Source organism: Ceratotherium simum, chromosome 3, assembly GCF_057802395.1.
Source record: "Ceratotherium simum simum isolate JZ-2026a chromosome 3, ASM5780239v1, whole genome shotgun sequence".
NCBI classification, from domain to species: domain Eukaryota; kingdom Metazoa; phylum Chordata; class Mammalia; order Perissodactyla; family Rhinocerotidae; genus Ceratotherium; species Ceratotherium simum.
This window is the reverse complement of record NC_141902.1, coordinates 14544606-14688784: the sequence shown is the minus strand read 5'-3', so window position 1 is coordinate 14688784 and position 144179 is coordinate 14544606. Positions and strand designations below refer to the sequence as shown.

Genomic DNA, 144179 nt, shown 5'->3' with positions numbered 1-144179 from the left:
TTAACATCTGTGCCAGTCTTCCTCTATTGTTTGTGGGTCACTGCCACAGCATGGCTGACAAGTGGTGTAGGTCCGTGCCGGGACCTGAACCCGTGAACCAGGGCCGCCAAAGCAGCACATGCTGAACTCAACCACTACACCATGGGGCCAGTCCCCTGGCATAATTCTTAATAGCTTCCCCTTCACTCTCAAAAAGTCCCCTGGTTTGGGTGGTAAATTTTAGGGTCACCCTACTGAGTGGTGACTATGTGCCAGCAACTATCCCAGGTGCTGTCTTTTATCCTCACAATCCTATGAGATGGGATACAATTATTATCTCCTTTTTATAGATGAACTAAGGCTCTGAGAGGTTAAGTGACTTTCCTAAGATCAATCAATTAGTAAGCGTTAAAGGCCTACATGTGAACAACTCAGGCAGTCTGATACCAAAGTGCCAGTTCTTAACCACTATAATACACAGTACTAACTATCCCTCCTTAGAAAAATGGGTAGAGGAACAGAGGGAGGGAGATATCCAAGATTCTGGAAAAGGACTAAAAGGTATCGGCTTTCTGGAAAATGTGTCTATACAGTCCTTATGGTTTCCACAATCCCATAAATTTACAACACTGAAAACATCTAAGAAAACCTTTTAAGGGTAAAAATATCTCAGATTTTTATGAGCATGGGCTTTCTTATAAAACAAAAATTCCAAGACTGTTTTCCAAATATTCTTGAGATGCTACTTTAAAAACATACTAGTTATGCCCTGCTCAAAAAATCAGATTATTCCAACTTTTTAAAAAGAAAATTAGTAACTCACTGTTTGCTACAATACAAACGCAGAGTAAAAAGTATACTGGACTGGAATCAGCTTTGCTACTCAATAGCTGTGATGTCCCTTAACCTCTCCAAACTTCACTTCCTTCAGTGTGGCAGAGAAATATGGATAGCTGGTTAAGAGGACCTAAAGAAGTCAAGATAGATCTTAAAGGCCTTGAGAACTATAAAGGACTACATAAATTTCAGGTATTAATGAGTCATAGATTTTTGATAACCTTGATCATAAATTTATGTGAAGTATTCCAAAACAATAATATTTCTCTAACTTTATTTCCTCTTTTATTTTTTACTTCAAAATTATTTGGGGAAAAAACTAGTATCTGATTGGCCACATGTGAACAAGAAAACTACACTAAAAAGATTAAGAGCAGTCAAAAACATCAACTCAGAGGCTACCCTTCATACTTCATTTTGAAAAAGATGCTACATATCAGCTAATTTGTCCTTAAACTGTGAGAATAAGTAGAAGTTACAAAAACATAGTTCAAAGACTTACAATAAATCCTATTTTCAACATGGTTATCTACTTATTTAGAATAGTTTAAACAAATTATTACATTTACATAGCATTTCCTTGTTTTCCCAAAAGCATTTCCATATTTGATCCTCAGCACCAAGTATGATAGACAGATATTATCATTTTCATATTATGAATTAAAAAACTGAGGCTGAGAGAGATTAATTTGCCAAACTGCTTTATGACAGGAAACTGAAGGGGAGGGATGAATCCCAATTCTACAAGGAAAGAAAGCAATTATTTAGATGCTCTAGAGCAAAAGAACAGCCTTAGACTTATTGGCTGAGATGAGACATACGGTATCCTATAAATTCACGCTGTCTGAAAAGCAAAATTCATTGCAGCCTGCCTGCACATCTCTAGTAGCTTTAATATTCATAGAAAATGAATATTTCTGTTTGTTTTCGATCTCAAACTATTATTAAATTTGCAATCAAAAATAGGACCTATGATGAGCAGAACCGGATTATTTTTCCCAAGTGGCAAACCTAATGAAAGGTGTTCCCAACCCCTCTATGATTTACATTGCTGAGACTATTCCTTAACAATGAAACACTTTTAAAATAATTTTCTCCCAAAGCTCATTTGCTAGATTCCATAAATTAGCTGCTATAAAGGATCTATGTATCAGAGAAACTCAAACCTAGTAAGAGGCTTTTCTTCCAATCTACTAACAAGGCATGTTACATACACAACGCTGGCCATATTATTCTAGATAATGATGGAAAACAACAGCTGATAGCCAGTTTGGGACAAACGCCAACTGTTCCCATTTGTTTGAAAATGTTAAAATTAATTGCTACAACACTCAGTTTTCAAAGAATATTCATCTCTCTAAATGAGAAAGTATATCAACTAAAATCCTAAAAAAAGACTAAAGATAATGGTGCCTCTGATGTGCAATATCAGTTTTAAAAATTTTAATGTTCCGAAGTATGAGTAAACACATCTCAACAGCTTTATATATTTTCATATATTTTATTTTTTTAAACACTTATAATTTTGCAAGCTAGCAGTAAAATATCGTCCTCAATATTTTACTGATTAGCACCGTATACCTTTTAAAGCTAACCGGAACATTGTTTCATTGTAAATGATTGTAAAAATAAAATGATCATTTCAAGTGCCAAATTAGTCTCAAGTAACATGTGAACCATTAATTTTATCATTATTTTTGGCTTTGTGCACAAAGATGTATTTCAAAGATAAACTTATTATTCGTACCAGTTCTGTCAATCTAACAAATCAAAGTACCACAGTTCAAAGCAATATTGAATCTCTGAAATCATTATATGAAGAGGCATATAAGAAAGTTGAGAAATCAGCTATAAAAACAAAAGCTACTACATAACTTAGAGTCCCTTATTTTTTTAGAAGACTGAGGAACTAATGAAAAATTCCATGGTAGAAGTATCAGTTACACGTATGGTTTAGTATATGTCAGTATTCTCATGCTTTACTTATGAGTTTGGCCTTACCAAAAAGCCATCAAAATGTCCAGGATAACTCACAGGGACAGCTGGAAGCCTGAAATAAAACTGCTCAGTGCAAAAGACCCCAAGCCATTCATATAATTTTAAAATGGAAGCCTAGACATTTAACTCCTATTTCTGTTTTCAACTGAAAAATCTTTTGACATATGGAAAATATCTAATTATATTCAAATTATTTCTACACATTAAAAAAAGGGGGCTTTTTCATTTCCTGTTTTCTGATAAGAGCATTCTTCAGAGCTATGGGGTTAAGTTCTTCGTCACGATTGACTGCTTACAAGCGTGCCTGTTTTGCATACCAGTAGAATCAAGTCCAGTTTTGCCATTTGTGGATAACTATGACAAGATACAAAAGCATGTGTTTGCCATAAATAGCTCTGGCTAACAGCAAACTGCTCACACTAAGCAGATCAAATTCTCTATAAGGAGAGCAGTCTGGACCACAGCCAAATCCCACTACTAATGTTTAAGACTGCTATATCAATTCTTTTTTTCCAATTGGCAAAATATATTAAGAAATAATAGCTGAAACAAAAGTTCCTAAACATGAGAAGTATTACTAACCTTTTGAAGGACATTTTACAAATTATTTTCATTATGACCAAATACGCCATAAGAGCTTCCTGCTTCCACTACTCAACTACTTAGAAATGTAAATGTGAATTAAAAAATAACTAATTTATCCAGAGAACAAATCAGGTATTGAAGAGAATCTATGTCAAAGTGCAAAAAAATAATTTCTGATCTCCATATTAATACATAAGGAAATAAATAAACCAATGCTTATAAAAGTACCCCTCTATAACAATAATATTTTATATTAGTTGACTTCAGGATAGAATATTTTTTAAACCAAATAAACCCAACAAATTGGAAAATATCATGCATGAATGTTGTACAAAAAAATTCTTAAATGACCAGTGCAGAGATTAACAATAGCTGTTCACCCTAGAAGCTGCTTCACATAACATTTTGCAAAATGTCCAAGGAAAACAAGGCAACGTTCTGTAATATGCCACAATTTTTATTGCAACGTGGCCATTTTTGTGGGGTGGGGAGTTTGATCTCAAAAACAATGTTCCATTAAGGCTCTTTTATACAGAAATTGCCATCATGACTGATATTCAAAATATCTTTAGTGTTGCAAGACTTACATGGTAAACATAAAACTCCTACACTTATTCAGTAGTGTACACTCAATGGAAAACAAAAAGGCATTAATAACAGCTATTTCTTTCAAGAGGATATGCAGGTAACAGGAATGAACACTGAGGTACTATGATAAGTTGATGACACAGTTAATACAGCTTAATTGGCATTCCTTTTGGGGGTAGAGGGTTAAACTCATTACAAAAAAGTGCTTTCAATGCATAGTGTTACATCTGTGCTGCCACGTCACAAAAATAGGCTTGCCAAGGCAGGTGAGGTGTATGAATGCTCGAGCCTCACAGAACCGCGATCAAGTGCAACTATAAATAATACTGAATAAAGTTTACCATCTTACCAGTGGATAATACTTTCAAGGCATTCAATTAGCTTACCCTTTGCAGTATTCTAAGCTATTCACATTGACAATCATATTCACGGTAGTGCTTGCTGCAAGGGATGCATAAAACCAGTTGTTTTGGCTAAAATATGATGGGAAGGCATTCCTTGGGTTCTACATAAAAGTAACAGTTTTAAACAGTCTAATGGCAATCACTGATAGGCTGCTTACATGAATGATATTTCCTTCATTCATTGTGTTGAAAGGACCCAACGGGAAGAGGAAAAAAAAACCACCACCAACAACAAAAACTCTAATACTATTCCAATTGACTGAGCTGGAGAAATGGAAGCTCCCTAAGATCCAGATGGCACTTGACTGTCATTTTATAAGGGTTTTCCTTCAAGTGAAACTACTACGTTGCCTCCCAATTTCTCTCCAAGTGTCGAACGGTCCTTTATATCATCCAAGCCATTAACTTGCCACTCATGTTTAATACCTAGAAAGAAAAAACATTATCCCATTACCTTATTACAATTAAGAAAGAGTAATTCCTCTGCACCAAATATTCAATGTTTGTACCTGTAAATTTCTTTTTAATGGCATCTTTAGAGCTAGCATAAATCATCTTGCTTTTTAAAGGTGCACTTTCAGGAGCCCTACAGGAAAAAAAAACAACTGTTGAATCCCACTTAAAAGAAAAACAAAGGCAAAACTGACTATGTTAATAACAATCCTTGCATTTTAAAAGTACTTTTTCTATTGTTTTTACACACCAGAATATAAATACTAGGTCTTCTTTCTTAGACTCTTTTGTTTCGTATGTGGCATCGTACAAAGCATATCGGCAATCATTCAGAGGTAGCAACTTCACAAAAGATGTGTAGGGGTCCTCTACAGTATCACCAATGTCACCCACCAAGATCTGCTTTGCTTCCTCTACAATTATTTGTCTTTTGTCATCGCTTAAACAGAAGAGAACTGCTTTCTTTCTTTTTTTGATCTCCTCTTGTGTAGAAGATTTCCTTACTTTCATATCATTAAAAACTTTGATGACTTCATCATTCACTGTAACTCCAGAAGCCTGGAAATAAAAAAAGAACAGCAATTCAGAACAAGTATTTTGGTTTTAACCAAAATTACTGCTTGCCTAGAGAGGATCAGTTTAGTCTGGACATCAAAAACTGCACCGTACCATTCAAGTAGTCCAGCGAGATTTGCCACATTTTAGGCATCAGTACATGATGCGCCAAAAGATTCGAACTCATCCGGCCCCATTCATCCTTTTTAAAGGGGTCTGGAAGTTGAAGTAAATGGCAAGTAGAGAGGGAAAGGGACAAATACAGACTGTCCCATCCCTGAAATGTTTCCTATTTCACTGGGTGATGTCAGAGCTCCAGGAGCAGCAGCAAAAATACCTTCTGTATTGTGTCAACTCTGCGGGCCTTAAAAAAACACTTTTGGATTTCAGTTAATGCTTCTACTATTTTTTTCTTTAAAGTCATCCTCGCCAGTGCCGTTTCCTCATAAGGAAAGAGAATCAAGTGTGAACTCCACACCGCCCACAGCTACAACATAATTGCCTCTCCACTCAAATGCAGACACTTCAAAACTAACGGATTCAGTGTAAAAGCTTTTTACGGCGAGAAAGCGCTTTTAAAAGAGTTTTCCCACCTCCTCGACCTTCCCCCGAGGGGTTTATGACAGTCACCATACCCTCCTCGAAAGCCTCCAGCAAGGGCTTGAGGGCACGGACCAATTTCAGAGCCGCGTGTCCAGGAAAATCAGAGCACAGGGCAGACCCTCCCGCGTCCGGCGCCCCGGCCCCTGCTGCCGCCGCCCGCCGGGCTCAGGCCCCGACCCGCGACCCCCGCCCGCGCCCGGGCCCTCCCCGCCCCCAGGAATCCGAAGAGCGGCAGGGCCCGGCCTGACGGCGGGAGGGCAGGCCGGCCGGAGCGGGAGCAGCGGGGCCGCAGCGCAGGGCGCCCACCTCGGAGGCCCAAATCAGGTTAAAATGGCGGCCTCGCTCCCAGGGCCCTGCAGGCCGCGCGGGGGGCTCTGCTCGCCGCGCTCCAGCCCCGGGGCCCCGGCCGGCGCGCCCGCCTTACCATAGTGCCCGCGGCTGTGGTGCGGCGGCGGCTCGGGCTCCGGCTCTGTGGCGCTGGGAGGAGGCGGAGAAGGAGGAGGAGGGGCGGCGGGCCGCGGCGAGTGCGGGGCACGCCGGGAGCTGCGGCCCGGGAGGCGGCGGCGGCTCGGGGGGCTGCGGGCGGCGGGCGGGGCTGTCACGTGGGCGCGCCCGCCGGCCCTTCCGCAGTCCGGCCCCGCCCGCGTCCTCGACCTGACCCGGCGCGCGCGCCCGGCAGGCCTGCTGGCTGCGGGGCCGTGGCCCGAGCCCAGGCATCTGGCAGAGCCGCCTGGAGCCCCGGCCCCACCCGTCGGCCGCCCCAGGAAGGCGAACGGCTCCCCGAGGGGCGCTGTCTCCCCCGGGGCGCTGCTCCGGGCTGGGCGCGCCTGAGGGGACCGGCGCGCCAAGCTGTCCTTCCTATATCCACCTGGGGGTTCCACCGAAAGGGCTGGATTCCAACGTTTGACTGTTTTTGGAAAGCTCTAGTGAGAGATGGCGTGAATTGTGTAGATCTTCCTCCAATTAGATAAGTGTCACGGACTAGGTGCCTCAAGAAACTCAAAACGGGGTTTGGAAGCAATTAACTGTTTTTCCAGGTTGTTTCTTTTCCTTTTGTGTGTTAAGGAGATGTAACCACCAGCCATCCTGAAACTGACCAAGCCTCACCACAAGACCTATGCCCATGACCTTTGCCTTATGTTTAATGCAAAGATCTCTCCAGGAGGAGCATAGGCCTTATTATGTGGAAGCATGTTCTCCAGCTGAGCCTGTGCAAGTGAATACCTACCTCTCCCTTTTGAATATTCATTCCCCCACCAAATAAAAGTTCCTGCTTTCCCGTGTTCCAGGACACCATGACTTTGGAAATGAATCCTCATGGCCTCCTATCTGCTGCAAATACACTTTACTTTGTGAGACAACTTCCACTGGTGTGGGGTCTTATTTAACTCATCAGGAGGTGAGCCCACATGGTTTGGTATCATAAGCACTCTAGGGGATTACCCCAGTTTACTGAATTACTCAGCAAAAACAAAATGTCAAAAAGGTGGAAAATCACTTTCCAAAAGTCTGTGGCTGAAATAATAGTAATAGGGAAAAAATTAGGTAGTAACATCCCTTGGTAATATCTTTTTATATATTAGACTTCCTAGGAAATGGATTGTACTCATGGTGGTAGTCTTTTCTTCATGAAGCCCCAGCTGTGACAGCTGACATCAAATAAGTGGACCCAAGAGCAAAGTTGCCTCCCTCTTCTTGGCAGTCACAACCTCTTCTAGCAAAGCCGGTATCACTGAGCCAAGGCTCTTCTCTAACTAAACCTTTTTGATATTTATACAAGTATCCCATTTATCATGGAAAAATTGTCACTCTATACTTTGTGGAAAATTTTAAACATTTAACGCTTTATGAGTTTATAATTAAAATGTTATAAATGAAACACTTTATATGCTTATCTATAAGGAAAGGAAGATTTAATAGTGTTTAATTACTTTGGGCTGATTTATGCTACCTTTTCTCCTAAGCATTTACTATTTCCACCTGTCTTTATTTGTAAAATTGGTAAAATGAATTTAAAACTCTGATCAGTAGTTAAACTTATGTTGTGAAAAAGACTTGCACTAAAAAGGTAGAATTGTTATTGCCTAAAACTGTTGGGAACAAAGTAGTAAGTCCAGATGAACCTTGAAGCAAACTAAGGCAGTGGTGCGGTGTACGGGCAAGAACTCTGGGCCAGGAGTGGGAGACTTGGGTGTTAATCTTGACACTGTCCCTATCTCTGTAACCTGGAAGGGCTTTCAACCCCTATAGACCTTGGGTGCTTCATCTGGAAAACAAGCTCTGATTAAATTATCTTTAAAGTCCTTTCTGGCTTTAAATTTCAGTTTCCTAGTATACCAGTGTTTTTCAGGAAATGGTATATATATGTTCTCAGGATTAAGTAAGTTAGGGATGGAAAATCATAATAAGAAGGGTTATGCCCTAGTTTGTGTGGTAAATTCTGGTATCCAAAATTTAATATATTTTAAATGGAACACGTTAGTTATTGCCCATGAAACATGAACCTAGTTTTTATGTCCATAGCTTGTGCTTATTTTCTTAATGGGAAGATTGGCTTAGTTTAGAGACAAAAATTGAGAAGAAATTTCCCAGTGTCTCAGCATGAATCCCAAGCAAGTAGATAATAATGTTTTACATTTAGCTAGTACATAACTGTTTATGAAACCTTTCACTTTCTTTATCTTTCTTGAAGTTCCAAGGAAATCACGGAGAATGGATCTCTAGTGCTCCAATTCCAGAAATGTTAGTCACCCCCAGCTGTGGCATCAACCCTTCAAGCCTCTCTCCCCCTTCCCCTTGAGAAGGTTCATACTTCGAGAGTTGATACTTCCCATGTCCTAGGATTCTTTTCCTGAAGATATTTTTGTCTTTGCACATATCTGTTTGCATTGTAATATCTTATTTATGTGTTCTGCACCCCACTAGACTGTAAGCTCCTTGAGGATCTGAGTCCTACTCATCTTTGAATTTCTGGAACCTGGCACATAGTAGGTACTCAATAGATGATGAAGTAATAAATTTAAGAGGCTTTAGTGCTATAAAGAGAACAAAAAGCAAGCTCCTGAAGATTGTGAGGCCTTTCCACGTATCCTTGTGAGGCTGGCTCTTAGAACCTCAGGGCCGATAGCAGCTCCTTCCCTTCGCGCCTGTTATTTATAAAGAGAACCTACCAGCGCTTGGTAAAGCGGTGCTTGATGCAAGCATTGCTGCATGAAGTTTGGCCCCTGTGTAGTGGAGGGATCTGAGTGTCGTACATCATGTGTATTAGTTTCCTGTGTCTGTTAACAAATTACCACAAATTTAGTGGCTTAAAACAACACAAATTTATTGTCTTATGGTTCTGGAGGTCAGAAGTCAGAAATGAGTCTTATGGGGCTAAAATCAAGGTGTTTGGCAGCACTTCATTGCTTTTGGAGTCTGCAGGAGGAGAATACGTCTTCTTGCCTTTTCCAGCTTCTAGAGGCTGCCGGCATTTCTTGGTTTGTGGCCCCAGGTAGCAATTGTATCACTTGCACCTCTGCTTCAGTCATCACATCTCTGACTCTCTCTCCTGCCTCCCTCTTTCACTTCTAAGGACCATTGTGATTACTTTGGATCCACCGGATAATTTAGGATAATCTCCCATCTCGAAATCATTAACTTAATCACACCTGCAAAGTCCCTTTTGCTATGTGAGGTAACATATTCACAGATTCTGGGGCTTAGGACAGGGAGATCTTTTGGGAGCCATTATTCTGCCTACCACACCATATCTTCTCTCTTTAGCAATGTCAAGTCCAAGCAAACGATTAACAGGTGGGACAGAAGGACCTGGAACAATCTAGAACTAGAATGCACATCTAAACTATCGTTTTCCATTTGCTGGACCACACATGGATGACAGCAACAAACAACCATTAGGAACTAAGTGAGAGTAACCTCAAAGAGGATGGATCTGAATGGAATCTCAGCTTTGACACAATAGTGGTACAATCTCAGGCCATATACTTAACTGCTCTCAGGCTATTTCCTCCTGTGTAAAATGGGGATTATGGTGAGGATCAAGTGAGATAATGAATGTAAAGCTCCTTCCAGCAAGGGACTAGGAAGCCTGGGGCTACTGTTACCACCAGTGCAGAGTGAAGGTGAGAGCGTGATTTTACCCACTCGCGGGCAACAGTCATGGAGTAATTCCAAGCCTCCTGGGTATAGATTTGTAAGGCTCAGCTAAAGTTTGTTTACTCAAGATTCCTTCGAAAATTGGAAAAGTGAACACCTCCTAATGCGTATTCTCCCAAGAAACAATCTAGATGGAGTTTCTGTGGCATGTAAAGTCTAGAATCATTTTTCAAGTCCTATCTAAAACAATGAATCTGGAAGATTATGCAGAAAAATTCTCTTCGAGCCCTACTCCCTGTCAAGACACATCACACTTAGCTCCCACAGCCACTTCCTGACAAAGACAGATGTAAGCATAAAGACACTCACTACTTCACACGGTACCTTTCCACCCACGTGCCTTCTTTACTCTGACATACCCTTCCTAACCCACGCCTGAGCTAGAAGACTGGTAAGGAGGCAGGGCAGGTGTTTTTCTAAATCCAAGTTTGAACTTAGAACTAGAAAATAAACATAGTGGGAGATGTGTGTTGGAGTCTGATCTCTGTTTCTTTCTCTCTGACCCACAAAACTCACTTTGGGTCTTACACGTCTCACCTCAGTTCTTTCTAATTTAGGAACATGACCTCACAATAAAGGAACTTAGCAGTCTATGCCACATGAAGAGGTAATAAGACAGACGGTAGCAGCAGTGAAATGCAGAAAGTAGGGAAATGAAGTTCAAAACGGTCTCAAACTCTCTCTATATAAATGGTAGTTTCAACTTAAATCACAGACACCTTTATCAGATCTGCCTGTCAGTTATTTGTGATATTAATTGAATCATGACAATGAATAGCAACTGGTTACCTAAATTATAAAAACCATACAAAACAGCATCTGAAAAAAGAAAATTGCTAGTAATTTATTTTAAGGTAGAAATCCTTTTTTTAGCTTACTTTATTATAAAAACTATAGATTTTTAAATCACAGACAGAAAATCATACAGACATGAAAAATGTAACAAATGAAAACTATTATGTTAATAGACATGAATAAGAGTAGGCAAGAGATCAAAAACTAATTCAAGAATGAGAAGAGTTTATTCATTCCATTCATTCATTCCTTCTTTTACTTCATTTATTGAGCAACATCTCCACTATCTAATTTTAGAACATTTTTATCACCCCAAAAAGAAAACCCCATATCCATTAGCAGTCACTCCCCATTCCTTCCTCCCCTTTGCCCCTGGCAACCAACCACTAATCTACTGTCTCTGTAGATTTCCCTATTGTGGACCTTTCATATGAATGGAATCACATAATAGGTAGTCTTTTGTGACTGGCTGCTTTCACTCAGCATAAAGTTTTCAAATTTCATACATATTGTAGTATATGTCAGTACTTCATTCTTTTTTATGGTCAAATAATATTCTGTTGTATGGCTATACCACATTTCCTTTATCCATTTATCATTTGATGGGCATTTCAGTTGTTTGCACTTTTTGGCTATTGTGAATAATGCTACCATGAATATTGGTGTACAAATTTTTGTGTGAACATATAATTTCATTTCTTTGGGGTATATACCTAGAAGTGGAATTACTGGGTCATATAGTAACTTTATGTTAAACATTTTGGGGAGCTGCCAAACTTTTTCAAAGTGGCCACATCATTTTACAGTCTTACCCACAATGTACAAGGGTTTCAATTTCTCTACATCCATACCAACACTTGTTATTGTCTTTTTTATTTTAGCCATCCTAGTGAGTGTGAAGTGGTATCTCACTGTGGCCTTGATTTGCATTTGCCTAATGGCTAATCATGTTGAGCATCTTTTCATGTGTTTATTGGTCAATTGTATATCTTCTTTGGAGAAATGTCTATTAATATCCTTAGTCCATGTTTTCATTGATTGTCTTTTTATTGAATTGTAAGAGTTCTTTATATATTCTGGATACAAGTCACTTATTAGATACATGATTTGCAAAAAATTCTCCCATTCTGTGGATTATGAGTTGTCTTTTCACTTTCTTATTGGTGTCCTTTGAAGCAGAAAACTTTGAAATTTTAATAAAGTCATATCTAGATTTTCTTTTGTTGCTTGTGCATTTGGTATTATATCTAGAAAACCACTACCTAATCTGTGTTTATAAAGATTTGCACCCATGTTTTTTTCTATGAGTTTTATAATTCCAGCTTTACATATAGGTCTATGATCGACTTTGAGTTACTTTTATAGTATGGTGAGGTAGGTGTCTAACTTCTTCCTTTTGCATGTGGATATCCAGTTGTCCCAGCACCATTTGTTGAAAAGATTATTCTTTTCCTCAAATTTGTTTTTTAAATGCCATTATACGTATGCTAGCAATCACATTCTAAAATGCTATCAATTTTTACATTTATAATTGCTTACTGACAAATTAACTGATAACAAGACAGGAATTTCTCTCGTATTTCACGACTGGATTGTGTGTCTGAGAATTCATTTCTTAATAAATAAGTCAATAGAAATGTAGTTTGTTTTTTCCCAAAAGTATTGAGTTGCTACTGTGTGTCAGGAACTGTGCTAGACGTTGGGTGTAAGATGAACAAAACAGACATGGTCCCCGCCTTCATGGGGTTTGTAGTCTAGTGAGAAAATAACAGGGGGGCCCTGCTATACATTAGGGGAATTAAGGAAGGTGTTTCGGTTAAAGGGGGCTCCACACAAAGGCAACAGCATGAAAAAAAGACTGAACAAGCAAAGAACTTGGCCTTTCGGGGAAAATATAAGGCCATCGGAGCTACAGTGCAGCAGATAAGAAACAGGGCAGTACGTACAACACGAGACTGAAGCAGTGGTCTAGGGCCAGTTGACGCAGGACCTATAAACCACGTCCCAGCTCCCCCTGGTGCCCCAGCAAACCCACAGGGGCGCCGCGGATGCTTTCAAGCGTTAGGGGGAAAACAGCGACATCTGTCGGACACCACGGGAACTACTAACTCGAGCTGGTTTATGCTTAGACGCCAATATGATCCTTTGGACGGGTTTTCCGCTGTTGCTGTGATAGAAACAAAGTTCCCCGGGGAAATCGGTGGGGAGGACGAAATGCAGGTGGCTGTGTCCAATCTGATCCCAAAGTTTGAGAAGTTATGCAGTGCCCAACAGTCGCTAAGCTGTTAGGACATACATATTAAGTCGGACCTAGTTAATACTTAATAAACAGAACTCTTAGGTATTTCGTTTGGCCTAAGAGCTCCTTAAAAAATTACTGAGATATTAAGGGCATGAGAAAATGTGGGAGCCTCTACTAGTAAGGATTTTAAAGTTTTATTCCAAGTGTTACAAGAAGCTATTAAAAGGGTTTAAACAGAGAGAGTGACAAGGAGGCTTTAATATTTTCTAGTAAAATGATATTCACCTAGACATTTTACCTAAAGTGATTTTGCTTTCAATTACTTGTTCAATTATCACAGTGTCTTAGGTTTGAATTTCAACACTCTAATTAAAGACTCCAGTGTTTTCCTCCCTAACAGACAATTTTGCCCCAAGGCTAGAGACCAATCAAGAACCAAAGCAGAGGCAGGCTTCTTTTAGTGGCTTTTACATTGTTTCTCCCTCCACAAACTCTGTCTACAAAAAAGTGGGGAGGGGCAGGACCCTACTTCTCTGATGGCTCTTGGCTCCCTTAAAGTTGGAAAGGATGGAACAGAATTCCAACATAGACCAGGCTCCCAGAGGTGCCTCCTTTTCTAGTTGCTTGAAATTTGTCTCCTCTCAAATGGGTTTGACCATTGTGACAGATGTTGCTGCTGCTACCAGTGTCTGTTCTCTTCCACTTCAGTAAAAGAACATCAGTCTCTATTTTATTTGGAGTTATGCCACCAGCTAACAGACTGAATTTTCCAGCCTCCCCCTCCAGATGTGGCCACATGACCAATTCAACCAATGATATGTGGACTCCCCAGAGGACTGCTTAAAAGGAGCTGTGTTAGCTGGAAGGTGAGTTCTCTTTGCCCTTCTGCCCTTCCTTCTTTTGGCTTGTGTCACAGACTTGATGGTTACAGTGCCACCAGCCCTCTTGGACCATGAGAGACCTTGAGAATGAAAGCCAGATGCTAGGCTCATGGAGCAGAAAGATAGGAGGAGCCCGGATCTCTGATGACTGTGGAGCCACCATACTAGTCCTGGACAGCCTTCCTCTGGGCTTAGATATGACAGAAAAGTTTCTGCCTTATTCAAGCCACTATTACTTGGCTTGGACTGTTTTTTGTTTCACGCAACCAAATCTAGCCTAGTAGTCCTGATATATGATTACCTGAAATAAGGTCCCAGCCGTTGAACCCTTTGGCCAGGGTGGGGACTGCCATTTTGACAGATGGTTTTTATTTAGTATCAAAGGATATTTTTTCTCTGGGCACTATTTCAGCTCCAAATTTATTCTCACATTTTTAGCCAATGCCCTTCTTTTCTTTATTTAGGCAGTTTACAGAGTAAACTACTCTCTCTCTCTATATATACACACACGCACATATCCACACACACGTAGATATTTTGACAATATAAATAATTTCTCAAGTTATAGATTCTACAAAGGATCTGTACTCAACAACAGTAATTTGACAGCAATCCTGGACCAGAAATGGAATTATCATGAATTGTGTGGGTAGGAAAGGGAGGGCGAAGTGTCCGATGGGCTGAGCAATCTCTCCAACATTCCTCCCAACCACACACAAGGTGCCTGTTGTAGTCACCAATTTAGGTTCGTTTCCCAGCTCACAACAATTCTTTCTCTCCGAAGAAAGGCTCTAATGGCAAGTCTGTGATGTGTGGCACAAGGATGCACCCCTAATGGCCTAGTCTGTGAAACAGTGAGGTGCCACCCCCAACACCCACCATCACCCTCCCCTAAATAGTACCTAATTGGTCCAGGAATGGGCTTCTGACCAAAACTAGCACAATCAGATTTTTCCAACTGGAACTAAGAGCAGTCCCTCTGTGATTGTGGGCGTTGGGGCCTGAGGGTCTAAGGAGCCACTGTAGCCATATTCCGATCATGTGGAGGAAGTTGCTCTCCAACAACAGGGAACAAAGTTGATCCACAGAAAGAAGTGGATATGAAAGACAAAGATTTGAGTCTTTACTTCCAGTTGTTACTGAGGCCTGACCTCACCCTCTCCCACCTGTGTTTACTTTAAGACCCTCAGGAACTTTCCAATAAAGTCCCCTTTTTGCCTAAGCTGATGTGAGGTGGTTTCTGCTGTGTCTAATATGACGCCATACATGATTGTGATTGCTCTAAGATGTTATCATAGCATATATGATATATATATATGAAATCTTTATGATCCTTCTTTCAGTATCATGTGGACAAAAAAAAGGGAAAAATAGGTCATAAACAGCAAATGTAACCCCTAAGTGAGCACATTTAATCCTAACAAGATAAATATTCCCATTTTCACAGATGAAGAAACAGACTCAGATAGTTAAGTAACTTGTCCATAAGGTAAATGGCAGAGCTTAGATTAAATCTCAAGACTTCTTGGTTCCAAAACCGATTACCTTTTTAATGTATTAGTCATGTGTTAATAAAAATATATTGAGGGCCAGCCCGGTGGTGTAGTGGTCAGGTTCACGTGCTCCACTTCGGCGGCCCAGGGCTCATGGGTTTGGATCCTGGGTGCGGACCTACACGCTGCTCATCAAACCATGCTGTGGTGGCCTCCCACATATGAAATAGAGGAAGATTGGCACAGATGTTAGCTCAGGGACAATCTTCCTCAAGCAAAAAGAGGAAGATTGGCAACAGATGTTAGCTCAGGGACAATCTTCCTCACCAAAAAAAAAAAAAGTATATATATATGTATGTATATAGAAAAAATTTTGCCATTTATTTTGAACCCCCTGTAGAGTGCTGGGGGAATTATTCATGAGAATAAGATGTGATTCCCTCAGTTGATTGATTGGTCCACTCCCCAGATCTCATCCTGACTGGCCCTCCCTGGAGGCCCTCCCCCGGACTGGAGGGGAATCAAAGACAGGAGCTAGCATATTTTATGTTATACTGAGTGAAATCACTTCTGTTTTATCACAGTCCATTCAAGCTTAGAGTGTGTCGTGATAAGATCCTTACATAGGAGTGCTGATAATGAGACCTCTACAGGAATGACATTTTTAGATCATTTGTGAGCAAATAAAAAGGAGAACTCCATTCCCTCACCTAAAATGTGCCAAAATGGTATATCAAGTGTTAGTCTAATGTTTATGACTAAAAACAAACATTTGCTCTGAATCATAGAGTTCTTGACATTCTATTATGTTGCCTCAGCAAGCGTCTTTTCACGTAAGGCATTTTGTCCCTGAGAGAATAATTTCAGTCCTAGAGAGAGTTTTCAGCATGGCCCCCTGACAGACAGGTAGGCCACTGCTGAATTTCTGAGACCTTTATACTACAACCAGTTTACTGATTGCCCATATTCAGTATTATTATTATTATTTTAAATCTTATTTTATTGTGGTAAGAACAGTTAACATGACATCTACCTTCTTAAATTTTTAAGTGTACAATACGTTATTGTTGAAGTATTATTGTTATTTTAATGCCTATTTTCTTATGTTCTAGGCTGTGGCAGTTCATACTATTTAAAACTTTCCAAATAAACCCTTTGAAATTAGAAAATAAGTAATACTTTTATGAGATTAATATAATCCACAAAGTAAATCTAGACTAAATTGCTATTTTAGGCCTGAAACTTCTCTCTCATGGAAAAATATTTATTTAATAGAGCGAATGTATTTTTTCTTTTACACATTTTCTCAGGGGCGTTCATTTATTCTTTCATTCTATAAATATTTACTGAGGGTCAACTGTATGACAGGCACTGTTGTAGTTTCAGTAATGTAACTAGTCTAACGGTGTTTTTTTTTCAATTCTGTAGGGTATTTGGTAGACTAGCTCCAATAGGAACTAATTACTAATTGAACCACATTTTCAGAAATAATTCCTCAGTGCCTTTAGTGGACTAAAAAGATATTGCTGGTACCTGACTTGTCTTTTGACACCCCCTTCTGTCTCTTTGAATTGTTTTTTTGTACAATATTACCTTGTACAGATCGGAAGCACAGTTGGTTTGGCATAACCCAACGAATAAGATAACCAGATACAGCTCTTCATTGCAAGTATGACTGAGTTTGTTGATGATTATTTCTAGGCTGCAATTAAAACACATATCTCTATGACAGAAAATTTAAATTGGCAGATGAAGTCAAATTATGAAAGATCTATGTCTTAGTGAAGCAAAGTTTATTGCTCAATTCACTGTCAGGAGTAGGGTAGGGGGCTGTGGTCCATGTGACCCAGGTAAAAGGAAGTCTTCTCCTCTTGCCTTTACCCTTGGATTGATTAGGCTCCCCAAGAGAAGAACCTGGATTTTTTATTTTCTACGGTCTTCTCTCCAGGGAAATTTGGGATGAGTTGCCTCAGGATTTGGTCAGAGGATAAACGCCACACTTCATCCTACCGTTTTTCTGCTGAAGTTGTTTTGATCAGATCACCAGGGGAAAAAAAAAACTAGGGAAATAATCAGACCAAAATAAAACAGACAGCATAAAACTACACTTGAAAATATTGGATTTCGTAGAAAAATGAGAAAAGAAAAATGATAGTGGCAGATGCCATTATCAAAAATTTTGTTTGATAATGTACAGAAAAAATTTAAATATACAGAAAATATTTTAAATGTTTCATTTACAGGAAACTGGAAAATCAAATCTTTGTTGTAACCTTCACAAGGGAAAAAACTCATCCTACTGAAACTAATTTTGGCAAATCAAAAACGAAAATGGAAGAAATGATCTAACAGCAATGTATAGAAGGAAATATTTGAGAAATTGAACCATCCTAATAAAATTTCTCTGGTAAATATTTTCTTGGTGAAAATCCATCATATTTAAAATCATAAATATGGAACCAAAACTTTCTTGAATTAAAACTGGAAGGGTCAAGTCTCCCACACTGAACTTCTTTTTCAGGAGGGAACATAGTAGGGCTGCCAGATAAAATAAAGGATTCCCAGTTAAATTTGAATTCCAGATAAACAACCAATAATTTTTTAGTATAAGTATATTCTTTGCAGTATTTGGGATGTGCTTTTATGCTAGAAAATTATTGTTTATCTGAAATTCAAATTTAACTGGGTGTCCTGTATTTGTATTTGCTAAATCTGGCAACCCTGGATCACAAGCATCTCCACAGGGGATCTCCACACACTCTTGCCTTGAAGTGAGTCCCCACCAGAATCCCACAAGTATTTACCCAGAGTCTACTGTTTGATAATCATGTCAGCATTATCCACCACTGGGAACATTGAGTACAGTCTCAATAGGAATAGTTATATAAATTATGACATCAATTCCTTGGAACATAATGCAGCCACTAAAATAATTATGGAATAATTGAGGGAAAATATCTATAAAGCAATTTTATACCAACAGATACTCACTATGAAACTGTATCTTTAATACAGTTACAAAAGTAAAAATATGTGTGCGTATGGGATACCAAGTCAGGATTAGAAGCATTTTATTAGGCTAATAAGACTATTGGGATAATTTTTATTGTTTTTGATGTTTTTAAGCATTTTTACAATAAATAAAAATTAGAAGAAAAAGAAGTGTTCTGCAATGTTAAATGCTGCAGAGAGGTTTTGCATTTGTTTGCATCTCTGTTAAGAATTTCATAGTGTAAGCATGGATGAGGCTATGTTGATGTCATGGGATCAAACAGACACTTAGTAGCTTTGGTGCCTCTGCTCTTTTCTCATAGTTTATTAAATATAGCCTATTAGACTCATTCATTAAGAGATACTGGCTTCCTCTGTACATCACAATTATCGTTTCCTAAGGGCTCACAACAGGTTCTTATTTTTGGCAGCCTCCTTCATTATATGCCATCTCTTCAAAGTTACCCACTGCCCAAGTTCCATTTGGAATCTGCCGTTATAAACTGGTCTTAATGGTCTAAGGATAAACTCTATTCCAAGAACTTGAGCCAGAAGAATAAAGGAACCCACGGCTATTTGTTTCTCCAAATTCGTAAATTGTCCTGGATTTCAGTGAGCCCTTAAAAGGGATCATTAGTTCTTCAGCATAAAAGAAAATGAAATTAAAACTATTTATTTACTGGTTTTTAGTAACTGGGAGAGTGGGTTAAAGAGCCCAATGTTGAGCAAATACTGTCAACTCTTTTGCAAAGAGCGTTGGTGGCTATCGTGTGAGTTTGCCATCTATTGAATTTTATATCCAAATGCATTTTTCTGGCATTGAGAGCTTTTCTGCACTGAATCCAGAATTGAAGCATATGCTTCCTTATGAGTAATTTAATTAAGAGATTTGTTTTTAAACTGGGATGCTTCTCTCTTACAAATTCTCTTGCTAGAAACTTCAGTTAATAAAAACTACACACTATACCTCCATTATCTTATTCCAAATCCTTAACTCTGTTTGTTGAATTTCAGGAGGGTTATTTCCAGACACTCATTGTCTATTTTATCTAACTTATAGTAAAAGGGAAGAAAAGTTTCCCTGCACACACCTCCCTGAGTTTTTCTTTCTAGTTTCTGGGGTAATCACTCCCCCACAGTTGGAAACTTATATTTTTTAAATGAAATAGTCTACATACAGGAAAATAGAATAACATAACCTCCATATGCTCTCACCACTCAGTAGTAAGATTTGCCATATTTGCATGAGATTTCTTTTCTTTTTAACTACAGATACAGTTAAAATCCACTTTGTACCCCTCTCTAATCCCAGAGGCAAGCACTATCCTGAAATTTGCGTAGAATCTTCCTGTCTTTGATTTTACACTTTTGTTACAAATGCGTTTTGCCCCTAAACTATATGTAGAATTATTTGGTTTAGTTAAAAATTTCACACATGTAGTATCTGCAACTCCCTTTTTCTATTCAACATTAAATCCATAAGATTTATGTGTTCGCTTTTGTAAATTTAGTAAATTAATAATTGCCATGTAGTGTTTGTGTGTGAAATTACCACAATTTATTCATTCCTTGTTTATAGACATTTGGGATGTTTCAGTTTCTCATTATTATAAACAGTGCTGCAGTGAGTATCCTTGGACATGTCTCTTTGTATATATATTCAGTTTCTCTAGAAGCAGAATTTCTGGGTCATAGGGTATGTTTCTTTAGCTTCTCTAGAAAATGCCACATTATTCTCCAAAGTGTGTGTACCAATTTATTCTCACCTCAGTGGTGGATGAGTCCCCAGTGATCACATCTTTGCCAACACTAGTATGTGACTCTGTAATTTTTGCCACTTGGGCTGTGTGAACTGGTATTTCACCATGATTTTAATTTTCACTTACCTGATGACTAGTGAGATTGACCATCCTTAACTATGCCGGTTTAGATATTTTAAAAAATTTTCTGTAGGGTCAGTTTTCTTTTCTTTATTTGTAGCAGTTCTTTATATATTCAGTATGCCAACCCGTTGTCTGTTATATGCATTGCAAATATTTTTCCCATTCTCTGGACTATCTTTTCATTTTGTTTATGGTGTCTCCTAAGTAAAGGAGTTAAGAAAATTATATAGTAGAATGTTTCAAGTTATTCCTTTAGGTTTGTGCCTTTTCCTTTATGTTTATGGTTTGTCTTCCTCCCTCCCTTCCTTCCTTCCTTCCTTCTTTCCCTCCCTTTTCCTCCTCCCCTTATTCCTCTTCCTCCCCACCCTTCTTCCTTTCTTTCAAGAAATCCTTCCTGACTAGATATTTGATGAGCTCAGGGGATTAGTATTGATTTTTTTTTAGTGTAATAGTGGTATTGAGGTCATTTTTGTTTAGAGTCCCGTTTGTTTTAGAGATACGTACTGAAATATTTACAGATGAAATAGTGTGATGAGTGGAATTTTCTTCAAAATAATATGGGGAAGGAGTGGGGGAGCAGATAAAGCAAGATTGACCATGAGTTGGTAATTGTCAAATCTGAGTAATAGGTACATGGGGGTTCATTATACTATTCTATCAAATTTTGTATATGTTAACATTTTCCCATAATAAAAAGCATAAAAAATAGAATGAGAGAGAGAGAGGAAATCCTTTCCAAACTTGATATGAAAATATTTTCCTATGTATTCTTCAAATAATTTTAAAGTTTTGGTTTTTTTGCATTTAGGCCTCTAATTCCTGGGTGACTCGGAAGGAACACCGTAGAGGAGCCCCAGGAAAGAGGCTTCGATTGCGCTATCCAAAGATGGTCGCGAGGAATGCTTGTGTGGTTGGCCGGGTCCTATGACAACCTTTGTCCTAGGAAAGCCTTTTCCAAATCAATGAGGAGGACAGTTTGCCTTGGCTGTGTGGAAACATACTTTTTGACCCAAATTTGGAGAATGAAGCCCATTATTTTCTATGAAATAGGGATAATCAAAGGATTTGGCATTTATTAAAGATTTTTAAATTCTTGGTCTCTTTTTGACCATTTATCCTTTTTTGGCCATAGGTCAGAATATTTTTTAAAATGTGGTAATTGCATTATTATCTAAGTAAAATATATATATTGTTTTTTTGAGGAAGATCGGCCCTGAGCTAACATCTGCCAATCCTCCTCTTTTTTTTTTTTTTTTTTTGCTGAAGAAGACTGGCCCTGGGCTAACATCCATGCCCATCTTCCTTTACTATATATGGGACGCTGCCACAGCCTGGCTTGACAAGTGGTATGTCGGTGTGCGCCCGGGATCCGAACCCGCGAACCACGGGCTGCTGCAGCGGAGCGCTCTCACTTAACCGCTTGTGCCACGGGGTCGGCCCCTAAGTAAAATAATTTTGCTAAAGACTTCATCTCAAAAAGTTAGCTCTTTAAGATTCTGTGCTTGGAATTCCTACCTTCAAAGTAACATGCACATTTAGAAAGATGAACAGCTTCTTCCACATTTGGGTGGAGGGAGTGGCAGATGTTTTTAGATCTACTAGGAAAGAGTTGAAACTAAGAGTCTTTGATCTGCTGGGATTTCTAACACATGTGAACTCTCAGCACACTTTCTCTAATTCTACCAGATGGAGCCAAATTGCTCATAGTGAGTCCATCAACTTATAACTTGCTTTAGTTACAGATCTCTTGCTTTCTATTATACAGGATGATTTGCAGTTTGCTCATTTCCATCCAAGAAATTGTCAAGAGATGGTCTGGACTGGTGGACCCTTTATGTTTGTTCTAAGAGATGGCATTATTAGGCCACCCAGTAAGTTAAACAAATATAGTACCTTGCAGACTTGGACATAGTTTAGACGTTAGAGAGAAAAAAGCTGACTTGAAATGGAGGAAGAATATATATATTTTTTCTTGTTCTGAAATAAAGTGAGACTATCCAGCCTCACTGAGACCCAGGAGATCTCAGGATGAAGTTAAATATCCTGTTGTAACTCAACCCAGCACACATCTCTTGGCTTTCTTTCTTGCAAGTTTAACAGCCATATTATTTTATTGAGTATCCACCATGTGCCTGATACTCTATGGGCCCAACTCTTTCTACAGAAAGACTTAGCTAATCCAGTACTAACCCTAATGGTAAACTATGCAGAGAATTCAGTGATAGTTCTTCAAGCAGATATGCAAGTGTTCAAAGAAGTCCATTCTGGTTGTCTCTGCTTATCTGTCCTTTTGATTAAGAATAGGTGTTTGAGAGAGACTCAGAGAAGAGATATTCTCATCTCTACCCATCCTTAACTTTTTTTTTAATGAGGAAGATTGGCCCTGAGCTACCATCTGTGCCCATCTTCCTCTTTTATATGTGGGACACCTGCCACAGCATGACTTGATAAGCGGTGCATAAGTCCGCACCCGGGATCCGAACCTGCAAACCCCGGGCCGCTGAAACAGAGCGCAAGAACTTAGCCACTACGCCACTGGGCCAGCCCCCTCGACTTTTAATAACCATAAAAATAAGCACCATAAGATCAAGAACATCAAAAACTCGACTGTCTCTGCAGCTTGCATTTTGCCCTGACAGAGGCAAAGGTACATTGTTGATGAGTTTGTCACTTCTAGTACCCCTGGGCATATTTCTCATCATTTGATCCATATCCTAGTGTCAGCATCCAAGAACTTTCAAAGTGTTAGCTCTTCTGCTACCACAGTGTTGCAGACTGAATCATTCTAAGTCATGTTGCTTTCTTAACCCTTCAAATAGAAACTTGCAAGCTTGGGATAAACATAGAATAACAGAGATGGGAAAGTCCAATAAAGTTTAGGTGTAGGACAGAGTCTGAAACAATGAGAAAATGACTGTGGGGGGAGTTCCATTCATTTTATTTATTTACACTGTAAATTCTTCCAAAATAGAGTTTAAAGTTGAGATACTGCATTTTTCTATGAGGATTTTATATTTCAGTTTTTAAAAGGGCACAGGGATGATGCAACATTAAAGTTTAGCCTTAAGTTCCTTGGTGGTCAAGGCAAAAGGGAAAGTCCTTGAGTTAAATAGCTCCGATGAACTGATAAAAAGAAGCATAAAGTTTGTAAGAAGAAACAGTTCTTTCCTGGGACTAAATTCTAAGAGAAATTCATTGAAATAAAAAAATTAAAAATTAGGTACTATATGCAAGGAGTTTTTGCATGTTTTTTTTCATTTAGTCCTCGCAAAAGTATTGTGAAGCTTCTTATGTCATCTTCATCTTACAGATGAGAAAACTGAGAATCAGAGGAGTTATGTTGCCTGGACACAGCTGGGTTTTGAACTCTGCTATATCTGAATTAAAAGCCTATTCTATGCTGGTCACACCGCACTGCCTCTTAGTGGATGCTCATGTGTATTGTTTGGGTATTTTTGGACTGTGGGTTCATTTTCCATAGGGCTTTATCTGTGGCAATATTCTGAAGCTTGGAGGGAGGCATAGTCCATCCAGAACAGTGTTGTTTCTGTTAGGCACTTCAGGTATGATTAGCCCTCAAGGGCTTCTTTTTCTAGGATCTTGAGGTGGAAACTTAGATTATTGGTTTGAGGGTTTTCCTCTTTTCTAATAGATGCATTTAATGCTATAAATTTCCCTCTCAGTTCTGCTTTAGCTGTGTCGCACAAATCTTAATATGTTGTTTTTTCATTTTCATTCTCTTCAATGTGTTTTTTTATTTCTCTTGATACTTCCTGTTTGACCCATGGATTATGTAGAAGTATATTATTTAGTTTCCAAGTGTTTGGAGATTTTCTTGTTATGTTTCCATTGTTGATTTCTAGTCTGATTCCGTTGTGATCAAAGAACACACTCTATGTGATTTTAATTCTTGTAAATTTGTTGAGGCTTGTTTTGTGGCCCAGGATATGGTCTATCTTGGTATATGTTCTGTGGGTATGTGAAAAGAATGTGTATTCTGCTGTTGTTGGGTGGACCCTTCTGTGAATGTTGATTAGATCCTGTTGGTTGATGGTGGTGTTTAGTTCTACATCTTAGCGGTTTTCTGCCTAGCTGTTCTATTAATTGTTGAGAGAGGGGTGTTGAAGTCTCCACCTATAACTGTGGATTTGTTATTTCTCTTTTCAGTTCTCTCAATTTTGTTCCACATGTTTTGCAGCCCTAAATGCACACATATTTTGAATTACCATTCTTGGTGGATTGATCCTTTTGTTATCATAAAATGTCTCTTTCTGTCTTTCATAATCTTCATTGCTCTCAGGACTATTTTATCTGATATTAATTATAATATTAATTAATTAAGCCACTCCTGCTTTTATCAATGCTTTAATGCTGTATATCTTTTTCTATCCTTTTACTTTCAAGCTACCTATATAGTTAAAGTTGAAGTGGATTTCTTATAGACAGCATATAGTTAGGTCATGTTTCTTAATCCATTTTGCCAATCTCTCTTTTTTTAGTTAATAGACTTTTTTTGAGCACTTTTAGGTTTACAGAAAAATAGAGCAGAAAGTACAGAGTTCTCATGTACCTTCTAACCCCCACCCCCAGTTTCCCCTATTAGTAACATCATCCATTAGTGTGGCACATGTGTTACAATTGATAAGCCAATATTGATACTTTATTATTAACTAAAGCTCATAGTTTACATTAGGATTCACTCTTTGTGTTGTACATTCTGTGTGTTTTAACAAATCTGTAATATGTAGCCACCATTACAGTATCATACAGAACAGTTTCACTGCCCTAAAAATCCCCTATGCTCCATTTATTCAGCACTCTCTCCCTCTCTTTGAGTCCCTGGCCAATTTCCATTTTTTAGTTGGTGTGTTTAGACCATTTACATTGCGTGTAATTATTGACATGTTAGGGCTTATGTCTACCTTTTTTTTTCCTGTTTGTTCAGTTTTTTTGTTTTTCTGTTTCTTTTTCCTGCCTTCCTGTGTGTTACTTAAACATTTTTTGGAATTCCATCTTGATGTATCTATAGTATTTTTGAGTGTGTCTCTTTTTTTAACAGACTTTATTTTTTAGGGCAGTTTTAGGTTCACAGCAAAATTGAGCAGAAGATACAGAGATTCCCCTACACTTCCTGCCCTCTCACATGCACAGCTTCTCAATTATCAACATCTCCCACCAGAGTGGTGCTTTTGTTACAGCTGATGAACCTGCATTGACATATTATCATCCAAAGTCCATAGTTTATATTACAGTTCACTCTTGGTGCTATAGATGCTATGGGTTTGGACAAATGTATAAGGACATATATCCATCGTTATAGTATCATAAAGTATAGTATCAACAGTTTCACTGCTCTAAAAGTCCCCTGTGCTCCACCTATTTATCCCTCTCTCCTCCCTAACCCCTGACAACCACTGACCTTTTTACTACCTCAACAGATTTGCCTTTCCCAGAATGTCATATAGTTGGAATCATACTGTACATAGCCTTTTCAGGTTGGCTTCTTTCGCGTAATAATATGCATTTAAGGTTCTTCCATGTCTTTTCATAGCTTGATAACTCATTTCTTTTTAGTGCTGAATAATATTCCATTTTCTGCATGTACCACAGTTCATTTATCCATTCACCTACTGAAGGACATCTTGGTTGCCTCCAGGTTTTGGCAATTATGCATAAAGCTGCTATAAACATCTGTGTGCAGGTTTTTGTGTGGACACAAGTTTTCATTTCCTTTGGGTAAATAACAAGGAGTGTAATTGTTGGATCATATGTTAAGTTTTGTAAGAAACTGCCAAACTGTCTTCCAAGGTACCATTTTGACACTCCTACTAGCAATGAAATAGAGTTCCTGTTGCTCCACATCCTCACCAGCATTTGGTGTTGTCAGTATTCTGGAATTTCGGCCCTTCTAAGAGGTCTGTAGTGGTGTCTCATTGTTGTTTAATTTGTGTTTCCCTGATGACATATGATGTGGAGCACCTTTTCATGTGCTTATGTGCAATCTATGTATCTTCTTTCGTGAGATATTTGTTAAGGTCTTTGGCCCATTTTTTGATTGGGTTGTTTGTTTTCTTATTATTGAGTTTTAAGAGTTCTTGTATATTTTGGATAATAGTCCTCCAAAGATGTCCATATTCTAATCCCTGGAATCCCTGTGAATATGTTACCTTACATGGAAAAAGAGACTTTTAAAATGTGATTAATGTAAGGACGTTGACTGGGGAGATTATCCTGAATTGTGGTGGAATCTAATCACATGGGTCCTTAAAATCAAGAGAACCTTTCCTGGCAGTGGTCAGAGGGAGATGTGACTATTGAAGAAAAGCACAGAGAAATGTAACATTGGTAGCTTTGAAGATGGAGAAGAGGGCCACAAGCCAAGGAATGTGGGTGACCTCTAGAAGCTAGAAAGAGCATGGAAAATGGATTCTTCCCTAGATTCTCCCGAAAGGAAAGCAGCCCAGTGATTCTCTTGTCACTCCTTGTCACTCTTCTTATCTAATAACAGAAACAGCTGTTATATACATGAAAACAATTACTACATGAGTTAATTGTAGTAGTTAGCCAAAATATCCCAAGGAAATTATAATTTTTTATAAGCCAATTGTCATTAGATAACCAGTTAAATAAATGCAGGACTGGGATATCTGAGAGAAGGGTTCCAAATGAGGTGAGTCCTGGAAACAGTGGAATACTGGGCAGCACACAGACGCATATTGGTATCCATGATGTATCGCACTAAGTGAAAAAAGCTGCTTAAATTATGATTTGTGTACCACGATCTCATGTTTTGCTGAAGAAGATAATCTGAAAAATTACAAACCAAATTTATTTCTATTTTATATATTTATTATTTTCTATTTTTTGGACAATGACCATTTATTAATTTTGTAACTGAAAAAGTAAATTTTTCATTTTACTGGGAAAAAGATAATGTACCTCTAATAATGACCAGATCAAAGGCTTAAATCAGGGGCCGGCCTTGTGGCTTAGCGCTTAAGTGCGCGTGCTCTGCTGCTGGCGGCCCGGGTTCGGATCCCGGGCGTGCACTGACGCACCGCTTCTCCGGCCATGCTGAGGCCCCGTCCCACATACAGCAACTAGAAGGATGTGCAGCTGTGACATACAACTATCTACTGGGGCTTTGGGGGAAAAAAAAAAGGAGGAGGATTGGCAATAGATGTTAGCTCAGAGCCTGTCTTCCTCAGCAAAAAGAGGAGGATTAGCATGGATGTTAGCTTAGGGGTCATCTTCCTCACAAAAAAAAAAAAAAAGGGAAATGGATCGGACCTTGAAAAAAAATCTGGCTTAGTTCCATGGTCTCAGGAACATAAAAACTTACAACTCCCACTCTAGAAAAGAGATGACTGAGGCAGAGAAGCTCACTCTCTTACCTAAGGTCACTCAGTCAATAAACAGTGGTGGTGGTGGGGTGCAGTTCTCCCGCCATCGGATATACCATGGTGTTGCTAGCTATAGACTTCGGATGGAGAAGAAGGTTTCAGGTTTCAGGTTAGGGGTCAACACTTAGAAACGATCTATCACTCTGAGTTATAAAGCTTAAACCTGATGCTGGTTGGTGGGAATACAAAGTTGTATAAAATAGCTATGGGCCTGAACAGTGCAGTCCTGGCAGGTACTTAAATCAGAGTTCCCAAACATTACACAGTGAGCTACTGATAGATCTGAGGTTCCATGTTAGTGCCACTACCTTCCCCCTAACTCTAAAGCTTGGCCCTTCTCTCAGAGGGGAGGGAAGGAAGCATTACGCCAGTGTCCTCTACCCGACTCGTGGAATTCACTGATAGCACTCCCTCGCTCCTCTCCCATCTGATGACCTCAAGGCTTCAGGGATATGAAAAACACTCCTTATTCACCAGAAAGATGGAGAACCAAAAGGTACGTTGTCCATCATAATCACCACTATCACAGCGATGTGTGGTAGCTTCTAGAGCAAGAACACAGACTAAAGTCACCAAACATTCCGCAAGTCTAAAAATACACTTCCAAACGTTCATTCTACATTTTTCTATGCCTACCACATGTCAGACGCTGTGCTGGACATGGAGAGTTCTAAAATGAAGAATGATCCCCGCTGCCAAGGAGCTTAGGTAATTGCAGTCGTGTGACCTGTGCTACAACAGAGATGAGAGTAGGCTGCTGGGAGAGCTCACAGAAGGGGCCAACTGCCCAGACAGAAGAAGACTGGGGGGTTGTGGCGGGCTGGGGAATGTGGGGCAGGAAGTTAGGGAAGAATTCCTGGAGAGGATTCCCAAGCTGAGCCCTGAAGGTCAAGAAAAAATTAGCCATACTAAAGAAGCTGCGTGTACAAAGGCACAAAACTATGGTGATAATACAAGCTTGAACTGTTTGGTAGACCGTGAGTGTTTTCTATATCAAGATCATGCCAATACCTAATTGTGACAAACACAAACACCTTTGATGGCTTTCCTTTCACTTCTGAAGCTGCTTTTCCCTGTTAATAAAGCAGATGTATGCAAGTTGGCAAAGTCCATAGAGAGAGAGAATATAATAAAGTATCATTAAGCTTAGCCTCTGGTGTCAGAGAGCCTCGGTTTGAATCTCAATTCTGATATTTACTTAAAAGCTGTAAATTTATCAGGGGCAAATTTTTTGACTTCTCTAATCCTCAGTTTCTGTATCTGTAAAATAAAAATAACACCTTATAAGACAGTTGTAAGGACAGGATAATGTAAATAAGGTTCTCAGGACAGTCCCTGGCACATGGGAAATTCTTAATAAATGTTAGCTAAAACTAAGAAAAACAAAAGATGCTGGGGCCACTATGAAGAAATTAACTGGAAACACCATAAACGTTTAATATTTCTGAGCAACTGGATAGAAAGACTAGTTTGAACTACAGGAAAATATAAGAAATCTAAGAAATGTTACTTGTAGTTCCTGTGCAGAGTTACTGGTACAATTAATATGTTGATCATATTCTGTGTTCTATTGTAGACAGTTATCTTTTTTTCTTATTTCTCCTAAGAGATGATAAAATCCTTGAGAGTAGAGACTATGCTCCTTTTGCCTTTGTACTTTTGATACACTCAGCAAAAGGCCCTCAGAAAATATCAGATGAATAAAATGATTAAAACATTCCAATCAATGTAGTTGGGGTCAGTGGAAAGAGACTAAATAAATTTGGTATCTTTGTACCATAGCAATATCTCTCAAAAATATACTAAAATCATAAAGTGATTAAAATGGGATTTATTAAAGAAATTGAACAGTATTCTTCTTAAGAGATAACTTTATGACTAGGTAGGCAGGAATCTTGACATACGCCTTCAATTTGAGCACACAAAATTAAATGTTAGGTCTTGTGGTCTCATTGACCCATTTCTTTTTCAGCAGAAAAAACTTTTTTCTCATTTCTCTCACAAATTTTCTCCCAACATTACTTTCCAGTAACATGACCACGTGACACAAGTATCACCTTCAACCAAGTCTTAAAGTGGAAGAAAAAAAATTAAAAAGGAGAAAGGTAAGTAAGCAGAATATTACCTAAAAATACAAGCTGTTGCTCTGCAGGAAGTTTTTTGTGGTTGCCAGATTAAAAGAGATAACAGATAGCATTTGTGAAATACAAAGCTCAAGACAACTACATAAGGTGTACATATTCAGTGGTTCAGAATTTAATGAACCAATTCAACAAAAAACCTTAGGATGTTCTTGCTTGATTTTCAAGGCAGATTTTTTTTTTTTTTTGCCTCAGCACAATAACAAAATGATCAATTTTATCAAAAGAACACCCTTATACTAAAGTCTGGGTGTTATTAGTGGCAAGATCAAGCATGAATAAGATTTAAATCTACATTAATATACAGTCATGTGCTGCATAATGGTGTTGCAGTCAACGATGGACCGCATATATGACAGTGGTCCCATAAGACTGGTACCATATAGCCTAGGTGTGTAATAGGCTATATATACCATCTAGGTTTGCGTAAGTACACTCTATGATGTTCGCACAACGACAAAATCTCCTAATGACACATTTCTCAGAATGTATCACATTGTTAAGCAACGCACGACTGTATAATTTCTAGCATGGATGTTAGCTCAGGGCTGATCTTCCTCACACACAAAAAAAGGCTTAAATCAGAACTTTAAATTTTACACAGAGATTTGTTCATCAATACTCTGAATATATTTTCTCAAATTTCTTTCATAGAAAGGGTTGTTGGCTCCCAAGACAAAACTTTTACCGAGAAAAAGAATGAATAGAAAGATTAAAGTGTTTCTCAGTCATTTGCTTACCATTAAATTACTTACACCCTGAGGTTCCTGAGCATTTTTTCTCATCTAGAGGTTTGCTTTCGTGCCTTTGCTTAACACTGCAAGCTCTCTTGAACAGTGAGCATAAATGCTGACGTGGAATATGAAGCTTATGCACCATCTTCCTCCTGTTGTTAGTGAAATTAACCTAAGCACTCTGCCCACTTTTTTTTGAAATCAAACAGTGTACCCACATGTGTGCAACTCACCATACCTCCTTTTCTCTCAAGAAAAAGCCTAAAAAATTCTAGTATTTTTAACACTGAAAAAAAAAATAGCAAATGATGAGAGCGTGAACTATATTGGAAGAACTGCTACCTTCAAAGCTTGGCATAGGTATTACATTTCTGCTTCTCACACGTTTCTGCATATGCTTAAATATTAATAAGGACCCTGTAGCCAATATTAATTGGACCTGTAGCCAAATATACATGGGAACTAAATTCAAAGTTTGGAAGACAGCAGCTTTTCCAGTACTCATGCCCACTTCAGTATATATTCTGAGCATGGGGCTAAAGAATATGAGGACAGAGAGCCTCAGAAACTACAGATACAAAAGGAAAAGAATCATGTGTTTACAATGAGTATCACTCCAAAAAAATGTGATGTAGACTATCATCTGACATGAATATACAAACGTATACATTCTCTATTTTCCCTTTTGCCCATCCTTTTATATTGTTCACAGAGATAAATCTGCGTATTTCTCATCTTCCTGGAGGTACCCTAGTGTAATGGAAACTTTCACAGCCTGGTGTCATTTACTCTGTGATCTTGGGCAAGTACTTAAAAAAAAAAATTCATTTGGGGCTGGCCCGGTGGCTTAGCGGTTAAGTGCGCGCGCTCTGCTACTGGTGGCCCAGGTTCGGATCCCGGGCGCGCACCGACACACCACTTCTCTGGCCATGCTGAGGCTGCATCCCACATACAGCCACTAGAAGGATGTGCAGCTATGACATACAACTACCTACTCGAGCTTTGGGGAAGAAAAAAAGGAGGAGGATTGGCAATAGATGTTAGCTCAGAGCTGGTCTTCCTCAACAAAAAGAGGAGGATTGGCATGGACGTCAGCTCAGAGCTGGTCTTCCTCAGCAAAAAGAGGAGGATTAGCACGGATGTTAGCTCAGGGCTGACATCCCTCACAAAAAAAAAAAAAAAAAAAATTCATCTGAGCCTAAACCTCATTTGAGAAATGGAGAGAATAACAACAACAACAAAAACCTTACAGAATTGCCTTATTTAACATAAAAATTTCCCATAGTTATTAGGTACAAAGGATATCAAATTTTATATTAATGGGCTTGGCATGTAACAGGATGTGTTCATTTCTTACCCTTCTGGCACTCTCTTGCAATTACAAATCAAGTGCTTTTAGAAATAGGATTTATCTGGGTTTGGAGATGAACTCAGTAAGAGGTACCTGGCTGACTGGAATGTCTCCTTCACTATCTTGGACTTTAGTTTTCTCAATTATGTTTTTTCATTGTTGGTTTTCTTTTTGGTGAGGAAGAGTAGCCATGAGCCAACATCTGTTGCCAATCACCTTGTTTTTTTCTTGAGGAAGATTAGCATCTGTGCCATCTACTTTATATATGGGTCGCTGCCACAGTGTGGCTGATGAGTGGTGTACGTCCGTGCCTGGGATCGAAACCCTTGAACCTGGACCACCAAAGTGGAATGCACTGAACTCAACCACTATGCCACGGGGTCAGCCCCTTCTCAATTACGTTTTTGTACCATCCTTTCCATTACGCGGTCCTTTCTCCTTCAAGAAAAACATAAAAGCAAAATAGATGCTGAATAATGCTGACTGCTTGCTTGGTCATGTCAACATTACATTCATAGCCACTATCATGTACCCTTGTGTGTTAACCTTGTTGTTGTATAAAATTTCAATTACTGCAGATACATGTGGGAATAAATGATGAATTTTGTATATAAGGCAATCTGGCTGGGCAGATTAAAAGGCAATTTTTTTTTATTGAGGTAACATTGGTTTATAACATTATATAAATTTCAGATGTATATTATTATATTTCGATTTCTGCATAGACTACATAATGTTCACCACCCAAAGACTAATTACCATCCGTCACCATACACATGTGTCCAGTCACCCCTTTTGCCCTCGTCCCCTCTGGTATCCACCAATCTAATCTCTGTCTCTATGGGTTTGTTTGTTGTTGTTTTTATCTTCTATTTGTGAGTGAGATAATATGGTATTTGACTTTCTCCATCTGACTTATTTCACTTAGCATAATACCCTCAAGTTCCATCCATGTTGTTGCAAATGGCAAGATTTCATCTTTTTTTATAGCTGATTTGTATTCCATTGTGTATATATACCACATCTTCTTTATCCATTCATCCCTTGATGGGCACTTAGGTTGTTTCCAAGTCTTGGCTATTGTGAATAATGTTGCAATGAACAGAGGGGTGCATATATCTTTAAGCATTGGTGTTTTCATGTTCTTTGGATAAATACCCAGCAATGGAATAGCTGGATCATACAGTAGTTCTATTCTTAATTTTTTGAGAAGTCTCCATACTGTTTTCCATAGTGGCTGCACCAGTTTGCATTCCCACCAACAGTGTGTGAGAGTTCCCTTTTCTCCACATCCTCTCCAACACTCACTATTTCCTGTCTTGTTCATTATAGCCATTTTGTCAGGTGTGAGGTGATATCTCATTGTAGTTTTGATTTGCATTTCCCTAATAATTAGTGATGTTGAACATCTTTTAATGTGCCTGCTGGCCATCTGTATATCTTCTTTGGAAAAATGTCTGTTCAGATCTTTTGCCCGTTTTCTAATTGGGTTATTTGTTTTTTGTTGTTGTTGAATTGTATGAGTTCTTTATATATTTTGGATATTAACCTCTTATCAGATATGTGGTTTGCAAATGTCTTCTCCAAATTGTTAGGTTGTCTTTTTGTTTTGTTGATGGTTTCCTTTGCTTTGCAGAAGGTTTTTAGTTTGATGTAGTCCCATTTGTTTATTTTTTCTCTTGTTTCCCTTGCCTGGTCAGGCATGGTATTTGAAAATATGCTGCTAAGACCGACGTTGAAGAGCATACTGCCTATGTTTTCTTCTAGAAGTTTTATGGTTTCAGGTCTTAAATTCAAGTCTCTAATCCATTTTGAGTTATTTTTTGTGCATGGTGTAAGAAAATAGTCTACTTTTATTCTTTTGCATGTGGCTGTCCAGTTTTCCCAGCACCATTTATTGAAGAGACTTTCCTTTCTCCAATGTATATTCTTGGCTCCCTTGTTGAAAATTAGCTGTCCATAGATGTGTGGGTTTATTTCTGGGCTCTTGATTCTGTTCCATTGATCTGTGTGTCTGTTTTTGTGCCAGTACCATGCTATATTTTGATTACTATAGCTTTGTAGTATGTTTTGAAATCAAGGAGTGTGATACCTCCAGCTTTGTTCTTTTTTCTCAGGATTCCTTTGGCTATTCGGGGTCTTTTGTTGTTCTATATAAATTTTAGGATTCTTTGTTCTATTTCTGTGAAAAATGTCATTGGGATAGGGATTGCATTGAATCTGTAGATTGCTTTAGGAAGTATGGACATTTTAACTATGTTAATTCTTCCAGTCCAAGAGCATGGAATATCTTTCCATTTCTTTGTGTCGTCTTCAATTTCTTTCAACAATGTTTTATAGTTTTTAGTGTATAGATCTTTCATCTCTTTGGTTAAATTTATTCCTAGGTATTCTTTCTGTTGCAAAAGTAAATGGGATTGTATTCCTAATTTCTCTTTCTGCTACTTTGTTGTTAGTGTATAGAAACACAACTGAGTTTTGTATGTTGATTTTGTATCCTGCACCTTTACCGTATTCATTTATTATTTATAAAAGTTTTTTGGTGGATTCTTTAGGGTTTTCTATATATAAAATCATGTCATCTGCAAATAGTGACAGTTTCAATTCTTCCTTTCCAATTTGGATCCCTTTTATTTCGTTTTCTTGCCTGATTGCTCTGGCTGGGACTTCCAATACTATGTTAAGTAAGAGTGGTGAAAGTTGGGCATCTTTGTCTGGTTCCTGTTCTTAAAGGGATAGCTTTCAGTTTTTCTCTGTTGAGTGTGATACTAGCTGTGGGTTTGTTATATATGGCCTTTATTATGTTGAGGTACTTTCCTTCTATACCTATTTTATTGAGAGTTTTTATCATAAATGGATGCTGTATCTTGTCAAATGCTTTCTCTGCATCTGAGACGATCATGTGATTTTTAGTCTTCATTTTGTTAATGTGATGTATCACATTGATTGATTTGTGGATGTTGAACCATCCCTGCATCCCTGAAATAAATCCCACTTGATCATGGTGTATGATCTTTTAAATGTATTCTTGTATTCAATTTGCTAGTATTTTGTTGAGGATTTTTGCATCGATGTTCATCAGTGATATTGGCCTGTAATTTTCTTTTTTTGTGTTGTCCTTGTCTGGTTTTGGTATCAGGGTAATGTTGGCCTTATAGAATGAGTTTAGAAGCTTCCTCTCCTCTTCAAGTTTTTGGAATAGTTTAAGAAGGATAGGTATTAAGTCATCTTTGAATGTTTGGTAGAATTCACCAGGGAAGCCATCTGGTCTTGCAGTTTTATTTTTTGGGAGGTTTTTGATTACTGTTTCGATCTTCTAACTGGTGATTGGTCTATTCAGATTCTCTATTTCTTCTTGATTCAGTTTTGGAAGGTTGCATGATTCTAAGAATTTATCCATTTCTTCTAGATTATCCAATTTATTGGCATATAGCTTCTCGCAGTATTCTCTTATAATCTTTTGTGTTTCTGAGGTGTCCATTGTAATTTCTCCTCTTTCGTTTCTGATTTTATTTATTTGAGCCCTCTCTTTCTCTTGGTGAGTCTACCTAAAGGTTTGTCAATTTTGTTTATCTTTTCAAATAACCAGCTCTTAGTTTCATTGATTTTTTTCTATTGTTTTTTAAGTCTCTTTCATTTATTTCTGCTGATTTTTATTAGTTCCTTCTTAGTGTTTATTATCTAGAAGAAAAGCAAATATAAAGTTACTTGTTATTAAGATTAAAACCATTAATCAAGAATATTAAGTAATCAAGAGACTGCTGGGAAGATGGCGGCGTAAAAGGACTCTGAACTCACCTTCTCCCATGGACACAACAAATTTACAACTACCTTGGAAAAATTTCCTGAGAGAGAACTGGAAACTAGATAAAAAGAACCCCCACAACAAGGGACAGTGCTAACCGAGGTGGAAGAGGCAGAAATTCCTTTCTGGAGAGGAAAAAGCCACATTCTATCTACAGTGCTTCATGACTGGGAGCAATCTTAAGTTCCGATGCTTTCCCTGAAGGAGTGGGGGATCTGAGTGTGAGAGCTTTGCCATAATAAGTAGCTTTTGAATTCAGCACAACTGAGGTGATATCTGGCTTTGCTGGCTCTTAAATACAACAAGGGCTACCCCTAGAAATGCTATCAAACATAAGAGAAAGAAAAGCCTGCTCTTAAAGGGCTCCCACACAAATTCACCTGCTTTGGAAAGCAACCCAAAATCACCAGAAAGAAAGGTACACAGTTCTTCGGTGAAAAGAGACTCACTTGATAGGCTCTGGGTGCAGCTTGGTGAGGCAGGAGGCGGCTGGGACCTCCTCTCCAGAGACTGAGACATTGGCAGCAGCCATTATTGTGACCTAGTACAGGCGTGCTTTCACAGATGCTGGCAGATGCCACGGGTGTTCTTCTCCTGGCCTGTTAGTGCAGGGGTCTGCCCCACCCACTAGACCAACAATTTAATCCAGCTCAGCCAGGGCAGGCAGCCCACCCTAGAGACTGTCCTGACCCAACAGTAACTTGTGGGCCGGATCCCTCAGGCAACTTGTGGGCCTGCATAGGCAGGGTGCATGGGACCTCTGCAGTGGGGCGAGTGGGTCCATCTCTGTGGGGCAGGGTGTGTACGAGGGGTGAGCTTGTATTGGTGGAGTGTCTGAGGCCTCTGCAGCAGGGCAAGTGGGTCTGCTTCAGTGGGTTGGGGCGTGTGCCCTGGGCAGGACTGTGTTGACGGGGTGTGTGAGCCTGTGGGCAGTGGGACTTGTCAGCTGCAGCAAACTTGTGCTTCTCAAATAGCTACATAGGGGATCGGCCCCACTTTCCAATGCCTGAAACAATTGTATGCTGCCATGCCTGGGGCCAACCCCACCCAACTGCACTACTGAAAGAGCTGACAACAGCCTTGCAGGCTGAGGCCTACAGCAATTTTAAGCCCATGAGCCTAGCAACCAGCCATGCTGGGGGCCTACACACTCAACAGAAAAAAGTAGGAATGTGCTATTAGACCTTGCAGCCAACTGTGCTGGGGCTCCCCCCATGGGATAAAGTAACTGAATGGACTGTAGCAGCTGCAGGCAGCTGAGCATTACAACCGGCTGGCCAGGGGACAGCCTACCCTCCCCATGCACCTGTAGCAAAAGCAACCCTGCCACAACAGAAGGACACCTGTAGCCCACACAGGGGTCACTCCTGGAACATTGGGAACTGGTGATAAGAGGGAAGCAAACTGCTAGGCCTCATAAGGCTTCTCTTACATAAGGCCACCTCTCCAAGATTGGGAGATGTAGCTCGTCAATCTAATACATAGATAAAAGCACACAGAAAGAGGCAAAATGAGGAGACAAAGAAATATGTTCCAAATAAGGGAACAGGTCATATCCTCAGAAAAAGAACAAAACGAAGCAGAGATAATCTACCAGATAAAGAGTACAAACTAATAGTCATAAGGATGCTCACTGATCTTGGGAGAAGATGGATGAATACAGTGAGAACTTCAACAAAGAATTGGAAAATATAAAAAAGACGCAATCAGAGATGAAGAATACAATAATGGAAATGAAAAATTCACTAGAGGGAATCAATAGCAGGGTAAATGATATACAAGAACCATCAGCAAGCTGGATGAAAGACTAGAGGAAATCACCCAAGCTGAACAAAAAAAAAGAAAAAAGAATTTAAAACAATGAGGACAGTCTAAGGGACCTCTGGGACAACATCAAGCACATTAACATCCATGTTATGGGTGTCCCAGAAGGAGAAGAGAGAGACCAAGAGCCAGAGAATCTGTTCAAAGAAATAATAGCTGAAAACTTTCCTAACCTAAGGAAGGAAACAGACTTGCAGGTACAGGAAGCACAGAGAGCACCAAGCAAGATGAACCCAAAGAGGCCCACACCAAGACACATTATAATTAAGATGTCAAAAATTAAAGATAAAGAGAGAATTCTAAAAGCTGCAAGAAGAGAAAGGCAGTGAGTTACATACAAAGTTACATACAAAGGAAACCTCATAAGGCTATCAGCTCCTTCTCAGCAGAAACCTTACAGGCTAGAAGAGTGGCACGATATATTTAAAGTGTTGAAAGGAAAAAACCTACAGCCAAGAATACTCTACCCGGCAAGGTTATCATTCAGAATGGAAGGAGAGAGAAAGAGTTTCCTAGACAAGCAAAAACTAAAGGAGTTTATCACCAATAAACCAGCCTTACAAAAATGCTAAAGGGACTTAAATGGAAAAGAAAAGACCACAAAGGGGAATATGAACATTATCAAAACAATAAAATCACTGGTAAAGGCAAATATACAGTAAAGGTAGATCAACCACCTATGAAGCTAATATGACGGTCAAAAGAAAAAAGTACTAAAATTATCTATTTCCATGAGGGTAACAGATACGCAGAAAAAAGAGGTTAAATATGATATCAAAAACATAAAATTTGGGAGGAGGGGAGTAAAAGAGTAGAGGTTTTAGCAAGAGGTCAAACTTAAGAGACCATCAACTTAATATAGATTGCTATATATGTAGGTTATATATATGAACCTCATGGTAATCACAAACCAGAAACCTATAATACATACACAAAAAATTAAGAGAAAGGAACCCAAACATAATACTAAAGAAAGCCATCAAACCACAAGGGAAGAGAGCAAGAGAAGAAGAAAGGAACAGAGAACTACTAAGATACCCAGAAAAAAAGTAACAAAATGGCACTAAGTACATACTTATCAATAGGTCTACACAGAAATCAAAATATGATGTATACCTGAAATTTGTTATAAACCAATGTTATCTCAATTAAAAAAAGAATATTAAATAATCAGATAGTTTACTATTAAAATATATTTTAGAATTCTCCTGAATATTTAAATGCTATTAAGTAAAGTTTTCTAAGAAATTTGGTTGTTGGCATATGAAATGATTAGAAATTTACCAAAAGTGACAGATATAAACATATTTATGCAAAGAATCCAGAGAACTGATAATCTCAAAGCATATGAGAAAGAAATGAAAGTAAAGAGGGGTAACTTCTCAGATAGATGAACCTAGTTAAATGAGAACACAGTATCCTCAAGATTTCAGATGAGAAAATACAGATGAGAAAATAGAGGAACAGTTCTCTCTCCTGCCTCCCAAAAAAGCCCTGGAGAAGAGACCTGCCTTTTGTGTCCTAAAAAGGAACAGCTACTCCTACAAAACTTCAACCCCTGTATGTCTTCCACACCTAAGAAATAGTACTTCCGATTTTACTTTTAAAAAATTTTCAGAGTGGTGTTTCTTAATTAGGTGGGCGTATTCCCAACTTTCCTCCTTTTAATGAGAATCCCTGCCATAGAACGTTACCGTTACTGATGGGAGATATCCTATTCCTCCAGGGTTTGGGCAGAAAAAGATGTACATCACTGCCATAGAGACTCGGGTACAATACAACATTGGCTCCTGTGGTCTGTATGTATCACATTAGAAGTCCAATTCTGATTTGTAAAAATTCCAGAAATTCAGAATACTTGAAAAAAATGTATCCTTTTATTTGTACACTTAAAAAGTTGTACATAGAAACTTATGATACAGTTCTGTAAAACTGAAAGAACTGTCAGGGAAAAGGGAGGGTGTTACCTTTTATTAACTGATCATTAAGGAAGTTAGAGAAATGAAACAAAAACACAGTAAAATGTTTAAAAAATTAAAGAACATTTTCCAGGTACAAATTTTATAAATACAAAACAAATTCACAAATTACTTTGAATGCTAAATAAATATCTAGTTAATAAACTCAGACTTAATACCTCCAGCCAGCACTGGTACAGCACTTCAAGGATATAAAATTGGATTCATTCATGTATAGTGTTGAAAGAATGTGTTCATTAAACAATTCTTAGCCATAAACACTTTTTTCTAAACTGTGCTATAACAGATTTATCTGTGTAGATAAATCTCCCTTAATACCACACTTCTAAAAAATTATCAATGACAAAATAAATCATAGGTGAAAAAATATTTTCCAAGATATTGGGACACATGAATGATCTCAAAATGTACAAAAACCTCTGTAAACCAGTACTGTATCCAATACATCTATCAAACTTATTAGATACTGAACAAAACTGTAGCAAAGGAAATCTTTCCTACATTCTCCTGAGTGCTTAATATTAAAAATTAAGAATATAGTGCAGGCCACACTTCAATGTGGTCAATCAGCTGTTATTGCTTTATACATGTATGTCTGCTTTAAAGCATGATTTAATGTTCCATTTTTATGAACAATTTGTTTTCCTCAAATACATCCTTTAGAAGGACAAAATTAGATTCGTGACTTTTTGGCAGCCGGTGGTGTGCTAACTTGATCCACATTTCCAGGTGTGACGTGGAGTCCAAGTTTTTGAGCCTGAATATGAAAAAATGCCTGAAGCCTAGTTCCAGCTTTTGCTTCACTTGTGTTACGAGGGTTGTACTCAAAGCAGTTCGAAAACATTAACTCAATATCATCGATAAACTCAGCTGGAAAGAAAAAAACAAATGAGAATAGGGTGAATGTACATAAATTATAAATATCATTTTTGTTTGTATCATATCTGGAAACATTAACAAAACAGAAGCCCACTTTTATCTTTGGAAACTGAAGACTCTGAAACAAGATAACAGAACTGAAGCTTAAAGTTGTTTAACTATAAATACTTTAAAACTGTTTTATTGAAACTATGCAATTATGTAATTAGATACGTGATATAAAGAACTTCTATTAAGATCAGATTCTATAAAATATCTTTAACTCATTCAATCCCCACCCATCTTTCATCTCCATAGACATAAGCATTTTAGGGACCTCTTGGGATGCCATCTACACAATTACATTAGTATACATCATTTAAATCAAAAGAAAAACAGGGGCGGCCCAGTGGCTTAGTGGTTAAGTGCGCACGCTCCGCTGCTGGCGGCCCGGGTTCGGATCCCGGGTCTGCACCGACGCACCGCTTCTCCAGCCATGCTGAGGCCGCGTCCCACATACAGCAACTAGAAGGCTGTGCAACTATGACATACAACTATCTACTGGGGCTTTGGCGGGGAAAAAAAATCATCAAAAAAAAAAAAAGAGAAGAAAAACAGCCTGTACCTCTTTAAACAAAAATAATTAGAGAAAAACATAAATTACTTACATGCTAATTTATATTCACATTTGTTCACTTTTTCGCGAATTATATTTAAGGCAATGGGCTTTTTGATGATGTCATAATAGTCTGGGACCTGTAAAATAATTCAAATATATCTCTCCTATAGAAAATCTATCAGAGATAAGTGGTCAAATACCTGAAGGTTTTGCACTTAAAAGCAACTGAATATTAACCTCTGAATATATTATTTCATTAAAACCACATAATACATTTCAGTCACTATAATGTTGCAGAAGCTCATTTGATACTATAAAAAATGTTAATTTATTGTGAAAAGAAAAAGATTATGGTTGTATGCTCTCCTCCTCACTCTTTTTCTTTCTATAGATACATATATGTGTCTATAAAAATTCCCTTAATGAGCATTATTGCATTTGTAACAAATAGTTAAAATGTATGTAACAAAACTTAATTCAGCACAAAAACTACTTAGGAAAAATGAGCTAGAGTCAAACTGAGATTTAATTTTTATAAGATGCAATTCAATATTAATTAATCTTTCACATTCTTGCTCTAGAAATCTCAAAGTAGAATTCTGATGATGTCACTTTTTCACTCAGAAACCGTCACCTAACCCTGACAAGTGAGACCCTTTATAATCTAGTTGTGTCTGAGCCTCTCTCACACACCCTCTGTTCCATTCAAACTACCCATCAGTCCCCATATTCTCATTTCTGGGTCTGAGTCTTATCGTTCCCTCTTCCTGAAATGTCCTTATTCCCTTTTTCACTGTTGAAATTCCATCTTTCTGCATGACCAGAACAAATAGTTCTTCCATTAAAAACTTTCTAATTCCTACTATTCCCTCCCTCTGAAATGCTTTCATCAACCTCCTTTTCTCCTCTACTTCTGAAAGACCACTGTAACTTCTCTTGTAGCACTGTAACTGTGTGTAGCACATCACCTTCTGCCATACATACATAAGTAACTACAGCGCCATCTCACATCCCTTAGTTAGATTAGGCCATCTCTGTTTTTTAAGAGTACCTATCTTTTACATCAACGTTTCTCAAACTGTGGTCTCTGGACCAGCGCCATCAGCATCATCTGGGGACTTCTCAGTAATGCACATGGTTGGGTATCATCCCAGACCTAGTGAATCAGGAACTCTGGGGTGGGGCCCAGTAATCTGTGTTTTAACAAGACCTCCAGGTGATTATTGTATGCTGAAATTTGAGAACCACTGTTTTACATAATAGAAATATCAATAACGGTACTCAGTTGAATTAACTCTATTCATATTCATTACATAGAATAAAAATATTGAGGTTATTTCAACACACTGTCATCATTTACAAGAATCAGTCACAGGATTAGAAGGGACTGAGGAGACTATACTAACTTCATTTTTTCAATACAGGAACCAACCTTCCAAGTGTTTTTTTTCCTCCAAAAAAAAGTAGACAGCGACTAACAGGTGTTTTGACTACCTCGAAGTTGCCATACAGACTAAATCAGATAATATACATTAATACATTTTATAAAGTCTAATATTACCTGGATTTTAGAAACGAGTTTCAAAAAAGGCCAGCTGTCATCATGCCGTACCAATTCCACAACAAGTTGTTCAAAAGCAGACAATTCATGAACTCCTCCCTGTCGGCCTGAACTCCTTCGATTCACTGTTCCAGGAGAGGATTCTGAATAAACAATTAAATTAATTTTAGGTGATGGCAAGGCAAAATATTTAATCATCATAAGCTAAACAGGTCATATAAATACAAACTAAATTCAAACAGAAAATCGACACTCTATCCATTGAGATGTCAAACTGACATGCTGAGAAATATGAAAATCTGGACCAAATATTCACTATGTCCCTTTCGATCTTAAAAATTTCCAATTGAATTAAACATTCATTAGGGCCGGCCCCGTGGCTTAGTGGTTAAGTGTGCGCGCTCCGCTGCTGGCGGCCCGGGTTCGGATCCTGGGCGCGCACCGACGCACCGCTTCTCCAGCCATGCTGAGGCCGCGTCCCACGTACAGCAACTAGAAGGATGTGCATCTGTGACATACAACTATCTACTGGGGCTTTGGGGGAAATAAATAAATAAATGAAAAAATTTAAAAAAAAATTTAAACTTTCATTGGTAACAGATTGTAAAGAGTGTAATACAAAAGAAAATTCTAGAACACCAAGTTTGTAGATTGCTTTTTACCCCAGTGTACTATTATTATTTTTTTTAATTTTTATTTATTTATTTTTTTTCCCCAAAGCCCTAGTAGATAGTTGTATGTCATAGTTGCACAGCCTTCTAGTTGCTGTATGTGGGACGCGGCCTCAGCATGGCTGGAGAAGCGGTGCGTCGGTGCACGCCTGGGATCCGAACCTGGGCCGCCAGCAGTGGAGCGCACGCACTCAACTGCTAAGCCACGGCGCCGGCCCACCCCAGTGTATTAAAAGTATGTTTTCAACTACAGTAAAATGAAAATAAACAATTCTCCAGTATTTCCTGAAACACATTCTTAGGAAAGTAACCTCTTCAGATCTATATTAGGCCGCTTTATAAATTACCTTGCATAATAGAAAAGTAATTCTCAATGATGAAGTAAAAGATTATTCACATAAATCTTAATTTTATATGAAGAATTTTCTTAAAGCAAAATGCTTTCTCATAAAATCTAAGGTGTATATAATGAAACCTAAGGTATATGAATTAGTAGAAAAGGGTAGTATAGTCCATAGATGAATTCAAGTGTTTAAATTCTCTACTTAAATGTAAATCTACACATTTCCTTCTTTATTTGTCCTTAGAAGCAGGTTAGTAATTTCACAAATCAATTAACAACAACAAAAATTTTTTCTCAGTAGAGTTTTTTTGAATGAAAATGTTTCAGATGTATTATTTTTCCAAATAGCTTGGAGCTCAGAATCGTACAAGAGCAAAATAGATAAGGGGATGAATTAGATCTTGGTGCAAAGTTACCTGATACTCCCCCCAAACCTGACAACCGGGGGGGGCGGCATAAACAGACAAATTATGTTTTATTCTTTCACCAATGAATTCCTTAATCCTGCCATGTGTTTGATGGCAGTACAACCCATCTACAGTTCAATTTTTTATGCTTAACTTCATTTTTTGGAAATGTTAAAGTTTTATTACTACTGACATTGAAAAAAAAGATAGGATTGAAGAGATAAATGGATAAAGAGATTATTATATGGATAAAGATGACTATAAACAATTATCAGAATTAAAAAGATAGCTGGTGATCAATGCTAACAATATTACTGCCCCCAACTCTCTCCTGCCCACAAATTCTGTATGTCAGATGGGAACCTTACCAAATAACCTAACGTAGCTTGTCTAGGTGATGATGGGTAGTATGTGTGTTTTGAAGGAGGAAAAGGTAGAAGAGAATGAAATGTGTTATAATGTGTTATACTGAGACTGTTCAAATATTGGCCAAATTTCTCCATTAAAAACAGAACACTGGGGCTGGCTCCGTGGCATAGCGGTTAAGTGCGTGCGCTCCGCTGCTGGCGGCCCAGGTTTGGATCCCGGGAGCGCACCGAGGCACCACTTGTCAAGCCATGCTGTGGGGTGTCCCATATAAAGTGGAGGAAGATGGGCACAGATGTTAGCCCAGGGCCAGTCTTCCTCAGCAAAAAGAGCAGGATTAGCAGATGTTAGCTCAGGGCTGATCTTCCTCACAAAAAAAAACCCCCCCAAAAAAACAGAACATGTCTGCAAGTTTCTTACAACCACCAGGCTACACTAGTAGAAATACTAGTAATATAGTTTACCTTTATTCCCCAAATAGCTGCCCCTTCAATGAATATTATGTTTCAGGTCAGGTTGCTCCCTAACAACTTTGTATATCTTAGAGACGGCCTTTAAAAAATAATTCAAAGGATCTCAACCTTCAATCTTTCCAAATTATTCAATTTTCTTAGGTAAGGACAGTTTCAATTAGACTTCATACCTGTAGATTGTCTTTTCCTGCCTCTTCTCCTGGATTCACTATCTTGGAAAGAAAGTTTTGAAGCTACATTTAGAGATCTTGACTGGTCGCTTGACTTTGTGGCAATGACTCTGAAGTTAGGGAAGCTGGGACTATTTTCTGGTGTATTATTAGCACTTTTCCTGCCTCTGCGTTTTCTACGAGGACTAAGCAGTTCCACAAATACATCTGCTTGCAGTGGGCCATGACTCTGGCGAGTCGAACGACTGGCAATTCTTAAAGATTTAGTTTCTGTAGCAGGAGCAGATTTTATCTTTCTTAGGCTTCTACCAGTAGTTTTAGAAGAAACAGTTGTTTTGGGTGTACTCTGCTGACTCCTTGAAGAATATCTTCCAGGATCTTGTCGTTGGCCACGACTTGAGAAAGAAGAGCTAAGTCTCCCTCTTGTTTTAATCGGCAATCTAACTTGCGGTCTTCCTCGTTTTGGTGGGCTACAAATATTGTTAGACAACACAATTACTGTACAGAGCAATGATGAACATATGATTACCTCTATTCCCCTTGTTCTACTATTCAGCCAACGAGTTCTACATACATTACTTTTCTGTATTACTGAGACTTATCCTATACTAAATCCTGTAAACTTAGAGCCAACAAATTTTTCATAGAAATCTAAAATGTGCTTTCATGTATTTCTTTGTAATGCAAAGAGAGTATTTAATATTTTCTTGGTAACTCCAGGACATCATCATGAAAATGAAATCCTAAATTATGATACACTATAATAAAATCCTCAAGAGAACTAACACGTGGACTTAACCACGTTGAAAACCTTAAAAGAGTGATGAACTAATCTTAAAATGCAAATCTTTTGTCTCCTTATGCTACAGAAAACTGTCAGTTTTCATTACCATTGATACTGAGGTAACCTACGGTCTTGGCCAATGGCTGCCACTAAAGTTAGCCTTAAACCTGTGGTTCCTGAATACCAAGCCAAGAAGCTCTTTGCCATCTTCTGATTCTAACTGTAAAATACAAAATTAGATTCAATCTTTTAATTGCCTTTAAGTTGTAGACAAGTATGAAACAATCCCATCTTCCCACATACCTGGACTGCAGTTTACCTAAAACATTTCCAAGAATTTTCCAAATTCTTTACCATCTTTATGCTTAACACAATACTGCCCTTATAAGCGATAGGGAAGATGGCTCCTGCTAGTTGCAGCTATTAAAAAACAACGATTTGGTGGCCCGCCTGGTGGCACAGCAGTTAAGTGCATGTGCTCTGCTTCGGCGGCCTGGGGTTCGCAAGTTCAGATCGTGGGCGCACACCGACGCACCACGTGTCAAGCCATGCTGTGGTGGCGTCCCACATAAAGTAGAGGAAGATGGGCATGGATGTTAGCCCAGGGCCAGTCTTCCTCAGCAAAAAGAGGAGGATTGGCAACGGATGTTAGCTCAGGGCTGATCTTCCTCTCACACACACACACACACACACACACACAAAAACCCGACTTGTTGGGATGGCTCTCTCTACGTATCCTCCTCAGACTGTGGCCTTTTGTGCTCCGTCAGTTCTAAGTTGCCCTTGCTTCACATTCACTTTCCTGATTCCACATGAATGGGAATGTTCAAATGTTAAAAAGTGGGGGAGGTCTTAGTGACAAATAAGGGGAGATTGCCCCAGTGTGCCACAGAAGGAACAACCAGGCCCCAAACCCATTCATTAGGCCTGGGTGACACAGCTCGCTAAGTTGCAGAACACTTGGTTATATGGTAGTATAGAAGTTGTTTCCGGGTGCTGATGTGGTAGAAGTATAAAAATACAAGGTGCTTCCTGGCATCTCGCTCTCTGTAGACTGCCAAGATCACCAATATTTGGGTATAACTCCTTGAGAAAGGAAGAGAGGCATTGGGAAGCTGCATTCATCTTTATCTCATGAATAGCCTCTGGACTGTTTATTTGCTGCTTTAGGCATAAAATTAAGTAAAATCAACCTTGATATGGGTCTGAATTGGCATTCCTGTCCAAACTTGAACTCATACTTGATTTTATGATCTAGCTAAACTTACATAGGTACTATACTCCCTTGAGAATAATTTCAAATGTTTACAATCCATAAAGCAAGGTAACTTCAGACCACTATATTACACACTAATTTTAAAAAAATTATGGACCCCAACCATTCCACTTGACTATTTGAATAGTCAAGAGATTATCTAGATAAGACTCACAAATTCTTGTTTTATTGCATGTTAGGACTTACCTGATTTCTTCCTCTTCTTGAGAGTCATCTTCATCTTGTTCTACCTCATATTCTTCCTCTTCACTTTGACCTTCTTCATCATCATCATCAACTTCAACATCCTCACCTTCCATACTCTCTTCCATCTCTTCATCACTTTCCAAAGATGGTCTCTGTCTAGAGGAGAGTCTTCTTGAACGTTGCTTTGGCCGACACTCTGGACAAAACCAATCTCCTTCAGGCACAGTCTGAAAAATCACATAAATGATTATTAATCATCTGTCACTCAAAATCTCAATGTCTTAATTCTAATTGGAGAAGTAGAAGAAGAAAAAAATACCTTGAGCTTTGGTCGAACACAGTAGGTATGATGACCCCGATCACAGCCATCACAAAGCACCATGTTTTCAGCATCGCCCTTCTTTCGGCATATCTTGCAGCGAGCATTCAGTATAGATTTAGACCATATCACACTACGATCCAAGGTGGAAAGATGAAGAAAGACTTGGGATAGACTAGCAGAAGAAAGGAGAGACTCTCTCCAACGGTCCAGGACTGTTTTATAAGAACGTCCACTGTCACTGGCATCTTAAATGAAAGGGGAAAGTGATTAAAGTTTCTAGACAAACTCTAGACATCTCCTAGAATTATTTTCTTGGTAGTTTATACAGGTTAGATTTTACCATTCTTCTCTTCTAATACTTAACAAAAAGATCATGTTGATATTAAAAACAAACACTTTACATTAAAGAAAAGATTTGCTGAGCCACACCTTGTTTATGACATAAAGAATTACTTAAATATGTAAATCAAATGCTTGGGGATTTCAATAGCTAAAAGATAAAAATAACTTAGGCAATGTGTTCCTAATCTAGTCTTTGTATCAAATCTTGATCTAATTAGTAAACTGGCTAAATATGATTGAGTCAGCTACTATCCATTTGAATCAAGAATGTCACTTCCTCATTTTCAGATAAAAGATGGACTGCTCTCTAAGTTAAATATCAGTCATATATGAGGTTTCTTTTGGGACTGATGAAAATGTTCTGAAATTAGATAGTTGTAGATGGCTGTACACTGTGAATATACTAAAATCCACTGACTTGTACACTTTAAAAGGGTGAATTTTATTTTTGTGAATTATATCTCAATAAAGCTGTTATTAAAAATATCAATTATGTATAAATGCCAACTATACTGTCTCCTATCTCTAAGAAAATATTATTTTTAAAATGACATAAATTAAAAAATGTTAATACCCTCTAAAGAGAACTTTCAGCACCAATATTCATATTGAAACATCTGAAACTTTCTGTCATTAATAACATCATTCCTTTGTCTTCTGGGCAAAAAATTTACTAAGAGTCATTTGACTAAATGCCATTAATCTGGCCACCCTATCCTTTTACACTGGCACGTGATGTCCACCTTCAATTAATCTTCAATACTGCTAATACCTTAGTTTTCCTAAGATGTTATACTTAATTATGAAGGGCCTACTGCATCAAAATTCTGCAAGGTATAGAAAACTCCATACATAGTTTGGTCCTATCATGCCCATATAACCTCAAATAAAACCTCTTGGGCAGTAGCAGAATGGTTAAGAGAACGTGGGCTCTGGAGTCAGTCTGCCTTGAGGTGAGTCCTAGCTCCCCTATGTGAGCTTGGGCATTACTCAATGCCTTTGTGCGTCAGGTTCCTCCACACTAATATGTGGATAGTATCTACTTCTGAGGGCTGTTGGAAGATTGAACAAGATAATATACTTAAGACATGTAAACTGCCTGCATAGAGTAAACGCTATTATTGTTATCATTATTCCTGCATTATATTGTTCCTCCTATGTGTAGCACTTTAGAAGATATGAAACAAATCTATTCTATGGTCCCTACCCTTAAGAAATTTTTAATAGAGCTGGGAAGGTGAAGATATACACAATGAGTTGAAGTCATAAAGCAACACACCTGCCAAACACTAGTGGCTCTTGAGCTCCTGTATGACTGTTGGGTAAGTTGAGAGAGACAGGACAGGATATCTAAGGCCCACCCAACGTTGCTGAGTGCTCACCTAAAATCTAGGACCCAAAGAGGCTACACTTTCAAGCGTCAGGGTGGAAAAGGGTACCATGAAGAAAGAAAGAGCTAGCAAGGAAATCTGCTCATCTAGACCTTGGTGTTGGGTGGAAAGGGGAAATAAATCTACCCTAAGAATATGTAACTACTAGCAAAGCCTTTAACAGGTTTAAAATCTGAAAAAACAGAGGCTGAGATTTTAAAGTGGTCCACTGTTGGTAGTGACTTCAGGTGAACGGTAGAAACAAATACAAATCTTTGCAAATTCTCTCTGAAGAAATTTCCATAGATCAAAGTCTGAGGAACGAGTTAATAGTCAAAACCCACAAGGTACATGTGGAAACAAAACACTATAAGCATGAGCAAGCAGAATCTGACCCGTAAAGACTTAAGACATTAGAATTAGACACAGAATATAAACTATGTTGAATATGTTTTAAGGAATACACGTTTGAAAATATGAGTAAATAACCAACCAGTATGAAAAAGCCTCAGAACTTCTAAAAATAATTGAGATTAATAACTGAATGGGAGAGGGAAAAGATGGGTCAAATGGCTCTTTGGACAAAACTAAAGAGAAATGTTAGTGAAGTGGGAAATAAATGCAATAATACAGTCCATTTGATGTATTTCCACCCTCTCATTTTGTGCTTTCTATTTATCTGGTTTTTTGATATAAGGCTTCAGGAAAAGTTCTGGCCTCAGTGAGACCTCCAAGGAAGGAGGCAACAAGAATTGCCACTTAAAGATCTTGAAGAAATCTTTCTGGATAAATCAGGGGGCATTCTTATTGCTAATGGCAAGAAATAAGGTTGCAGAGGCCAATGCGGAAGAAAAGAACAAATTATGAAGAACCTTTGGATCCTTAAAAGTCAGTTTGAACGGTTTGTAACTCAAAGGTTGGTGAAACACTATGGGTTTTGATCAAAGAGGTGCTTTAAGAAAATTAAACCAGTGGTAGGCTCAAAGTCCAATTTTTATCCCACCTACTCCTACCCACTTTTAAACATTCTAAATATAAAATATAAATATATAAATATAAATGGATGTCCATATTTTTCTATTTTCATATAGTACTTAAACAATGATAAACAGTATATACAATTGATTCCATCTTTCTGTTAATTGTTTTCTTATTTTAAACCTTGCTTCTTCTCCAGATTATACAACTCTCAAGGGCAGAAATGTCATTTCTCTTTTATTTTCCATTATGTTAGCACAGATAAAGCAAATCCAAGGCTTTCCTTCAAAAGCTAAATATGCAAACCAGTATTCAGCAATATAGAAAGTAAAATCATAATTTTTTAAAAAGACAAAGTTCTTTAAAAAGTTAAAAATTTACCATCTCTCACACTAGATTGATCTTCCTCTCTCTTTTTCTTGTCCTTTTTTTTCTATCTCCCTTTTGATCTTTATTAATTTCTGTGTTACCTAATTTCAAATTGATAAAGTTAGAGGATTTTTTTCGTAGCTTAAGGGTTTAACCATAAGCCTGACTTTATAAATGATGAAATTATCAACCTAAACAAATAATTCTGACAGATCTTATCTAAAATAATTAATTGAAATATGATTATCTTCCCCAAGTTAAAAAAAGCCTAGTTTTATCAATATAATTAATCACTAGAATAAAAGGGACATACTAGGGAAGGTGGAACATATGTAGAATTTTTCTTTCTTACTTGCTTCCTCAAGAAACTGAAATAATCTCTGAAGCTAAACTGGGAAAATTCCTACTATAGTTAATATGCTACGTTGAAAAATTATCCAGGGAATGGAAAATTTTAATATATATTCTATCTGAAACATTCATAAAGCAGAACCCCCTTTTCTTGCCCAGATTAAGGATGTTCTTGATTCCCTTGCTCCAAATATTTAGGCTATCTTAAAACTCCAGAAGCATTTGAATGCTGTCCCATTCAAAACAGACCCTTCAAAGGCTTAAACATAAAGAGCTACAGACCTCAGTTATTCTATTAACTTTTTATGGGGCAGCAATGGTAGATGGCAACATCCAAATTATAAATGATCAACATCTGACTCTGACCAACATTTACCACCACAGTAAGTTAAGTTGAACTTTTCTTATTTCACTTATTTTTAAGATCCCAAATTAAAATTGTTTCTTTTATATCTCTCAGGATGAAATGAATATTCTAACACTGCTGTATACAAAACAGCATAAGGAACACTATAGCTCTCAGCTCTCATATTACCTACTAGATATAAGTTGCAACATCTCCCAGTGTTAACTTTTTTCCTTTGTCTAAAAATTTAATAAGATGTGCTGATGAAAATACAGACACACCAAACAATTGACTTTTTTTCTCCTTGAACTTGATAAACAACTTTAATTGATGGCAATTTCAGAAGTGGAAAAATAGCAGAATTGTGTTTTATCCCTTACCCCTTTGGGAATCACAGGATTAATGAGTAGTAGTAATATCTTACATTTATAAGAGCTACAACATTTACAAATAACTTTTAATTGAAAAATTTTTTTTTTTGAGGAAGATTAGCCCTGAGCTAACTAACATCTGTTGCCAATTCTTCTCTTTTTTGCTGAGGAAGATTGGCCCTGGGCTACAGCCGTGCCCATCTTCATTTACTTTATATGGGAGGCCGCCACAGTATGGCTTGATAAGTGGTGCGCAGATCTGTGCTGGGGATCCGAACCTGCGAACCCCAGGCCACCGAAGCGGAGCAAGTGAACTTAACCACTACGCCACTGGGCCGGCCCCGTGAAATTTTAATTGAAGTAATTGTAGATTCACATGTAGTTGTATGAAATAATATAGAGAGATTCCTTGTACACATAATTTGATTTAGACACAGAAAATAGCAAGAAATATTGAATATTGAAGACTGAATAATAAGAGTGATATAGCAAATACAAACTCTAATATCTTTGTGAGCTGTGATCATATGTATCTTATTTCTTACAACTGCTACTTTCAATATGAAAAGTGAGTTATTAAGCTTATGGTGGAATTATCAATTTATAAAAAGTATGAATAGGCTTATTAGAACAATGAGATGCTGGCCATCAGCTCGTCAATTTAAAAATAGACATTTTACAAACATAGTCACATTCCAAAATTGCTCTGATAGCACCATCTATTTATGAAAACTGTTCTTACTACTCAACAAGGTAATATTCAAATAATTTTTAAAGGATTTTAGTCTATTCAAGTTGCTCTCTCAATGAGACCAAAAAGATATGGTTTTAAAAAATTGTTTCTTCTAGTACCCCACTACTGAGATATAAACTATCTTGATACAATGAATTATAAATTAATTCAATATTTCAGAAAGACCACAGGGATGTAGAAGCAGTTTTGACATGAAAATTGATTTGAAACTTGAAACTCATATTTTCCTAAAGATATATTATTATGTTCCTAGATTAGTCCCTAAATGCATATTCATTTAAATAAATTGCTGAAACATGATCCAGATATCATTATTTCTATCATCCTAACCATAAATTATAGAGCATTTCCTCATCTGTGTACCCTGTAACACTTGGTATTTTTGACTTAGCACTTCTTACACAGTACACAGGTTAGTGACTCACATTACTGAACCATACCCCTAATGGTGGACATTTAAGTAGCTTCTTTGGGGTTCTACTTTAAATAAGAACAGAAAAAATTTATATATAATCTTTGATTACTCAGGGTCTGGCTAGTCACAGGTTTTGGTAATCTTTCTTTTGATGAAACTTTCACAAAAGAAGAGATTGACAGAAAACAGTTAAAAAGACATTCATTAAAATGAATGAACATCTAGAATAAATTTTAAAAAATAGTATTTAAGTACTATTTAAAAAATAAATCTCACCTGAAAGAACTCATATTTTAAATGAATTCTTTATGAAATGAAAGTACAATCTCAAATTAATCAATTTCATTATGTCAGCCAATAAAGTTCTATTAATTAAAGGGAAATTTAAAAATCATTTAAAATATAACTAATATTTTGAACCAAAACCAGATACTTACCCAGTGGCGCTTTGAGAAAACGCCGCTCAATGCCCTGCTCTATCTGAAACAGCGCCATTGCCAGATGGTGAACCACGTTGCTCACTGACTGTGGTGTACTTGCGTTAGTTGAGACAGTACTTGGAGTTTCTGTTTTTATGCCCAAAAGTCTACAATTAAAACAATGAAGAGTTTGTGATACTTAAAAACACTATTAGTTAAAACTTGAATCCACTCATTCATCCAAATGCTTACTTGCACCTGTGTAAGAAACAGTTTCCTTAATCTCAAAGAACTCTTCATAAGCTAGTAGGAAAGGGAGAGAAACACATGCATCAAAAGCTAAACTAAATATCAAGTCACTTAAGGAAGTCAGAAGGGCAAATATTTGGAGGGGGAAAGGTGGATGAGACAAGGCTTAGGGGAAAGGCTTCAGAGAGGTCACACTGTGATGGGCCTTAAAGGATAAGAATTTTAGGCAGTTTATTTCTCTTGCTTCAACTTGTACTCGGTAGGACACTTACAGCTGCCTCCTCACTCGATCCTCAGCCTCCAGTCTTACTCCCTTTGCAATACATCTCCGTGCTGCAGCTAAAATGGTCATTTCAAAATACAAGCCCACTCACTGAGAGCCTCTGGTACACGGTCTTCCCTCCCAGTCTCCCATCCTCTCCACTTTAGGGCTCAGGTTTGCAGTCACCCCCTCTAGCACTCACCTTGCTGTCCTCCAGGTTCTACCACGACAAGCAGCCCTCCTACACACCACATTCGACGGGGCATTTACTTCTGCCAGACTCCTACCCTGTTCTCTAATCGCTACTTCATGTCTCTCCACCATTTCCTCCTAGACAATAAACTCCTTAAAGATAGATACTATCCAAAATAACTCTGAAAAGTAGAAGTATCTATCTATAGATACAGGTTCTGATTAATAGTTCAAATAGTATGTAAGTCTACCATAATTTACTAAGCTTTCCAACAGAAAAAAAATGGGTAGTATAAAGTTACTTTCTGAAGTTAACAAAACCTTAAGTTCAAAGACTTTTTTTTAAACTTGAGAAATTATCATTATCCTAACAAGTTGTCTTTTGGCTGCCTTAGTACAAAGTGGAGTAACAGAGAGCCTGAGGTTTAGCAAAATCATCATTTCAGTGGTTACAAATATTAAAGTCTTCACGATAAGATTTTAAAACAAGTTTTTGAAGAAAAAGAAACATTTACTTTAAAAAAACTTATAATTAAAGGGGCAAGGGAAAATGATGGTTACTTTAGAAAAACCCTCTTGTACCTGTCTTTTACTATGACTTTCGCTTGCTCATCAATTTCCATCTCTTCTACGTCTTCATTCACAGTTTTAATTATCCCATTTTCCTTGTTTTCCTCACTTAACAGCTCATACCGTCCGCTTTCTAATGCTGATCTCCAGATGTGTCGATCTGTAACCTGTAACAAAACCCAAATTTACTAACCTTGAAAAAAGGCATATATTTTTCCTAAGAAGTATGAGGTTCAATGTACATATGAAAAATTCATGGATATTCTAGAACAGATTGTGAATCAAAAACGGATCTAAAAATAAGGTTACTAAGTGGCCAAAATGGAATTTGTATCATTCATAGATGGAAGCTTTAATACCTTACTCTCTATATAGGGAAATCATAAACAATTCTAAGATTGGTCAGCTGATAGTAGCAAAAAAGTGACAAATGACAGCAAAGGAATGAACAGAACACACATATCAAGCATGAATTACTTACAGATTTTAAAAAGGTAACAAAGAAACCAATAAACAAACCAGACTCAGCAGAGCAGGCAGGAGCTAGTCAAGGAAGAAGAAAATATCCTTACACATTTCAACATCTCAGATGAAATTACCATAAAACAGATTTTTAAAATACTGAAAATAAATATTAAAAAAAATTCATTTATGTTCATTAAATTCTGTTTAAGAAAGCAGATAGTCATATAATATATTTAAGAAAGATTTCTAACCATATAGAAACATTTTGATATGGGGGAATAAACTTGATTTTCATAAAAAATGTATCAGTCCCTGGTATTTACTCAAAACATACATACCTTGCCTATATCAAATAAATTAACAAATATGACCAAAATTCTGGTAATCAGGTAAACTAAAAGTGGGAACAGGTACAAACCTTGATTGCTCCTAATGTTCCTTGGTAGATTCTGTCTTCGATATCCAAAAGAAAATCTCTCAGCCTCAATTCAAGCTGCCTTTCTGCAGACATCTGAGATGGATCATGTGCATTGGAAGATCTTCCCCGACTATATGTAGGTTTGCTATCAGTTTGAGGTTTGTCTGAAATAGTTATCAAATATCTTTATTATGATTTCCTTATTAAAAAATACGATTATCCCATGTGACGGTTATGATTGCGAGATAATGGATATAAAAACACTTAGTAAATCCTCAAGTGCAAAAAAAAAAAAGGAGGGAGAAAATGTTTGCATATCATATATTTGATAAGAGACTTGTATCTAGAATATATAATACAAAGAAAAATAATCCAATAAAAAATCCAATAAATAAAAAAAGGATCTGAATAGACTTTTTTTTTTTTTAATTTTATTTATTTATTTTTCCCTCAAAGCCCCAGTAGATAGTTGTATGTTGTAGTCGCACATCCTTCTAGTCGCTGTATGTGGGACGCGGCCTCAGCATAGCCGGAGAAGCAGTGCGTGGGTGCGCGCCCGGGATGCGAACCCTGGGCCGCCAGCAGCGGAGCGCGCGCACTTAACCGCTAAGCCACGGGGCCGGCCCTGAATAGACTTTTAAGGAAGATATACAAATGGCCAATAAGACCATGAAAAGATGGTCAACATCATTAGTCATTCAGGAAATGCAAATCAAAACCACAATGAAGTACCACTTCACACCTCTAGGATGGCTAGAATCAAAAAGTCAGATAATAACAAGTGTTGGCAAGGACGTGGAGAAATTTTAACCCTCATACACTGTTGGCAAGAATATAAAATGGTATAGCCCCTTTGGGAAACAGTCTGGCAGTTCCTCAAATAATTAAACAGAATTACCATATGACCCAGTAATTTCACTCTTAGGTACATACCCAAGAGAAATGAAAACATATGTTGACACAAAAACTTGTATGCAAATATTTATAGCACCATTATACATAATAGCCAAAAGGTAGACAACAGAAATGTCCATCAACTAACATATGTATAAATAAAATGTGGTATATACATACAATGGAACGTTATTTGGCCATAAAAGGGAAGGAAGTACTGATATATGCTACAACTTAGACAAACCTTGAAAATATTATGCTAAGTGAAAGAAGCCAGTCGTGAAAAACCTTATATTATATGATACCATTCATATAAAATGTTCAGACAGGAAATTTACAGACAGAAAACAGATTTGTGGTTGCTTAGGTCTATGGGGAGATGGTAGCTAAAGGGTATGGGGTTTCTTTTTGAGGTGGTGAAAATGTGCTAAAATTGACTGTGTGATGGTTGCACATATCTGAATATACTAAAAACCAGTGAATTGTACACTTTAAATGGGTGTATTGTATGGTGTATAAATTAAATCTCAATAATGCTGTTAAAAAAAGAATTGTGATCTACAGTTTTTAATCCTGAAGAGAACTAAAGTAGTCATGGTATTATGCCCCGAAATTTACGAGTTCTCTACCTAGAGAATCTCATTTAGTAATATAAAAACTTACACCTAAAAATGCCTTACTGCTTTCTCTTATCTGTCATCAATGAACCAGCCATCAAATAGGAAATGCTGATCTGCCCTTGCAGCCAATCTCCAAGGAAGTGATCACTAATGGAACCTGTCCCTGGACCCTCAGCCAAAACCCTTAGTGAGTGACCTCACTCACTATCAGTATCTCTGAAACTGATGGCAATCGTAGCATCTTGGGTATTCAGAGTCTACTGATCAAGGAATGAGATCAGGAAGAGTATGCATCTTCTCACATTGCTAGATGTGTTCTTCACAATCCAAATGGAACACAGTGGAATCGAGAGAACCTTGTTTCTATAACCTGTAAACTGAGAGCACGGTCCAAATGAAAGATAAGGTGTTTTAAATATAGCTCTAATAGTTTCAAAAATGTTTATTCCTGAACCAGAGATTATGAGGAGAGAAAAATAAGGGAAATAGTTTTCATTGAAAATTTACCTGAAAAATGAAATTTCTCTTCAGAAAAACGGGCTAGTTGTGCACATATTCTGCTTTTCTCTTGCAATAAAGTTTCTTTTAAGGCACTTTCTCTATGTCCTCTAGAATTAAGAGCTTCAATAAGCTGGTCTAGCTGTTCACAGGAACTGTAAAAGCACCACCGATTTGGCTTATGCACTGGTTTTGGCAGCTGCACAGAATCATCACATGGACCTTGGTCAATGTTGGAGGTAGATTCAGACATCAAAGCCTCTCCAGTTTTAGTGGATACCTGAGGATCTTGAGACTGTCCATTATTCTGAAATGAAGAAGGTCTAGGCAACAGCATGTCTTCAGTGAGACCAGAATAATCCTCCTCAATAAACAACCCAGGAATAGAAGGGAAAATCCAGTATCGCCTATACATGCGGTCGCGGCCCAAGGGGAAGATATTGGTACACGCTATGGCACTTTGGATTTTTTCTAAGAGCTCTTTCTCTTTTCGTTGGTGTTCCTGTTTTAAAGCTTCTTCTTCATCAGCAGTAAGAGGCTCTCTTGTTACACAGTTGACCTCTTCTTGCCTTGTAAATTCTTTGAATCCATTTTGTCCCCTTTTCCCTATAGTTGAAACAACATTTGATCATCATCATCATATTTTAAATTTTCATTAGAAATATATGATACAAAGCTACCTCAAGTTACTGCATGTTATGGACTGAATTGTATGTCCCCAGAACTCTTAGGTTGAAATTCTAAACCCCAATATGACTGTATTTTGAAGACAGGGACTTTAAGGAGGTAATAAGGTTAAATGAGATCATAAGAGTGGGGCCCTAATCCAACAGGACTAGTGTCATTTTAAGAAGAGGAAGAGAGACCAGAGCGCTCTCTCCCCACTTGTGGGCAGAGAGGAAAGGTCATGTGAGGACACAGTGAGAAGGTGCTATTTGCAAGCTGAGAGAGGCCTCACCAGAAATCAACCCTACTGGCACCTTGATCCTGGACTTCCTGCCTCCAGAACTGTGAGAAAATAAATTTCTGTTCTTTAAGCCACTCCGTCTGAGGTATTTTGTTACAGCAGCACAAACAGACTAATACACTCTGTTAATAAGAAATTGGTACACTTAAATATAAAAGAATACACAAAAATCTGCCCTCTGCATACTGGAGAATGAGGCAGAGTCTGTTATTCTGCAACATACGTTCAGTCCTTCCTCTAAGGCAGGAGTCAGTAAACTACTTCTCTAAAGGGCTAGCTAGCAAATATTTTAGGCTTTGTGGGTCATCTGGTTTCTGTCACAGCTACTCAACTCTGACACTGTAGCATGAAAGCAGCCACAGACAATACATAAATGAACGAGCACGGCTATGTTCAATAAAACTTTATTTATGGTTGCTGAAATCTGAATTTCATATAATTTTCACGTCACAAATTATCCTTTTAAAAAAGTAAAAACCAATTTTGGCTTATGGGTTATATAAAAAACAGCTGGCAGAGCAGATTTGGCCAACGGGCTTTAGTTTACTAACCACTGCTTTAAGGTAACACAACCCCTAACTTTTAGCTGGGCACCTAGCAATTCCAAAGAAGGATATTTCCCAGACCCTCTTTCCCCAGTAGGTTTGGCTACATGAGAAACTTCTGGTCAAAGAGATGGGGGCAGAAGCATTATACGTAACCTCTGGGTTATGCCTCTCTTTCTTCTTTCCCTCTTCCAACTAGCTAGAATGGAGACATGGTGATAAATTATTTTGGAATGTGAAGATGGCAGCAAAACCCTAAGAATGTCAGCACCAACAAGACAGAAAGAGCCTGGATTCCTGGTGACCTGCCTGGCCTTTTATGATGTGTTGAAGAATTAAACTTCTCTCTTGTTTCAGTCACTGTCAAATTTCTTAAATGGTTGGGGAGTGTTTCTTCTTTCTATTTCTTTTGTTTGAAAGAGTTTGTATAAGGTTGGAATTATCTGCTTCTTTAAAATTTGGCAGAATTCACCTATAAAGTTGTCTAGGACTAATGTTTTCTTTATAGGAATATTTTTAATACTGATTCAGGATTTTTAATGGTTTTACCACTCACATTTTAAATTTTTTCATGAATCCATTTGTAAAATTTATATTTTTCTAGGATTTTTCTCATTTTGCCTCCAATTCCAAATTTATTGCCATAAAATTTTATATGTTGTCCCCTTATCTTTACATTTCTACTCTATCTGTAGTGTGTTGCTTCCCTTTTTGGCCTTAATTTTGTTTAAGGTAACCCCCCCAAAAAACTCAATTTCAAGAAAGGTTTGTCTAGTTTGTGTCTTTTTGAAAGGAAAAACTTTTCGCTTTGTTGTTGTTCTCTATTGTAGTTTTATTTTCTCTTAATTTCTACTTGTCTCTATTGTTTCCTTATATTTGGTGGAATTATTCTACTTTCTACCTCTAACTTCTTAAATGAATGCCTACCTCAGTCTGCCTTTCTTCTTTCCTAATATGTATCAAAGCCATAAATTTTCTTCTAAACAGAGGGACTGTCTCCAACAAGTCTTCATATGCTGTACTGATTAGTTTTAAATATTTTCTAGTTTCCATTATGGTTTCTCCTTTGATCTATTACTTAGAAGTATGTTTTAAAACTCTAATCATATGAGGTTTATTTGTTTCAGATTTCTAAATCAATTGCACTGTAATCAGAGAATATGGCCTCCATGATAAAGGAGATTTTCTGTTTACTTATAACAACCATTTAGAAAATAATGTAGAAAAAAAAGTTACCATCCAAATTACAGGCACAGAATAAACCTAAGGATTTCCTTCAACAGTTATCAAATGAAGATGGTTAAAGATCTTCAGAAGTAATTTGTATCAACAGCTTTCAAAAAATGTATTCCCTTTGATCCAGCAATTTGTGAAATTATTTTAAGGTGTTAAGAGGGTAGAGATTTCCATTCTCAGCAATATGACACCAATTACAAGCATTACTGATGTTTCTATCTCTAGCATCAAAGACGCATTCAATGCACGTTGAATGAGTACGTCATAGAACAAAAACTTCTATTTGGCCTAATATAAAGTAGTAAATACAAATACTCAACAAAACTCGCTGACTGACCAGAAGTTGAAGTTATGAGAAACTGACCTATTAAGTGATATGAATATTGTTTCTCTTCTCTAAAGTATAAATGACATGTGAATAAAGACCTAATCATAAATATACTAATGTAACTTTATAACACCATTTTATAACAAAATGGTCATCACTTAAAAAACTTATCATAGCTATGAATTGGGCATTTAAAAAACAAACACACCTTGGAATCACAAATGGAAGTAATCTAATTATATTTCAGAATAGATGAATTAATAAAGTGCCTTATCAATTAAAAACAAGCAAGCATGTCCTTAAGAAATTTCTGTATTACCCCTTCTGCCTCTTTTATGTGATCCTGGGTCATCTTCATCTTCAGTGACCGTATCTTGATCTAGCTCCTTTTGCTCTATTTCTTTGCTCTCAGTGCTAGTATCAAAATCTTCCCTTTCTTCCTCCCTTAAGGATAAAACCAAAGATTACAGTCATTAATGAAAATATAATTGCAGTCATGAAATATTTATTGCCTACCCACAAAGTGCCAGGCATTATGCTTAGGAAGCAGTGGACAAGATGACACAGAGATTAGAGTCTTGCAGAGGAAAAAGATAAATAATTACATAAACCAGTGTAAAATCAAAATTTGTAATAAGTACTAAAAAAGCAGAAGTGCAAGGTTCTATGAAAGCATTTCAAGGAGAACCAAATCTTTAGTCTTAGGGATCAAGAAAGCCTTGCTTGAAGAAGAGACATTTTAACTGTGAGACTAGGGAGACTGGGGAGGGGTGAGGCGGTAAGTAAGAACAAATCTCCCAAATCTCCATGTCTCGCAGAGAGGAGAACCTGTGCAAAGGCACTGAGCTGAAGGGAAAAGGAAGGAGCTTATAATTTTGAGGAGAATGTATAAGAAAAAGAAGTAATACGAGATATGAATGAGAAAAAGGCAGAGTTAGATCATGCTGGGCCTTCAGGGCATTATTCAAACAGCAACGGGACGAAAGTGGAAGAGTTTTGAGAAAAGGGAAATGATATGGTTAGAAAGCACTTGGGCTGCTATGTGGAAAATGATTTCAGGGAAAAAGTAGATGAGGGGAGAGCAGTCAAGAGGCCATTGTCCAGGAAGCGGGCAGGGAGGTGATGGTGGCTCAGAGCAGCAAGGAGGTAAGTAGACAAACAGTGGAGGAGACAAGCAGAAAATTTCAGATATAGGAAGTAGGTAGAATGAACACAATATGGATGTTTTATCTAATCCATTATATCGTCCAAATTAAAACTAAAATTGTATGAACCTTGAAATAAATTCCACCATTTATGTTCTACATCCAAAGCGAGGTTTGCAAACTCAAATGTATTCAGGAGCCAGAGAGATAATGTAAATGAGTGAGGCTAGATAAGTATAAAAAATAGGAAGTGGTGGGATCTATAATATGCTTATTTTTCTTTTTTAAAAAAATTGAGATATCACAAGGAAAAAAAATTTGTAATTATTTGAGGTGATGGATATTAACTAGACTCGTGGTAATCCTTTCCCAATATACACATATATCAAATCACTATATTGTATACCTTAAACTAATACAATGTTATATGTCAATTATATTGCCATACAACTGGAAAAAGTTTATGAAATCTACAAAAAATTGAAATATAATTCACATACCATAAAAATCACCATTTTAAAGTGCACAATTCAGTGGTTTTTAGTATATTCATAGGTTGTGCAATCATTACCCCATCTAATTCCAGAACATTTTCATCATCCGAAAAGAAAAATCTCATAGCCATTAGTAGTCACTTTCCATTTCCTCTTCCCCACCACCCCTGATAACACTCATTTACTTTCTGTTATGGATTTGCCTATTGTGGACCTTTTTCTTTTTTTTTTGAGGGAAGATTGGCCCTGAGCTAACATCTGTTGCCAATCTTCCATTTTTCCTTTTTTCTCCCCAAAGCCCCAGTAGATAGTTGTATGTCATAGTTGTACATCTTTCTAGTTGCTCTATGTGGGACAGTGCCTCAGCATGGCTTGATGAGCAATGCATAGGTCTGAGCCCAGGATCCGAACTGGCGAACCCCAGGCCGCCGAAGCAGAGTGCACGAACTTAACTGCTACGCCACCGGGCCAGCCCCTATTGTGGACTTTTGATACAGATGGGAACATACAATACATGGCTTTTTGTGACTAGCTTCTTTCCTTAGCATAATGTTTTCAAAGTTCATCCACACTGTAGCATGTATCAGAATTCCATTCCTTTCTATTGCTGAATAACATTCTGCTGTATGGATATACCACAGAAGTAATATATCATTTTTTTAATACATTCATCAATTGACGGACATATGCATTGTTACCATTTTTTGGCTATTAAGAATATGCTGCTATGAACTTTCGTGTATACATTTTTAGATGAACGTATGTTCTCTTTTTTGGTGAGGAAGATTAGTCCTGAGCTAACATCTGTTGCCAATCCTCCTCTTTTTGCTGAGGAACATTGGCCCTGAGCTAACATCTGTCCCTGTCTTCTTCTATTTTACGTGGGATGCCTGCCACGGCATGGCTTGATAAGCAGTGCATAGGTCTGCAGCTGGGGTCCAAACCCGCAAACTCCGGGCAACCAAAGCGCAGCGTGTGAACTTAACCACTACACCACCAGGCCGGCCCCTTAACATATGTTCTTAATTCTCTTGGGTATATACTTAGGAGTGGAATTGCTGGGTCATATGGTAACATATGGTTTAATTGTTTGAAGAACTGCCAAACTTATCCAGCTGTACTATTTTACATCCCCATCAGCAATGTATGAGAGTTCCAATTTCTCCATATTCTCACCAACACTTGTTATTGTCCCTCAACTGGATTACAGCCATCCTTGTGAGTATGAAGTAGTAACTCACTGTGGTTTTGATGTGCATTTCCCTAATGACTATTGATGTTGAGCATCTTTTCATGCATTTCTTGTATATCTTCTTTGGAAAAATGCCTTTGCCCATTTTTTAATTGAGTTGTCTTTTTATTGTTGAGTTGTATGCATTCTTTATATATTCTGGATATTAGACCATTATCAGATATGTAATTTGCAAATAGTTTTTCCCATTCACTGGGTTGTCTTTTTACTTTCTTGACAGTGTTCTTTGAAGCACAAAAGTTTTTAATTTTGATGAAGTCCAATTATGTGTTTTTTCTTTGGTTGCTTGTGCTTTAGGTGTCATTTAGGTTTCTTAAGGTATCCAAATTAAATTTCTTAAAGTATTGTTGATGGCCATATAAAACACAGCTGCTGCAAGTTTGTGACCTATGATCTTAAGACTTAATAGGTATTTTTACATGCGAGTATAATCAAAAGTCAATGCACTAATTTGGAAAACAGAGATTTTTAGAACCTTCCTTTGCAGATGGTGTAAAAAAAAAAAAGATTATTTCTGCTAAATTTGAATACGGTTTGCCATCTACAATGTGGAAAACTTCCCACTTGTCTTCAAAGCCAATCTTCATCCCAAATATTTTGAAATGCAGTAAAATACTTAGGCAGTCACTAAATTACTTAAGGTGCTACTATCCTCTCCCTTTACTTTCTACCAAGACCTCCAATCTCATCCCTATTCCTTGATAAGCTCAGAGGAGCTCTGTGAAACACAGGGTCCAACTGTGATGATGATGGTGGTAGAGGGGGGAGATATTCCTATTAATGCTAGAAATATATTACTGGTTAAAAATAGCCTATTGAAAGTTTTCTGGGAAATTAACATTTATAACAGTAATTCTGTGAGAAAATGAGTTCTAGATTCCCTGGAAGTAATTTTTTAACATAACACTTGTATACTTGAGGACTATCTATATATAAATTTCATAGACTCACTAACACAATTATGATGTACCTATAGAAAACTAGTTTTCTAAAAATTTTGAAAACATTTTAGATAAGGTGCTAATTTTTATTCTTTACATAAAGCCAGATGAGCAGTGTAATCAAACCATACCCCACAGACATATCTGCAGCTGAATTTCTTTGCTCATCTTCCTTCAGTTTTTCTTGTTTCTCTTTCATTTTTTGTTCTTGCTCCTTAAGTTTTTCCTCCTTCCTTTTACGAATTCTGAAAGTTAAAATAAAATATTATAGTCTATCTGATGCAAAAATACTTTTAACTTTTAGCATCTTGCCTTTAATCATCAAATTGTGGAAAGTGCTCCAAACGTCATCACAAAACCATAATGTAGCAATCCATTCACAACCTCTTAGTAAAGCCATCAAACATCAGTGTGAACCAATGTTAGGTTATTGGTTACGTGAAATATGGTTTTAGATACAAAGAAATAAACAGCTTTCATTAGCAAAACTGACTAGGATTATCTCTTACCTAGCAGCTGCTTCTTCCCTCTCTTTTCGATGTTGTTCTGCTTTTAACTCTCGGAACTCCTGCTTTGCCTGTCGTAATATATCAACATAATCTTCAATGAAATCCCTAGTAGAAACTAGGGTCAGTAGTTTCCCACAGAGAGCATGAAGTATCTTCATTTTTTCTCCTGTCAAAAATAATTTCTATATTATCAATGACAAAAAAGGAACTGTGTTTGAAAAATTTTAATTTGTGGCTCAATGTGAAAATGCTTAATAAAGAACAGGAAAAAGTCTCTCAAGATCAAACATGCCAGTGGCATGTCTTCAGCAAAAAGCAACTTGGACTCCAAGTTAACAGTTATATGATACACAAGGCATCTCAAATACTAATGACTACCTTGTATACTACTTAAGTTAGACATGAAAAATTTTTTAATTACAAAGAATTATTTTTCAAGTTTTAATTTTATGCTTATGTATAAAGTTCAGATCAAAACTAAATTATAATCACATGAATTTTTTAAAAAATGGCAATAAGCAAATTGTTACTCTGATAAGACTGCACAAAACCACCACCATAAATTATAAAAACTATATGAATGTAAGGAATTAAGGTACCTACTCTTTTACTATATGTTCTCTTAATTGAGCATATTAAACTCTATATTTGTACATTATAATTTTTTATTTAAAAAAGGAAGTGAAAAATAGCGTCATCTTAACTTTATGTGCTGTTTCTCATACCTCAAACGCTTACTCAAGTGAATGTTAGAATTTAGCAGCTACAGCTTAAACCTCTAATACGCTAATAAATAAAAGTGAAAGCTAGCTAATTCTCACTTCTCCTCCTAAACATAGTAGATGTAGTAGACTAACCACAAATTTTTAAAATAACAGAAAATCCAAATGGAAAAGAAAAGAAAATCATAAATAATGAAAGCTAATATGAATAACAATAGTAGTTTCAATTTAGGTCACAACTGTATTCCAACAAACTTTTTTTTAAAGATTGCTTTTTTTCTTTCTCTTTTAAAATTGATTATCATCTAAGACTTCTCATCAGCTACCTAGTTTTCTGGGCATGTATGAGGCATAAGAGGGTAGGAAGTAGGCAGGTTATACAAATTCCAACTTGCCAAGTTTACCTGGTGTCAAATCATACACTGAAGTGCTTGACAGTTTCTTCACTAGACTGGGATTGCTCAAACGAAGCTCCATACAGGCATCATCTGTAGCATCAAATCCTCCCCGTTTTTGATATCTGTACTTTGCATTTGCTGATGTTACATCAGCACCTGAAGCTAAGATGTGCAGTCTGAGGATTTCAGAAAGAGTGCAGCTATCAAGATCCAAGCTTTTCAAACTGCAGCCTATAGTTGTTAAAAATGAAATAGTCATTTAGAATTTAAAGAATAAATCCTCAGCAATGTAAAATGTACCTTTATAAAATTAAAAATAAAAAGCCAATCAAAAAAATAAAACCCACACATACCCTGGTGCAACTGCGGCCATGCAGCTGCCAAAGATGCAACTGCAGACAGTGCAGATTTTGTGGGGTCTGCATCTTCATCCAAAGCCTCTGTTAAATCTTTAAGGAAATAAATACTTTATTCTAGTGCAAATCACAGCGTGAATATTTGGGATTAATGCCCTTTTAAAATGATGAAAGAAACAGCAAACAGCTTAACATTCAGGAAGCTCAAAAGAACCAAACACTAGGTACAACAAGCATCATTCACTTTCTGCCTAGTCTCCACCTAAAACTATAAATCCTAAGACATGCACTATACACCATATTTTCCTTACTTAACAAAGAGAAGACAAGTTCCAAGTTACCAACAAGATGCACATACGCATTCCAAAAAAATGGTAAAATGCACTTTAGAATTAAAAACAAATCTCCTTGCTCAATATAACTTTAGAAAAGTCTACTTTGAAAATCAGAATCTATTTGAATATAACTAGTCTTTCATAAGTATTATAAGATTGAATCATAACAAAGTATAGGTTGTAATCATCACAAAACCAGCACAGAAAAGAGCTAAAAGAATTTAAAGACAGCACTGCTGTCACTTAACCATTGATTTCTCCTCTTCATTTAAATTTCCTGTTTTTATTTTGAAAACTCTCCGATCCAAGAAACAATAGAAAGATTTCCCTGTACTTTCTAAGTAAATTGCTTTAGCCTTGAAAACAGTGCTTAGCTTACAAATAGGACTAAAGAGCAAATCTACTGGCACAAATGTATTTAAAGCATTAGTATATACAATTATTCCTAATTATAATACATAGATGACAAAAAAACTAAAGTGTCAACTATGAAAAAACTTTAAGCTTACAAAATCCCTTCTGTGATATCATAGTACAGTGGACACAGCTTCAGTCTAAGAGTCAGATAACGTATCTCCTAGTCTTAGCTCCTCCAGTCCCTAGTTCCTGCTTATGTAGCCTTTAGACAAGTCACTTAATCAGCTTCATTTTTCTTAAAGGGGTGAGTCTAGATCAGCAGTTTTCAAATTCTTCAAATATTTCTTGGGAGCCAAATACAAAAGAGATAAAAGATGCCCTTGTTAAAGGGGATGGGGTATGGGAATGACAATCCTGTCCCTTCATCTTTCCAACTGTCCTGCAGTGGCACTGAGAAATCCCTGTACAACTTGTAGGGCTCCGTGGATTAGAGGTGGAAAACCACTGGGCTGAACCGGTTCTGTGGTTCCTTAACCTTCCATTAGGATTCCCTTCCCAAAATGCACAAGCTGACTAAATGAACCTTAGAGAACAGAACTGCTGTCCTTCACCAAAGGAAAAAGGCAGCTCTGGGATCATGTCTGATTACAATCATTGACAATTTCATGGCATTTAAAGTATAAACAATACCACATAGAAGCTATCTGACTAAACTTTGTATACATGCAGAAGTTATTCCTACCAAGCCACGAATCTAGCCCAAATGACAGACATTATATTCTTCTTCACCAGGGAAATACTAGACCTAAAACTTCCTCAATTTTCATTTTACATATAAAGCCAAACAAAAAAATTAATAACAGTCCTAGTTACAGAGGTATAAAAGTGTATTGGCTCTTTTCCATGGCAGCAATCACCATGTTCAACCTACTTTATCTATAGTAAGTTATAATTTTCTAGGACAAAGGCTTAGGAATTGGACAACCAACAAAATGACAGTTTGCTTTTAATTGTGTTAAACTAACAGGTTAAAATGTATATTCCTGGGGGCCGGGCCGGTGGCGCAGCGGTTAAGTGCACGCACTCCGCTTCGGCGGCCCAGGGTTCATAGGTTCAGATCCCGGGCGCGTACTGACACACCGCTTGTCAAGCCATGCTGTGGCAGTGTCCCATATAAAGTAGAGGAAGGTGGGCACGATGTTAGCTCAGGGCCAATCTTCCTCAGCAAAAAGAGGAGGATCGGCATTGGATGTTAGTTCAGGGCTGATCTTCCTCACACTCACACACACACACACACAAAAAAAAGTATATTCCTAAACTCAATTATCTACCAAGTGATACTCTCAAGAAACTGTAAATATCACTGTAGAATTTGCTTAGAGACGCTCACTTGTCTGTGGATATCATATCAAGAGAATATGGCTGAACTTTGTATTTTATGACTATCTGAAACAGTACATTTGTCATTATAGTAATCTAGAATTAGGTACATACAATTCCAACACTAAACAATGATATCAGCAAAAACACAAAACTATTTTATATAAGTAGGATGGTCTTGTTGCCATACTTTGAAGGGCTTTTAAGTTCATGATGAAGAGAGGAAATGATATTTTTAACATAAGATTTTAAAAATTGCTCGTCAAAATTTCCAAGAGTTGATATAAAAGCAGGGAGACCAAAGACCAAAGAAATTAGATCTTCTTGAAGACAGATAATTTTATAGGCAATGCTAGGGAAACAAATATTCAAATTTTCAACTTCTTTGCCATATTATGAGGCAATGTAGCACAGCCATTATGAGGCTGTAGACCACACTGCCTGAGTTTGTATCCCATCATCTTCTTATTAGCCATGTGTCTTTGGGCAAGTTAATTAAACTCCTTAAGTCTAAGTTTCTTTATATGTAAAAGGCAGAAAATAATTATATCTACCTCATAAGGGTGGTATGACGATTAAATGAAACGATGCATATATATAATGTCTTGCATCACTTATTAGCTATTCGATCTTCAGTAAATAACCTCACTGAACCTCAATTTCCTCATCACCAAGATAAAGTCATGCTTTTCTCTTCTGCCCAACTTTCCTCTTTCCAGAAATAGCAGAAAACACCTTACTAATAAGACCAGCTAAGGAGGAAGTAAAAGAATATACAATCCCATCTGACTATTCAATTGCTTCTAGGAAGACTGTGGAAAAGCTTTTTTGCTACTGAGATGGGAGAACATGTGAAAACACGTGAAACAGATAATAACGGTCTAGGACCCTTACTGAAACTGAAATAACCATGTAAAATGTGGCCAATAATAATAGGGAAGTGAGAGACGGGTGATATATTCCCAAGTATGGTTTTTTTCCCCTCCCTAACATTTAAATAAATATCTTCAAAAGGGGCATTGAAACCTTTATTTAACGGCCAGTACTTATTCAGAGGTAGACCTTATATTTACACATATAGACAGTCCCATTTAGAAGTAGAGCTATGAAAATTACAGGTCAAACAAATCACGAACAGGAAATATAATGGCAATACAAAAAACAACAGTCGCATATATTTCCCCTTTATGCTAGCTGATTTTCCAACACAATTTTCTTGTCACCCCACTTTTGGTCATCAGGACTTCCAAAACTACAAAATTCTTCTGCTTCAAATCCTGAATTAAATTCAGCTTTATGTCTTGTATTAAGGTCAGAACTTGGTCTACAACCCTGTGATGTTACTGGTTATTAAGACAACCTAATGGCTAAAAGAATGAATATTTGCTACATTGTCTGTCTTAGATAATCCATCTTTAGTGCTGGTACTTGTCATCTCAGAAAACCTTTAGATGTTTTATAAATGGATTTACCCTCCGTCTTCCCTTTAGTAGAGTCTCATTTAACTAAGTCATCTGAGATGACAATGGGGACTACATTATAAAATGGCCTTCATAAGGAATCTATGATGTTAGCACTCTAGAGAATGCTCAAGCTAGAGAATATATTTTGCTTGAACTCAGGCTGTAAAATCAAAAGGCAACCAACATCGGATGGATACTCATCATCATCCTGCTGCTTCAGGGACCAGGAATAAAGAAAAATGAGCTCAAATTATCTAAGGCCAACAATACTATCTGAATGGAGGAATGTCTCATCTTTTTGTACCAAGATTCTGCTATCAAGATGTCTCCCAATAGCTAATTCTTATTGTGAATTTTTATGCAATATACTGAAGTATTTTTTAATAAAGCTTCTGATCCTAAATCTCATATGTGGCAAAGTTCACAGAGAGTATTACTCAGGAAGCCAAATCAATCTCTTAATATAAATGCTTAACAATTCTTCTGATTGAGATAAATCCTAAACAAAATAGTGAACATACTCTGTTTTAAAAATAAAAAAAGAGTTTCCCCAAGAATTATTCCTACATTAATATGTACCACACACTGACTCATATTAGATATTTAAGTGCATAGAATTTAAAGGGTAAAATTCCTAGTTCAAACTAATTAATGAAACAAAAAAATTAAATTTTACTTAACTCTGATCTAAAAACTATCAGATCTGAAATGAAATCAGCAGTAGTATTTTCAATTTAAATTATTAATAACAATAATTAAATATTTCCTTTGGTGGGGGCAAAAAATCAGTGCTATTTAGCAGAATCTCTTGGAATTACAGATACTGGTCAATGAAATTTGTAATGCTCCTAAATCATAGAAGAAATCTAAAGGAATAAAAAGCAAGATACATTGAGGAAAAAATATTTTTAAGATCATCAGAAGCAGGATACATTAAAACAAAGTCTTTATAAAACAAGTGATAACATGTTAGTATATGACTCAAGAATCAGGTAACTTGAACAACTATATTTTATAACTGTAAAAGCCAAGTTAATTTTAAAATAACCTTCAAAAATTAGTTTCACTACAAAGCTACTATCAATCATCAATAATACTGAATTCTGACCTTTGGTGTCAGCATCAGTTATTTGCTCTTTGGCTACTTCCTCTTCTTCTTCAGCTATCGCCTGGAAGATGGCAGTCAGGAAGAAAAAAAGCAATTCACATAGTGGGCCTTCACTGTCATTTCCTACAAGAGCTTCCTCTAACACTTCTGTGAATAAAATGTTTAAAATAAATTTAAAGTTCTGTTCATGTACTTAAAAAACAACTCCATTGGAATAATAAACATTTTAATCAACAATAGCCTGTGTAACTATTTTCTTAAGTGCCCATTTATCAAAGTAGAGCCAAGTATTACCCAAGGCAAAATCAAAAAACAATTTAAAATGATTAAATACAATAAAATCATAAGCCAGAATCACCACATTCAAGAAAGCCAAATTAGCCTCAGTAGATCAATATAATATTTCATGTAAGTTTAAATTTGAGGTGCAAATTAAGGCACACATTAAAAATTATAATTTTATTCTAATTTGAATAACAATGCAAAGATTTGTTATTGTTGTCCCACTGTTCTTAAGAGCTATGTGGGACATTACTGTTTACCAAATAGTGCAGAGGAGGGGTAATCATCAGCGTTAGGTGTAATCCTAATATTGGGTCCAAGTCATAAAAGTGTCTTATCTAATTCATCTTACCTAAACTTCTTACCTAAACCAGCATTGTTTAGACCTTCTTGATCTGTAAGGCACAATGATTCATGCCTCACCTAGCTCATAAAGAGAAATTGAGGGAATGTGAAAGCCCTCCTGAAGAATACACTCTTATTAAAATAAGAGTGGCATTATAATTCTGTCTTTGAGAGTCTTTACTTGGATCTTAAGATAATTATTTCGCTATTTGACAGCTAAAACTCCAAAATAGGACCCCGCCTTCTTCATACTAATTTAGCTCTTATAAATGATGTATACAGAGTAAAAGTATGTAAGTACAGAGGCAAAACAGAATCACAAATTAAAGGTAGGTGATAACTTGTCTCCAAATATGGCTAACAATTCCTTCCCTCCCTGCACTTACATCCCATGCCACCTTCAAGAAGTGGAGTCTATTCCTTCACTCCCTTCAATACCAGCAGGCCTGACCACTGGAATAGGGCAGACTTTAAGAAGGCTAGCGGTTTCTATTTCTTGCCTTTTAGAGCCCTCAGCAGCCACATAAGAAGGGCAGGCTACTCTGATGGAGTGGGATGCCACGTGGAGGGGCACTGAGGCACTAGGCATGTGTGTGAAGAAGCCATCTTGAACATCTAGCCAGGTAAGCCTTCAGATGACTCCAGTCCCAGCCACTGTCTGACTGTAACCACATGAGAGACCCCAAGGGAGGACTTCACAGCTAGGTCCAGTGACTCCACGGAACTTTGAGAGATAATTTGTTTTTTTAAGTCACTAATTTTAGGATGAACTATAACACAGCAATAGCACTTGCCTAGGGTTACTCCCTCAGGAAACTCATCTTGAAGATCAAAAAGTTCCCCAAATGCATTAAGGAATTCCAAAACCATCAGAGCATCACCGAAGATTTCAGGAGGTAGTCTAGTTTTCACTGGAGTTGGTTCTGGAAGTTCCTGCAAGATTAAACAATTTATATAACTACTTGAGTCAAGTATAGGAAATTTTAAAAGGTAGGTATGATACAGTCTTTACCTAATAAGAATTATTTCATGTAGACTAGTGGTTCTCAACCCTGGATTTTTATCACAATCACCTTTAGAACTTTTAAAATTATACATGTCCTGGCCTTATTCCAACTTTACTAAAACACAGTCTCTAGGGACCTTTTCCTCACCAAACTAAGAACATAACTTTAGGCTGAAGTGTATTTCTGGCTGCATTTCCTAGTTAAGAGGGACTTTTAACCTAGATTCTAAGGTCAAGGCATTAGCTGTGCCAATATTACCTTCAATGTCAGAACTCCTCAGGGTATGGAACAAAATTAATCCACCATCTGCTGATTTAAAAATGGTTGCTTATAAACTGAAATCAGTGAGTTTGGTTTGGATACTTTGGTCATTTCTGGATGTGGGCAGAGTCTTTACCTAGTAATCAAGGTAAATGCATGCCTGGCCCCAGCAGTTATTGGATTATCAAGGATCACACAAATGACCAATTATTTCCCCAGAATAAGAATCATTATTAGGGCTTGTTATAAAATACTAACAGTGCTACCTCAGAATTCTAAATACAGCATTTGTTTCATTGGCTATTTCTTCCTAGTTAAATATGAAGAGGCCACTGTTAAAAAAAGATTTCATCTGCAAAGCCATATAGGGCACACGGAAGAACATGGGTGTGTGAAACATCACACAACATGCTTATACCTTAAGATCATCACATTCCATATCTTCTCTGGGTTTATTCCACTGTTTTAAGTATTCCATATATTTTCGCTTTTCTTCACGTAATTTCTCTCTTTCCTAAAACAAAAGGTTAATAAAAATTCTTATAATTTATAAGGCAGCATCAGCATCACTGGGAAACTTGTAAGAAATACACATACTTGGGCCCTACCCTAGACAAACTGAACCATGAACTCTAGGGTTGGGATCCAGCAACCGATGTTTTAATAAGCCCTTCTGGTGATTTTGATGCACACTCAAGTGTCAGAACACTGATCAAAACAATGCCTATCTCACAGAACAGCTATAAAGATGGAAAATGTCCGACACATAGCAGCTCCTGGATAAATATTAATTCAATCTGACCCTGCCTGTAGCAGCTCTCTGCCTACTTCAAATCAATTAGATCCTGACAGAGTAGGTAACAAATTATTAGAGTACCTAAATAAAACCTCCCCTTATATCTGTAATACATTTGTTATTTTCAAGATTCATTTAAACCTGACTAACAGCCTAGGGACACAGAGAGAGCAGTAAGTAAAAGCAATAGTAGAATAGTTAGTTGGTGGACTTCTCTTTCCTTTAATCCAGGCCATTTCTCTTGCATACTTGGTCTTTTGCAACTCTTACTTCTTGCTTCTGCTATATAAAAATGCAAGATAAATACTGACCCTAAAAAGTTTCTAATAAAGTAGAGTGTAAGTAAAACATTTTATTATAATTATTTCCCAATAGGTATGTTTAACATGTTAATATTATTCTCTTCCTTTGAAATTTAGGAACACCGAAGGTAAACAGATAGGCACTTACCAAATTTTCAACATAAAACTAGATAGTTACAGAACTTATTACCTGTGCTTTGAGTAGTCTGACAAAATAAGTCACTCCCCTCCACCCCAATAATTCTTGTAGGATGTAATAAGACGAGTATTCTCATTCACTATTGCTAAGAATGTAAATAAGCACATCATGTTTGGCAAACAAATACCTATGTACGTGTATAGAAAATTTTTTAAATGTTCTTACCCTTCAACTTATCATCCTACTTCTACAAATTTATCCAGGGACATAATCCAAAAACAGAAAAGACTTTTATTCACAAATCTGAACAGAGTATCATTATTTATGAGCAAAAATTGTAAAGCACTTACGTATAAGTATTTTATTAAGTAGTATGCATCGCTAAAAATTCCACCTTACTTAGTTAATTTAATAACATGAAGGAATGTTTATAATAATGTTAAACAATAAAAAAGTATACAAAATTATAAATGCTGGATCTCTTTTTTTAAGGCTTAGAATAAAAACTAGAAATAATTAGTCCAAGTGTTAACAATGCTCTCTCGAAATGTTACCATTTAGATTACCAGTGCTTTTTGTGCTCTACATTTTCTGGAGGGAACATGTATTAGACATCTCCACCTCCACCACAATGGCCTATCTGAAATAATTTAAGAAACTACAGGGAATTTAAACAAGCAGAATGTGTAACATGATCTCCTAAGGCTACTTGTGACTATCCCAGAAAACCAATGATAATGACTGGCTTTGGAGGAAACCAGCTACATAATTCTCTAACGATTATCTACCACTAAAGATTATAACCCAAGCTTTGCTAAAATACCCTATTATCACAGATACTTTATTCTTCAAAGAGAATAAGAATATGGTAATAATTCTTGATAGTCACAGATCTTATTGTATTTTTCTAACTATGTATTTTATTTTTGAAATTTTATGTATACCATCTTCTCGAAATTTGGAAGTCTAGATAATGAAGAAAATCAACTTCAGAATTGCACTTTAGAAGAGGTTTTGCAGTGTAAAGTCATGTATATATATATGTTGAACCTTAAATTATTCATTACATTTTCCAAAGCAAAAGGGAGATAAACCAAGACTGTTTATCAGTGCTCTATGCACAACTACAAATGTGAATGAAAGTGGTAACAGCGTTTGAAAATTAACTATGAATTTAAATTTGTAAAGCACTATTTACTACATGTAGAGAGCAGAGCTAATATATCAAATGAATACCTTTTCTCTTTCTATTTTAAGTCTCTCTTTTTCTTCTTTCTTCTTCAATCTCTCCTCTTCAACAATTTTCTTCAATTCTTCCTTCTTTTTCTCTTTATCTTCCTTTTCTTTTTTCTTTGCTTCTAGGGCATCTGCTTTTTCTCTTTTTAATTTAGCCTTTTCAAAGGCTGTGGGGAAGATCAAATTTAGAACTATACACAGATAGAAAATAACACATTTTTTATGTAACAAAAGAATCCCTGAAATACTTTAAGGTAGAGTGAGATCAGCAGACTCACAGGTTGTAAATTCCTGGAGGGAGCCAGCAGGTGATTAAAATGGGAAAGCAAGTTCGTTAGGTTTAAGAACTACTGCCCCGGGACAAACACACACCTGCCTCTGAAAGCCCTGCTGCCCCAGCTGTGGTCCTAAGACCAGCAGCAAGGCATCACTCAGTTGGAAATGCAGAATCTCTTCTCCCACCAGACCTATTAATTTAGAATCTTCATTTTAATAAGATTCTCAAGTGACTCATAATATAGTCAAGTGTGGGAAGTAATGTTTTATCAGGCTGCGAGAATCAAACAAAATAGCCCAAAACAGCTTGTAAACCCTAGAAACTCAACTTGTGCTTAATCTAGCATACGGTCAGCTTAACAGGGGATGTGCTATACCTTCAAGTATTGTTTAAGAGATGAGCAGAGGTCTCATTTATCATAAAAATCAATAGATACCTGAGGGGAAAAACCATTTATGCTTAAAAAAAAATAAACCAGAAATATGCCATTTTAGAAACATCTCCTACCCAGGCACAGAGAACTAGTCTTTCCTGTCCCTAAACAGTTTTTGGAGAGAATGTTAAGACTTACCCAGTGACTTCATTTCTTCTTGTCTCAAAAGTTTCTCTCTTTCTTTAGTAGCTTTGTTCCTATAACCTGCAATAGTCTGTTTATTAGCAACGCTGTCCTCCTAAAAAGCAAACCAAGAAACTAAAGTTGTAGAACCACAACTTTACGCAACACAAGATCTGCCCCGTTCTTCCAGTAAGAATAAAAACCAAAAAATTTAAGCCCTCATCAACTACACTTTCTTTCTTTCTTTATTTCCCCCAAAGCCCCAGTAGATAGTTGTATGTCATAGCTGCACATCCTTCTAGTTGCTGTATGTGGGACGCGGCCTCAGCATGGCCGGAGAAGCAGTGCATCAGTGCGCACCCGGGATCCGAACCCGGGCCACCAGCATCGGAGCGCACTCACTTAACCGCTAAGCCACGGGGCCGGCCCAACTACACTTTCTTTATACTAAAATTAAGTTTTATTCTAAAGCATAACTGAACTTTTAATAACTCTATGCATGGTAACATACAGAATATGAGTTAATTCTACAAATTACTACAAAAACCTCTCAAGAAAAACGACTGGTAATATATAAAGAGAGCCTTAAAAATATGCATCAGAAACGCAAAAAATCTTCCAGGGTACCTTATAAATAAACTAGATGGTGTAGACATCAAATATGAAAGAGGCAAAGAAAAGAGATGGCAGAAACATTTTTGTGGCCAACGTTAAACAACGTCAAAAGTTTATTTTTACTTTACTTCTTATTAGAATGTCTCTAACCTGCTTAATGTGCTATTCTTATTATCTTTTATCTTTTAAATGCTCTTTACACTTCAACCCCATAACTTATTCCCTGTATTTCATCCTGCTTCACATTTTAGTAATTGCTTATATGCTTGTTCCACTTTGGGGTGAAATCCCTGTGGCATGAGAGCCATGTCTCATTCACACTTGAAACTTCAATAAGCCTCACTGCCGAGCAGTTATCAACATACAGTACACACATTTTTTGTGTGTGAAGGAACGTGTTCCTTCCTACAGGCTATGGGGGTGAGGAGAGCCAAACACGGCTCTTGATCTTGAATAGTTTTATTAACAGCTACGATGTAGTTTTTATATATTCTCTACTTACCTGACTGACAGATACTCGTTTGGGAGGCCTCCCTCTTCTTCTGTTAGCAGGACTGAAGATAAACGTGGGCGGATCATCAGGGAAGAAATAAGAAAAATCTTGCTCTGCTATTTTATATGTTGAAAGAGATGATGCCTTCATAACAAAAGACACAGGGTACAATAATAACACATTAGGTAAATCATATATAGATGTGCTGTAGCATGTCACACAACTGCTGTTAAAGACCAGGTCAAAAGCATTAAAATTTCATGTGTTATTATGTAGTAATATACATTTTAGTTGGTTTACTTGATCCTTTTAAAAACTATATAATTAATCAGCTTTATCAGAAAGAAAAACACAGTTCAAAGGATTACTTCACCATAAAATACTCAAGAATGTTTCAACAGTGTTTTTTTTGGTTTTGTTTTTTTGTTGTTTTTTGTGAGGAAGATCAGCCCTGAGCTAACATCCGTGCTAATCCTTTTTTTTTTTTTTTTTTTGTTGAGGAGGACCGGCTCTGAGCTAACATCCATTGCTAATTCTCCTTTTTTTCCCCAAAGGCCCAGTAGTTGTATGTCATAGTTGCACATATTCCAGCTGCTGTATGTGGGACGCAGCCTCATCATGGCCGGAGAAGCGGTGCGTCGGTGCGCACCCGGGATCCGAAGCCGGGCCGCCAGTAGCGGACTGTGTGCGCTTAACGGCTAAGCCACGGGGCTGGCCCTCAACAGTGTTTTGAATTCTAAAACTATTTCAAAATTACATTTATACAGTAATCTTTTTTTGTTTGCTTTGCTTTTGACTAATTTTTCTATGTAACTTTCTATGTAAATAAATAATCCATATATTTAACATTAAAAATCCACTGTATTAACCCAATCAATTTTTCTTAATCCTTTTCTAACTGCTGAACATTTAGATTTTCCCCCCAGTTTGGGGTAATAACTTAAATACTTTATGTATCAAATGTTAAAGTTGGTCTGGATAAAAGCAGAAATATTGACAAATTCCTAGAAAGTTTCAACTCAGAATTGAAGTTCAGGGAAGTCAATCTCATTTTCACCAGAAGTGGTGTGGCTCTAGGACAACGGCTAAACCCGAAAGAGTTTCTCTCCTTTTACTTTGTATTCAGAACTTGTTCACCTTTCTTCCACGTCCAACTCAAGACTTGTAGTATTTGATTAGCAATTCTGAAGATTGTTTTTGGTCTAATGGCCAAGACCATCATTCTTTCTTTCTCTCAAAGAAAACGTGTCATTTACAGAAATATCTTTCAGGAAATGTATAAGAAAATAACGATACAAAACTTTATTAACAAAACAGGAATATTTCTATATTCTAAAATATATTCTATTTTCTGTATAATATTTTTATTTCTGATAGAACATAGCTTTTAATACCTAAAATTCAATCAGTTCTGTCATCATAATAAATCAAGATCTATTAGGATTTATATTAAAGTAAATTCCATTAAGATGGTCATCTACTATCCCACATAAATCCTGAATATAAAGAATTGACCTTTACATATGACTATAAAGCATATAGGTAGTTTCTTCTTAAATATATATACTCAAAAAAAGGTCAAAATAGGCTTTAATACATTAATTGCCAAGGTTCCTTATTCACACACACAACACATACAGTAAACATAAATACCTACAGCTTTGTGTACTTGTAGGTACTCCTAACAACAGTCTACACTCATTGCACTGGGTATCAAACTTGTTGTTTTGGGGGGGTGTGTGTGTGCATGTGTGCTTACATATGTGTGTGCAAATACACCAGAATATCCAATGACAATCTTTCATTATACTCTTAAGAGAAAAATGTTTACTGTCACCTTAATTCTCATTTATTTATCAAGTAAAGTTGAACTTCTTTTCACGTTTATTGACTATTTTCCATGGTGAATAACTGCTAACGTCCTTCACTATTTTTCCCCAACTGGGTTGTTTTTGTTCATTGACGTGTAAGAGATCTTTCTAAATTAGGGAAATTGGCCAATTGGCTATTTATGATACACATATACAACTATTCTTATATCCAGTGACTGCCCACCAAGTGCCAGGCACTGTTCTAGAAGTCGCTTATCACAAGTATCTAAATCATTAACTTTTTGTAAGCATCATTTTGCATGGCTACCTGATATTCAATTCTATAGACAGAGCATAATTTAAGCATTCTCCTCTTATCAAGATAAATATATAAATATGCTCACATTAAAAAACATTATTTCTTTCAGATTATTTTATGTTTTCAAGTTTTTATATTTCATCCACTGTGAATTTTGATCATGTCTATTTGTCTATTTTTCTCCTGGAGTGCTTATGTTTTTCTAATTGTTTGAGCTCCTCATAGTATTCACTGAAAGTATTTTTCCTCCAGCACTTGCCCTTTGAAATCTATTCATGACATTTTTAAACTTACATAAGTTTATATTCTCAAATAAATCTCATCCTTGCTATTCCTTTTCTATAGCTCCTCCTGAATACTTCAGCATGCATAACATTAAGATTTGTTTCATTTCCTTTTTTTTTTTTTGAGTTAGATGTGACTTTATTTTTCCAAATAGTTAACCAAGTGATCTATCTTGGTCTCTAGAGATTTGAAATGCTACTTTTCACATAAAGTAAACTCACATATTCTTTTTTTAACATTTTTTTCTTTTGATGTAACATTTCCATATAATGAAATGCACAAATCTTAAGCATACAGTAGCTGATTTATGACACATGCATACCTCTAACCCATTCTATTGCTTTTTAAATTAGACAGCATTTCTCTCTCCCAATGTGAGTTAAATATTTCTCATTTTTAAAAATTAGTTTTACCATTTAACTTTTTAATGTACAACTTAATGAGGCTTCTAAACTTTATTTTTCCCCTCTTAATGGTTATTAATAAAATATAACCTGTCTGCTTAGTACTGGTCTCTGATGTTCTTTTCATTGCACATACTGTTCTCCTCTCTAGTAGGCTCTGTTTTAGCATTGTTCTTTGACTCCATTTTTGTGAGCCAGAACCACACTATTAGAACATGATAGTTGTCCCACCTCCATAACTTTTTTTTTCCCCAAGTTTTCCATCTATTCTCACCTGTGCTGGTTGATTTTTTTTTTTTTTACAAGGAAAAAAAAATGGTAGTACCTGAGCCACCTAGCAGTTCTAGCCATTGCAAAAACAGTATTTAATCCAATAAATGTAAAGAAAATTACTAAAAATTGGCTCCAGATAAAAAGAGAGCTATTTTCAACCAACTTTGAAATAACATTTCTGCCAAGTTACAACTTTACAACACTACTCATTTCTGTCTTTTTTGTCTTCGTTCCAAAAAATAATTTCACTGTTTTGATTACCTTAATTTTAATGACTCCATCTTGTGGTTCACAGTGTTGCTTCAGAAAAAGCTTCAGTTTATCACGAGAAAATAGGTGTTTTCTCCGGCTACAGAGGAAAAAGGAGGAGAAAGAGGAAAGCATTAGTATCAAGGAATTCAATCCGAACTCCATAATCTCTGTAAATCTATAACCTCAATTTCAAGCATAGGAAAAGGACATCTCATTTTCCAATAGTATTTATGTGGAAGTTACGAGAAACCTTATACAGAAGTATTTACGTAGAATGTTATAAGATCTATTTGAGTGGATCTATTATAAAAGTCCATTACAAAAATAGTATATGCATTTGTTGCTTAGGAACCACTTAGAAATCAAATAAACATCAAGGAAAGTATACTATGGAGAGTAAATCAAGTTTTATAAAATTAGATGATCATTCCTCTAAGTATCTCCATTAAAATTCTTTAAAAAATTAAAATCAACTACCAGGTGCCATATAACACTAAGTAAAATCAACATTCAAATGGATATTGTGAACAGAGTTGAACATAAGTTTTATCAAATTCTACAATATTTTATATTTAAACTTCATATGGCAGGCAACAAATTCATGGGATTAAAATCAAAGAGAATTAGAATTATTAAGATTCTAAAAATATAGTATTTCTGATTCTCCCTTGCCCCAAAATTCAAAAACAGCAACCACAAGAGTAACAAACACCACCACAAACAAAACAAAACCAATAAACAACAAAGTACTTCTGGAAAAGTTCTGGAAAGAAAGTAAACGTTTTAACTGAATTCAATATATTCCTTTCAAGAAAAAGCCAAGTTAAAAGCTTCTATGAGTGAATAAACAATTTAGGAACTTTTAAGTAGTAGCCCTCCCAGAAATGTATATTCTTTTCCTAGACTATAGAAAGAACTATATGAGAGAAAGGATTCTGGTTTCCTGCTGTATCCTAGTACCATACAGCTGACAAGGAGAGGTAATTATCTGTTGACTATTGAACAAATATACTAGTCCTCAAGAACTGTATTGTCCTATATGGCACCCACTAGCCACATGTTTTTTAATAAATAAAATTAAAAACTCAGTTCCTCACTACTGCTAGCCACATGTCAAGTGATTAATGACCACATGTGGCAGGTCAGCACACTTACAACATTGCCATCGTTGCGGAAAGTTCTACTTGTCAGTGCTACTCTAGCCCATCAAGTCTTCCCTATAGGAATATTACCAACTCTTTATTATACGATTAGTACTATCTTCTGATGCTAACAAAGAGCTGAAAATCATTTAAGTCTTCCATTATCGAGTATAACTTTCTCACCCATAATTCCTTGGCTCACCATTCAAGAAGGAAATGAGTTAATAAGACTGCAACCAAGATCTAGCAGGATTGTATTTAACATATAAGCCAAAAAGTAAACAGAAAAATGAAAAATATTAAATAGGGAATTACAGTATATAAAGAATATATCATGAACTAAAGGCAAAAAAAAAGACAAAACTCAACTATGAATAAGGAAAATAGTGGCTGTCCCAACTATGCTATTTATTTGCCCATAAACTGAACAAATTCAGAAGTTTGAATAATCCATGAGCATTATCTTGGGAATACTATTTTTCAATATACAATAAAATGTAGAATGCTCCAGAGATCTTAAATTAATGATGGGCCAAAAAAACCAACCAAACGAAAAACTATATACACCTCCATATAGTTACAGAAAGTAATATATCTGACTTAAGATTCACTCGACACAATTTATTATCGCTTTCCTTTGGACTCCTGAGTATATACAGGGCAACAGGGATAAGAGAATAAGTAAAATTACTTTATATCAGGGCCGGCCCCGTGGCTTAGCGGTTAAGCGCGTGTGCTCTGCTACTGGCGGCCCAGGTTCGGATCCTGGGCGCGCACCGACGCGCCGCTTGTCCGGCCATGCTGAGGCGGTGTCCCACATACAGTAACTACAAGGATGTGCAACTACGACATACAACTATCTAGTGGGGCTTTGGGGGAAAAAAAGGAGGAGGATTGGCAACAGATGTTAGCTCAGGGCCGGTCTTCCTCAGCAAAAAGAGAAGGATTGGCATGGATGTTAGCTCAGGGCTGATCTTCCTCGAGGAAAAAAAAAAAATTATTTTATATCAAATGAAATGCAAGACTGACTCCTAGATGGCAGGTTGAGAGTTGGCTCATAATGTCAACTTCCTTTCAGAAGACTAAGAGCCTAACATCAACAGGCAACAACAGGAATTTCCCTCAACTACATCTATGTAACCTAGAGCCAGTTCTTTTAAATATTAACTACTCACTACCTCTCTCTTTGGATTAGGACTCAAACAGGAATTTTTAAAGATACTCATTTTTTTTTTTTTTTTTTTGGTGAGGAAGATCAGCCCTGAGCTAACATCTGTCGCCAATCTTCCTCTTTTTGCTGAGGAAGATTGGCCCTGGGGTAACACTCTGTGCCCATCTTCCTCTACTTTATATGTGGGATGCCTGCCACAGCATGGCTTGATAAGTGGTATGTAGGTCCGCGCCCAGGATCTGAACCTGAGAACTCCGGGCCGCCAAAGTGGAGTGAGTGAACTTAACCACTACACCACCAGGTCAGCCCAATATTCATTTTTTATTATTTAACTTTCTTAAAGACTGGGAGGAGACTGATCAGATGTTTGTGTCTAACGAATAAAATATTACAAATGTGACATATTTGTAAGCATCAACAGATTTTTCAACTTTGAAAATTGAGTTCTCTCATGAGGAGTACTTCATAAACAGGATCCTTCTTAATTTCTTAGATGCGAAGATTATTTGGGGTTAGTTACTAATTTAAACAAAGGGCTCAACGAGTCCATCAGGATTCACTTTATCAGTCTAAGAGCATAAAAATGTACACTAATTTTAAAAAGGGAGGCAACCACTTGCAACAGTACCCATTTATTCTACATCGAATCTTGTTAATCTAACATAATTATTCTACTTTCAACCAGCATAGAGAAGACACCAAGTTTTACCTGATTTGTGTTGCTTTAACAATAGCACACTCATACAATTCTTTTTTAGTGGGTTGCACCTTGTACTTGAATAATAAGGGATCAATTGCATCTTTTTTCTTCCTAAAAAAGAGCAAAGACACAAATCAGTTAATAATTTGTTTGGAAAACTGATATTTTAAATGGAAATCTAGTTTCTAAGAACATACTATAACGAAATCTAATGCAGTTTTATTTTAACTAGGATTTTATAAGTTACTGATATCCCTCACCATTCTATTAGCTAAAACATTACAAAGCACTACTTTATGTTAGGTAGGTACTTTGATCACTTATTCAATAAATTTTCCTTGGACAAAGAAATTAATTAGAGATGAATAAGCACAGAATACCTGGTTCAGGTTAGATAAATTTGTAAACAAACAAATAGGCTCTTGGATTTGCTTTTAGACTTTCTTCTTCATACCTATGTAATCCAAGAGCAAAAGTGGAGATAATATAGTTTACCCTGTTTTATGAACTGGCAAAGAGGCTACACATTTAATCACTACCCGCACCAACTTCTCATCTTTTCTTCCCTTTGAGAGTGCATTCATTCATCCCTTTATCCATCCATCCATCAATTCAATAAATAGTTAAGAGCCAACAATGTGCCAAATATTCAACACTGATGATTCAGTAGTGAACAAACTAGAAACATAGTGGGGAGATACAGGCAAACAAAAAAAAATACACAACAAGGTAGGTGGTAAGTGCTCCAAAGGGAACAGAGTGCAGGGTGGAGGGCGGGCCTCTATTTTATATAGAGTGATGGTCCCCAATAAACTGACCAGGTAGGCCTTCCAAGAAGTTGACATTTAAGCAGAGATCTGAAAAAAATGAGGGAGCAACCTATGAGGAAATTTTGGGGATATGAGTTTAAAGAAAGAAAGAAAAGACTGTATAAAGGCCCTGAGGTGGAAGTATGCACGGCTTGCACAAGAAACAGAATAAATAAGGAGAACAAAAGATGATTCAGTCAGAGAGACAGCAGCAGGGCCAGATTATAGGCCGTCATTAAAGGTTTTGGATTTTACCCTGAGAAAAGACACTAAAGGATTTTGAATAACGGGGTGATAATGATTGCACTTACTCTTAAGAAGGATCACTCTGTCTGCCATGTGGGGAAAAGACTATGAGTAAAGGGTGCAAACAGGGATACCAGCTAGAAAGCTAATGCAACAAACTGAGAACTGACGGCAGTCAAGACTAAGATGGTAGCCGTGCCGTTAGAGTAAAGCAGTTGGATTCTGGAGAAGCCGCCTCTGAGAAGGCAAGCATATATGTAAAGGGGATGTTAAGCGGGGGTTACAGAGAAGAGAAGAAAATGATATGAAAGGATGATAAAGAGAAACATTCTGCAATGAGGGTAAGATAGAGTCAAAGTGATGTAAATACAGTACACAAGAGTTGGGGTCGGGGGGGCTCAACACAAAAGAGATGCATGAGACAAGCACACAAACAAAACTGAAGTATTCACCTGTAACAGCATTAAATTCCGAGTTAGAGGGCCAAGTATCTTTGCAGTGAGACCCAGTACACACATAAACCAGGAGATATATTTAAACATTCACCCTTACTATATGGAATACAGTCTAACATTTTCTATTCTATTAAAGTTCATTATTATATTAATTTCACAACCTACAATAGGCTATACCCTGCAGTTTGAAAAGCACTGCTCCAAAAGAACAGATCAAAGAGAGAACTCTAAGTGTTTAGACAGCAGTCTTGATGGGAGTTTCCAATAAAGGAATTTCTTGAAATGAAATGGGGGAAAAAGAAAAGTGAGCTTTAATGAATCAGCAACAGTCCCTCAAGAACAATAGACTTGATTAAGTTTTTATCAATATCATTTTTTGGATGGGTGCAAACTTAGCAATTAATTACCACCCTTTTGTACATATAAGGGATTGATCAAGTATAATACACATTGCACTTAAATATATATTCTAAGTCATAATTATAAATATATAAATATATTTAATTTATATATTATTTGTTTACAGAAAACTTGTTTATGGACCTTATCTTATTGGATTTAAGGCTAAAAACACGTGATTTTTCATGTATAAAAAATTATCTTTTTTTTTTGCTAAGTCATGAAATCCATTTGTGAAGATAAAGCAATAGAATAAAAATCTTTGTTCTAATCACTGCAAATATTCTTACACAAAACTCTGTATAGATAAAATCACAATTGGATTCTTTCCAAGGAAGTACCATTATTGGAGACCAAGAGAAACTGCTTCTTATAATGTGGATTCACCTATAAGAAAGGAACTTCAAGGCTAATATTAAAAAGAACCTCTAGAGCCGGCCCTGTGGCTTAGCGGTTAAGTGCGCATGCTCCGCTACTGGCGGCCCGGGGTTCGCATCCCGGGCGCGCACCAACACTGCTTCTCTGGCCATGCTGAGGCCGGGTCCCACATACAGCAACTAGAAGGATGTGCAGCTATAACATACAACTATCTACTGGGGCTTTGGGGGAAAAATAAATAAATAAAATAAAAAAAAATAAATAAAAAGAACCTCTATTTTAATCATTTTCCTCCCTTGCTTCCCAAAGCCTAGGCCTAAATAGCTGAAAGACTAAGTTGAATCTAGTGATCTCAACCATGACTGTGACTTACCATTAAGAGATCTGTTATTAGTTCTACAATAACATACTAACACCAAATATTACGTTTACAGAAATTAGATCACTGTTTCAATTATTTATTCACAACAAAATTTTATCACTTATTTTATAAATATATCATATTTCAATATGCGTAGTTATATATGTAAGTTTTAGTTCTACTTTTATTTTATCATAATGGAAGTTGTTTTTGTTGCTGTGAACAACATTTGATAATAAGAAGTCACAAGTTAAAATGTTTTCTATATCAGCACAACAGAAATGACAAAAAATAAAATAAAACTATACTTTCAACATAAAGGTCTATTTGCTATAACTATGCTGCAATGACAACTCACCAAATGATTAAGCTTTCAGCAAAGATGGTTACTCATGGTAGTATTATTTTGGAAATTTAAAATGCTAACCTTATTTCTCATACATTAAAATTTCACACGACTACAATTAGCAAAACAATTAGGTCTACTTCTTTAAAAATAACACTCAGATTCCATAATCTTACTAATAATTAGGCAGGTTATCGTTACAGCCAGATTACATTGCATGAAGAAATTCAGTGCATACAATATTTAGAAACTGGATACATATTCCTCAAGAGATTCCTAAAATAATTAATTTTCCTTGTGCTTCTATAGATTAGCACCAGGATATAAGATGTTACAAAAATGTATCTTGTTCATGTACTAGTTTCAGGCCAGGATAATAATATTTTATAACGTATTTTAACTTTAAATACTATCTGCCTAGAGATGGCTCCATACAACTCTATCCATTGTTGAGAAGCAGCCCGATTGTTTATTTTTTTATTTTTTATTTTTATTATTATTTTTTTTTGCTGAGGAAGATTTGCCCTGAGCTAACATCTGTTGCCAATCTTCCTCTTTTTGTATGTGAGCCACTGCCACCACGTGGCCACTGACAGGCTAGTGGTGTAGGTCCCCGCCCAGGAACCAAACCCGGGCCACCGAAGTGGAGTGTGCCAAACTTAACCACTAGCCCACTGGGACTGGCCCAGATCTTAAATTTTTATATCCTTAAATCAAAACAGCAGAATACTTTATATTATTGGGAACTGTCATTTACCTATTTAATCTGAGCTGCTACAAATACCATGTTTAGTTTCTTTCTTCTACAAATCCTAAAAACAACTAAACAAACTCACCTACCTGCCAACTACCTACTGAAATCAGATGGTAAGCTAGTGAATATTTTAGTCAGGACTGTCTATCAACGTAGTTCAATTTTCAGAGAATCTGTGACTGCAAATCTTTAAGAAAGGAAATTTGTATCAAGTAATTATACAGTTTGTGGTCTTAACAAGTTGTTAGGATTTTCAAATACAAAGTTTCTTTAAATCTATTAGTAACTTTTGGGAGAAAGAAACAAGAGTGGACGTAAGTATAACACTACCGAACCCATTCTTGATGGGCAAACATAAGAGATGAATAAAGAAAGGAACACTAAGAGCAGATACATGATGTGTTATGTTATATTTCAGAGAAGGACTACCAGACAAAAACCCTAAATCTCTTTACCTCAATTTTATATGATGCAAATTATCTTCTCTAAAATATAGTCCAAACCTTATCTGGCGCTATAAATAATAACCAAGAAGTCAATTTTTAAAATAAAATTTGCTTGTAGGTTCACAAAATAAGTGAAGAATTCTAAATTTAAAGTATTCTTTATTATATAATCTACACAAAGTATCCTAGTAGTATGATTACAAAAATTCGCCTTATCTCATTCTCAAGTATATTTAGATAGTTATATGAAAGGTTCTGTCATAAATCTCACGGTAAGCAGCTGAGTGAGAAAATTAATGACTTCAGATCATTACTCTAGAATCCAATTTTGGCAAAGATGGTAGAGAGTTCTGCAAAGTGTTAAGCTCTCTGAGTCAGAGGGCACTAAAATACTAAGGCTGCTATGTCCATGGCTTTGTGACGAGAAGAGGAGGAGCAATTTTTCATAGTCTCTTTCACAAGCTTAGTTTAAGAAGCATATGTTTAAGGTGTTAATGCCATTCCTCAAAATAAGTGACCTGCTTCCTAAAACCTTGACCAATGCCTACCAAAAAAGCTGACAAATAAAGGTAAATAATGGAGTTACTGCTTAGTTCAATCAGATTCTGCAGTCAATGCCCAGAATGATGAGTGAGCTAATAATATGTTGTTCTGAGGGAAGGCAACCTCACAGAAAGTCAAGCCTTTAATTCCATACTTTTACTAATATGGCATTTGGCTTTGAAAAAAATAATCAATATGCTCCCCCAAATGTATCAAAATATTCCATTTTTATAACTCTGATGATCAGAATGTACAAAAAACTCTCATAACTGAACAAAAAGACAACCCAATTTAAAGATTGGTACAGGGTTTGTATATCTTCCAAGGGAGATTTACAAATGGCCCATAAGCACGTGAAAAGATAGTCAACATCATTAGTCATTAGGGAAATGCAAATCAAAACCACAATGAGATACCACTTTATACTCAGTAGGATGGCTATAATCAAAAAACCAAAAAATAAGTGATGGTGAGGATGTGGACAAATTGGAATCCTCATCCATCACTGGTTAAGAATGTGAAATGGCACAGCCGCTGTGAAAAGCAGTTTGGCAGTTCCTCAAAAAGTTAAACATCGAATTATCATATGACCCAGCAATTCCACTCCTAGGCATACACCCAGAAGACTTTAAAATAAGGACTCAGATACCTGTACGCCAATATTCATTGCAGCATTACTCATAATAGCCAAAAAAGGTAGAAACAACTCAAGTGTCTATCAAGAGACGAACGGATAAACAAAATGTGGTATATGCATACAATGGAATATTCAGCCATAAGACAGAATGATCACAAAAATTAGCCTCATCTCATTCTAAAGTATATTTAGATAGGTCTATCGAAGGCTCTGTAATAAATCTCAACATGCAACAACCTTGAAAAATTATACTAAGTGAAATAAGCCAGACACAAAAGGACAAATATTGTATGATTCCATTTAGGTGAAATATCTAGACTAGGTAAATTCATAGACACATAGAGGTTACTAGGGGTGGAGGGAGGAGGGAATGGAGAATTATTACTTAATGGGTACAGAGTTGCTGTTTGAGGTGATGAAAAATTTTTGGAAATAGTGGTGATAGTTGTACAACACTGTGGAAGTAGTTAACGCCACTAAATCGTACAGTTAAAATTATGTTATATATATTTTAACACACACACACTCCCACAAGACGTTGCTGATCATTTTGAGCACCTAGACTTATTTTTAAATAGGCTGCCTTAGTATATCTTGCAGATATTATGAACTATGTGATGCTGGGCAAATTTTCTAACTCTAAACTTCCATTTCTCCTCAATGATATAAGAATTTGACCATCTACCCTTATAGAATAGTTCTGAGGAATAAATAAGACTCATGGAAAATGCCCAGTAAATAATTGTTCCATTCCCTTCCCTTCAATCCACCTACTGAAACACGAGAAAATCCAGATTATGTTTTGTTGGCAGGGAGCAACTGAGGAGTAAATTTCTTATTCACTTAAGTAAGGGAATTAATAGAAATAACAGAGTAAAGGTCCAAAGATGACTGTCTCACCCTTCCTGATAGCTCAGGATACAGCAGTAGCAATCTACAAACAACTAGGCATTTTATGATGTTGATGTATACTGAAGGCTCAGATTCTCTGAGAAGCACAAACAGGTTAAAAATATCTGAACAAAAGAATTGACCAGCCTACTCACTTTTCCTATATCAAAGGTCTATCCCAAGTACCTACATTCAAGGGATAAGGCACAGTCTATTTAGGCAGAAATTATGACTGATTACTCCTATGGCCAAATTCAATTATATTTTGTGATGAGCTTGCTATTAAGTGGCATGAGTGGGACCCACCGATGGAAATCTTGCTCTAAATGCTACACACAATAGGCAAAATAGTTGCTATGCTAATTGGGATTCTGAATTAATTTGCTTTGTACTCAAGGTAACAAATTAGCCACAAAATATGCAGGTAGCTCATATTCAAATTAAAAGGAAGGTAGGCTGGCCCCGTGGCGTAGCAGTTAAGTGCGTGCGCTCCGCTGCTGGAGGCACGGGGTTCAGATCCCAGGCGCGCACCGATGCACTGCTTGTCAGGCCATGCTGTGGTGGCATCCCATATAAACTGGAGGAAGATGGGCACAGATGTTAGCACAGGGCCAGTCTTCCTCAGCAAAAAAAGAGGAGGATTGGCATGGATGTTAGCTCAGAGCTGATTTTCCTCACCAAAAAAAAAAAAAAAAGGAAGGGAAAGGACGTTAATGAGCTGAACAATAGAACCTAAGAATCTAGACATTCCTCATCTCAAAGCACTTCACAGCACCTAAAAGAATTAGAAGTGTATATTAAAAGTTACTGCAAAATAGCCTTAAATGATAAATCATTTTAAAATTAAAAAATTTAGATAAATAAATGCTTACCATATTTAAATATCAATTTAAAAAATATCTTTTATATACTAAATCTGTATTTAACCCTTCAAGACTCATCAAATACATAACTAACTTCATTTAAGGGTTACAATCTTTGATATAGTCCAAACAAAACACATGAACTACTGTGAGAGCTGCTAACTACCATAATACCCACTAATTTTGCATCTCAAACCCTGTATTCAATGAGAGACACAGATAAGGCCTATTAATTTCTTTTTCTGCTTAACAGTAGCAACTCAAGAAAAAATAAGATGTATCAAAAGCTTTATTTATAGGCCCATGTCATGCTTCATTCACTCACTTAAAAATCATTTTTTCTGTCACGCAATGTAGTGGCTGGATGACCTTGTACAAATCCCATTAACCTTTCTAAGGCTCAGGTTCTTCTTGATAAATAAGAATAACAGTACTCTTCCAGGACTGACAAATATGCATATAGAGCACTTAGCACAGTGCCTGGACACAGTAAACGCTCAAATGCTAGTTATAGATACAATAGTGCAAGTCAGACAAAATGAGAACTTGAGTTACAAGGCTCTGAGGGAGAGAACTTGATAGTTACTGGTATTTCAGGAGCAAAGGAATTAAAGGAAGTAGTTAAGAGTGGCTTCAGGTTTCTTATTTGAATATTATGGTACAGTTCCCTGAAAACAGGGAACAAAAAGAAAGATGTAAGATAGTCTGGAGAAAGCATTCTTAAGTTTGAGATGCCTAAAAGGCAAAGAGGAAACAGACTGGAGCAGCAAAGATTCAGAGAGCTGTTGTGGAGAACAGAGGAGGTGCTGAGCTAAAACACGTGAAAGAACTTCTAATCAGCTGAGGATTCAACCGAGATTTTAAATTTACCTGTAGATGGTGCGAATCTACATGAATTTTGTGATTTTTCTGCAAGAGCACTCAGCTGACCCAGGCTGTCAATTGACCAAATTTCAGAAAGTTACAGAGTTTCTTTACCATACACACCATAAAGTGAGTAAGCATAATAATTAAAGTACAGAATAAATTTTTCCAAGTAAACAAAACTGGAATGTGTAAGTGTAACTGAATGAGGTGAGCATCAATTGCTCTTAAGCAGCTGACTAGAGTTAACTAGGTAAGTTTCAATTTTGCAAATTCTAATGTGTTGTGTCTAACATTGTTTAGATGGATAGTATACCACAGTATGACTAAAAAGGAAGAAGGGAGGGATTAAAGAAAAAATTATTTCAATAGTATATTATTATCCAATCTGATAAACATTTTAAAAATTAATAAAAATCACTTACCCATTTTGAAAAGAATTGTGTGTTTCTGAATCATCACTATCACTGATGATAATGGTTTCTCCGTCTACACTGCTGACATGTCCATTAGCAAAACCATTTTGATGTGATGGAGGGAGGACTTCCAAAATCCTACACTGTAACCTAAAAGAAAATGATACGGTTAAAAATGCAAATCATCTGGGGCCGGCCAGTGGCGCAGCAGTTAAGTTCCCGCGTTCCTCTTCGGCAGCCTGGGGTTCGCTGGTTCGGATCCTGGATGTGGACCTATGCACCACTCATCAAGCCATGCTGAGGCAGTGTCCCACATAGAAGAGCTACAACTCTACACCTATGATATACAACTATGTGCTAGGACTTTGGGGAGAAAAAAGAAAAAGAGCAAGATTGGCAACAAATGTTAGTGCAGGGCCAATCTTCCTCGGGAAAAAAAAAAAGCAAATCATTTGATATTTTATAATTCAATATTTCAGAACAATCTAATTATTTTGAACAACTGAAAAGCTATTTGGTAAGAAAATGTGTAACATCCAATTTAAGCCAAAGTTAGCTACAATTTAAAACAATACAAAACTATTTTAAAGGTCAATTTATCAAGATTCTTAGCAATTATATTCTTAACTAAAGTTACTGTTTAGAAAATCAAATACTGGCATAATATCTCATTATACAGATTGGGGCTTACAGTTTTTCTAAGCATCCAATACTTTAAATTCTGCAATTCTCCTGATCACAACCTTTTTTATTCTCACTGCAACTTTTGGTGTGACTTCTGGTCTCTGGAAAGCTTCCTAGTCACTAACTCTATTGCTCCTATTTTGGCTTCCCTTACTTCTGCCCACTCTATTTAGATTTTATGGACTGCAATTTCAGACTCATTTACCACAACTGAAATATTCCTCAATCCCATTTTTACTGTGCCAATTTTCAACTGATAATTAAAATGTGATATATATCCTTACAATGGAATATTCTTCAGCAAAAAGATAGGAATAAAGTACTGATACAAGCTACAGTATGGATGAAACTTGAAAACATTATAAATGAAAGAAATCAGATGTAAAAGGCCACATAGTATATGATTCCATTTACACGAAATATCCAGAATATGCAAATTCATAGAGATAGAAAGTAGATGAGCGGTTTGCCAGGAACTTAGGGGCAAGGGTGGGGAGAGCCTGAGAGAGGAGAGCAATGGGCAGCGGCTGCTAACGGGCACAGGATTTCTTTGTGGGGGGTTGAAAAATGTTCTAAAATTAGTTTGTAGTGATGGTTGTACAACTCTATGAATATACTAAAAACCACTGAACTGTACACTTTAAATGGGTGGATTTTACAGTTTGTGAAATATATCTCAAGTTGTTAAAAAAAAAAAAAAGAGTCACAAGTAAGAGTAGGGTATAGCACGGAGCAAGAAAAAGAGAGAGGGAGGGAGGGAGGGAGGGAGGGAGAGAGAGAGAGTGAGAGAGCGAGCATTGCTGTAATTATATCTACGGCACCTCTATAACACTTAGGCAATCCAGAGGGAGGTTTTATTAACTAAGAGCATCTTAAGCACATATACACCTACCGATGGGGTAAATCCCTATTCTCTAAGAAAAAGTGGTTCAAAATTAGACAATTTGCTCACTATATCATTCATTTGGTCATCCCATATCATAAACAAGTTTTACCACATTGTGGGCATTCATAAGATTGCTAGTCCATTCACCAGCCCCATTCTACTAGGAACTTCATCTTTCTCACACCCTACCTTCTTCCACTTGACCACTAGCAGAGCCGTCATGTTCTTACAAGACCCTGGCCAGAGTTAGTTGACAATGGGTGGCATCTTTATGCTGAGTCAACACATCTTTTCCAAGATATTATGTATGTATGTATGTATGTATGTATGTATGTATGTATTTTGTGAGGAAGATCAGCCCTGAGCTAACATCCATGCTAATCCTCCTCTTCTTGCTGAGGAAGACCGGCCCTGGGCTAACATCTGTGCCCATCTTCCTCCACTTTATACAGGACGCCGCCACAGCCATGGCCTTACAAACGGTGCCCCCATGCGCGCCTGGGATCCAAACCCAGGCTGCTGAAGCCGAGCACGCATACTTAACCACTACGCCACACGGTGGGCCCCTTTTCCAAGATTTTAAAATTTGGAATCTAGATAGTAAAAATTAGTCCCACTCCCATCACGGAATCTATAAGATATAAAATTCTGGTGCTGTCGGCAGCCATGTTTCCTGGCATGTGGAGCAGGCCAGTGTGCAGTGAGAGAAGACAAAGCCCACGAGAGAGATAGGAAGGGTACCGCAGGCAATCAGTTCTCTTATTTCTGCTTTTCCTCAGACTTAGCTGCACCTTGCATCTCAGGTTTAGCTATTTGATCTTTCCTTTGATTCAATCAACTGATGATTCGCTTTTTTGCCTGTTTTTTCAAAATGAATTTTTGTCACTTACAGCCAAAATAAATAGAATCATACAATTCCAGAAAGACAAACAGTATGCTTAGAGCTGATTCATTTTGGGAAGCTGGTAGATTTTTACAAAATAATAACACTTATTTTCATCAGTGTGCATTTTAGCATATGCTTGCTTATCCTTTCCTTTAGGAGAACATCTTTAGTAGCCCCTACAATATCTAGTATTGCTATTAGGCACAAAGAAACCTATCTATCTAGAATAGGCAAATTCATAGAGACAGAAAGCAGAATAAACGTTACCAGGGGTTGGAGGGAGGGAGAAATGGAGAGTTATTGCTTAATGTGTACAGAATTTCTGTTTGGGATGATGAAAAAGTTCTAGAAATAGTAGTGACGGTTACACAACACTGTGAATGTACTTAATGCTACTGAATCGTACACTTAAAAATGATTACAATGGTAAATTTTATGTTATTTTTATTTTATTATTATTATTTTTTTGGTGAGGAAGCCTAGCCCTGAGCTAACATCCGTTGCCAAGCCTCCTCTTTTTGCTGAGGAAGACTGGCCCTGGGCTAATATCCATGTCCATCCTCCTCTATTTTATGTGGGACGCCTGCCACAGCACGGCTTGGCAAGCAGTGCATAGGTTCACGCCCGGGATCCGAACTTGCAAACCCTGGACCACCGAAGCAGAGCCCGTGAACTCAACTACTACGCCACCAGGCCGGCCCCAACGTTATGTTTATTTTACCATGAGATTTAAAAAAAAAAAAGAAAGAAACATTTTTTGTTCTAACAGCAAAGTTTATGAAGGCTCAGGTACCAAACCCATGTTGGTAGCAAACGGAAATGGTGTCAAAACAACTGCAGGCTGATTTTCATCACTGGCTGATTGAAATAAACCAGTGTTTCTAAAGAGGAACAACTACAGGAAATCACATCAAAACTTGTTAGGTAATTATGTAGTCTAATGATAAAAAGGTTCTGTAATTTAGTGACATGAACTGCACAAAAATATGCAAGGAATCAAATGAACGCCCTTTTGAAAAACCTGGGTATCATATCCAGGGATCATATTGCTCAGGGTTCCAGGAGGTGATGAAGGAAGCTTTTCAAGGTCCTTCAAGTTAGAAAAAGAGATGGTTTTCACTGGCAAAGCCTAGGTGAGGTTCTCTGAGTGATGGTGGTGGTGGTGGTGATGAGGGAAAAATGAAGTAAATGGGTCTACTCTGGGTGCACGGATGGTTGGTGTGGTGCCTAAAATGGTTTAACAGTCCGTTGAAAGGAGTAGTCTATGACCCCAGGAGGGCCTACAGAGTACAATAATTTAAGAACTAATTTATTTAAAAATCAGCAGAAAATTAACAGATAGAAGTACGATTCCCTGACAGAGGAATAAGGGGGAAGGAAACCCAGCATAGGGATATGGCCTAGAACGTAGTCAGTGTTTCATATATAAATTATACTTGTTATCATCAATGCTACTATTAACTGCACCACACCCAAACCACAGGTAGCATTTCTTGCTAATCTTATCAAGGCTAGGGCTCTCACTGGTGCTTAGCTAAACTTCAGTTACCTACTCAAGATGTCAAGTCAACATCTTCTAATAGATTTCCAAAGAGACTTAGTCTATGTCTTTCAAATCCACTTGCTACAATTTCTTGGTTCTAGGAGTCCAAAGAAGATTAGAGCGTAAAAAAGGTTAAAGAATCACAAATTAAGACCCAGCTAGTGCATCTTTGAGAGTAAAGAAACTTTCTAAATTAATGTTATGCTCCATTATCTGAGCACAGAATGGAGGCTGACCATCAAAAGAGGTCATTATTATTAGAGTTCCTGTGTGCCAGCTAAGTATATAACTTAGACATATTTCTCTCCTCGTATCAACTCCGCAAGTTACACATTTTCCAGAAGATGAAATTCAGGGTCAGAGAAGTCAAATCATTTGCTCATGGTCACACAACCAGTAACGGTACGGCCAAAACTTTAACTGTTTGACTGAAGCCCATATACTTTCTAATCTTTCACTCTATTACTGGAATTGAGGGAGAACAGCAATACTATATTGACCCAGGGGTATTTCAGAGCTTTAAGCCTAGGCAGTGGAGAGGCTCCTAAAGTGCTAACAACTTAACCACATTTCAGAGTGAAAGCAAGTCTGTGGAACAGCAGCCAGCACAGAATGAGGACATAGCAGAAGTTAGCCATAAATCTGCAAGAGTGACTAGCTAAACACGGAAATAGTCTTTTCTGAGAATATTTTGGAATTACATACCTCTTCCCCCCAAAAGTAGTTTTTGTTAATAGTCATTTGTTTTGTTTTAATAGTTATAGTTCAATTTATATCTCAAAATACAAATTCATTACAGCAAAAGCAAATTATACAACATCCTAGAATTGAAATATACATAGAATTTTTACAAGGCACTTGGGGTAGAAGATAAACAGTTAAGAGCAAAAGGCAAGAAGACTAGAAACCTGGGGAGACCTACTTGACATAGATGACTGCCCCTCGCTGTCTGGGTCTCTAAAAAGGAAATATGCTGAATTTATGGCATATTTCACACCTGCTCTCTTATGCGGTCTCATTAACCTTTTATTTTCTTGTAACACAGATGCCAAGAACACTTATTGAAAAATGCTGTGCTTGGATAATTACTTCAAATTTATAGGTAGAAACAGAGTAAACCTGCTTAATTTGAAGTTCAGAGTTTAAAAAACTCAAATTAAGGAGCTTATGTGACATCTCATTTTAAGCAGAGGAAAGGAGACCACCCAAGTCTGCTACTTCAAACAAAGAGACTGTGATTTATGCTGATTACTTGTCCATGGGGAAGAAGAGCTCTCAGAAAAGGTTGCTTTGTGTGTAACTCCTCACTTTTTAGACAAATTGATCAGAGTAGCTCAAAGAATGTTTCATTTTGAATTGTTCTGAGACTCTTTATGAACCAGAGAACCAGCTGTTATTATTTCTCCAGTTGGCATTTGACCTATTATAAGTCTAAATATCTTAAGATAACAAGAATCATTAGATTCTTACTAAAAACGAAATCTATTATTAAAAGATATATAGTATAACTAAAAATCTTTGGAAAGAAAATTCTAGATACAAGATATATAGATTAAATCCTACATAGCTCCAATAAGTTTCAAACATCTGGATATTATCCGTATGATGCTTAAACTCTTTAGTATTCAAAACTATCATCTTAAAGCTACATGAGTTAGTTTGGCTGAAGTTTAAACCAAATTAATTAAAGCTTTACCAAAATACTTTAAAATTCCAATCAGTGTATTCAGATTAATAGGTATTCAAAGTATTTTGGGGCTCAGCTTTACGCTGGCCTGGCATACTGACGCCAACACGTAAGAAGAGATGATAACCCGGTGAGGAGGCAAGATCAACATAGAAGATCAGAGACAACAAAACACTAAATGTAACAAAACGCCACCAAAGATTTAGCAGCAAGTGATCTTTTGTTTCAAGATAACAGTATTTTAGAACACTTAAATTGGCCTCAAAGTGAAGGATGGATATAGGAAGAGAAGCAGGCTTCTTGCCTTTCCTCTATCATGCTGCCATTCTGAACAAGGAAAACAATGGTCACAACCTTGGGATGACAGAGCAGAGAACAGGAAAAAGTCTGGGTTCCTGACAACTTTATGCAGTATAACTTCTGTACTTAATTTTATGTGAGAGAGAAATTTCTATTTTGTTTATGCCGCTAAAATTTTTTCTGTTATATACACCCAAGTCAAATCCCAACTGATAAGGAAAAGCAATAAGCAATCTATCATGTGGACTTAGGTATTTTTATTAAATTTTATTAAACACTGAGCAGTTTATAAACATTTTGTCTATGTTAAATTTGAGTCAGAGTACGGCATTCTTCAATTCAGCCAATAAAAGCTGAATAAGATTTTCAAATTTAAAAGTTACCTCGTCATTGGCAATACAGATTTCGAATCATATTTGTTTCAGAAAACTGAAAATCTGAAGAAGGAAAATAAGTTTAACAATCTATGATTTGTGGATGTGGCTATAAAAGAGCAACATGAGAGATCCTTGTAGTGATAGAAATGTTCTGTATCATGACTATATCAATGTCAACATCCTGGTTGTGATACTGTACTATAATTTTGCAAGATAGTAGCATTAGGGGGAATTCTGTATTATTTTACAACTGTGTGTGAATCTACAGCTATCTCAAAATACACAGTTTAATTTAAAAATGCTAATGATAAACATTAGGAAAATATTAACTCTAATTAAAAGCATTTATGTCACACTGTGGGGAAAAAAATCAAGAAAAGACTAAAGTAATGTATTTATATGTATTACTAAAAAGCTACAGTAAATAATGAGGCTGAAGTATTGGCAAAAGGATAGCCATACAGATCAATGGAAGAGAAGAGAGTCCAGAAAAAGACCCAAGATTCCATTTATATTTATATTCTGGAAAGGGCAAAATTGTAAGGACAGAAAACAGATCAACGGTTGCCAGAGGCTAAGAGGTAGGGGCAAGGGTTGACCACAAAGGGCACAAAGGAACTTTTGGGGGGTAATAGAAATGTTCTATGTCTTACTGTGGTGGTTTACACAACGGTATGTGTCAAAAGTCAGAACTACACACAAAAAGGGTGAATTTTATCATAAGAAAGTAATGTACTTTAATAAAGCTTTATTAGTTTAGACTACTTAAGACAAAGGCCTATCTGAATGTGAGTTATTTAAATTATTCTTTAACTTGAAAAACATTTATTGCTTTTCTAAAAACACTAATACATATGAGAATGGCTAATTGAAGCAGGTCTACTTGTTTCATCTCATTGAAGGACAGACTGGTCCTGCTATACTTATCAGAAGAACAGCCAGAGAGCTCTGTGTAATTCAAAAACAACGTAAAGGGAGTCCTATTCTCCAGTTTGTTTCCATCTCAACTATAAACATCATAAAAATTCATCTTAAAATCCCTATTTTTCATGGAAAGAAGTTCAATATACTGATGTTCTCAACTTGAGTTAGTCAAATCAAAGTCAGATAATTTCTGCCCATCAAAATACAGTACATAAGAAATAACTACAGGGCCGGCCCGTGGCTTAGCGGTTAAGTGCGCGCGCTCCGCTACTGGCCGCCCGGGTCCGGATCCCGGGCACGCACCGACCCACCACTTCTCCGGCCATGCTGAGGCCGCGTCCCACATACAGCAACTAGAAGGATGTGCAACTATGACACACAACTATCTACTGGGGCTTTGGGGAGAAAAAAAGGAGGAGGATTGGCAATAGATGTTAGCTCAGAGCCAGTCTTCCTCAGCAAAAAGAGGAGGATTAGCATGGATGTTAGCTCAGGGCTGATCTTCCTCACCAATAAATAAATAAATAAATAAATAAAACTGTTAAAAAAAAAAAAAACAAGAAATAACTATAAGAATTTGCAAAGATGTTATTATATACACAAATAAACTAAGATGACAAAATTATATTTATTACTCCCTGCATTCTCAAATTCTTATAGCTGGAAACTCAAACAAAATAACCTGACTATTTTTTACTATCCTTAGGGTCAATAAACATTCTTAATATGATAACAATGAAATCAACATGCTGACTAACTCACTGACTGGAAGCACATGAAGAAAGATGCAAGCATTTCTTTATAAAGATAACTAAAAAGTAAACATCAGCCCACTACAAAGGCCAATCACAACAAATTATTAATGGAGTGCTAAATTAATGTAGCATTATAGTACCTTTTATTTTTTCTATTTGAATGTTAGTGATATATTCACTAGCCAATTAAGAATTATCTATGTCCTTGTTTTTTCCAGTTTTATTGAGAAATAATTGACATATATCACTGTATAAGCTTGAGGCATACAACATGATGGTTTGATTTACATATATTGTGAAATGATTACCACAATAGGTTGAGCTAATATCCATCATCTCATATACACACAACAAAAAGAAAAAAAAAAAAAGAAAAAAAAATTTTCTCCTTGTGATGAGAACTCTCAGCATTTATTCTCTTAACAACTTTCCTACATATCATACAGCACCATTAACTATGGTCATCATGTTGTACATTACATTCCTAGTACTTACTCATCTTATAACTGGAAGTTTGTACCTTTTGACCACCTTCCTCCAACGCCCCCTCCCCTCTATGTGTCCTCTAGCTTATTCAGTCCTTTATTAGTCATTCACAGGTATTTCACTTATCTACGCCCTGCAAACTCTATCCCTACTACCAATAGACCATATTAGGCTTGAGAACAGTAAGTATTAATGCTTTACTCATAAGTGATTATCCTGTTGTTTCTAACAGTGGTTTTCAGAGAAGATATTGAAATTAATTGGATAAAACAAAAAATATGACTCAAGACTCTATCCCATCAAGTTTTATTTTCTTTATAGCACTGATCAGTATCTGAAATTATCCTGTTGATTTGTGTGTTTCTCTCTTGCACTTGAATGTAAATCCCTAGTCCCTGTTTTATTCACTATTCTCTTCCTAACACCTACAGTAGTACTGAGCATATAATGCTTATTGAACAAATCACATAAAATTTGGCTTTATGTATACTTTAAGTACTAAATAAGAATATTCCCTACCACCTCCAAGAAGTCATAAATAATTGCATTTTTCATCTCTGGAAACTGTGCCAAAAGATAGAGAAACAACAAAAATTCTATTTTTCCCCATGCTTGTAGTCACCTTTTGTTGCCACTAGATAGCATTCTTTCATCTGAAAGCAAAATATTTGAAAAGAAGAAAGCTTAAACAGCTTAGAGTATAGAAACAAAATAATAAAGGCACTCGCTGATATGTACAATGATTAAGAATTTAAATAGCAGGGGAACCTGTTTAAATACTGGAACTTTTTTCCCCCTTAGAATCAATGATCAGAAGATGATACTGATTTTCAGGCACTCAAAAATATGACCTGGGACACTCTTAGAGTAAACGATCAAAAGCCTAATCTAACCACATATATACACTCCTATGTCTCTTCACACTTCACCCTTCATGAAATTATAAGATGTTCAAGTAAAGTGAAAAGTAAACAGTGGGTGATCAATAAGTACATTCAACTATAGTCTTTTAATCCTGCTTAAGTGCTATCCTTTTGTATTTTCCACACTCATGTATTCCTCCCAAACAGAGTACAGTGGTTCTGACACTGCCTGTGCTTGAAAACTTCACCACTTGTGACCTTGGGCAAGTTTTAATTAATTTCCCTCTGTGCACGAGCTCCTCAACTGTAAAATGAGCACCTAGCACATATCGGCTGTTGTGGGAATTAAATAGGATAGTATAAGTAAAAAGCTTAGAACAGTGCCTGGCACATAGTAAGCTCTCAAAAGTTTAAAGGTATTGTCATCATCTCCCTAAAATGACATACAGCGAACTCTCAAGAACAGTGACTATGATCTAAGAAAATTAGGGACTGGCTACAAAAAAAGATGAGTCATCACAGCTGGCAGACTCTTCACTTGTCTCTGACAGGTACAGGAAGGATCTAACAACTACTGAGTGCTTTATGTGCCAGGTACTATGCTGGACTCCTAACAAAGATTACGACTGTGGCCAACTGCTGCAGTTATGGCCCTCCTTGAATCACACCTCCCTGATCTCCTCCCATGTTAACTCTGGATTTGCTCTCATAACTTGCTTTGGTGAATGGAACACTAGCAAAAACGGAGCACGCTGAGGCTTGAAATGTGCTTGCGCACTGGAGCTTGCCCTCTCTTGCTGCTGGGACCCCTGCTACCATCCTGGGAACAAGTTTGGATTAGCCTCCTGAAGGCTGAGAGGCCACATGAAAGTAGCCACCCTAGTCTGAAGCCCCAGACATGTGTGTGAGTAAGGCTATCCTAAAGTAGAAAGATCCAGACAATTCAGCCCCAGACAGGCTAGCCCAGACCATAGGAACATCCCAGCCAACCACAGAATCATGAGAATAGTGGTCATTGATTTAGGCCACTAAGTTTTGGGCGTGGTTTGTTATGCAGCAAAAGCTAAATAATACAACCACCATATGAATGTAGATATTATTTCAGTTTTACAGATGAGGAAAGAAGATTCCCAGAACTAGTACAAAGGCTTTTTCCATTATACCAAGCGACTTCTGCATGCCATACTCTGAGGTTCTATATAAAAAGGGGATCTCTGGAGATTTTATCCTACAACCCTTATTTATGAGTAACCTTTCCTCTACACCAGGAGCCAGCACACTAGGGTCCATGGGCCAAATTCAACTGTCTGTTTTTGTATGGTCTGTGAGCTAAAAGAATGGTTTATACATTTTTAAAAGATTTAAAATGAAAATCAGAAGACTACTTTGTGACATGTGAAAATAATATGAAATTCAAATTTCAGTGTTCATAAATAAAGAATTATTAGAACACAGCCATGCTTATCCACATATTGTCTATGGCTGCTTTTGCCCTATAACAGTCGAGTTGAGTGGTTGCCACAGAGACCATATGAACTGCAAAGCCAATATTTACTGTCTGGCCTTTTATTTTTAAAAAAAGTGTGCCAACCTCTGCTCAAAATTATTCTCTTGGCATATGTTTTTAATTGAAACAAAGGATTTTGTGCAGCCTTTAGTGATGAGTAGATTTTTTTAATACTTTTACCACTCTTTTCCTTTCATTGAAAATTATTTTAGCTTATATCATTTCCCTGAGTTCTCCTTTAACTTTTATCTTTGGATGGTCTCTGAATTTGTCTAAGACAGACAGATAGCTCCATGTTAAAAACAGTAATTCAGAACCATAGTCAAATGAATTCCACTTACATGCCACACCACTGGCCTCTAAGGCAGCATGGAAAATTAACTAAGATTGTGTTCTCAGAAAAATTCAAAGTATCTATGAAGAAAGTTGTTCATTAAACTGTAATCTCATACTGGCCAACTGGAACAGATCAAGAAAGAGGTATGAAAAGATGTAGGAGAGATTTTACTCAGAAGACCATCTAATTTCTGACCTGAATCTGTATAATAACCATGCAGAAATGAACTTCCCTTTTATTCCTAACAGAGACTTCAGGATCTCAGATTTCAGTAGCTATCCATAGTCTCCCCTCTTCTGTGACATTAGTCTCTAATATTCCCCTGCCACAGGGAACTAAGAACTTCAGAACTACCACTATTCTACTTTACCGTCTGCTGCTAACCAGCTCATTGAAACACAAATTGAAGCAAACAAACATGTGATTTCCTTTCATATTAGAAAAGAGGGGAACCTCAATTTACTTGACACTCCCCATTTTTATCATTTTTCTTACTATAAGCAAGACCCCCACAGTAATAACCATAACTCTTAGCGTAGACCCAGCTGACTCTTTGCACTTGGCATTAGTGCAAAGGATCAATAAAGAAGTTGCCATAGAAATTAACCCCCCTCATGCCCAACATTAGTCATTCAAAGGCTTTTGAGAGGCATTAGACAGCTGTTCCTATTGCCCAATGAAATTTGAAGGCCCTTTGAACACGAAAGAAGATGAATGAATAAATTTGTATGATCAGTCTAAATTCCACTGAACTATTTTGTTAAGCATCAAGCAATTGAGTCCATACAGAAATATTTACAGCATAAGCTTTATATGTTATTGGAATTAAACATGTTTAGAAAAACAAATTCATTTTCATTTACTTTTGTGACTATTTAGATATTTTTAGGGTATAAAAAGGGTTTCCTAGGATGGTGTCCCAATTTATATTATTATGCAAGTAAACAAGGATTCTAAATTTTAACTGTTAAACTTGCAACGACAATCCAGGAGTCAGCTGGGTTCTAAGTCTAGGGCTCTGGTACATACAACAAACACAAAATATATCTAAAGAAGATGGGTCCTCTCTAAACTTATAATTTCAAAGAAAGAACAGCTGTCCCAAATAGCCTGCTTTTTTTCTATTAAAAATTATATCATTGACATATTAGGGTCACCTGGAACTAAAGACTGAAAACAACAATTTGGGGATGTTGCTTAGGACTCTCCTTGGCCAAGAACCAGGAATTCTGACCTTAAAAGGTTAGTAGTGTAAGCTAACCGACAGAAAGCCTTCCTTCTGAAAAAGAGCTGTAATAAATTTAATATATGTTGCTAAACATTCTATCCTATCTTTGCCCCTAAATAAGAAGCCTTCCTCTTTTAACCCTTCCTACTAGTTTATATTTTTCTCTGCCTTCAAATTTCTAGTCAAATAACCCTTTTCCAAAAACTCCTTGATTAATCCCACCTGGATCCAGTCACTGACATCCAAGCATGTACGTTTAAATCAAAACAACTATATTTGTTCCTCACTTATACCTTTTATGTTCATCTTATCTTCTCAATATGTTTGGCATTTCTCTTTGTCCTCAATATTAATGCATTTTAATTAATTATGATTCACTAATACTATTTAGGCTAGCAATATGAAAAAGAGCCCAAAGATAAAAAGTCCATTTTCTCATTTCCAATTCTAATGTATACTAAGTGCCTAGTCTCTATGTTATAGATTTTTATGCTAATTTTCTCCTACTTTATTAGACTAAAGTGCTTAAAGCATTCCACCAGTACAACATAAGAAAGCCACAGGGAATGTATTCTAACAGTTGACTAGTAGTTAAGAGCTCTAGTTGGTCACTATTTGGTGCCAAAATGCATATCAGTTTATAAGATTAAAAAGAATTCTAAAATCTTTATTTTGTAAGGCAGTTCTAAAAACAATAGTGAACTGTAGTCTCTTATGCTTCTTGATTAGATAACATTTTGTAAACTTTAAAACTAAATGGTATGGGGATAACATATGGGAAAATCTAGCTATAAATGAAACTCTTTGGTACAAATCCAATTCTGCTATTTTACTGATTTAACCTACACTGGGGAAGAGGTCTGTCAGTCAGTCAAAGGTCAGAGATTATCTGGAAGAAAATCTTGTTTATTATTTTCAAAGAGAGAATTCACACAAGGCTAGCAAAAGGAATAACTTTCTCCAACCTCAGAAAAAGGCAATATTCTAAGTAAGACTTTTAGGAACCAAGAGTTTAACCAGTTTATGCAAAACCAATTAGAAATGGTGCACATCTATGTGTTCTGATATAAGAAGACATTCAAACACTATTAAGTGAAAAAGCCGTTTGCTATTTTTTTTTAATTTAGTGTAGTACAGAAAAAAAATGAACTACACATTAATTTTTTGACGGTGGTTATCTCTGAAGGGAGCATTTGGGAAATGCACTCTAGGCCTTCACCTTTTGTACTTTTCTCTGATATATATGAATCTTTATAGGAAAAAAGAATTTTTTAAAATTATAAACTTCAGTCTTAATAAGCAAAGCATATAACTTTTTTTTTAAATTTAAAAGACTTTAGTTTTTTAGAGCAGTTTTAGGTTCACAGCAAAATTAAGAGGAAGATACAGAGATTTCCCATATACTCCCTGCCCCCACAACATGCATAGCTTCTCCAATTATCCACATCCCCCCCAGAGTGGTGCATTTGTTACAACTGATGAACCTACATTGGTACATTATCATTACCCAGAGTTCATAGTTTACATTATGGTTCACTCCTGGTGTTGTACATTCTGGGGGTTTGGACAAATGTATAATGACATGTATCCACCATTCTAGTACCACACAGAATATTTTCACTGCCTTAAACACCATCTGTGGTCCACCTATTCATCTCCCCCCAACCCACTAACCTTCACCCCTGGCAACCACTGATCTTTATACTATCTCCATAGTTTTGCCTTTTCTAGACTGTCACATAATTGGAATCATACCATATGTACCCTGTCCAGGTTGGCTTCTTTCACTTAGTAATATGCATTTAAGGTTCCTCCAGGGCCAGCCCTGTGGCGTAGCCGTTAAGTGTGAGCACTCTGCTGCTGGCGGCCCGGATTCGGATCCTGGGCGCGCACTGACGCACTGCTTGTCAGGCCATGCTGTGGCGGCATCCCACATAAAGTGGAGGAAGATCGGCAAGGATGTTAGCTCAGGGCTGGTCGTCCTCGGCAAAAAGAGGAGGACTGGCATGGATGTTAGCTCAGGGCTGATCCTCCTCACAAAAAAAAAAAAAAAAAGGTTCCTCCATGTCTTTTCATGGTGTGATAGATCATTTCTTTTTAGTGCTATAGAATATTCCATTGTCTGGATGTACCACAGTTTAGCCCTTCCACCTACTAAAGGACATCTTGGTTGCTTCCAAGTTTTGGCAATTACTAACAAAGCTGCTACAAATATTCGTGTGGACTACTAGTTTTCAACTCCTTTGGGTAAACACCAAGGAACATATAACCTTTTTGAAAATTTTGTGTCACCCATCAATATCATGAGAATTAAAATGAAAGCATCTAGCACAGTGCCTAGCATACAGGAAAAGTTCAGTAAATACTAGCATACTTTCAATTCTGCAATGCCTTCTAATGCTATCAAATTATATACGGAGCCAGGCCAGTATACTTTGCAATTAATATTTATTCTAGCTCCTCCTTTGCTATCAGGTGCCACTTCTTGCCGCTGTCAGTATACCTACTTTTAGAAGTACCTTCTCACACCTGTTGCTTCAAATCTCCTATGAACTTTCAGCTCCCAGAACATCTTAACTGTGCTTGTAAAATGTCTAAAAACAAGTTGCCCAAAGCCCACTTTAATGAAAAAAAATTACCAAATACACAATTACATTTGGACTCAAATTTTCAGATGCTCTCAAACTCTAGTCCTATCTTTAGACTGAATGATGACTCAACAGTCCAAAATGTTTATTTGTTGGGTGACTTCTACCTCCTTTTTCCTGATTTAATTCTCCAATTCCAGGGTGGGGGAGAGAAGATGGGTTTATCAAGCAAGCATTTGAGTTCTAGCTCACCATCCTCCCAACTCTTCCTTAAACAATGATTATCCGGCTTCTTAAAAAGAAAATGAGGGGCCGGCCCAGTGGCGCAAGCGGTTAAGTGCACGCGCTCCGCTGCAGCAGCCCAGGGTTTGCCAGTTTGGATCCTGGGCGCGCACCGATGCACCGCTTGGCAAGCCATGCTGTGGTGGCGTCCCATATAAAGTAGAGGAAGATAGGCACGGATGTTAGCCCAGGGCCAGTCTCCCTCAGAAAAAAAAAAAGAGGAGGATTGGCATCAGATGTTAGCTCAGGGCTGATTTTCCTCACACAAAAAAAAGAAAATGATCAAGTTAATCAAAACTTAGATGCCTTAAAATCTGCTTGTGTAGGATTTTTTAAAGACCGGGTACAAATGTGGGATGAAACCGTTAACTGTGGGGTTTCCTTTCACAGTTGCAACAGGGAAATTTGATTCCAAGTCACAGTGGCCCACGCAGCCACTGTAGCACCACATCAGTATTGGCATCTCTCAAAAAAAAAACCCCAAACTGCATGGCCCCCAATAAATACATTCAAATACTAACAAGACACCTCCATCACATGGTAATATTATATAATACAGCTTAAAAAAAATCACATTCATTGTGTCATTTCATCCTGTGAGGCATCCTATAAGGCAGGGTTCATTTAACAGATGAAAAGACTAAAGCTTAAAGAGTTTAAATTACTTGCTCAGAGCCATACAGCTAATTATAAATAGCAGAATCCAAAACCAAGGAGACAGTGATACAGTGAAAGAAATAATTCTGTAAGTCAGCCCTACCTGAATTTAAATCCTACCATTTACTATTTGTAAGACTGGAATGGAAGCTCCATGACTTTGTTTTGTTCACTGCTATAACTCCAGTGTCTAAAAGAGTGCAAGTAAATAGCAGGAGATCAGTAAATATATGTTGAACAATAACAAAAAAAATCACTTAACTTCTTCGGATCTCTGTTTCCTCATCTGTAAATGGAGAAAGCAAGTTCTTGCCTCATATCTGCTGATATAATGTGTAACAAAGCATCTGGCAGGTATGTAAGAAGAGACCTAACTCTCAGTTCAGCGTTCTTTTCACAAGACCACTCACACTTCTCCTGCAGCCTCTAAGGAAGTAGCAGAGAACAAATGTCAACATGACTGGCAGGTAAACTGGATGGTAATCAGGAAGGGGAGGGTAAAGATCTAAACTGTTGGCTCAGTCAAGTAGTCAGCTGTTTTCTTTACTACTCTGCCATGGCAATGACAAAGGATCTTCTGGAAGAATCTGTTAGCTGATTGCTTATTTCAAAACAGAAAGTCTTGGTGGGGGAGGGAAGCACCTAATCTATACTTGTAAGATGCAGAAAGAAAGGGGGGAGGGATACCTAAAGGTAAATGAGACAGTAAGGAAAGGATATTGAGGTGAGATGATTAGAGTACATACACTGACTAACTGAAACTTAGAATGGTCCCTATCCCATTTCTCTGTAACTTAGCATGTTCTTTCCGGTAAATCTAATTCTAATGGACAAAGTAGTCTTTAGGACCACTGATAAGTACTACCAACAGACACAGAAACAAAAGGTAGATGCCACTGAGAAGTAGAAACAAAAGTTAAAAGCAAAGAGAGATGGTGCTACAAATGAAGAAAGTGAAAAGACCACTCATAGAATGGGAGCAAATATTTGCAAACCATATATCTGCTAAGGGACTTGCATCCAAAAACACAAAGAACTCTTAGAACTCAGTAATAAAAAGATAAATAACTCAATTTTAAAATAGGCAAAGGACCAGAATAGACACGTCTACCAAGAAGACAGACAAATGACCAATAATCCCATGAAATGATACTCAACATAACTAGCCATCAGAGAAATGCAAATGAAAACTACAATGAGATACCACTTCATACCCACTAGGATGGCAAAATAAAAAAGATGGACTGGGACCAGCCTGGTGGCGTAGTGGTTAAGTTCAGTGCCTCACTTCAGTGGCCCGGGGTTCACCGGTTCAGATCCTGAGCATGGAACTACGCACCGCTCATCAAGCCCTGATATGGTGGCATCCCACATACAAAATAGAGGAAGACTGGCACAGATGTTAGCTGAGGGACCATCTCCCTTAAGCAAAAAGAGGAAGACTGGCAACAGATGTTACCTTAGGCCCATCTTCCTCACCGAAAAACAAAAGATGGACAGTAACAACTTGTCAATACACCGGTGAGGATGTGGAGAAACTGGAACTCGCGTACATTGCTAGTGGGAATGTAAAATGATGCAGCTGCTTTGGAAAACAGTCTGGAAGTTCGTCAAATGCTAAACATGGAGTTACCATATGATTTAGCAATTCCACTTCTAGGTACATACCCAAGAGAATTGAAAACACAGGTTCACACAAAAACTTGTAATGAATGTTTGTAACAGTATTACTTATAATAGCCAAAAAAGTGGAAACAACCCAAATGTCTATCAACTGATGCACAGATAAACAAAATGTGATAGATCCATACAGCAGAATTTTTTTATCAATAAAAAGAAATAAAATACTGATACACGCTACAATGTGGATGAACCTTGATAATATTACAGTAAGTGAAAGAAGCCAGACACAGAAGGCTAATTATGATATGATTCCATTCATATGAAATGTCCAGAATAGACAAATCCATAGAGACAGAAAATAGATTAGTGGTTGCCAGGGGCTGAGGAGAGAGGGTAGTGGGGAGTGCCTGCTAATGGGTACAGGACTTCTTGGGGTGACGAAAACATTCTGGAATTAGGTAGTGGTGACAGTTGCATAACCTTGTGAATATACTAAAACCCATTGAATTACACACTTTAAATGGGCGAATTTTATGGAGTTTGAATTATATCTCAATAAAGTTCATTTAACAAAAAAAGCAAACGGAGATGAAAAGGTGCACACTATGTAGGCAAATTCTCCTAACTTCACATTCTGTGGAGAAAGGATGAAGAGTGGATGGTGACAATGGGAGCACAGATACCTCATACTAGTGGATCCTGTGAAGACAGTAAATGCCTGCATTTCTCAGCCACTTGGAGAAATCCATGTAATTCTCTAAACAAGCCTCCTAAGGTATAAAGGCCATAGAAGCCTACAGGTAAAAGTCGACAGGGACGCTGAGGAAACTCAATCTGGAGGTTCTCACATCACCGAAGCTGGGCTTGCCCTCGCCTACCCCTTGAGGATGCCAGGACCTTATCGTCCCCACCATCACCTCAAAACAGAACTCAATCCCAAAAGTTACACAAGGAGATGTGAAGCCAGAAGGGACACATGTTCACTGGGATCTAGAACACATTCTAAATGAAAAACATCATGCCAAGTCATTTTCCCATATCAATATAATAGAGTAGGAGTTTATCAGCATGACAGAGAACTCAAAAATCAAAATGGAAAAAGACTTGACTTTTTTTTTGTTTGTTTTTTGGTGAGGAAGATTGGCCCTGAGCTAACATACGTGCCCATCTTCCTCCATTTTGCATATGGGATACCACCACAACATGGCTTGATGAGTGGTGCATAGGTCCGTGCCTGGGATCCAAACCCATGAAGCCCAGGCCGCCAAAGCGGAGCACACAAACCCAACCGCCACACCACCAGGCTGGCCCCTAGACTTTTTTTTTTGACAATAACTCTATTAAGTACGCAAAGGAGAGATAAGTGATGATAAATAACTTGCTAAAAAGGTACACGGGCAGTCAGTAGCTGGTAGAGGCACAATTCAACCAAAGGAAATCTAGTCAAGGTAGGCAAGTTTATATACTGAAGTTACTTTAACTGAAATTTAAGTGAAAAGGGTAAAAGGATAAGGGTGTACACAGGAACTTACAATCTAAAGCTGCAGAAATCTCAAGTCAGGCTTGAAGCTTAACTATAATATAAAATATAATTTTTAATAGAAAAACTAGTCAATAATAGAAGAAGAATATTAACTTCCATATAAGTCTCTTGGGCCAACAGTAGCATTATTCCCCAAGTAAAATGCTATATATTCTATTTATATAGCAATTCAAAATGTGTATAACACACACACACACACACTCACTCTCTCATTTTAGTCTCACAATAACCTGAAAGGATGTCATCGTCCAACAAGGTCAGTCTGACTTCAAAGCCTAGACCCTTCACTATACTATTATGCCTACCATAAAACTAGAAATTTATAACTTTTCGCAAACCATAAACAAAAATAACAGTTAATAGTATTCTACTAAAACCAAGTAGTGAATGCATGAATATTTATTGTATTTTTATTCTTTATCCCTTAATTATATCATTATTCTTTACACATATTTAAAAAATTATTTCCACATTTACTTGCACATTTAAGAAAAACAACAAAAAGCGAAATGGGAAAATATTCGCAACAGTATGACAAAGAGTTTAATATGCCTAGTATTTTAATCTATTGATGACCAACAAGCCAAAAGAAAAATGGGCAAAGGACCTGAACAAGCAAATTAAACCCTGAGATATCATCAGATTTGCCAAAGATGAAAAGACTAAAATATCCAGGGTTAGCATGAGTAGAAGGAACCCAGGCCTCGCCTCTGTGGCACACTGGACCTGGATGCTCCTGAATTACTTCATTCACACATTTATGTCAATACCTGGCAAGTCTACCTACATGTTTGTCTCTCCCTTCACTGAACTCTTTAAGAGCATCTTAATCCTTTTCACCCAACGCAGTGTCTAGCCTGCAAGTGACACTCATAAAGCACATAAGCAACATGTCTACGAAACATAAAATCAGAGCAATCAGAAATGTCTGGGCCTGAGATGACAGCAAAGATGGCCAGACTCTGATAACCACCTCCTGAGGCTTCTGCATCTTACCATCCACCCATCTGCTAAAGGCAAAAGTCAAGGAGTCATCCACGATTTCTCCTTTCCCACACAAAGATTAAGAATTGTCAATATGTATTATGAAAATTAAGCCTTAAAGATTTTCAGAAAAATACCAATTTCTTCTACTTTATAATTTAAAAGGTTCTTAAGCAGGAAGAGGTATGTTTCCTAATAAATAAGCAATAAAATCATGACTCCCAGATTTCCCATTTCTACAATGTGCCCTAGTTTACTACTGTTATTAATAGTTTACCCCTATCTGAAGCCCATTTTTTTTTTTTTAAAGATTTTATTTATTTATTTATTTTCCCCCCAAAGCCCCAGTAGATAGTTGTATGTCATAGGTGCACATCCTTCTAGTTGCTGTATGTGGGACGCGGCCTCAGCATGGCCGGAGAGGCGGTGCGTCGGTGCGCGCCTGGGATCCGAACCCGGGCCGCCAGCAGCGGAGAGCGCGCACTTAACCGCCAAGCCATGGGGCCGGCCCTGAAGCCCATTTTTAAGGTACAACTAAAAAAGGCTATGCAAAAAAACACTGAACCACGGCATTTCTAGATGTAAGCAATATTCCTAAGGTTAAAGGTTAATGTATCACAATGATTTGTAAATTAGAAAACACTTTTGGCATAAGTCAAATAAAACCAATGATTATAAGGAGAAAAAAAATTGTCCTGGTCCCCAAACATGGCTCTATTACTCCTTTTGGTGATACAAATCAAAACACAAAAATCTGTTTTCTAAGTATATCACCAAAAAACCATAAAACATCCTCTACAACAGTATTTATAATACAATCATTTTTTTAAAGGGTATGTTCTTGGTGGGATTACTGGTGATATATTAACCTCTCCCCCTCAAAAAAAAGATACGTATAATTTTTCCAAAGGTCACTAGACATGTGAAATATCCTTCAAACTTTACCATCTGTTGCCTCTACAGTTTAAAAAAAAACCATTCAATTCTTCACCAAAATCAAATCCAAACAAATTTAGATCTTAATATAAACATTTCTTGGCTTTTTAAGATACATGTACAGTAGCATTTAATAACTAAAATGGGTTATATTAATTTAAGACATTATTCTGAAATTATATACAAACTCATAATGATTCTCCAAAATAAGATAACAAAGAATATAATTAAATAAGTTTTGACTGTTAAAGTTTAAAATTCAGAAAGAAAAAAAAAAATCTGAATTCAGGTCAACAAGGAGGGGAAAAAAGCATCCAAAAAACATTTTATCGTCACTGCCCCAAAAGTGAAAAGGCTATAAATAGTTTTAATGCAAATAAAGATTATTATGATAAATATCAGTGACCAGCCAATCGCAAATGCTTAAGACTTCAGGACAGCACTGATAATTTTTAACTTAGTGCCATAGTGATGTCATTTAAAATTTTCATATATGAAAAACGTACTTTTTTCTTGAAGACCTGGGTAAAAGAGAAGAGAACTTAGTGGAGTATATAAAACCCAGTCCTCATGTTATCAAGGAACTACTAACACCCAGCAAGAAATACAAGCATATTTAATTAGGTAACATAATGAGGACACAGTAGATATCTTTATCTAAGGTTTTTTTTTACCCTTAAATAAAGATGGAATTTCCATATAATGGAACTTATTATACAGTAAATAAAAAAGAAAGGTGGTTTATAAAGCAATGGACCGATCTTTAAGATATTCTAAGTGAAAAAAGGTATAGAATACAGTATGTAACCTTTTGCACTAAAAGGGGCAGGAGGTGTGTGTGTATGTATGTACATGTGTATGCATGTACATGTTTTTGGTGGTCTATATAAAAATTAGCTTTGGAAAAATACACAAGAAACGGCTAGCACTAAGGCCATCTATGGAGGAGGTAACAGGGTAGCTGGAGGATAGTAAAAGGGAAGCTTTCCTCAGTTCACCGTTTTGTGTATTTTCAATTTTGAGCAATGTGAATGAATGTGTATCAAAAGGAAAAATTTAGAGTACCTTACCTTGCACCATTGTTCCTAATGACTTCCACAGTTTCTTCAACAAAATATCGATCCTTGACATATGCAAAAATATCATCACAGATTTCATGCAAGCGTGACCGATGGGTAAGGTTGGTCAAGTATAAAACTGGAATAATTAGTGGTTCTGGAAAACTCTGAAGATTCTGTCTTGCTTTTCTTTCTGACTCAAGTGCTTCCTGATAAGTCAGTCCAGGTCTACCCGTCACAGCACAACTCCACACAAGACTGTTGCACAGAATGGTTCGTTCAAAAAAGTCACTGATTAAAAAACAAAAACAAAAACCAATTACCTATCATTTCACCAATTTTATATTAAAAGCTGATAAAGCATCGTGCCTTTATTGCAAAATTTTATACAGAATCATAGAACTCAAACAAGGGTTTAGTTAACTGGTCAATTTACACATTAATACAAACCTAAGAGAAAGTATAGTTAAACTAGACATTTACATTTTGCAGTTTAAAGGTACATTCAGCCAAAACTGGACTTGGATTTCCATCAGTTTTGAAATTGGGAGTGAAACTGAAAATAAACTCAACCTTTCTTTTTCCTTCTAAATTATAAGCTTTTTGTTCCAAAGCAGTCAAAACACTGAAGTCAATTCAAGTACTTAACTATGAATTTAAAAGGCTTTAACATAATAGTGAAAAACTGGGAAATCCACGCATCTAACAATAAAAGAAATGTAAGTAAACTGTAGTATTTCATGCAATGAAAATTCATAGTCATTAACAGTATAGGGAGTTCCTAAATAACATGTTAAAAGGAAAAAAAAAACTTTCCAGTTTGATTCCCTCCTATAGTTTCTGAAAGTAAAAGCTTACCAAAACCATATACATAATATGGTCCCACTTGTGTTAAAGAAAAAAAAGAGAAAAAGAAAAGAAAGGAAGGAAGGAAGAGAAAGATAACCTAAAGAAGCACAAAAGGTTTCTGGAATGTTATACAAAAATCAAGGTTGTAGCTACAAAGTGGGGATAGGACTAGGGGACCACTCTACTCAGTGCTTTTCTGCATTCTTGGAATTTCTTACTATGAGCGTTTCTTTTCAAAAATTCTCTATAGTCATTTTTAAAATGCAAGAGATCTATAATATGGAAAGATTTCTAATGTATGTTAAGTAGAAAAACTCAAATCACTGAATAACACAATCCCATATATTAATTATAATAATAACGAAATGTATTTATACAAATACTATAAACAGATGTTCCCTATAGAGAAAAGGAAGGACTAGGAAGGAAGGACAAGAAAACTTTGTTATTCTAAATATTTCTATATTGTTTGAATTTTTATAATAAGCATGTACTCGCATTATTTTTATAATAAAAATATTTTTTAAGTAGAAAAGGTTAGACTTGCAAAAAAGTTAACAATGGTTGCCTATAAGTGGTAAGATATGGGTAAATATTTTTCCCTCCTCTATATTTTGGTCTACTTTTCACTAACTATATGTAACTGATATAATGCACTATTCTCTAACTTTTTCTCCTTCCTGAAACCCCCCTTTCCTTCTCCCAACATTCTAAAAAAGTATTAAAACTGCTATATGTTTACTTCCTGGTTAGTGTATCTATATAAATTATCCCTGTAGTAGGCAATCTCCAAAGACCTGGGGTAATTCCATTAAGATAGTTTCATTTGTATATTTGTCCATAGAACAACAAAAATGAAATCTATGGAAATAAGGTAAGAGAAATTAATCATATCTTAATATAAATGAGATCTATAGAGAGAATATGCATATGCCAAATTACATGACTCTATGTCAGCACAAGAAGATCCTTTTGAAGTATGTACCCTTTAGTACAGGAGATGACGGATGTATATCATTATTTTAATACATAGTAAAAAAGTGATTATAAGACAGAGGCAGATGTCCTTCAGGAATTCAGAGGAAAGGAAGGAGGAGAGGCAGGCAAAAAAGATCAAGAAACACTGGGATATTTTTTGGAGGAAGTGGTGTTAAGAGTTAGGAAAGGAAAAGTAGAGTTGAAGAAAGAAACGCCAGAGAGAAAAAAGATGAATATAATCTGGTTCTTATTAGCAAGAAAATCTAAGTCAGATAAATGATTTATTAGCTGAGAGAGAGGCAACAGACATATCCAATAGATGTTTGTCAATGGTACAGAATAAAATAACTGAATGGATCTTCAAAGAGGTCTTATTTAATTAAGTTTTACTGCCTAAAACTGTAGTTCACTTAGAAAGCGTTATAAAAGTTTTTAACTTTTTCCTATAGAAACAAACATATCTGTAAGACTTAGCTTCCCAAGCCAACACATAGTCAGCACATAATGTGCACGAGGTAACTTCCAATAATGTAAACTATATCTAGTACTATTTAAGAAAAATATACTTCAAATCTAGATACCTTATACATTAACTAGTCTCTAAACTAGTGCTAATGGAAATAGAATGCTAGCGATACATATAATTTAAAATTTTCTAGTGGCCACATTAAAAAAATTTTAAAGAAACGAATGAAATTAATTTTATATTTTATTTAACCTAATATATCCCCAAATAATTTCATTTCAATATATAATCAATATTGAAATAGTTTGCTTTTTTTTTTTTTTGGTACTAAGTCTTCAAAATCCAGTATATATTTCACATTTATTGCACATCTTAATTCTGACTAGTCACATTTCAAGTTCTTAATAACCCTGGTGCCAAGTAACGGCTCCTGTATCAGACAGCACAGCTCTAGCCATAGCAAGCTGGGATTTGGTAGCCTGGGGTATTTGGTGGGTCATGGGGTATTTGGTGACATGGCAGGAGGACAGACTTTACACTGAGCTGCAATAAACACTATTTAGGTTCAAAATACCAAGGAGAGCAATGGCACAAGTGCCACAAACCTCCACCAAACATGTGTTACCAAGCAGAAAAACAGGAGAGTCAGCAACCAGTGATGTACAGCTGCCCTTCTACACCAAGGTTTCCACCACCTCCTGCAAAGTATTTGTACTGTTTGTTTCCTTTGTGTCTATCTACTCGACAAAGTTGTTGTTACATTATAGCCCTGCTGTGCACAGAGATCTACCCTCAGGAGGAGGAAGGCAGGGCATACTACCCCAGTGGCCATTTTAAAGCAAGGGGGGAAAAAGCTCAAAGGCTATTTCTCCCTATTCATCACCCCCTACCAGCATGGTGCCATCTCTAACATTACATACCTTCACTGTCTCCCACTATTGCAACTCCGCTCTTTACCGATTCATCATATACATTCAAATGTGTAGGATTTTGTTAATAATACTGAATTCTAGGGGGTAGGTTACAGTGCCTCTTCAATTTGTATATTATAAGAATATAAAATGATGAAACTTTTTACAAGAAGCACATTTTACTATTGTGAGCAAAAATTTATAAAATACAAAGTACTGTTTTATGTGAATATAAGTTTAGGCTAATGTAGACCATTACGTCTCTGATTTATTACTACATTCCTTCAACAGTCCTCTTTACCAGAGATCAGCATACTACTGGCCCAGAGGCAATCCAGCCTTCCACCTGTTTTTGTCGTTTTACTGGAACACAGCCGCACCCACACCTTTAGGTATTGTCTGACTGCTTTCTCACCACATCTGCAGAGTTGGGTAGCACAACAGACACCCTATGGCCTGCAAAGCCTAAAATACTGATTATCTGGCCCTTTAAGAAAGTTTGACGACCTATGCTCTACCATTATTTAAGGAAAAACTGCTTCTGATTTACCAGGTCGAGAACTGGTATAAAGTCAACCAACTCTCTGGGGAATAAGCTGAGGAACAAAGGGAAATATTAGCTAACCTGCTGGGTATCTGGAAAAGTAAAAACCTAGTATAATGAAGTGACATAAAAACCAGAAACCAAAGACAGTACAATTCAGAAAAGATAAATGCAAAGCATACTCTACTTAAGAGCCAAAACTATATTAACTAGACACAAGACAACAAAGATCCAGCACAATACTGCAGAAAAGATCTAAGGGACATAAGCAAACTCCTCTATCCACAAAATAATATAACTGAGAAATGCAGCCATTGGTTAAAAACTAACATAATTCCTGACTTAAACAGCATATGATATGCAAGAGATGGAAAGTATGGCTTATAAACTTAGAAAAGTAGTAATTGCTAGAAGACAGCATGGGGTGTTCTAACAACTTCCTTCACTGACAGGGTTACAAGAGCAGATCAGGTGATCATGGGCATGGCCAACTTAACGTGCCCTGTATCATATAGAGAAATACCAGCTAGATGAAAATTACATTTATTCATAAATAGTCAGGGAGAAGTTAGATTAATTAAAAATATAGTTTAGTTTAGAAAAACACTTTAATGAAATATTACTTTGTACTTAGTGCTGCCTCAGACAGACTTACATAATGACAGACAAGGCAGGCTCCTAAAATCTGCAGATGACACGAAGGTAACGAATAGCAATAAAGATTTTTAAAATCTAGAGTCTAAAACCTTAAGTACAAATCAACAAAGGTGAAACATTATACTGGCTTAACAAACGTACTAGCTTAACAATAATGAATGTGAAAAAGGCAAATTTTAAGTGAACAGCAAATTCACACTTCTGTGCCTTTTTATACAGTTTCTTTCACTTAAAAAGTATTCTTCAGGGCATTCTCTGCCTAGAATGCCCTTTTTCCCCATTCTGTGTCTTGATAGCTCCATCTTCCAACACCCAACTGAGACGTTCATTTTATCTTACCTGAGGACTTCCTCAACTCCCCAGCAGTTACCAGTTCCATTTTCTATACTCCCATTACACAGGCTCCATAGCACACACATGATTTATGCCATTGTATTGCAGACATACATTCATTTCCACTAGAGGGACAAATTATCTCAGCATCTCCAAAGACTCTCCAAAGTATAGAGTCAATAAACAAATACACTCTCACTGGCAGTCCACATTTATTTTTATGTGTATCTAGACAGAGAAAAGTGTGCATATGAACAGGAAGGAGAGAGGAAAGCGTCAGCATCTCAGTTTTACCACTTGTAGAGTGTGACTTTGGGTAAGTTACACAACCTCACTGAACCCAGTTCCCCTTCTGTAAAATGTAACGCCCAGCATACTATATGTGCACTCAATAAATAGTACCAATTCTTACTGTTCAGGTACCATATTTGTAGCGAGACCCTAGAAGAATACACAGGAGAATAACCAGTATGGTAGAGGAACAATGTCAGAGGAACACACACAAGACTTGACAATCTTTGAAGAGAAAGTTTGTTATTGGGAAGCAGGGTAGGAAGAGGCATTAACAGCAGAGGGATTATCAGTGAACACCCAAAATCCAATGAAGCTGACCCAAGTATAAAATCTTATCAACCACTTAGTGGTAGACTGTTTGCAGAGGGTTGAAAGTGTGCAGACTCCTTAGAAATCTGACTTTGATACTCTTCTCACAAGAGGTGGAGTGTGTTTCACCACCCCTTGAATCTGGGCTGGCCTTGAGATTGGCTCTTACCAACATAATACAGAAATGACACTGAGAGACTTCAGCCCTCACCCTCTTGGAACCCTGAGACCAGCACACGAAGAAGCCCAGGTTAGCCTTCCGAGGATAAAAGACCACATGGTGAGAAAAGCCATCCCAGTATATTAAATCATTGCACTATATACTTTAAATATCTTATAATTCTATTTGTCAATTATACCTCACTAAAGCTGGAAAAAAACATCCACAAAGAAAGAAAAGCCCTCTCAGTGGAGGTCCCTGATATATGACTGAGGCTACCTCCTGCTCCATCCAGCCTCAGCCTAGCATCCTGTGTTAGTGAAGAAGAACATAAACTCTAGAGTCTTAGGTACATGAGTGAGAATTCCAGTGTCACTAACTGCTAGACAGGTGATTTTCAACACTGATCTCGGACTTACTCTCCCTACCGCAGCTGACTGCAGCTAAGTGAGTGAACACGAGGGACCAGCAGAAACCACACTGGCATCCACAGAACGGTGAGCAAAGAAAATGGGGGGGGGGGTTACTCTGAGCCACTAAGTTTTAGGGTAGCTTGTTACAAAATAACTGATATATATATTCTGTCTGAAAAAAGAATGTATTAACACAAAACATGGTAGCCTGCTTAAGCAGATAAAAGGTGAAACTCAAAAAGAAAGGACTTAAGAATGTCTGTTATACCATCCAAGGAGAAAAGAGTCATGGATCCAAATATCTCGGCCATGTGGCAGACTTAGTCCTAAACAGGAGTGAACACCTAATTTGAAGCTATGAAGATTATCCAACTTTCCTTGAAAACTCCATGCTCACCAGATGGCCTTCTGACAGTAAGATTTCATACACAGCTGGTTATCAGTATAGGAACTGGTCTGTGTGAAAGGAATTCTTCCCACTGGAAACATTCTCGTTTGTACATTTAATATCTAGAGCTTCATCATTTGAGGGTGTAGTAAAGAAGTCAAATGTCTGAGCAGACAGTAGAGAGTGGTGCCTACACCAAGATCTAGGCAGCCAGCTTGAATTCCAAGCAATGCTCCCAAGTTCTTGGTGTATACTTCTGCAAACTTCAACAAATATTAGGAAGAATTCTCCACAATAAGCATCCTATGTTAGTGAAGAAGAACATAAACTCTAGAGTCTTAGGTACATGAGTGAGAATTCCAGTGTCACTAACTGCTAGACAGGTGATTTTCAACACTGATCTCGGACTTACTCTCCCTACCGCAGCCCCAGCTTCCTCATCTGTAGAAAAAGGCTGCTGACAGTACTGAACTAACAAGCGGGGAGCTGATGAACAATGAAAATGGGATGCCATATAAACTAATCAAACACCTTTCACTGGAAAGCCAGGTTGAAACATAAGCTGGTCTGTCAGTGACGTTGTAGAAGAGATTCCTACATTTTGTATGAAAAGTGTGACTCACTCAAAGATGGGAAATACATTCTAATTCCAAGGGTCTAAATGGCCAAAAAAAGGAATCATTTAACTTAGGAGATTAAGTCAGTGGGTAATATAACAAATCATTTTCCTATCCCACAAATCTAGAATTTCTGGTATGCAGACCCGTTCCATTTTTGAACAATCCGCAGCCAAAAAAAATTGTTGTCAGCTATCCAAATTACAGACTAAATTTTTATCTTATTTAGAGATTAAATTATGCACTTTAGCTTATGCATTTGCCTATAGTTAATACGCTATTTTTAATAAATCTTTTCTTATGGAAAGCAGGTCAAACAAGTGTTAGCAATTAAAGAGCATGTAGTTCAAACATACAAAATAAAGGAGCCTGCACTATATAATCATTAAGGATCCATCCTGGTCACAGTCTCTGTCTCAAAGAACTCAGGGTCTAGGAAAAGAGAAAATGTGAGGCAATAAATACACTGCATTACAGTGCAACAACAGCAGATGTTCCACTAGATAAAGTGGAGGGGGGCATCACTGCTGTCTAAAAAGACGAAGGAGGAAGTGTTAGGCTATAATACCAAGTAAGATAAAGACAGAAAACTATTTAGCAATTAAAAGGTCACTGGCAACCTCTACCAACCAGAGTTAGAGGCAAAAGTTACTTTGCACTGTGCTGGGAAGTGAACAAGGCGGGGAGGTGTAGAAAATCTCTTTGAGACTGATTAGAGAAAGTTCTATTTACAAAATCAAAAACCTGAGCAAATAGGTGGGCGTAGTGGTCTTCAGACACATACAAAAGAAGAATATTCGAAGTAATGCACTCAAAAGATAATCTTCAAACAAATTCATATAAACCAATTGGTGATTTAGTGAATGAGTAAAAACAGAAGTTTCCTTCATAGTTTCTCCAGAATTGTGCTGAGGGTCAGATTACCATAATACTGCAGAGACCACCATATACCATCCACCATGAATGCACTTTTGGAAAGATCTCTTTGTAATCATCTAAGAGAAAGAAAAAATAATCTCAAATTTAACACACAATTAAATGTCAGTCTTCTTCCAATTTTGCCAATTCAAAGTCATAGAGATTAAGACCTAAGGACACTAGGAGCTCTGCTTTGTTCAGGGTAAGTGATTAAATATCTTTGCTCCCAAACCAAGTGCCTCTCCTGAACTGTTTCTAATTTCCAAAAACCCAAACACTTCAGTACAGAGAAAACAACAAAAAACTAGTTATTTTTAAAGAATTTTTAATATCATAAGACTACAAAGGACACAGTTCCCTAATATTAATAGAAGGTAGTAGGTTTGGAATACCAAAAATCTCTTCCTTTGTTTCGGCATTTCAGATTTCTCCACGATTACAGTAAATCATCAAGAACTAAGTATATGAAATGTTTAATTCAAAAAAGATAACAGCCATAGTCATTCTCTCCTCTACAGTGAGAAGAGCCTCTTAAAAAGATAAGGTTGCTTATATCAAAGGAGAAAACACTTTGAAACTTAAGCATGTTTCCTCCTTTGTTGGCACTCGAAATACAATTTTTTAAAAATCAGAGTTATTACGAAGGATTTTAACTTAAATTAAAAAAAAAAAAGACGACATCCTTGTCAAGTTACCTAATCCAAATTCACTTAAGCAGTTACAAGAGTGAACCCTACTTGAGTAACAAAACAAGTCTGTACAGGAGCAGAGTAAGATGTGCACTCCTATTTAAAAGCACTGTCTGCTGAAAAACTTCTCTAAATATAACATGTTTATGTGTAACTCTTTCTGTGGAGCTGGAAAAAAAGGCTTCCTTAAAATAAAAGCTCAAAGGAACTGGCTTTTCTAACTTCGCTAGTCATTTCTCAGACAGGTGCAGAGTTCGCCTAAAGCCCTCCCTCCATCAAGCCCCCATTCAAAAAGGTGCCTTCCAAACACAATTTATTTGGTTGCTATAACACTTGGTTTCTAAGCCACAAAGGGATTCCTTCTAAGTGGAGAGGATAAAGCATAAGAAAAAGGGAGGATCAGGCTGTTTCAGTGATTGATCAATTCAGGTTCTCACTTGGAGATCCTGTTTAAACACAGATCTCTGAAACACCCCGTTGTTTGGTGTCACAGGACAAGGAGATCTCTCGGGATAAACCAGGCAAGGGACTGAAAATTTAGGGGTTGAAACTACACACGCAGCAGCTCCGGATTCTTATCAAAACAATAGCGAGTGGCACATGTCAGGCGGCCCACATGCGCAGGGGGATAAAGAGGAGACTGGCGGAGGCTGGAGTTGAACTTGTCTTAACCCCCTCCCCCAACTCCCACCGCCGCGCTCCGGGCTCGCGAAAGTGAAAACGAGGGGCGCCCGGGTCCCTGCTCTCCGCCCCCCCTTCCCCCGCCCAGCCCCGACTTCTTCCTCACCCGGTCTCCCGGGGGCGGAGACGCCGAGTTCTCCGGGGCCGGGAGTTAGTCACCAAGAAGAGGCGGTGACAGAGCGCACGGCTCGCGTCGCACACTCGCGGCCTAGCCGCACCGGACGGGAGGCCGCCGGCGGAGGCTCTCGTGCCCCGGGCCCCACCGCCCCCGCCCGCGGGCAGCTCCCTCCCGCCCTCCCCGAGTCTCACCTCCGCTCCCGCCCGCCCCGACCCTAGGCAGCTCCCACGTCAGGCTCCACTCCACCGAAGGAGCGACGCCCAGCCCGGCCGTTTCCTGCCCCCGGGGGCGGGGATTCCCTCCCCGGGCCGGGGGACGGCGGCCCCGAGCCGCTGACCCGAGCGGGGATCCCCTCGGCCGCCGGGCGGGGATCCCGGAACTGGCCCCGAAGCGCGCGTGTGGCCGCGGCGGGGAGGGGCGAGGCGGGGAGTTTCCGCCGCCCGGGCGGCCGCCGCGGCGAGAGGCGGTCCCCACGGCCGGCCGGGGACCCCAGCCTTCCCCGCCCCGGCCGCTCTCCCCGCGCGCCGCCCCGGGGCTCCGCGCAGCCACCGCGTCGGACTCCGGGGACGGAGAGGCGCGGGCCCGCGGCCACCCGTCACTTTCAAGTCGCCCCGCCAGAAGCCCGGGGCGAGGACCGGAGAGAGACAAAAGGCCGCTGGGGAGGGATCCCCCACACCCTCGCACCCCCGCGCCGCCCGGCCCTTACTCGTAGTGGCGGAAGATCTCGTTGGTGACTTTACAGTAGAAAACTTCCTCGTCGGGCCGCAGGTCGGCGGGCGGCTGCTGTCTCACAAACGGCTTTCGGTGGAGCAGCGGCATCTCCCGGCCGCCCGCGGGCTCTCCCGGACCCCGGCCGCGTCGGCGCCGCTCCCCTATCAGAAGTGGAGGGAAAGGACAGCCGGTAAGGTGGGGAGCGCTCGGCGGCGCCGGCCGGTCCGCGCGCCGGGGAAGCTCCACTGCCTTTTGTGTGACAGACGCGCCGCGGCTGCCACCGGGGCCGAGGTGGCCCCCGTCGCTGCCGGGGTACTGAGCGAGCGGAGCCGCCGCCGCCTCCGCACGCCCGGCCGCCGGCTCACAATGGGGCCGAACGCCCCGCCGCGAGCGGGCGGTGCGGGAGCGCGGCGGCCCCCTCCCCCCGCGCCGGCTCCCTGCCCGCCGCCGCCGCCGCCGCCGCCGCCGCCGGGCTCACAACGTGCTCGGCGCGCAGCCGGCCCGCCCGACGCCGCGAGGGAGCCGGCTGCGGGCGGCCCCCGGCGCCGCTCCGCTTTGTTCCCCCGCTCGCCTCCACTTCCCCGCCGGCGCTGGCCGGCGCCCGAGCGGCCACACGGAGCCCTTCACCTGCGAGCACGCCGACGGCCACCTCTTCACCTTCCCAGCCACAAAGGCAGCGAGGGGAGGCTCTGTCCTCCCGGGGGGTCGCCGCTCGCCGGCCCCGCCGCGTCGCCCGCCGCCGCGCCGCCCGCTGCCACGGCCTGGCTCCGCGCGGGGGATCGCGTCCCACCGCCGCTTCCCCGCCTCTCGGAGCTCCTGGGAAGTTTCTGATCTACTTTCGGCTCAGAAGGAGGAAGAGCTGTTGGGAGGAGCTTTTCACTTCTCGCTTCTACCTTTTTATTGGCTACTCGATGACTTTTACAGCCTGTCACTGATACAGGAAGAGACGGCGGAGAGCCTGGGAGAGCTACATTATTAATTAATGGAGCAACCCCTTGTGAAGAATCAGAAGCATCCTCCATGTTTGAGATTATCAGCCAAAAGATCTAGGGAAAGCGCTGGGGTTTCGTAAACACATGTCGAACAAAGTAAAGCCGTCCTCTTCAAGTCTGGCACCATCGCTTGGTTGGTTACACGATGGGAAAAGGAGTCCGATTAAAATTGAACTATATTTTAAAGATGGGAGGAGGAATAAGAAATAAAAAGTATTTTGATATTTTCTTCTTCCAAATTTGAATTCTCGTGTCTAAAAAAATATTTCGCTTGTGTAAACATCCATTTTGAAAAGAAAATACCTTTCTTGACAGCAGTTCTCTTTAATACTTAGAGCAATTCGGTTAAAAACTCAGCAGAGGAAGAGACCAAAAAAATATATATTAGAAAATGTCATCATGCCTGTAGGACCCTCACATATTTAAAAAACACGCCTTTAACAAGTAATATTTAGAATACACTGCTGAAAATATTTTGCAAAGGATCAATATTTAATTCAATCACTCAGAATTTTAAAGATTATGGATTTACAAGTGAAATTTCCCCTAAAGAAACTTTCCCATATCTATAATTTCCATTTATGAAACTAATTTTAATGTACATAATACATGTGACTTTTGAATTAAAAAGAATTTTCAAAACTACGAATAACTCCAAATGTTTGCCAGCTTTTTAAAAAGGATCTTTTTTGTTACTGCCCTTGACATTTACTTGTTTGCAGATTAACGTGTAAGAATGAATCTCAAAGTAAGGTTGAAGAACAGTCATTCAACAAAGAACATAACTAATTACCAATACTGTGATAGAAACAATGTGGGATCATCTTTACATCTTCAAATACTCCAAAGTATGTATGTACATTGGAGCAGAAAATGTAAGGAATCCAAATCTCAAGAGTTATCATTTTTTAACTTCTTTTAAGACACTTTTAGGGTGGCTTGCAAAAATACAATTTTGTGAAAGGCACTATATGCTTTGAGTTTTAAAAATCATTCATAAAATTAATACACCTCACTGTATGAATATAGAAGTCACAGAGGCTTCGAGATGCCCTCAGTAGCAAGTATATTCTTTATCCTGGATAAACTCTTCAAAAAATGAGGCATTCAAAGATTTGGTGTTTTACACTGGCCTCCAACTAGTACACCAAATGACAATTTAGAATTCCCTACCTAGAAAGTATTTAATTTTCCAGGTGAAAAATTTAGACCCCACGAAGGCAAATTCAGAAAGGGGGACAAGGAGGATGGATAATTTTCAACTGATATTGAAGCATCACTCTCACGATTCAAAATGCTAACTTAACTGTTAAGCTAAAAACAGATGAGATTTCTCTGAATATATATCATTTACATTTCTTAACTCTCACTGTTTGATAAGCTGTTAAAATAATTTTGTTAAAATCACGATTAAAAATAGTAATGTTAATTTTACTTTTATTAAATACAAAATTTTAAACAATTGGATCCTTTTTTATACTAACTTAAAATTGAAATTTTATTCTGCTTCATCAAAACACTATCATACTCAATTTCCCTACTACCATACTCAAATTTTGCTATCATAACTCAGTTCTCTGAGTTACATACATAGGATTTATTTTAATGATTTGTGATATTTAATAAAAGTTATACATAGTTGTTCATTGTTAATTCAGAATAACGTAAGTTTAGTAAATTATAGTTGACATATTAAAAAGTTTAGTTTTGATGTGTTTATAATACTTGATCAAATTGATAGCATGCCTAAGCTACCTCAAAATAACACTTCTCTTAAAGTTATCCTACATATTTACTACAAAAAGCTTACCTAATGTATTATTTCATATTTTCGTATCATGATTACTTTCTTGCTTTATTAATTACTACTTCTAGATATTTGAGAGTGAAAAGTTCATTGCTGTATTCAGAAAGTATTTAAAGGATATGTCATGAAATAGAACTTTGTGTAAAAAAAACTGGATATATTGTAAAGGAAACTATGGAAGTTAAAGTATCACAGGAAAAAAATAGAGAAAACAATGAAATTGAAATCATTGAATTTTTTAACAATTTAATTCAATTAAACATTCATCAGGCTCCTTTTATGTGCCAAGACACTGTAGTAGCTCATGTAAGGGATACAATATAAATGTATCCTGGACTCAAAAAATGTATGATCTTGTAGAGAAGAGATGACATCAAGACAGATCACCAATACAAGAATTGTGTGAGTCCTAATGATCATGAGTAACATAATGCAAAAAGAGAAATAGAAAAGATTAGAAGAAAATGTAGAAGGGGGACTCAGGATCAGACCTAAATGAAGTCAGCCACGGGGCATGATTTGAAGGGCAACAGAAAGCTCATGTTCCCATATATCCTTGCCAGTCTCAAGATGCAACCCCCACCCTCCATTAGTCACCCCTCTGGGTGAAGATACCAATGGCCCCCACTTAAATGTAAAATGTAAATAAACCAGTTAGGCAGGACATATATTAATCTAATATCATCAAGACATAGTTTAATATTTAAGAAGGTATACTGCCTTCGACAGGTAAAGACAAAACAAGACTATGAATATGTATTTTAAAAGCTTGAGCTAGAATACTTTTCCTGTCTTCTATTGACTGATTAAGAAAGGCTTTACTTAGGTGGTTTGGTGAGGCAGTAATTACTTAGAGCTGAAGGAAACCTTTGGGAACTCAATTCTCTCATTTGCAGCTAAGGAAACTGAAGCTCAGGAACTGGAATCTTGGCCTCCTGACTCCTTGTCCAGTCTCTTCAGACCACACTGCTCTTTCCTGGGATTCGATAACATCTAATTTTCTTATATAACCTACTTACACTGTATCCGTAAATAAGCCAAAATACCATTCCAAATCCTTCCTAAACTGTTAAAATGCATAAGGGGATAAGATATATTACTCATGATCAGAAATAATAGTTATTTTTGAGAATTATCCAGGAAAGCGATGGGGGTAATAAGAATCTTAAATTTGTCTAATTGAACAGCTGACGAGTCCTGTCTCCATGCTTCAGTTAATACATCTAACAAATATAAACACTTCATGTCCCTTACCTCTAAGTAGCAGTTGTAAAAGTGTTTAGAGTATAGCTACCCTGAACTCTTCTGAGAAAATCTTCTAAATATATACAAGGAACATCAACTTTATAACTCCTTTCCTCAATATCTCTGACACCTGTCTCAACTCTTCTATGTTCTGTTTTTAAAGTCTTCCTGATGAATTCATGGCATTTTACCCATAAAAGATTTCTATATATTGTTCTTTAGAAGCAATGAATATGTTTCCCTTCATAGCTGAAACCACTGGCCTAGTGTTGGGATAGTGGTTCTAGACCTTAGCTGCCCATTGAAATCACCAGGGGGGTTTTTGAAAAGTACTGATGCCTGGGCCATACCCTAGACCAATTAAAACAATCTCTGGGGACCCAGGAACTTGGAGTTTAAAAATCTGCTCAGGTGATACTAATGTACTGTGAAGTTTGAGAACTACTATGCTTAGAGGAGATTGGATGCTTAATGCTGAAGTGGTAATGTTAGCAAATTTGGAATGCATTTTTTTATTCAACCCGTTGTGATTGAAGTCATGAATTATGTGATGGTAGTAGGAGTTGAAAGAATAGTCTATGGCCATCATTATTATCACAGTAATAGTTTACACTTAATGAATGCTTCCAGCTTGTCAAGCATTGTGCTAACGGCTTTAAATGAATCATCTCATGCAATTCTCACAACAAAGTACTATTTATCATTTCCATTTTACAGATGAAGCTGTTGAGGCGCAGAGAGGTTAATTAAGTAGCATGCCCAAGGTCATACAGCCCAGAGGCAGAAAAGCCCAAATTATTGACTCCAGTGTCCAACTCCTTACTACTAGTCTATATTTCCATGGGACTGATTTGCTAATCTAACTCTGACATAAATTGAAACAAGGAACTCGATCCTACGCACTATACCATTTAGAACTTGTAATAATTAAGAATGTTTGTAAATCATAAAAGCACTAGAGGAAACCAGGAAGAATTTAAAAAATTATCTCAGAGTGAGGAAAGCTTAAGTATAACACAAAGCCCGGAACCCATAGAGATAATTCTATAAAATAAAAATTAAAAATTTCTCCATGACAAAAGCTACAAGCCAAGTTGGAAGACAAATATCAAACTGGGAAAAAATTATTTGCAACTCACTGTGAAAGGGCTAATTTCCCTAATATATAAATAATGTCCTATTTCCCTATTATTTAAATAATAACAAATCACAATAACCCAGAGACACAGAAAAGGAAATACAAATGGATTTTAAAACATATAAAAAGATTCTGAACCTCACTCATAATAAGAGAAATGCAAATTAAAACTATACTGAGATGATATTTTTCATCCTTCAGATTTGCAAAGATCACCCTCATCTGTTGGCAAATCTGTGGGGAAACAGGAACAACCTCTATATAGGGCAAATTGGCAATATTTAACCAAGATTACAGATGGAAGTTCCATCTCTAGGAAGATATCCCACAAATATGTTTGAATATAAGACCCTTTATTTTGGCTTTGTTAGGAATAGAATGATATTAAAATTAATGGAAATGTCTATAATTAAATAAAATTTGATCTGTCCACACAGTGGAATAGTATGTAGACACAAGAAAGAACGAGGAAGTGAAAAAAAGCAAGGTGCAAAAAAATATGTATGGAGGGGTAAATATATAGACACATTTGCTTGAGGCATAAAATGTGCTTGGAAGCATATACAGGAAAACAACACACTGGTTGCCTCTGGGAAAAGAGTTGCTAGGGGACATGAATGAAAAGGAGACTTTTCACTGTAGAAAGATGAATAAAAATGTTTAAGATACAGAGATTAGCCAGTAAAGAGGCTGATATAATAAAGTCTTTCACTTCACAATTGGAAATAAGATTAGAACTACAAACAAAAAGTAAAAATGTTTGTGTTAAATATTTTACAGGGGCTAGCATAGTGCCTTTCCCGTGACAGGAGTTCAATACATATTTGTTGGATGGAGGAACGGTTAGATGGATGTATAAAACACAAAGTTAATTTGATCACAGTGAAATAAATAGAGTCAGGCGATGGCTGCTTCCATCTTAACCTGGAAACATAATTTATACTACACATCTCCAAAAAACTCTGTCTAGACGGCATATGTTAATAATTAGTTATACGGAGCCAGCCGTGATGGCCTAGTGGTTAAAGTTCAGCGCTCACTGCTTCTGCCCTCCGGATTCGCCCAGATTCGCTTCCAGGTCATGGAACCACACCACCCATCTGTCAGTTGCCATACTGTGGCGGCGGCTCACACAGAACAACGAGAAGGACTTACAACTATACAAAACTATGTACTGGGGCTGTGGGGAGGAAAAAAAATTAGTTATACAAACAAACACATAGATAAGGAGAACAGATTGGTGGTTACCAGAGGGGAACGGGGCGAGGAGAGGGGGGAGGGCGAAAGAGGTAAAGGAGCACACAAGTATGGTGACAGATGAAAACTAGACTGTGGGTGAGCATGCTGCAGTCTATGCAGAAACTGATATATAATGATGTACACCTGAAACTTGCACAAGGTTATAAGCCAATATGATCTCAATAAAATAATTTTTAAAAATAGTTATATACCAATTTACAGAACACACCATACTACATTCACCCAAATTTATTATTGTTTTTAAAAATAAGACATATAAGGAACAACCAGAAGTTTTAAAATGTGAATTACAGGGTTCTTTTTCTTATTTTTTACCAACTGCAAAACTAATTTTTAAGTTGTAGTTTATCTGTAGTAAAATAGCTATTGGATAAAAGTTGCACTAATATTTGCCATCTCATTTACTGACTAATTTCTGTTAATACTGGAGTATAAAATAACGGAATGTATTTTGTTCCTCTTTTACTTTCCCTTTAGTGTTCAGGCTATAACCTACTCTCAGATATCATTTTAAATATTACTGTACAATTTAAAAAATCTTTTAAAAAAGATTTACGACAATGACTGAAACACAGTAGGCACTCAAAACCTATTAAAAAAAGTACTATGTTGCTTCATTTTTCTTATAATATTTAAATGATTAATATTTATAATATTCAAAATTAGGGACCATTTCTTTTTTTCACCAGTTAGCTCATATGGTTGAAGCATGGTATTACCGATACAAATACTGCAAGTTTGACATCAATAACTAGCCCCATAATGCAATGTATATATCCATATGGATGAAGAAAGAGAATTAAGACAGTTAAAATTCAGAACTCAGTTCTGAACATATTATCACCAAATTCTAATTTAAATGTTCCTGGTGAAACATGTGCTAATGCTACAAACGCCTATAAAATAAAATATTTAGGGTTTTCTCCCCTTTGTTTCTGTTGCCATCATCATACCTAGAACTCAGGAGTCATGCTACTACCCTATTTTCTCTAGTCTAAATGTTTAGGTCGAAACACTGATCTCTTATTTCATTAGCACAACTGAAATTTATCTTTTTTTTTTTTCAGCTGAAAAAGATAAATTTCACTCCAAGCTATCAGTAAACTTTCTCACTAACTTCTTAGATATCACATACCTGGCATCTAGAAACCACTTTACCTACCAGAACAAGCATCTTGCCTATTGCAAATACAAAAACCAAATTCCCCAATACTAAACACTTTTTTTTTCCCATTTCAAACTTCTCTCTTAAAATAAAGACCTCACCCTCAGTTCCCATTGGTAGGTAGAATAATAGCTTCCAAAGACGTCCACAGCCTAATCCCTAATCCCTAGAACCTGTAAATGTTATCTTACATGGCAAAAGAAACTTGCAGATGTGATTAAGGTGAAGGACCTTGATATGGAGAGATTTGCCTGGATTATCTAGGTGGGCCCAATCTAATCACTCGAGTCCTTAAAAGTAGAGAACCTTTCCTGGGTGTGGTTAGAGATAGGTGGGGTGACTGAAGAAAGGTTAGAGAGTTGTGCCCATGCTGCTTTGGAATGGAGAAAGGGGGCCACAAACCAAGGAATGCAGCAGTCTCTAGAAGCCGGAAGAGGCCAGGGAATGGATTCTCCCCTAGAGGCCTCCAGAAAGGCACATAGCCCTGCCTACACCCTTATTTTTGCCCAGTGAGACCTGTGCTGGACTTCTGACCTACCACTAAGTTTCTGGTAATTTGTTAGAGCAGCAATAGAAAACTAATATATCCTGTTTTCAGTCTGAAAATATTCCTAATCCTCAGCTGAGGTTCATGGCAATAGTGAATGATACCTTTGAACCTTAATGAATGATTTAGCTCTTTCAAGCTGAGGTTATTATCAACTCCTAGAGTTTTCTGTAGTGATTCATCCAACTGCTACCCCTTCAAGTTGCAAAAATTCATCTAGTCATTTCATAATGCATCATTACCTTAACCATACACAACCATGACATCTATAGTCAGAATTAGCATGTATGTAGTACCAGGATGATTATAAATAGACAAAGGCTCTTTTTTCCCTCATTAGATTCTATCTCCTCGAACTTCCTTAGGGATCTTGCTCCATCAATCATCTTCATTCTATCTAATATCAAGCTCTCCTTCAACACTGAGATCTCTGCCCTTGGGCTGTAATCTAGTGCAAATCTCTTTCATTGTGGTGGTGGGGGAATTAAGTACTTCTCTTTTTATCTTCGGCACTGTTTCTCTTCTCAACCAGCATTTTAAAAAGGAAACCTATGCTCCTTATTTTACTTCTTTATTTCTCAACCCTCTGTAGCCAACCTCTACTACCCTAAAACCGGTCTTGATTCTGACCCCCTAATTGCCAAATCCAATAGACTCTCACCAGGGAAGAGTTTACCTTATTCACTCTGCTCCTTGTCATCCTCTCCTTTCTTAGCCTCTGTGACACACTCTCCCCTGGTTCTCCTCCTACCCACCCTTTCGAACTCTCCTTAGTCTCCTTGACATCACCTCTTCCTCCTCAACCTATTCCCTAAACCCTGGTGTTTCCCAGCTTTTTTTCCATCTGTTCTCTTCTCTCATCACTACTCAGGGAAGCCTTCTCTAAATCAACATCTCCTCCTGACTGCGTTAACTGCCCCCATTCTTGGAAGATGAGCTCCTCTAGGGTCTTCTTGTTTCCTTAGGGACTCTACCACAGCTCCTTGAAGATTTTTGAGGCGAGAAATGACTCATCAAACTGACATTTTATAAAGATTAATCTGAGTGTGGTGTGTAAGACTGACTGGATTGGGTAGAGCCTGGAGGCAGGGAAACCAGTTGAGAGGGCACAGGAGAAGTACAAGCATGAAATGACAACAGCCTGAAATTTTGCCTTGGCAATGGAAAGGAAGAAAAGCCAGGAGAAATATTTCAGTGGCAGTATTTAATGACATAACCTGACGACACATTAAGGAAGGGAGAGGAAAAGTCAGAGATGACTGAAAAATGTCAGACCTGGGAGACTAGAAAGGTAATAACATCATTAAGAGAAATAGGGTAATCAGGTATAGAAACAGGTTTGGGAGGAAGATGAAGCATTCAGTCTTAGGTATGGAACATCAAAGCAGAGATGCCCTACAGGCTGTTGGAAGACTGGGCTCTGAAATGAAAAGAGAAATCAGGATTGAGGCTATATATTAGGGAATTGTTTCCAGAAATATGATAACAAAAGCTACTAAAGTTGATGGATATACAGTAGGTAATTAGTATTTGCTAAATAAATAAATCTCTCGATACTCTTTCCTCTATTCAAGTACCCAGCCCAAGTACCAGAATGCCCAAGACACTCACCAGTACTCTAAAATACCTCACTGTCCCACCATGAGTAAATCCCAGCATTTGCTTTTTCTGTTGCTTCTTCCTGGTTCATCACTGCAAGATATTACAAAAACATGCTCTCTAAGTTCAGGGGCCTTCACTGACACACTGAACTCCTTTAAAGTCATCTCATGTTGACATTCTATTGAACACCCTACATCAGGTTTTCTACACCTCTTTCCATTTTTCTCAAGCCTCCAACCTGATCTTCTTTTCTTAGCTTTACCTTGCTCTTGGCACTCACTTTGCCTCCTACTTTATTAACAAAATCTGGGCCATTCAGAATGACTTCTGTTCTCAACTCAAATTTTCTTTTATTTTTATCCCACCCTTTTTTTCCTTCCCTATTGTCTTCTCCTTTCCAAGATGATATCTCTGCCTTTGACCACATTACTTTCAATCTCTAGGACCTTACTCCATGATTTTCTTCTCTTCCTTTCTTTTAGCCTTCCTAACATATTCAAGCCCCCCTTATCCTTAAAACTTTTTTCCTTCACTTTGATTCCCTCAGCCCACTCTTTTTGTGTGTTACTAAGTAATACAAACTTTACAATTATATGTAGCCTTGATAGAGGTTTGAATTCTTGTTAGGGCAGTTTTATTTGTGTTAGTATGTCCTACATATTTGTGTCAGAGTCTCCAAAATGTAAGTTTCTGTAGGGCAGACATCATATGATAAATTAATTGTAAAATGTTTTCATCTATGACTAATCAAGAAAGAGCTGTGCGATTTGGGATGCTGACTTCTGAGAAACAATAATGATATAATACTACTTTGCCTTTATCTGTTTCCAAGGAGTTAAAATTGTACATGCACTTAGAGTGGTCATATGATGGTTATCTCTTAGTCATAAGTCAGGATTTTTCTGATGTCTATAACAATAGCAATTATACTCATTTAAGGCTGTAAGCAAGAGTCTTGGGCAATCCCTATGGCAACAAATGTAGATGTTAGCATGAGAAGTGGGTAGTCAAGTTTTAAACTTAGAAGGCATCATGAGAACACTAATTTTTTCCATTATCAATTTAGATACAATCAGCCTTACTCGATAGAAGTTGTTTTATGTTTTAGAACTTTCTAGCAGGAAAGTTGACAGTGCTTTCCCCTCTGTACTCTACACATACACCTACATTTCTCCTTCTATCCTAAAAAGCTAACTTTAGCCCTGTTCTGCTATAGCTGCCTTCCTAATTGTTGATGAAGTTAGAGAAAATGCCAGAATGTGAGGCTAAGTATTTGGATCTAATGACTAATGAGTGAAACATTAGAAAACTTAAATTAATTTTTATTAACTTTTAGAAAAAGTTATCATTATAATTTTACAAAAATAAAATGTATTTTATGTTATCCCAATAAAATTAAAGCCCACAACTAGAAAACTTCTGAAAATATTTAAGGATATTGTGATTTACAGTAAAGCAAGTTTATTCCTTACCATTAAGTATAAAAATTCAATTAAAAAATCATTCAGGGCTGGCCCCATGGCGTAGTGGTTAAGTGTGTGCACACCACTGCTGGCGCCCTGGGTTCAGATCCTGGGTGCACACTGATGCACCACTTGTCAGGCCATGCTGTGGCAGAGTCCCATATAAAGTGGAGGAAGATGGGCACAGATGTTAGCCCAGGGCCAGTCTTCCTCAGCAAAAAGAGGAGGATTGACATGGATGTTAGCTCAGGGCTGATCTTCCTCACAAAAAAAAAAAAAAAATCATTCAGAGAGCAACTGCTAGGTATAGAGCATTTTGCCAAGCGCTGAGCTTAATATTTAAGTGGCATATAAGAAAGCATAATGGCTCACATTAAAGGTCTATGTTACAAACATGTATAGAAATACATTCTATATTTTTATCCTCATTTTATAGATAATAAGGCTGACGTTTAGCAGGGTAAAGAAATGGCTCAAGTTCCCACAGGATGCAAATGGAAGAGCTGGGATTCAAATTCGGGTTGATCAGATGTCAAAGTCTATTTATTCAACAAATATCTCTGAGTGCCTTCTCACTGCCAGACACTGTTCTAGAGACATTTATTGCCTCTTCCACTGGATCCATCCGACCATATTAAATATACATAGGTCTCATCTTGAAAAATGCCTCTTCTTGCCCTATTTCTGTTCTTTTTTCTTGCTCCACAGCATATCCCAAATTCTGCAGCACTCATTCCCTCTAACCCTCTGCTACTTGGTTTTCCTTCCAAGGGTTGTTTGCAGCCCTCTTGCCTCTCAATTTGTCTACAACATTTAACCATGCTGACCACAACTGGAAAACCCTTCTTTGATTGCTGAGAAGTCACCTTATCCTGGCTTTAAAAGAACGGTATTTCTACATCCATAAGCATATCTTTAAGAAGAAGGAATAGGACCTTCTCCTGTGAATACTGTGACTACAGTGAGATGGTGAATAGGTCAGAAAATTGGCTAATTTTTTCTTGAAGTCATTAGAGGAATTTTTTCTTTTCACTTTTTAAGGTCTTTTTGATACAAACAAGATGATACATATTCATATTCATTGCATCATGTAGTTCACCAGAAAGTAGAGATAACTACAAGCTGATATAAAAGTCAGACGTAATTTCTACCACTCAGAAGGTGACTCAGAACTGCTTCTGACTCAAGATACACACTTGGAAGCAGATACACGAATTTAAAAAACATGGATTTGGAGTCTTTTAATGTTAGGACAAAAAGTTCCACATAAGTCAAGTGTATTCCAGCCCCAAAATAACAGTGTTTATTATAGTTCCTCTAAAACATTAAGAAAAGATAAAATTATGTTCAATATACTATTCAAGTCTGAGAATGTGTATACTGTATGTATATATATACACACACATATGTTTTAACCCTTTCCATTGTGAAATACACAGAACAGTGCACAAAATAAACATACAGCTCAATGAATTATCATAAAAACACTATCCAAGTACACAGAGAGAACATAGCCTGCACCTCAATGTTTATGAGAATCATCCATGTTGTTACACATAGCTATAGTTTATTTTCGTTACTATGTGATACTCTATTGTATGCACTCACCATAATTTATCCATTCTTCTGTTGATGAACATTGGGTTGTGTGCAGTTTTTGCCTATGAATATTCTTGTACATGTCTCTTGGACATGTGAACGTATAGACAGAAGCAGAATTGTTGGATCACAGGATACATATATTTTAGCTTTAATAGATCTAGTCAAACTGTCTTCCAAAGTGGTCATACAAATTGGCACTCCCACCAGCAGTGTTATATAAGTTCCAGTAACTGCATATCCTCACTAATACTTGGTATTGTCTTTCTTTTTAGCCATTCTGGTCAGTATGTACAAATGTCTCACTGTAGCTTAAATTTGCATTTTCCTGATTGCTAATGGGGTTAATTCTCTTTTTATATGTTTATTGGCCACTTAGATTTTTTTTTTTGGTGATATCCTTTTTACATTTTAAAAGATTTTGATTTTAAGTGGTTGAAATAAACAAAATAAATATTGTTAGGTGGAACAGGGACAAGAACAGCCATTAAAGCTCTTTAATTTTGCTACTGGGCTCCCTGAGCAAGGCAAGAAAACACCAAATGTTGCTCTGCACAACAAGAGAGTCAGTGTCTCTATGGACTGAGCTTGAGGCCAGCAAATTTAGGGAAGACATTATTTTGTCAATAGGTTTTAGAGAAATTTACTAGTGTTTCAAAGTTTAATGTGTAAGTTTTGTGGAGTCTAAAAGAACAGGGAGGCTAGAGCCAGAGGGACCCTGCTCTACCATTTTCCCTCTGGGCCTCAGAGGAGAGAAAGCAGTAGCTCAAAGAATGGACTTCAACCCGTTTCTAGTGGCTTTTGGGAGCAGCAGAGAGTCTTATTACCAGAAAGAATATTTTCAAAAGAGACTGTAAGCCTGACTGGTCCTCCCCCACAGGCTAAAAGTGAAGCTGCATTGGGGGCTGGGATGGGAGGGACAGCTAACCACGGTGATCATATATGGGAAACACACAAATATAGAAGAGTTTCATTTCCCGTCCACATCAGATTATTGAAGCTTTTGGTAAATCTGTTCTATCAAATGAGAAGAAGCCCTTATTTGCCAGACATCTCTGTGATAGTTAAGGATAATTAATCACGCTAGAGAAACAACAGCCTGTTGCAGAAAGCAAATGCTTTTGTAAGACTGGGGTTTCAATTTCCATTTGGCACATAAAGCCTTTGGAAATTAAAAGTTTTCTCATCTATAAACAGTGGAGATAGATTCTGGGCTCATAAATGTTTCTATGTGAATTCTATCAAAACTTGTATGTATAATGTATGTAAGGCATACATATATTATAATCATTAATATCTAATCTATCCTAGAAAATAGCATGAGGTGGAAAGCTTTATTATTCATTTTACAAAGTTAGTGTAACCCTGAGAACAAAATCTGAGGCACATAGCACATGCACAAAGGAAAACCACAGACTAATATCATTTATGAAACCAATGGCAAAAAATCTCAAAATATCAGCAATCAAATCCAGCAGTATATTAACAGAATAACACACCCTAACCAGGAAGGACTTTGAGAATGTACAGATGGTTCAACATTAAGATGTCAATAAACAAATTTCACCACATTAATGGATCAAAAGAGTAAAAATTCCAAGATCCTTTTGAGAAAGAACAAAAGAGAACTTGATAAAACTCAATGTCTGTTTCTGGTTTGTGAAAAAACAAAAGTGCAAATGAAGACACAATAAAGCATAAACAGCAAATTTCAAACTTAACATAAAACTTTAGCTACGTTTCCATCAAAATTGGGAACAATAAAAAATCCTCACTATTGTTGCTATTATTCATATCTATTCAGGAAGCTAGCTAATAAATAAGACAAGAAAAAGAAATAAGAGGTACAGATATTAAAATATAAGAGAGGGGCCGGCCCCGTGGCGTAGCGGTTAAGTACGCGCGCTCCACTGCTGGCGCCCGGGGTTCAGATCCCAGGCGCACACCAACGCACTGCTTGTCGGGCCATGCTGTGGCGGCATCCCATATAAAGTGGAGGAAGATGGGCACAGATGTTAGCCCAGGTCTGCCTCAGCAAAAAAGGAGAAGGACTGGCATGGATGTTAGCTCAAGGCTAACACACACACACAAAATGTATATAAGAGAAATTTATTATCATGTATAGATGATCTAAATGTCTAAAAAACCAAGAGCCAACTAAAAAAATTATTATTACTGATAAGAGAGGTTCAGAAAGATGTTTGGTTACAAGATAACTTTCCTATAGAGTAGCAGCAACCACTTGGAAAATACAAGGGAAGAAAGATCCCATTGAAAAAGAGCCCAGACTGAGGACTTTGCACTTCATATTTCTTCTGCTTGAAACACTTCCTTGAGATGGTTGTGTGTCTGCTACTCTCTTGTCACTCCTTTCTCATCTCAATTTCCTGTTCTTTAGAAAGACTTCTCCCTATTCTAGGCCCTAACACTATTAAGGCAGAGACTGCTGCTATGTGTGTTTGCATGTGTTTACTTTTCCTCCTGAGTACACAGAACACATTTCTCAGCCTCCCTTGTAGTTAGTTGGGTCCATGTGACTGAATTCTGGCCAATGTAACATGGGAGAAAGGGCCACTTCTAGAGCAGGGGGAGGAATCCCTCTCAACCACTTCTCTGCTCCTCCTTGTCATTTCCCATCAACTAAATGAAAAGACTCCAAAGACCTAGAGATGGTGGAGCCACAACATGGAAGTAAGATTCAAGGAGCCTAAGTCCTTGAGTCACAGCTTAGAAGAGAATTGCTCAAGAGAGCCGCCCAATCAGGAACACCCACATTGACCTGCTGCATGAGCAGGAAGTAAGTTTATTTCTCTCAAGTAAGAAATTTGGGGGTTGTTTATTACAACATTAGACAACCGGACAAATACATTTACTGTGTGTTACATATTATGGCACTTTACAAGCATTAACTAATTTAGTTCTCACAACTCCATTTTCAGATGAGAAAACATAAATTTAGTGTTTTTAGTTTGCTTGCCCAAGGTCACGTAGCTACTTGAGTGAAGCCACCGTTTGTTTTTGGAGCCTAACCTCTTTACCACTAGGCTAACCCGACTCATGAGAGCAAGAACATTTTTGAAAAAGAATAGTAATGAAGAGGATCTTACCTTACCAGAAACAAAACATTATAAATCTATAAAAATAAAAAAGAATAATCAGGCGAGGTAGACGCATAGATCAATGGAACAGAACTACAAATGATCCCAAACAATATGCCCAACTGATTTTTGACAAAGGTAGAAAAGCGAGTCAATGGAGGAAGGATAGCCTTTTCAACAGATGATGCAGGAGTAACGGGACAGCTATAGGCAAAATAAATAAACCTCAACCTAGGGGGCTGGTCCGGTGGCGTAGTGGTTAAGTTCATGCACTCCGCTTTGGCAGTCTAGGGTTCGTGGGTTTGGATCCCAGGTGTGTACCTACGCACAACATATCAAGCCATGCTGTGGCAGGCATCCCACATATAAAGTAGAGGAAGATGGGCACAGATGTTAGCCAAGGGCCAATCTTCCTCAGCAAAAAGAAGAAGATTGGCAACAGATGTTAGCTCAGGGCTAATCTTCCTCACCAATAAATAAATAAATAAATAAATAAATAAACCTCAACCTAAAACTCACACCTTATACAAAAATTAACTCAAAATGGATCACAGACTTAAATGTAAAACTATAAAACTTCTTAAAAAAAGAAGAAATCTTTGGGATGTAGGGTTAGGCAAACAGTTCTTAGTCTTGACACCAAAAATAACAATCCATAATGCTCAAGACCCTGTTAAGAGAATGAAAAGGCAAGCTACAAACTGGGAGAAAATATTTTGCAGACCACATATCCATCAAAGGGTGTATATATATGCAAAATATATTAAAAACTCTCAAAATTCAACAGTTAAAAAAACAATCCAATTGTTTGAAAATGGAAAATGGACAAAAGACATGAATATCACTAAAGCAATATCACTGAGGAGGATACACATGGCAGATAATAAGTACACGAAATGAGGTTCAATATCATTAGGCACCAGGGAACTGCAAATTAAAACCACAATGAGATATTGTTACATACCTATCAGAATGGCTAAAATAATAAATAATGATAAAACCAAACGCTGGCAAGGAAGTGGAGAAATTGAATCATTCATTGAATTCATACACTGCTGGTAGGAATGTAAAATGGTACAGTTGCTCTGCAAATAGTTTGGCAGTTTCTTATAAAACTAAAAATGCATTCCATGTGATCATTTTGTAATGTATATAAATGTCAAATCACTATGAAACATATTGTATGTCAACTATACTTCAATTAAAAAAATGCATTCCAGGGGCCAGCACCATGGCCTGGTGGTTGGATTCAGCACACTCCACTTCGGCAGCCCGGGTTTGGTTCCCAGGAACAGACCTTCATGACTAGCCTGTGGCCATGCTGTGGCGGCGACCCACATACGAAATAGAGGAGGATTGGCACAGATGTTAGCTCAGGGACAATATTCCTCAAGCAAAAAGAGAGGAAGATTGGCAACAGATTGTAGCTCAGGATGAATTTTCCTCAGGAAAAATAAAATGCATTCCAGCAATTGCACTCATGAGAATTTATCCCAAAGAAATGAAAAATTAAGTTCACACAAAAACCTATACATGCATGTTCATAACAGCTTTATTTGTAATAATCCCAAACTGGAAACAACCCAGATGTCTTTCAGCAGATGAGTGGCTAAACAAACTTTGGTACATCCAGACCATGAAACATTACTAAACAAAAAAAAGGAACAAACTATTGATATAACAACTTGGATGGATCTCAAGGGAGCTATGCTGAGCAAAAAAAAATCTCAAAAGGTTACATACTTTGTGAGTCCACTTATATAACAATTTTGAAATAACAAAATTATAGAGCTGGAGAACAGTTTAGTGGTTGCCGAGAATTAGAGATAGAGGTGACAGGGGTTAGTGTGAGCCTTGTGGTGATGGGACAGTTCTGTATTTTGTTGTGGTTGCGATCACATGAATCTACACAAGATAAAGTTGCATGGAACTTTATCCACACATCCACACACAAGGGCGTGTGAAATCTGAATAAGCTCTATGGATTGTACTAATGTCAATTTCCTGATTTTGATATTGTACCATAGTTATGCAAGATGTTGCCATTGGGGGAAACTGAGTGAAGGGTACATGAGACCTCTCTGTACATTTTTTAAACAGCTTCCTGTGAATCTACTATTATTTCAAAATTAAAAGTTTAAAATGTTGCACAGCCCACAAGTTGGGCTTTTTAGTTTGGAAACTAAAAAAATGAACTTTTAGAGTCCCTCGTATGTCAGACCTTTTTTGGACATACCTAGGATGCTCTTCCGGTGAAGTGGGACTTTAAAAAAACAAAGCAAAACACATAGAGATATTTGGATTCATTGTCCTATCTGGAATGCAAGTTTTCAGTTTTGAATTAGCATACCATCATGAACTCCCTACCTTTCTAGCACACAGACCACCCCCACCATTTTCTCCTCTAGTGAATCAGTGAACTAATTTTTTTTTTACTGGTTTGTGTTATCTTGTCTTGGAAGTAAATAAACTCAGTTCCCCTTTAAGAAAAGGGAAGGAGTAACAGACATTCATCAATGAAACAAAAGAGAAAGTCCAGAAACAGCCTCAGTTTACGTAAGAATTTAGAATATGAAAAGGTAGAATTTTGAAGCAATGAGGGAAGGTGGATCAGTCAAAATAGTATTGAGTCAACTGGCAAACAATTTGGGAAAAAAACAATTATGTCTTTATCTTATGTCTTTTTTTTTCCTGAGGAAGATTTGCCCTGAGCTAACATCTGTTGCCAATCCTCCTCTTTTTTTTTTTTGCTTGAGGAAGATTAGCTCTGAGCTAACATCTGTGCCAATCTTCCTCTACTTTATATGTGGGACACTGCCGCAGCATGGCTGGTGAGTGATGTGGGTCCACATCTGGGATCCAAACCCGTGAACCTGGGCCACTGAAACAGAGCATGTGGAACTTTAACCACTTGGCCATGGGGCTGGCCCTTCTATCCTATGTCTTATTTCAAAGTAAGTTTTACATGGAATAAATATATGAAAAAGAAAACATAAAGTATAAGCCATATTATTCTGACCTAAACGTTTACTATTCAGAGAAAATGTAAGTATTATATAACCTTGATGTGGAGAAAGACTGGCTAAGCATCATACAATAGGTAGAAATAAAATGGAATAGATTGATAGATTTAACTATATAAATACAAAATCTTTTTCTTTTTACCTATAAATAAAATTAAAAAACAAACGGAGAACTTACAGAAATATTTGTAATAATTATGATAGGTGAAGGTTTAGTACCCTTAATAGATAAAGAACCTTTACAAAAAGAAACAACCTAGTAGAAAAATGGGCAAAGGACATGAAGCCCCTTACACGGAAAAAATACAAATGACCAAACTTAGGGGGAAGATGTTGTCTCGTTAGAAATTAGAGAGATGCACATCAATTTTCATTTATTAATCTTCAAGGAATAAAATTTACCTACTTTTTTTTTACTAGAACTATATTTCTCAGAAAGTTTGGGTACTGTAGGCAAATATTTATATATAAGGATGTTTATCAAAGTTCCATTTATATTAGTAAAGAAAGAAAAAATCAAAAGAAAAAGAAAACAATTCAAACGTTTAGTAAAAAGGGATTAAATAAATTATAGTATATCCAAAAAATTGACTACCATACTGCCATTAGAAATGATGTCATAGAAGTGTATTTTATTTCCAAGAAAGCTATTTTTAATATATAGTTCAAATGAAAAAAAGTGTTACAAAATAGTGTGTATGATATGTCTCAAAGATATTTCAAAATTTTAACACTAGGCAGTATTTTTTTCTGGATTGATAGGTAAATTGGTTATTTTTAATTTTGATTTTTTTGCTCTTTTGACTTTTCTGTAATGGGTATATAATGTTTTTATAATAAGAATAAAAATAAGGTTAGC

General features: G+C 37.3%; 2 protein-coding genes and 1 pseudogene across 4 annotated transcripts; all 3 read right to left on the bottom strand.

The window, feature by feature from the left end:
• Nucleotides 1-2294: 2294 nt before the first annotated feature.
• On the bottom strand, nucleotides 2295-6576 carry CFL2 (cofilin 2). 2 transcript variants are annotated; one of them, XM_087422661.1, is made up of 4 exons: nucleotides 6427-6576; nucleotides 5095-5402; nucleotides 4901-4977; nucleotides 2295-4817 (listed from the first exon to the last, which is right to left on the bottom strand). In XM_087422661.1, the coding sequence occupies exons 1-4, from the start codon at nucleotides 6427-6429 to the stop codon at nucleotides 4705-4707; spliced, it is 501 nt and encodes a 166-aa protein (XP_087278787.1). In that variant the 5' UTR covers nucleotides 6430-6576; the 3' UTR covers nucleotides 2295-4704. The 2 variants fall into 2 exon arrangements, with proteins under 2 accessions (XP_087278787.1, XP_004436472.1); XM_004436415.3 differs by lacking the exon at nucleotides 6427-6576 and adding an exon at nucleotides 5514-6003.
• A 32982-nt stretch (nucleotides 6577-39558) lies between these two features.
• BAZ1A (bromodomain adjacent to zinc finger domain 1A) lies at nucleotides 39559-124635 on the bottom strand. Of its 2 annotated transcripts, XM_087422650.1 has the most exons (26): nucleotides 124377-124635; nucleotides 114358-114636; nucleotides 92221-92361; nucleotides 83813-83914; nucleotides 80800-80887; nucleotides 77456-77590; nucleotides 76354-76453; nucleotides 75506-75672; nucleotides 73451-73546; nucleotides 72559-72697; nucleotides 71138-71284; nucleotides 66492-66587; nucleotides 66145-66369; nucleotides 65019-65184; nucleotides 64641-64754; nucleotides 60997-61121; nucleotides 57611-58207; nucleotides 55590-55753; nucleotides 54719-54873; nucleotides 53452-53600; nucleotides 47716-47963; nucleotides 47397-47623; nucleotides 45151-45620; nucleotides 42721-42863; nucleotides 41209-41296; nucleotides 39559-40552 (listed from the first exon to the last, which is right to left on the bottom strand). In XM_087422650.1, the coding sequence occupies exons 1-26, from the start codon at nucleotides 124487-124489 to the stop codon at nucleotides 40356-40358; spliced, it is 4671 nt and encodes a 1556-aa protein (XP_087278776.1). In that variant the 5' UTR covers nucleotides 124490-124635; the 3' UTR covers nucleotides 39559-40355. The 2 variants fall into 2 exon arrangements, with proteins under 2 accessions (XP_087278776.1, XP_087278780.1); XM_087422654.1 differs by lacking the exon at nucleotides 66492-66587.
• Nucleotides 124636-124742: 107 nt separating this feature from the next.
• On the bottom strand, nucleotides 124743-125403 carry LOC147917421 (uncharacterized; annotated as a pseudogene).
• Between the last annotated feature and the right edge of the window lie 18776 nt (nucleotides 125404-144179).

Coding starts and splice junctions, on each gene's coding strand:
- CFL2 (XM_087422661.1), bottom strand. Junction 4,978..5,094: donor GACCTAGTATTTATATTCTG/GTGTGTAAAAAC, acceptor TTTTTCCTGTAG/GGCTCCTGAAAGTGCACCTT. Junction 4,818..4,900: donor CATTAAAAAGAAATTTACAG/GTACAAACATTG, acceptor TTTTCTTTCTAG/GTATTAAACATGAGTGGCAA.
- BAZ1A (XM_087422650.1), bottom strand. CDS start 124,489: ATGCCGCTGCTCCACCGAAAGCCGTTTGTGAGACAGCAGCCGCCCGCC. Junction 76,454..77,455: donor AACGAGTATCTGTCAGTCAG/GTAAGTAGAGAA, acceptor TTTGCTTTTTAG/GAGGACAGCGTTGCTAATAA. Junction 47,624..47,715: donor GTGTTCGACCAAAGCTCAAG/GTATTTTTTTCT, acceptor GTGATTTTTCAG/ACTGTGCCTGAAGGAGATTG.